This window comes from Fringilla coelebs (genome assembly GCF_963513975.1).
Source record: "Fringilla coelebs genome assembly, chromosome: 1".
NCBI lineage: Eukaryota > Metazoa > Chordata > Aves > Passeriformes > Fringillidae > Fringilla > Fringilla coelebs.
In genome coordinates, this window is record NC_140028.1 from 66,764,937 (window position 1) to 66,909,115 (window position 144,179).

Consider the following 144,179-nt stretch of genomic DNA (forward strand, 5'->3'; position numbering starts at 1 on the left):
GTTTAAATACTTCTCAAGGCATCCTCAGTACCACTGTTGCTCAAGGTTTTTGTTTCACGGCTAAAGATAGCTGTGCTGGTAACATGAGACAAAATAACAGTGGAATTGTTTTACTCCCAGAGAGGCTGGGTACTAAGGAACCAGCTTTATTTCCTCCCACCACCAGCTCCTTCTAAAAGATGCTTTACTGTGAGCATTACCTTGTATTTCTTAACATGAGCCTTAATGGGACCTCAGCATCCCTATGGCAGTTGTGTAAATGCAGGACAGCCTCTGGGGTATGGCCATTGGCCTGTATCAGGTGTGCTGCTAATGCAAGTCAAGCAAGCCTACGCTGATGCATTTTAAAATACCAGACTCCTGTTTCCATGACAGAACTTGAAAGAGACAAAGGGCTGAAGTCTCACAGCTTCAGAGTAAAAAAGATTTTTAGCACAGCAAAAGTCCCAAGTGATGCAAGACCTCTCTTCCACCCCACTCTCCTTTCTACCAGAATTGCTGAAGCTCCCTCAAGAGACAAGAGTATTTCTGCTGAATTTCCAGCTCTTAAGATAATTTGTGCTGCTTGTGGTATGCAAATGAGCTTTATGGGACTGGGATATCCTCACAGTGTTCAAAGCAGTGAAAGAACCCCAAGGTATGCTGCACCATTCAGGATCTGAAAGAAAATCGAAATTCTGCTCTTAATTCAAGGAAAAAAATGGAGAAAAAAACCCTGTAATCTGTATGAAGTGTCTACTTTTGATTGTGAACATTAGCAGGCAGAGATTAGCACCTTTCCACTCTGTTTCTATAAAAGCTCTTTTATGCAGCCACAAAGTGCAGAAGGGCTGAAGGTAGATCTCTGCCAAAGATCATGCAGTTTAGTGACGGTCTTGGCTGATGAGACACTGCAAGACCTGATCCAGGGCATTGAAGGAACATGGAAAAGGATGCAGAAGCAGCAGGCAGTTACCTAATACTATCAAGTCTCAATAAAAAAATGACAAGCTGAGACATTCTGGCAGGCTTTCTGAATACCTAATAGGACAATGCTTGTGTAAACGGGCCTGGAAGTGAGGTGCAGAGAAATAAATTCACAGCAGAAAAAAATCCCCCAAACCCACACTTAAGAAGCAGCAAACTATTTCAGTTCAAAGCTCTTCAGATCAACATCTGACCATAGGGTAACAGAATTACCCTCACTGATTGTTTCTGCAAGACATGTTTCACGTCCAGTACTTTATACGTAGCAATTCAGCAAAAACGCTCCCACCCGAGCAAGAATACATAAATATTTAACTTTTTGGCAGAGCGACCGTGAGAGTATTTGCATCTATGGATTTGCTGTGACAGATAAACAAACCCGTACTCCTCACAGAAGCGAAAGGGAGTAAAACCCCGGGACGGTCGGGAGGGTCTGGTTTTTCCACGGGGCCAAGTTCTCACAGCGATTTCCTTAAACCACCAGACCGCGCTGATCGCGAAGGCAAACGCGGGGGCATTCCCACGCACCGGGCAGACGTGTCTGTGCACGGGGGATGTAGGCGGTGGCGGGAGAGGCGGTGCGATGCCCTCCTCCTCCAGGTGAGATCCGCGGTTTCGGCCACCTCCAGCACAGGCGAGATCGGTCCTTCTGCCTGCGCCCAGTTCGCCATCCCCTCCCTTCCTTTTTTTATTTCCAAATAACTTCCCCCGTCCCCTGTCCCGCCCGTCCGAAGGGGCGGAAGCGGCAGACGGGCGCGGGAGGGACGCGGGGCGGGGGCAGCGCGCAGAGCCCGGCGCGCAGCCGGGGCCGCCCGGCAAGCCCGGCCGGGGAAAGAGGCTCCGCACCCCCGCCGCTCCTCTCCCCTCCCCGGCCCGGGGGCGGCGGCGAGGGGCTGCCGTCGCGCAGACACCGCCCCAGCGCCCGCGGAGAGGGGGCTGTTTCTGGAGGAGAGGAAAGGAGAGGAACAGCGCGGCTCGGCTCGGCTTCTGTCCAGCCGAGCTGCGGGGCGCTCGCCCCGGCCTCCCCCGCAGGTGGCGGCCGCCTCAGCAGCTCCCCCTGCCCGCCGCGCCGGCCGCACGCCCCGCTGCGCGGCGGCGGGAGGGGCCGCGTCCCGCCCCGCCCCGCCGTGCCGCTGCCGGGCGGCGCTGCAGAGGGCGGAGCGGGCGGCGGGGCGGTGCGGCCGGCGCCCGGCGCGGGCTGGCTCCCGGCGGGCGGCGCTGCTGCGTTGCTCTGGGAGGCGCCGCGGGGCCGGGCGCGGAGCTGCGGGCTCGGGGGTGTGAGCGGCCGGGCAGGGCGCCCCCAGGATGCTGCGGTTCCTGCGCAGGACCTTTGGCCGGCGGTCGATGCAGCGCTACGGGCGAGGAGCCGGGCGCGGAGCCGGGCGAGGTGGGCTCGGCGGCGAGGGGGACGAGCGGGACGGGGGGCTGCGAGGAGCGGCCGCCGCCGCCGTCGGCTCGGGAGCCTTCCCCTCCTCGCCGCTCCCCGGAGGGGTCGTGCACAGCGCCGGAGCGCCCGTCCACATCCCGGCGGCCGGCGGCAGCAAGCCGGTGCTGCAGTGCCGCGTCCTTCTTCTGGACGGGACCGAAGTCAACGTGGAGCTGCCGGTGAGTAGTGTGCGCTTACCTCCGCCGCCTGCAAAACGGCGCCTGCAGCTACCCTCTCCCCTCCTCCGCATCGTCCCCCCCTTCCTGGCGACAGGCACCTGCGAGTGCCCCCCCCCGGCCGCACAACAGGCGCCGTTCTCCGGGAAAGCCTCGCTAGTTTCGTCCTTCCCTCCGCGGGCGCCCTCGCCGCCGTCTCCGCCTGCATGCACCTGCTGCCAGGTGCGCGGCGCGCCTCCCCGCCATGACCGCCGCCCGCCCCCGTCCTGCCGGCGGGAGCCGTCTGCGCCCTTCTTCCCTCTCCCCCGAGCCAGCGGGGAGGTGGGCACCCGCTCTCCTCCTCCCCTGCGCAGCCGAAAACAGCCCCTTGCAGCGCTGCCTCCCGCGGCGCCTCTCCCGCCGGCAGGGGCCGTCCCCGCGGTGCGGGCGCTACCTGTGCCTTTCCCCGGCTGGTGCGGGAGGGCCGCCCGCTGAGCCCGCCCGACGGCACCGCCGGCCTGGGGGGCATCCCGGTGTGCCAGGCGGGGGAGAATGGAGTCTCTGCGGGGCAGCGGTGCCTTTGGCCTCGCTGCCCTGCGGCTCGCAGCCCCCGGCCCCGCAGCACCTGTGGCGCCGCGGGGAGAGCGAAGCGCGGCCGCGCTGCCCCCGCCGCGGTGGGGTCCCCGGGGGTCGCCGCCTCCTCCCTCCTGGGTTCTTGTTTCTCACTGTCCCCGCTATCGGGGCCGGCTGAAGGGCCCTCCGGGATGCCCGAGGCGCTCTCCGCGTCCCGTGGCGCCCGGGTGCGGGGCCGGGCTCAGGGGCGAGCCCGGGCGGCTCGGGGGTGCGTGCACGGTGCCGGCGCTGAACTTTCTCCCCTCCCGCCGCTGTGCTGGAGGAATGAGGAAGGGACGGTGCTGGCCTGCGGGGCTGTGCGTGTGTTGTTTGTGCCTGCTCGCTGAGGTTGGGCCGTGTTTGTCGGTGTTTCGGCATCCCCAAAGCCCGTTGTGTGTCCTTTTATCGCTCTTAAACGCAGCTGCACGGTGTGTATCGGTAATTTGCAGTTTTGGTTTTTTCATTCCTCGCAGCTGCTAAGTACGCACAACCCATCGTTTTTTGCTGACCTTTTCCCTCCCTCTTGAAACCCAAGTTTCCCATGAAATGGTATGGAAGTTTACTATGTTTGAAAAGCATTTAATCTTCTTTCAATTTCAACCTAGTCACCAGTCGTTAAGCTTGGTTTCCAAAAACAGGTGGGAGAACTTAGTGAGTGTAACAGCCTGAGAAATTGTGCACTGCTTTAATCTCCAGTAATATAAAAGAGAGGTTTTTTCCAGAGTACCTTTAGACTCTTGTTAGGTGCCTTTCATATTAGCTGTCATCTGTATATATTGGCATCATTTCACTAAAACATGGAATTTGGCAACCCTATTGTTTCTGCTTGAAAGAAACAGAAGAGATTGAGTAAGACTCTTACAAGTGAAGTATGTGAACGGAGCCACCTAGAGATACTTGCTGCAGCATTATCAGGCCTCCCTTGCCTACAGACTACATTGCACGTTTCTAGATATTTGAAATGCTAATATGTTTCCTCTCCTCACATCTTCTTCTCAACTTGCTGCACTCCTCCTAACATCTCAGCACAAATCTTTTATAACGTAGACTTGATGATCGTTATCAGCGTGCTAAGGGTTTACTTATAGAGGTCTATGTCAATAAGCTTGGTAAATATTTTGTTTAAGGTTATACTCTGATTTGTCAAAGGTCAGATTTTGCTGTAAAGTCCATTTAAGACGGTCTGAGGATTTGTAGGATCAGAAAGTGAGGTAATGACGCTCATTGTCCTTGAGTGCTGAAAACATATGGACATATCTACTTGGCCCAGTAAAGAAGTGGTGGAGCATTGTTGCTTGACCTGACCTCCAAATGAAGTTAGACTTGCCAGTGCTCTCAGAATGTGAGCTGCACATGTGGTGGTTGCAGCTCAGCTGTCCAAAGACAGAGTAAGAAGTTGGCTTTTAGGTTTTTTTTCACCCAAATCCCTAGACTGATGGAGGACTTTGGAGCATGTAAAAGCTGTCAGTGTTTTGAGGATTAAAAACTTCTGTTGAATTACATACCTGTTCCTCATGTTTTTTCCTTTCTTTCAAGAAAGTGGCACCCACACTGAGAGTTGGAAAAACTGAAAGAGGCATTGCACCATTTATAGAAGTTGATCCGTAAAGTTTCTCTGAGCTTTGCAAGTCTAGATTTCGTGGGAATAGGACGTGAAACAGAACGTGCTTTAATACTCAGAAATGGAGCTATGGGACTGGTTAAGCTGAATGAATTGAGTAGCATCTCTTAATAAAAAGTGTATGGGGCTTTCTTTCATTTTTGCTTAAATTGTCTCAAAAGGAGGGAGTGTGGGCTTCATCACCAATGAGCAGGTTACTCATGAAGTCAAGTACAGAGATGATTGCAGAGAATTTCACTGTGCTGCTGATTGTGTTTGCAAGCACTTATTTCAGGAGATACTGGCATCTATAAAATGTGGTCTTCTTACTGTCGTTGCTCCCCTCTTGCCTTTCTGGTTGAAAAAGGAACTTGTTGATATTAGAACATGATACTCTTGCAACTACAACTTTTTAGGCTATCTCTAAGACTTTGTTTAGAAGTAATTGAAAGGTTTATTTGATTTCAAAGACTATGAGGTTTATTTTTGGGGTTTTTTTTAATATTCCAATTAAACTGAAACCGTGAAGCTTTTGTCCAAGTTAAATGTATCACGTTCTGCCACAGTGTTTTCTTGTAGGTGGGGGCTGTTGAAAAAATAAATCCTGCACCAGTAAATCGATAACTGTCATTGTGGTTAATGTTATAATTTGTGTGATAGTGTCTGTATCAGAGAGTAGATGTCTTGTAAGCTCTTGTTAGTTGATGGTGGTAACAGAAGCAGAGATCTCCCCTGATCTCCAGGCTCTTCCTTAGCTCGTTCCTCTCTAGGCTGTATAGCAGTAGTGAACTAGAGTCACCTTCCTTCTTTATTGGTGCTTCCACACCCTCTTTCTGCTGGAGCATTTGCACTTTATTCTTTTTACTGCATGTGCTCTGCCCTTGGACTACCCCATCTGCTAGCCTGCCCTTCTACGTGCTGTGTACTCTTTCATTTGTAGGTGTTCTCTGGCTTTCACAAACTTGTTTCGTACCCAGCTGCCCCCACACAAATGTCAACATAAGATTATTCTGAGCACTGCAGATACCCCTGGATAATGGTTTCTATACTCAGCTTCTTGCATGAAATTTCAAGGATTGCTTAATGATGCTGGCTTTTTTCTTCACTCTTAAGGCAAGAATCATGTGCTTTAGAAGTATTCTTTCTAAACAGAATAATGCACTGGATGGCTTTTTAAACCCACAAGCTCCTCAGGGCCCTGTATTGAATGTGAGATGCTATTAAGGTTGGATCTGTTATACAGGAGTGAGTGGCAGTTGACCAGTTCTGTTGCTGTGGGGTGATTTCCCATGGGAAGGGGAACATAAATGGTGTCATTACTTCTTCTTGACCTGACACTACGTGTCTGCACATCTGAAATCCAGTGATGAGAACTGATGCAAGGAGGAAAAACACTTCCATTAGAAAGCATCCCTCCGTCCTCACACATAGCTGTCTGTGTGTTTCTTTTTACCATTGGGAACCTGCTCAGTATCTTTTGTGTTTCACTCTCACTTACACTGCAGGCTATTAGCTGGTCAGAGTTTACAACTTGGTTGTAGGTAGATGGAAGGCCACTTGCTCACTGTTGCCAAAACAATCCTGCCTCTGTTTTTCTGGAGGACTCGTGACTCTAATGAAAGAAGAACTGGTTGTAGGTGATGCTGTGTTCTTACAGAAAGAATGCAAGGAGAGAGCATTGACATTTAGGCAGCAGTGGTGGTGCCTGCTAGTTAATACTTAGATAGCTTTCAGATAAAGCCAAAAAGCCAAATTTTTCTTAACTCTAAGGCACAATGGCTGACATTTCTGAAAACTGAGCCTTTGATTTTTAATTAGGTGCATCTTATGAAAGCTTAAAGGGCAGATATGAAAGATGGCTATTCAGTGGGACTGTCAAGAGTAGTGGGAATTAATGTTGCTTAATGCCGTTGAAAACGGTATTTTCTGATAAATTGTGGGAGGGCGGGAGGAGAATGTGTAGAGTGTTCTTGGCTTTCTGTAGTCTTAAGTGGGATAAAAGAAGAAGCAAATGGTAAGCTTCCTCCAGTATGAAAATCCTCATCCTGCAAAGCAGATCTGAGATACCTTACATTTTCTGTGATGTGAATCCACAGTAGTCAACATGTTGTCTGTTATAAATACTTCTTTCTAAAAATCTTCTTGCTCTGATAAATTCCTCTGCTGCTGTGAAGACTGTTACAAAGACTTGTGTGATGTATTAGAAAGTATGTAATGTTTAAGGATTAAATTAATCAACAACTCAAATATAACTCTTCAAATCTGTGAATTATTTTCAGATGAATGGCTTTTATATTATTTCTTTGTCATCCTTTTGGTGTGTCTGTTTTAATAATTGTTTTGGCTGCTATGGAAACACTTCAGGATAGGAATAGTAAATGTTCTTCAATACTGTTTTCTAATCTCTGATCTGCTATGTGTTGTATTCTTTTCTCATTGGGGTAACATGAACATAGCAAAAATTGCTGTCTGGCCTCTATGCTTACATCAAATGTATATGTTAAATTAGCTCTTCAGCAGTCATCTCAGTTTTATTGATTAGTGTATTTGACTTGATAAAGTTATAAATATCAGGGGAGAAGTGCAGCTCTTTTTTTCTTTCTTTCGTATCTTATATGACTTCCAAATAATGTCTCATGAATATTATCTCTAGAGACATGCTCTAATATGCATGTAGATACTTGGATTCAGGTCCTGCTCTGGAGTTTCCTAACTAAGGAGTTACACGCACATACACCTCCCTCTGACAGATATATTACATCACATGGGTAATGGGATTTTTAAATAAATTCTTTAAAGCTTTTGTCACTTATAAAATTGGTAATATGCCTTCTTTATGCAGAAGTTGCCTTTCAACAACATAAAATTAGAGTACCTGCTGGAAAATGTTAAAAGCATATTTGCAGCACTGGAAAGGGAAAGGCCTCTCATGTTCACAAGCTCCTGTGAGCACCAGCACCAGTAATTTACTTCATGAACTGATCACACTCTGTTGGTAGAAGAGGTTGGATATTTTTGCTTCTTCAGTTCATGTTGAAATGCCTTTTGAGTACATTACAGCTCTGATTAAGCAGCTGTATCTGGAACTCAATGTGTTGTCTGCTGGTAATAACCTTTAATTATGTTCTCCCTGCTCCATATGCCTTGATGCATTGCTGCAGTGTGTACTGAAGGTGTGTGAAAGGTGTTCACAGTACAATCACATACAGAGTCAGGAACATGCACAGCCCAGAGAGGGAAAAATGAGATGGTGTGTGCAAACATGACTGCAGCCACGCTTCAGAAATGCATGAGATTAGGCTCTTGAGAGAGAAGAGGGAATTTTTGGTCCTTGATGTGCTTGCCAAACATCCCCAATAAATCTACAGCAGATAAAAGAAACATAGTAGAAAAGGGAGTACATAGTAGAATGAGGAGACAAAAAGCAGTGTTTTGTTTTGGCATACCTAAGAGAGATTCTGCTTGTGAGTTCCATTAGTTATTAATGAAAACCAATACATTTTTTCAGTGTAATACAGACAGACAGGATGACAGGAGTGCTGCTGCAAAGAGCTGACAATCGGGGAGGGGAGAAGTCCAGTGATGAGAGCAGTGTAATGCAAAAGCAAGAGCACCTGGCACTAGTTCTCTGATGGAGAGCTTGTGTGTTTGGAGAGATGGGGAGAGGGTAAGGTTGTTGTATGCATTTGTTCAGAAGCCTTTTAGCAGTGGACTAGAAGACAGCTATGGCTAGGAGAGTAACCATGTGAAAAATCAGCGTGGCTCTCATTTATTAGCCCAAAAATGCATTTCATAGCAGATGTTTGCCCTGGGCTTACCTATCTGATAGAAATCCTTGGAGAAACTTTGAAGACCACCATGGATTTGAAGGGAGAGGGTCTATAAGAGGGAAAATTACAGAACAGTTTACAATATAGAAACTTTTTTTGCCAACAGGGTATGTCTAATATGTTTTGAGGCTTTGTTCCAGTGGTTCTGTTCTAGCCTGTAGTGCTGGGTGGCAAGCCTGTAGCTTTGGGCTCTTAGTAGGAGTCCTGAAGAGGAAAAAGAACATCTGGGCATGTAAAAAGTTCCTATGAGGTAAGAAATAGCAGCAAAGAGACTTTGGAAGTGCAGTACATGTGTAAGAGCAAGCAGAGGACTAGTTTTGTTTGAATTGCAGAATATGGTACAGGAAGAAAAAAGCTGAAGAGACTGTATGAATAACAGTACAACTGTATATAAAGTGTGGCATTTATTGTTCATCTGTGTCCTTTCTGAAACAGAAAGGGGACAGCTATCTGTGCTCCTGCTTCTCTGCATATGCTTTGTCTTCATGTACTTCCTTGTGCTCCTGTTTGCAATGCCTCTGTAAATACCTTTTTTATGTAACTTTCTCTGAGAGGCCTTGTTTAGTGTCTCACCTTCTTTAAGCACAGGTCCATTTTGCAGTTCAGGTCTTCTGTTGTTAAATTCCCAACCATTTCAACTCTCCCTTTTCATTTGAAATCTTCTCCTTGAGCAATTATCTATACTTTTTCTGTGTGGATATCATCTGTATTACTAGCATGATACCTAATGAATTTTCTTCTTATAAGAGCAGATTTATTTTAGTTTCATGGGTCTTCCTTTACTTGAATCTGTTTTCCTAGTCTGTAAAAGTAGTTTTATTTTCTTCCCAGGAGCAGCTAGCTACACAAGCTGTGAGGGATCTCTTCTGGAAGGCACTCTTTAAAGAGCGTTAGAGGTCTGCTTCCTTCTGATGTGGGGCTTGAGCATAGTTCTCTGTCCTTTTCCCTCTTACTAGTTTAGAAAATTTCTGTGTTTTCCTGCAGTTGTCAGGAATTTGAAACGCTCCTCAGTCCTGTTCCTTCCCCAGGAAAGTTCAAGTTCCCTGCTGTGGCCATGAGTCTGTGTCTGGCTCTGCAGCTCATTCAGCCGGCTTGACTCACCTAAGTGCCCCCTCTGCCAGGGCACAAATGGTGCAGGTTGAGGACAGCTTGTTGTGGACATCTGTACAGCTGACATTAGGGAAACACTGGTAGCTGTTGGTGAAGTTATCAATTCAAAGGTTAATTAAACCTCCATACTTTAAAAATGTATGGTTTCGCATGGGACAGCAAAAATGGACCTGAAAAGTCAAATGATGTGGAGAGGAGGAGGGAGAACATACACATCATTGAGTTTTTAGGCTCTTTGCAAAGTAAATAGAAGGATAAGGATAAGAACAAATAGTTTCCTTTTTTGCTGGAAGGACGAACTCAACAGCTGCTAGCAGTGTGTACAGTGTTTCTGGGTTAGTATTTTAAATACTTGAAAAACAGGGGGCTTTTAGTACTTGTTTTCTAATGTGGACTATGGTAAATGTTCTTTTATTTTTTCTGCATTAGAAATAAAAGGGTTGGAGGGTAATGAAGTGTTTAGAGTGACCATCTGCTCTTCATTTGACTTACTATTTCCATTTATTTCTATGCATCAATTTAAATGTGTCCTGGACCATTAGCTATATTGTGATGAGATTATTTTGAAATATTTGTTGAAGTTACAGAATCAGACTCCTGCTATGAAGCATGAAAAATATTAAGAGTTAATTTATGTTGGCTGTTTGGTTTTGATCTGTACAGATTCAAATTGTTTCCCTTCCTTGTTGTTATGGAACCACAGATAGTTTATCCAAACAAATACCAAATGTTTTCTTTTTGTTTTCCCTTTCCTTTTTTTTTCTTTAAACACATTGAATTTATTCTGTATTTCATTATCTTAATATGTGTGGTGCAGTTTGTATAAGAGACTGGAAACCCTAATAGAAGAGCAGTTTAATGTTTGTGTAATATTACAAATAACTCTACACAAATACACGGTGCTTTCACTTTATATGAACATAGCAGTATCAAATTCACAGCTAGAAAAGCAGTATTACCATTTATGCATTGTTACCTATAATTTAATTATTCTAGACTGTAACATTATTTTGAAGGATAACTTATTTGAGGATTAATTCTTTTGTGACTGTTTGAAAATAATGCTTTCCTCAGTAGTTCTTTGTAGCATTAGTAATTGATTGTATGTATTGTTTTCATTTGTATGTTATGCATATATCTAAAATAAGTGTAGAGGATTGAGAGGATTTTTGTAATTTAGCAGTCTTGACTGGGAAAACACCTGTTTCTTTTTTGCCCTCAACTGACACTAAACAAGGATACTGCTTCCCATTTTTAAGTTTAAAGTTTCCTACTGTGTGCATTTCACTCTGTGAGGTTATACATTGGATGATAAACAATTTCAGTTGTCTTTGTTAAGCTTTAGGATTCTCCCAGGTTCTGGACAGATTCTCACTTAGATGTGATGCAATTAGCCTGTTAATATTATTTATCAAAATCACTCTTGGTGGTATGAGGTCCAAACGTTACCTGCTTTGACTGTGAATATTTTCAAAGTTTTCTGAGAAAAAAAGCAGTTCTCTGAAATTTTTTCCCTCTCTTTTGTGTCCATCCAGAATTGGTCAAGGCTGCTTTCTGTCATTTAAAAAAATCTCATACCTTGTTAGTGGTTCCTGGATCTATGAAAATGGTATGATTTTAAATTAAGTGCTTACATTTATGTAAAAAGACCAAACTCAAGATCTTCCATTCTCGTAAGCAGGTCTGAACACACCAGTGTTCAGTGCAATCATTGTGTTGCAATAAAGATCAGTATTCAGTAGAGATGCTGATCCTCAGTGTGGAGGTTTTATATTCAAGCTACTTACTGAGTAGAAATTCTTCCCGAATAATGAACCTTCCATGAGTGCTTTGCTTTGAGAGATGATGAATGATGAGTCTGTTATCTCTTTGAATTAAGCAAATAAGTGAAGAGTGGTGGTATTCTTCAAAGTAGGTCGTATTGCTAGGAAGGGCAGCACCCTGCAAGTGTAAAGTCCAGCGAGCAGTATCCACTTTTCTCTCATTTTTTGGTCTTTGGCTGCCGATGGAAATTGCTGTGAATTCAGACATCCTGCTGTAGCTCTGGGGAGGGACGAGCTGGTTTAATAGTGTAACAACTTTGTTGTGCAAAAGACTTAATTTCTTTCCTCCCTCTTCCTGCTGTTTCATGTTACTGGGTTTGATTTAGTTTCTTTCCCTGCTGTTCAGCAATGAAGAGAGGGTGGCAGGAGATGTTCTTCTGGGTGGCTGGCATCCCCTTTCCCTGAGGAGGAGCATTTCCAGCCCGCTGTCTGGAGTCAGCCCACGAGTCTCCTCTGCCAAGGGTGCGCAGTGAGTGGGGCTGGGAGTGCCCAGCTGCAGGCTGGCTCCACGCCTGCCCAGCATTTCTCTGGCACTGCTAATTCTGCCCGCAGCTCTCAGCAGCACATTGCAGTTTTGCTCTTCCAATTAATTAGATGTTCATTTTGATGGGTTTGTTTTTTAATGGGGGAACTTGCTTACTAAGACAGTAGAGACCCCTGGTTCCTTTTGCAGAGGCCAGTGAAGCCATTAGATGTTGACTGTAGCACTTTTCCCTTTCTCCTTTAAGCTGATTGCTTAAGCTGTTATCAGCCTGTGTGTGTGCTCTGTTGCCTTCCTTCCCTTCTTCTCATGCAATGATATTTCACATTTTGCTTTTCTCTGTTCAATGAACTGTTTCAAAACTTATAAAAGCAAACCCCCTGTTTTTAGGTGTGAAAATCAGTGAGCCTTTGGGGCATCAAAACTCAAACTGCTGGAAACACTAGGCCCTTGGAGAGGAATTTTTCTTTTAATTAAAGGGGTTTAGTTCATGAAGGGTGGGAGGTCAGTCTGTGAAGAAATAATCTCAACAACAAATATTTTATAAGGTATTCTTGAAGTTATAATGGTAAAAAAGATAAGGTTGTCGGTTTTCACTCTAAGTGCAATACAAGAGTTATTTACCTACTGCCTTCATGTTTTCCCTTGAATTCTCTGAGCCATCCCCTCTTTCGTTGGTATTACTTGTAATTATTTTTTCTCCCCTGTGTAGCATGTTGATGCATTATATGCGTTAAAATTTATCCTATAGTAAAACTTCTCTGATGTGGCATTTCTGGCTTCAGAAAATAAAGATGTTTACTTTAAAGATGGAAAAAATGAGGAAGGAGTTGGAGCATTTGTCTGTATATTAGCAAAAAAATAGGCCTAAGTTGATGACTGCATTTCTCAGAAGGGAGTGGGAATAGAAAAATTCAGTGCTGTGAAACAAAAACAAGTGGGTTTTGTTTGCTGCTATTGAAATTTGCCAGCAGATATTCTCATTTTACAGTTCATGTGCTTGGATTTTGATGTATTTTCACATTAAACACCCAGCATATTTTGGTCTGTGATTTGATCATAGAACGTGTTTTGTAAAAAAAAAAAAAGTTCATCTGTTTCAGCAAATGTTTTGCTTTAACAACATTGTTATGGTCAGTAATGTGGACCATATTTAATACATGTTATTGTATTAGCTACTGATAGAATGGTTTCTTCTTGAAGAATTTCATCTCACTTTGACAGAGCAAAACAGATCATCTGACAGCATTTCCAGTATGATCAGAATCTTGAAAAATTGTCAAACAAAGCAGAAAGAAATGTTCTTTCGTAAATAGAAAATACTGTTCATCCAATTTCTGTTTCAGAAAGCAGATTTTTCCCTGTATAAGCTGCCAGTTTCTCAGCATTTGTGTAGTGCCAGGAGGGGAGAACTTTCCCAGCTGTTTCAGTAAGCTCCATGCTGGAAGCTTTCTAGGAAGAGAAAATAGTCAGAAGAACCTCTGTGTGACACCTCTGTGTGAGCTTGCTGCGACTTTCAGGAGCTGTTGAGATGGGAAAGCTGCGGTGCAAATGCTGGCTTGAAGGATAGCCCTCAAAATGAACCTTGTTTCTTCTGCACTCTCTAAGGCACCGTACTGCTTACTGAAATCAAAAGTTACTTCTTCATTTAAGGCAGATAGAGCTTTTACATAATACCAAAATCTTCAGTAAGGTGTTTGGAAAAGTTATTTCTTGCAAGCTACGGGGCAAACAACTGGTTAGGTTGTGAGAGAGATAGGGAAACATCTAAAGAATATGAATTTCTCTTAAATGCATATGCAGTAACCTCATTAACAAGATAAGGCTGTCAAGGCTGGGGCAGCATTAAATGACTTTGAGCCAGCAAACACAGATCCCATGAAAAGCCTCAGGCCTGAGGAGCTCTCCCTACAGACAGCAGCTCTCTGAGCAGCACTGCCTGCCTTCCTTGCAGAACTTTTGGATTAGGCTCCAAAATCCTGTATATGGGAAAGAAGCTTTTCCCCCAGTTTTCCTTTTGAGTCTGAGAGAACTACATATATTTTTTTGTACCGGTTTCTTAAATGCTGCAGTTGTCTGTCTGCATTGCAGAGCTGATCCAGGTGAAGGATGAAGTTCTTTTCTTTCTGTTGACTTGTGCATGATGTAAAAATGCTCCCTGGAAACAGCAGATATTCGACTGACCCTGTGCGATCCAGCTCCAGTTTGTGGTGCTGAGCAAGTGTCTCTGAAAGCAAAACGTGAATTCAGTGCAGTTCTGGAGGGACAAAATGTGACCGCTTCCTCTGCCTCTGAGAGTGTTGTCTGCTTTGCTTGGAAAGTATCTTCTGTGAAATGCCAAACTTGGGTAATCTCTGCCTCTGCACAGATGGCAGTGGAAGCTCCCTGCGAGGCAGAGCAGGGCGTGGGAGGCTGGGTGTAGGGCTGATGCTCTAGGAGACTCAGGGGTGACCTCGCTGCTCCACAGCTGCCTGAAAGGAACGTGTGGACAGCTGGGGGTCAGTCTCTTCCTCCAGGTAACAAGACACAGGACAAGAGGAAATGGCCTCAAGTTGTGCCAGGAGGTGTTTAGATGTTAGGGAAAATTTCTTCACAGAAGGGTTGTCAAGCACTCTAATGGGCTGCCTGGGGAAGTGGTGGAATCACCATCCCAGGAAGTGTTCAAAAACATGGAGATGTGATGCTTAGATACGTGTTTTAGTGGTGGACCTGGCAGTGTTATGTTAGTGTTTGGACTTGATCTCAGAGGTCTTTTCCAACCTTAATGACTCTGTGGTTCTACAGTGAAAATATATGCTTTGGAGTATACTTCTCTTTCTCTCTTGTACATGGACATAACCCACAGTACTAATAAACTTGGGGTGGTTTTACTGCTAAAGGATGGGTTATAAATGCAGAAATGGCACCATAGACAAGCCTGCAGTTTTGGTTTCAGATCTAAATGAATTTATGGTGTTCCTTAAAGTGCCTTTGGTATCTCTAGAGCTTTTGTGAGGCTGCTGGTTCCTAGAGGCAGTAAGAAATGGGATTTATGTTTGAGGTAGGGATTTATGTTTTGAGGATTTGTGTTTGTTTATGTTTGAGGACTTATGATGCACATTTTCCTTTTCTGCTGGAATAGGGAGGAAGACAGTGTTCTTAAGGCTTGACTAAATGAATACAAATTTATATATTATACACATATGTTAGTATGTGCATATAGAATACACATACTAACAGAACTTCTTGTTCTTACAAATAATTATTTTTCAAAGAGAGTTATTAGAATGAAATATATGCAGAAAGTCTCTGATTATTGTTACCTGCTTTTATTTCCACTCTGCTCACCCCAAAAAAACCTGCCTACTTCACCACTGCTTCTGACCAAGCTACTGCATTTGCTAAGAAAATTTACTTTGCATTAGTGGTTAGCAGGTGTTCCAGCTGTCTTGGTTCCCATTTTTTCCTCCTTTTAACATCTTTTGTTGAGGCTGTTAGGATGATGTAAATGGAAGTCAACTGACTATTCTCCTAGACATCATTTCTTCTATCACTCTTTATATTGAAGAGAGTCATATGGATGGCTTGTAAATGAATAGGATCTGAACTGTAGGTTTGTTTCAGGGCAGAAAGGGTCATTGTGAACCCTTAATCTGTTCCCCTTCCCTGATCAGTCTCTAGACCTTCTTCCAAGAATCTGTTTTAAGGCTGTCACTTTTTTACCACCGGTGCTCTCCTTGGATTTCATTAGTTTATCTGTCTTCAAGAGTCTTTAATGAGAAGCAGTTACTTATTCATGTTGCATTTGGACTTATCAGTATAATAATTGGTCTTTTATGGTATCTAATATTTTTATGGTCCCTGTTATCCCCTGTCTTGGTACTTGAGCAGGCAGGCAACAAAAAGTCTTGGAACTATGGGGGAAAAATATTCTCCACATGCAGGTGTGTGAAATTCATACACATGCCACCTCTCAGTCTTGTCTATATCGAAGTAGATAAAAAACCAAAATTTATTTACAGATGCTTTTCAGGCTTTTCAGAAATATTGTTTATAGCTTTTTTCTGACTTTGTGACTAATGTGCAGACATTTGAGCTGAGCACAGCAATGTTGTGTTGTAATGGTTTGAATGTTATAAGAAATGGCATTGCTTCTTTCCTAATGTTCCCTAGTTTGTTTTCTTGGCTGTAACGTTGTGCTGAGAGGTCACAGTCCATTGTTTTTCTGTTGTTATACCAGGGTTCTTGCAGTGCTGCTGAAAGTCAGGACACTGTCTTTGACCTAGTGAGTGTGAGTGAAACTCACGTTCCTCTCTGTGTGACTTGTGGTTTCACTGAATTCAGCTGCAGTGTGTTCATGCAGTTCTGCATCCCCAGGATTTGCAAATCGGTACGTACAACCAACGAGAGCCATCATCTCCTGCTACTGTGCCAGTTTTGTTCAGCAGGAGTAATTTTATTAGTTCCCTCCCAGGGAAAACTGGTTAGTGACTGTGAGCACAACACTTTAGGGTTGCACTGACAGTGTTTCTTGCTGGCTGCTTTCCTTCTTTCCCTTCGTGATTAATTTTTTTTAAAAATCTGCCTCTTGTGAACTACACACATCTATTTTAGGAATGCTTCTGCTTGCTTCTGTCAGACTCATCAGCTGTGTTTTGAGAGTATGGGTGTTTTGTGGTCAGTTTCATTTGAAACAGTTCTTGGCTTCTCATCCCATCAGGGTGCTGTAGACAGACACCTGCCCTTCCAGCTGTTTGTGGGGCTGTGCTGAAAGCCAGGTCGGGGATCAGACCCAGGGATGCTTCATTGTGGGGAGGGGAAAAAAAGGTGCATTTGCTGCATTGAATGTCAGAAATTTGTTAAAAGTATGGCATAAGTGAAGGTGCAAGCAGTAGCCAGAGGGCACAGAAGTTCTCTAAAGTGAAAGTTCTGCAACAGCCTGTGTTGTTGAGTTGGGCTGTGAGGCTCTAAGTAATCACTTTAGGAATGGATTGGTTCACCTGCTTGGTACTCTCATAGCTTGGTCATGTGAGTGCTTCTGGTCTGTCCCACCAAAGTAAGACAGGTTAGTCTGAAGTGGAGAAGAAATAAGTGCTTGGTTGCTGCACTCATGCTATTCAGTGACAGAAATCGTGGCAAATAGCTCGAGCTAGATCTGCAAGAACTCATCTGGTCCAAAGTCAGAGATCTCACAGAAATTCTTCTGAGGTTTATTATTGCTGTAGTCAAATAACAGTGCAGTTTTATGGAGGAAGAAGTTAGACTTGTTTTGTGAGACAATTTTCTTGAGATCATGATGAGTGGTATAATTTATGCTGCTGTTATCTAATCGATTGCTGACTGGACCCAGCTGTCTCTAGTTTTTATTTTCAGAGTCTAGAATTAACTCTCAGCTAGGGTTGATAACAATAACAAAGCTGATACTGAATTTAGAAAGACACTAGAAATTTTAGAGAAAGTCACCTTTTGTCTAGGCTTCACTAGTGGAGTTTCAAATGGAACCAGGACTGAAAAGGTGGTCTTAGGGTCATTACTTGATCTGGATGTCCTGTGATGGAGTGCATCCCTTATCCCTCTGAGGCTGGCTGCAGGTGAGGTGGAAGGAAACTATGTTCAGGAAAAATGACTGCTGCATTGAGCGGGGCCTGGATTCCTAATCTAGTAAGGATCCATAAAATTCAAGTGGTCTGAGTTTAATTGTAGATCTCTATTGTAGATATTCCAGAAATGAGTCTTGCTACTACAAATTCAGTAATTCTTGATTGTGAATAAATGTCAATTAAATTTTAACTTTCAATTTCTAATACCTCAATTATTTTTAGTTTAGTGTCTATGAAAGTAGAAAGTAGACTGTGGATGGATTTGACTTCATGTTACATTTTCCAAATTAACCTTTTAAGTTTTACTATTAAATTACTGCATTTATGGAAGGAAGCGTTGTTTAAGAGAATGATCTAAATCAATGCTTTTTAAGAAGCAGGTGGAAGATTATTTGTCTTGAAAGAACAAATGGATAGCTCTGAATCATGCTGAAAGTGTTCCAGTGGAAAATATGCTTTTACTTCCAAGTACACAAGTTACATTAGAACGACAGGTTTCTACTAGAATGACAACTATTTTAAACATTTGAATAAACATACTCTTTTTTTTTTTTTTTTTTTTGAGGTAGAAAACCACAGAAAAAAAAGTTTTGCTTCAGGATTCTCTTTCTTATGACTAAGTAGTTGTGTTCTTTTGATGGCTTGTGGCACAAATCCTGTTTTCAAAATGCTAAAGAAAACAGAGTTCCCAGGCCATCTGGTGCTTCTTTGTGTACATGCATGCCTGCATCCATTTACAGTCAGGGCTGTTGAGCTGCAGCTTCAGGGTGAGGGAGATCAACTTAGATCTGGGAAACTTAAAGGATGATGCCAGCCAGAGCTGGGAAGTGTTGATTTTACTGTTCATGGGCGAAGGTTTCCAATTTAATATCTGGTTTTTTAAAATTATTAGGCATTTGCTGCTCCTCTTGTGATACTCCCAAAGCATCTTTGGAGGTGTTATAGTGTCTGGGCAGTGAGGTGACAAGGTCTGTTATCCCCATCTGGACAGGAGACTTGGGGCTCTGATAAACTGCTGCGGAACAGATTGCCGGAGGTTGCCTAAGACGCTGCTGCCTTTAGCTGTCTACTCTGTGACTAAACTGACAGAAGGGTCTCCTGAACAACCAGCTGTGAGTCTAAACCTTGAGAGACACTGAGCTGCAGTCACTGAGATAAAGGGTGTGTGTGGTGTTGTGCAGGGCATGGTGATCTCCAGCAGAGTCGTGCGGGTGTGTGGGTCTGGTAGAGTGCCAGTGAATTGAACAGCTTCAGTAAGGTTGCCCTGTCAGGCTTCTTGGTATGGTTCTGGATTGCTCTTTCTGTTCCCACAGTATTCCTCTGTGCAGGCTTTTCTCTGGAAAGCCCCTGCAAACTATTGCCATTGTATTTTGGCAGTAAATGCTCGAGTTCTGTACTGGCCAAAAGAGGATCTGAAACACTGCTGGAGGGAAAAATTAGATTGTTAAAGTGTGGATACTTAAGAAATATTCTGTAGATGCAAAGCCCCTTGACTATGTGAGACTGAGAAAACAAGTTTAGCTGTAGTGCCTCTTTATCTGGACTTTGTTCTAGAAGCAGAATTTCACCTTACACAAATACTGGGAGCTGACTAAAGGTATTGCAGTGTTACAGTACAAAGTTCTTTTTGCTCTGACATTTTTTATTGAATTGAGGTGACTGTCTTGTGATAACCTTGTAGGGTAGAAGATATGAGCTTTACTTGTGGAACACCCAATAAGCCTAAATTAAAAGCACCTCTTTTTGGATGAAACTGGCAGTGTAGAATTTGGTTAAGAACAGCCATGAAGCATAGACAAAGCTGATAATTTACTGAAATACACATCTGTCTATGCTGCAGCTAATCTAGATTACAGGTATTATTATTTATTAGTGACTTGTTACACACTTAAAATCATAGAAAAACAGATATTTGTCATTAACTTTTCAAATTGCTGGATAAAATTTGTTTGAAGTTCCCCCAGCCCAAGTACTTCAGATTATCAGGGTGGAAGAGGGAGGATGGGGAAGCAGTTTCAAATTTATTAAGACCTCTGATTTCTTTGAGACTTTTGTTAAATATGTTAGCTGATTCTGAGAGAGAGAGAGAGAGAGAACCAATTTGCCTGTTAAAAATGTATCAGAATAGAACTTGAGACTTTGAACATGTTGCCTGTTAGACTTCTTTTCTTTTCTGATATGAGTTTATGACTTGTCTAAACACACAAATTACTAGTTCACTGTCAGTGTAAAACAAATCAAAACCAGCTACATTTAAATACTATACTCTTATGTTGTGCATCATCTAAAATGTTCTAATACACTTTCTTTACAATTTTGCCAGTCGCAATGAAACATGTGAGTGCTTGTAAATTGGCAGACTTCTGTTAAATTGTTTTCATTCTTAAGTGCTACATTCATGGTTTGTTAGTGTTGTCTCTAGTTTGTTTTTTTTCCCCACGTGTTCCTGATCAGTACCTAAAAGATGTGGATGTTCTACTCTCTTGATATGTAAATATCTAAGAATCTGCCAGGTGATGATTGCAGCTTTCTCCAAACTTCATCCTGCTGATACCAAGAGCATCTATTTTACCATGATAATTCTTTCCCATCTGATTCAAGTGCCTTGGCCAGTGTATCAAAAATGATACATGAACGTGGCTGGTGCTGCAGCTGAGCTTCTGTGTTACTGTGCTTTTAACGGGAACAACCTGTCTGTGCCAGTGATTGTCCTTTTCAGGCTGTTTCTGTTCTCTTGGTTTCATTCTCTGGATCTGAAATGCTCTGTTCTGCTGTTCCAGGCTCATAGCATATTGTCCTCCAGCCTGGTGGACAGCATGTGTACTTGCATATGTGCTTTGGGTCATGAGTTACTCCAGAGGTAATTATCTTCTCACATCTGCAGGAACCTGCTCTTTTCTCTTGATGTTTTGTCTAGAACTTCATCTTTTGTGAGAAATGTTTCAAGGTTAGAACTTCTTTATTGTGACATGAGGTGTGATTTTGGTACTTGATGAGAATGTGTTGAGGTCTTTACTGTGTCTGTCTTAACTTTATCTAGATTTTGAGGAGTCTGTTGCCTTCAAAAAGTAAATCAGTGGTAGAAATCTCATTTCTTAGGATGACCTGGTGGTGATCATCTGGAAAACATCTCATAAGAACAAGGCAGGAGAGTGATGCTCCCAGCCTCAGACTGCTAATGTCATTTTGGACAATAAGTGAAGTAGAACTACTGTATCTGTTTTGATTAGGTGAGGAGTAATGTTGTAAACTGGCTTTTATGGAGACTTTGCAAAGGAAGTATTCCTCAGACAGTGAAGTAGTAGAGACCTTTATGATGCTCTAGAGTTTGCTGCTTCAGTGGGCAGAATTTCTTTAACCTGTGGTAAAAGATTTCACAAGTTGTTTTGCTTAGACCTTGTAGTGATTAAGACCATGTCTTGCAGCTCAGTAAAAAATAGCAGTCAAAAAATGGGTTAAACTGGTTTTCATAAACTTAGTGATATTTGGGTTTAGTTAAATGGAATGTTAAGCATTAACACATGAAAAGATTATTGGCAAAATACTGAAGTTAGAAACTGGAGAGCTTATAGCAATCCATTCAAAGTGCATTTTTCTAAACAATGATGAACACTTATATTTTTGTGTTAAAGGAGAAATTGCATTAACTATTGCAAGCCTTTGTAATTTATCATAATTTGTTCATGACAGGAAGAAAGAATGTAACAAACCGTGCAACTCAGCATAATCATTCTTCTTTTTGACATGCTGAATTTGCATGTTAACATAACAGTTTTGACAAAAATAACGTGTCTTCAGTTTGCTGCACATTTTTAAGGAAAAAAACATCAACCTGAGATCGTCAAGTATGGGGTTTTTCCCACATTTAATACATTGAAAATGTTTGCTAACTTGCATAGAAATAGGTGCAAATATGAGATGAGTTGAGAAAGGGCTGGGTTTTTTAAATATGTGAACACTTGGTATATTTGAATAAAATCTACTGCATTCCTCAGTGATTTTATGCTCATAGAATGCAGTAACTTGGTGGTTTTGCTCTAATAGTGCTAAAGTGCACCTGGTTGTTTAAGAAAACACCATTATGTATGCTTTGTGATTCTAATGATCCATGTTTTGAGTAACTGTGACTCATCTGGGGATGGGCTGTGGTGACAAACCAAACTCATGACACTTAACAATTTTTGGGTTTTGCTTCCTGAAGCTGTTGTGCTCGTCACATTAATTTTTGATGATAGTTGCCTGACTTCCCATCTTAATTGTGTGTTGGTTCCCTCTGCACTTGCTTTGGGCAAAGGAAACTCAAAGTGCAGCTCTGGGACCCAAAGATCTAGCGAGTGATAAAAACTTATAAATCAGTAGATAAATTTAACTGGCAACAGTGCTTGGCACAGTGTTGGGAAAACTGCCATCTTGATGTAAAAGCAAACCTGAACTTGAGAAGGTAAATAGTAAGTTTATCGAGAAAATAAAAAAATACCTGTTGCCTTTGTTCTTCCAGCATTGAGGATGTACTTGTTTAGTTTGAGAAGTGGAGAAATAAAGAGGTTTGTGGGTAAAGTCAGACTTGTATTCCTGAAGAAAATGATTCTTTGATAGAATAGGGGAAAACTTGTCTGTTGTCATTAGAATAATCATCTTCTATGGTCTAGTAGTAGTCAAATGGTTTCTAGTTATTACAGAGTTTCTGTTGTAGAGAGTCACAGCACCTTTTCTTTGTATAAATTAGGTTGAACTTTCAGGCTTGCATTTTCCAGTGTTTGATTTTTTTTCCTCAAAATTTTTATGCTGACACATAGTTTTTAAAATCAGGGTTAACATGAGGTTTGTGGAAATTAATGAGACTAAAGTCTCTGCTGTGGAAGGTGTGGTGTGAAGGTTGAGAACCTTGTGTTAATGTGAAAGGTCACGTGAATAAAGAGCAGTGGAACTGAGAGGAAGGGCAAAGGCAGTAAGAACGTGACTTTGTTGCTGGCTGCATCATGTGCACACCTTGAGCTGCTGCAGATCACAAGCTCTCCTTGTTGATAGTCATCCCCTCCACGTCTGCCTGTGTCACAGAATGGGGAAGGACTCTTGCTTCCTGACTAAACACACTGAATGTGCATGCACTTTGCTAATAACAAATGTAGGCACGTCTGTAACATACTCCAAACCTAATTGTTCTTGCATCCTCCCTCCTGCACTCCATGTTGTTTATAGTAATAAATGTTTTACAAGCCCTTTGTGCAATTTTAAGGTCTAGCAAAGATAAAGGACATATTATGGTGTTCTTTTGTTGAGAAACTGAGATGACTGTGCCATCTTTCTTCTGAAATTAAGAATTCTGGCAGCCCAAAATGAGCAATAAGTATTCAGTAGGGTGCAATATCTGAAAAAGATCATTACTTTAAAAATACAGTTCTCCTAGAGTAATATGGAAAAGTAGAGGAGCTTATCCAGCAAACACCAATCACTAAATGCTGTTATTTATGTTGTCCATTTAGCATGAGTGCCAATTTTCAGATAAAGGAAGTTGAAGGGAACAGATTCAGGTCAACAGAGTTGCTATTATTCCTGATGTTTAAGGGATTATGTTCTTCTAGTTCATGTTATTAGAAGCTTTTTGCCAGAAAAATGCATGAAAGATGAAATGAATCAACAGTATGAACTCTATTCAGTAGCTAAAACATCCTTGGCCCCAATATTTATGTATTAAAGTTGAATGCTTGTCTGCTTTGCACAGGTCTTCCAAAGTAATTAACATGTATATATTGCTACACAGTAATTTAAACAGCAGTCATTTAAAAGGCTTCATTAAACCTAAAAAATGCCAGGCTTGAGGAAGCCATGTGTATGTGTGGTTGCTGGAGCGATTTGTCATTTGAATTGAGAATGAAGCCCCTATTGAAAGCAAATGAACTAGGAAAGAACTGATCCAGCTGTATTGTAAATGAGCCTTAGAAATGAGTATAAGGCCAGTGTTCATTCACACTGAAAAATGTAAGGCTGTGACACTGGCAGGATGCTTAACTGTTGCAGGATGATTTTATTTTCCCTGTGGGTGTGATGAAAGGAGATGGGAGGCAGGGATGGGGGGAGAAAAACACTGAAGGAAAAGTTGCAGTGTGTCCCCTTAATTAAGGGCTCTAAGCAAGCTGATATGGTGACATACTATCAGTCTTGGTACTAAATGTGAACTTACTACTTATTTAAATAGGGTCTTGTGCTGAAAGTGTGCCACTGCTGATGTCAGTGAATTGCAGTAATTTGCTACTGGCTGTTTTTACCTGCATGGATCCATTTTTTTATGATGCACACACTGGGCATACTGAGATTGTATTTTTTTGTCAGTAGCATCACATATATAGCTTATATATGCTTGCATTTCCCTCCTTGAAGCCATGTTTCATTCTAGGTCTTTGTCCCAAATGCTGTATTTGAAACGCAGGAAGGCACAACTGCGGTTTTTTGGAAAGAACCAGAGTAAGATGAGCATTTTTCAGTTTATTGTAGTGCCAACAAGCTGGGACCTGCTTACTCCAGTGCTCCACCCTTGTCAGGAGACAAGTGGGCAGTGCAAACAGTGATATCTCAATAGGCCTTTCACCTGCCCAGAACAAACACTGGTCTGGTAGACACTCTTGGCAGATGATATGTAGCCAGCTATGATGAATTCGTCTTTCACAGTTCAGATTCGGTTTAGATCTGTTTTTCTACACAGAAAATACCATGCTTTGAAGCAGGTGTCAAGCTTCAGGCTGTCTTTTTTTCCTCTGTATTCTCTATGTTTGCTTCTTTCTAAATATGGTTTGCAGGGTGGGGATTTGAGAAAGGAGAGGGTCAGTGCAAATCTAGCAGTCAGCAGCATTTAGATACCCCTCAGATTTGCTGTCTTACATTTAAGAAACTGGTATTTTAAGAAAATAGGACTGGTCCATCATGAACCAGAAACCTTTTGCAAGACTGCATTATTGATAAAAGTAGGTGGTTTTCACCTGAGCTCATCGCTTACATTTCATTATTAAAAAAATTCTGGTGGTGTGTTTTATGTCAGCCCTAGTTCCTGCATCTTCAGCACTTTTGCCTTTCAGTGTTACAACCTATATCATAAGCCTTTTTTGAGCTCTGCTAATGTACTGTCCTCAGATGCTGATTCTTGAAGCTTACCCCTGGGAACAATTCAGTCTCAAGACCTAGGTCAGCCCAGCTCTGTCTGCTTTAGTTAACTTGAGTTAAGGAGCTGCTGTGGTCCTCCTACCTACTTTTCCAGCTCCAGTTGCTTAGCATCTTGGGTTTTTTCAGTTAAACCAGAATATTAGTTCTTCTCACTTTCCCAAAAGTCACCTTTACACCTGGAAGATCTTTAGGTCTGTTAGTTTTGCTGGTGGGGAAAAAACGAGGAGGTTTGCCCAAGGAGACCTCTAGCTAACAGAGATGCTCTTTTCCACTTCAAAAAGAAGTCCTGGCAGCTTCTGTCTGTGTGAAAAAGTGTATGTGTATTGGATGTCTGTAGGGCTGCTGCTTCCTCCTGGCTGTTCCTTTCCCTGAAACAGTTCAGCAGGAGCCCAGTTCTTTTGTTCTTATTTAGGTGGCTAAAGGTAGCTAAGACTCAGATTCTTATCTTGCAGACTTTGAGGGATTTAGTATTTTGTTGCCACAAGTGGGATGAGAGCCAGCAGAATGTGAGGGAATGAGGGAGCAGATCTTACACAACCTGTGGTTGTCTGGGCTCCATGAGTCTTACTTGACTTGAATTCCTCCTCAGCCCCATGGGTGATGATGAGATGAGACATTAGCCAGGAAAGTGGGCAGCAGAGCCTCAGCTGACTTCCTATAGAAACTGCTCACATCTGGGGTTATTGGGAAGTTCTAGGCTCTATGCTCTGCACAGGTGAGCAGTCTCCCTGCACTGTGCCAGTTGGATCCACTCTGAAAAGTCTGAGATGCTTGCCTGGGAGATCTGGAATCCACAGGGATGTGTTTTCTTTATTGAGGCCCAGCTGAATCACAGAACCATTTAGGTTTGAAAAGAGCTTTAAAGAGAAGTAATGCTGGAGAGCTTTTTCCTTTGTGCAAACTGGGACCATAGTCTGGCCTTCCCAAGAGCAAGAGGGCAGAGCAGGAGCTCAGAACAGAGGAATGTTTCTGGGCACTGAAATGAAAATGAGGATTTCATTCCCTTGTCTCCTGCCTGCCTTCTGATAAACATAGAAATTGCAGCTAAATTTCACAGTTCTGACCTCTGGTATATGCCTTTTCTTGTTGTATTATAATCTACTATTGTATGATAATTAGCCATCCAAAGACAACAGAAGCACATCATGATTTTTATGCTAATTCTCCTGTAGACCTAATTTTATTTTCTGGTTAACTTTATACTTAGAGTACCTGTATAACATGCCATGAATACTCTCTCCTAGGAAGAGGAAGAGAAGAGAATCAGCAGCACTGTCCACATGAACTGATACGTGGATTGCAGATGTCTTTACAACCCTGCCTGGTGATCACAAAAGACCTTTGGCAGGAACTTCTATAATTTGCCCAGTTACCATGCTTGCCTGTGATAGTGAGATAGGGTTTTGGAGCCTGCATGTGCACTTCAGGGAAGAATTTGCTCTTTTTCAAGCTAAGGCACAGATTTCTAGCGGTGTTCTACTTCTGTTGTACTCTGACAAAGCTCCTGTATGTTTGCCATACACTTGTAGCATGATCTTCTTAAAGGAGCTGATAGTACAAACACTTCTGTTCCTTTTTAATCTCTTGCCATATAAAGAAAATTTGCTGAAAGCATCCAAAAATGTTTTAGTTTCCTTTTGTGAGTGCATGCCTCAATCTTGTTGTGTGTTATAGATATGTATGTCTTGTTGTTCAGTTGCTGAATGAAAAGGTAGAAGAATTAACATTCCCTTGGAGAGATAATCAGTTTTCTTGGAATAGCTGCTTAAATAAATGAGAGATTGTGCCTTACTCCTCCTTCCCCTCAAAAAAAGGCTGAATTAACAGATGTTTGAAGCAGCCTTTAGGTATTCTGAATCTTAATTTAAACATGAATGAGGCTGGAATGTTGTTTGTTCTCGTGTATGCGTGTGCAATTTGAAAAAGGCATTTATGCTACAGCTTATACTAATGACATCTATTTTGATTGCTCTCTTTTTCTGAAATTAGATGACATACATGCCATGAGGGATTGCTTATTGTTTTTACATAACTTCAAAGAAAACTCAAATTTTATTAATTTCTTCTCATACTTCTCCTCCAAGATGTTACGGAGTTACACCCTTAGAATAAAGGACCCTTAATCCTATTCCACAGAAACCTTTACATGTTGATTTTCTGTATATAATAAATATTTTCCTGAAAGCTGATAACATCTAAAAAAATAAAATAAACCCAGGTTCTTTTGGTTGGGTTTTTTGGTTTTGGGTGTTTTTTTTTTTTGTTTGTTTGGTTGGTTGGTTGCTTGGTTTTTTTTGTTTGGTTTTTTTTGGCTTCCATATATGACAAAGGATTAATGAGACAATTAGAGCTGTAGGAACAATGACATGGAATATGTTTTTCCCAAAAACAAACTGTGAAGGCATGGAACACTTCTGCCAGTAAAGATGTGAAAATCGCAGATAGCAGAGAATTGTGTAGTTTCAGTAGAAGCATTTTGAGTATGTAGAAACCAACCTAATTGCTTGCAATAAAGCAGCCGTGATTCAGGTGAAAGCTGAACCTTCCTTCCTGGATTATCTGATGTGTATTATCAACAAGTGTTCCTCATATGTTGGAGGAAGTATGAACTCAGTGCTATTAAATAGCCTGGAATAAAGCAAGCTTCTACCAGTCATAGCTTGCTTGTTGCAAGGTGTAATACAGAGGAGAAACTTGTGTAAAAAGAATCATTACAAACCATCTCTCCATCTGAGTTTTGGGTGTTGAAACAGTTGACTGGTAGCAGAGTTTGCTTCTGTGCTTGGAAGCAGACAGAAATGCACAATGACCCCAAATAAAGAACACTCTCATTAACAACATTATTGGGAACAAATTCAGCTATTTATAAACTATGTTTCCAATGAAATTACTTGGACTTTGTGCAGGCTTAATTTAAAGCAATATCATCCTCTGTGCATTGTTTACATATTAAACTTCGCAGACAGCTGTTTAATAAATTGAAAAAACAAGGGACTGAAGCAATAACAAAATCTCGGGAAGTCTGCCTCCCAGCTCTGAGTTATTTCTCTTGGTTACTGCCTTGAATATTGTTGTTTTATTTTATAATTTATTTGTTCTTTATTTGAACCTGAAGTATGGCTGAGGGTTATGTGCCTTGGAGGGTGGTGCTGTGTGCCTGAATTTCACTTCATTTTAGTTGGGTGCGCGCTCCTTTGGGCTGCTTTGTAAATACAAACCTCTGTGTATGTGTGTTTCTTCTTAATCTTGATGGCATTTGTTTTGTTCCGTTTGATCTTGGCATGCATATATATTAGCCCCTGGTAGAGATGAGTCACATCTGAGACACGGTACATGTGCAGTGCTGTTTATCAAGCAGTAATTTCAGACTTGATTTAAATATATTTCGTTTAGCTTGAAGGTGTGTGTGCCTTGAAGAACAGGCTTGACAAGATCTTGAAGTGTGAGTAGTAGCAAGGCAAATGTGATCTGTAAGGAGTTTATAGCTCTGAATAGTTGTCGAAATGTTGCAGGGAACAGAAGAACGATTTGGTCGAAGATGGAAAAATATGGAAGAGTATAGGGAAGAGAGTATAAAATAAGACACTTGGGACACAGGTTGCTTGAACCAGTCTTGAAAGGAAGGATGTAAAGTCTCACTTTTCCATTCCTGTCCCTTAGCTAAGGCAAGTGCCAAGTGCTGCACCAACAGAGGAGCAAACCCAGGCATCAGCAGACGCTGGGTTGGAGGAAAGCTGTGGAAAGCAGCTGTGTGCAGAAAGGCCCTGGGGGTCCTGGTGGACAGCAAGTGGAACCTGAGCCAGCAGTGTGCCTGGGCACAAGGGAGGCGAGTGGCATCTGGACTGAGCTGGATGGTGTCAGCAGCAGGGCGAGGGTGCTGGTCCTGCCCTGCTGCTCTGCTCCGGGGATGCCACACCTGCAGGGCTGGCCCCGGCTCTGAGCTCCCCAGTACAGAGACACGGAGATAACGGAGAGAGCTGAGTGAAGGGCTGCTCAAGTGATCAAGTGACTGGAGCATTTCATAGGAGGAAAGGCTGAGAGAGCTGGGGCTGTTTCACCTGTGCAAGAGAAGTCTCGTGGGCTGGGCGGGGACACACGGATGGCACAGGCAACTTGTGTTTAAATACCTGAAAGGTGGGTGCAGAGATGGAGACAGGCTCTCTTCAGTGGCCCCCAGTGAGAGCACCAAAACTGAAACACAGGAGGCTCCATCTGAACATCAGGAAAAGTGTTTTTACTTTAAGAATGACCCAGCATTGGAATAGGTTGTTCAGAAAGATCATGGAGTCTCCATCCATGGACAGAGAAGCAGTTTGGACAGAGTTCAGGACAGAGTTCTGTAGTTGGCCCTGTTTGAGCAGGGTAGCTGGACTAGACCTTCAGAGGTCACTTCCAACCTCAACCATTCTGATTTCCATTTCTAACACGGGCAGTTGTTAAATTAAAGAACAGATTTACTCTGAAGATATCATGGACCTAGTACTGCAAAGTCACTTTGTAGCACAGAAATGCAAGTGATACTGTTCATTTGCCCAGGATACTGGGTCAGCATCAAGTCTATTCAGAGTATTTGTCAGTCTAGCTCTTGCAAATTGTCAAAGGCAAGAGATCCCACACCATCCTTGGGTATCTTGCTCCTTTGTTTTACTGTTCTAACTATTAAAATTTTTCCTAGTCTAAATAAGCTCAGCTGCGAGTTCAAACTTTCCTGTTCCATATAGAACATCACTGATTACTGTCCTCTTCATAAAGCACTTGGGTGTATTGAAGGAGTGAACACAGAGACTCTTGTGACTGGGCTGTGTTCTTGGATGGTAGCATTTTTGAGACAAGCATCCAAGCAGCCTTGTTTTGTTTTCTTCTGTAGGAGCCACGTTTGCTAAAACTCTTGTCCTTGCAGTTCTCTCTTGGGTGCTTTCTCCTTTTCTGTCAGCAGTTGTAAACACGGTGCTCCAAACTGAGTGTGGGATTCCAGGTGTGATTTGTTATTAGCACTGAGGAACTGTAATTGCTTTCCAGAGACTTCACTGATAACCCTCCTAGGAGGGTAGCACTCCTGCTGGAAATTGGACCTGCTTCTTTGAGCAATAGTCTAGTATTGACTACATGGAATTTTTAATCCATTGAGAGCACCCCATTCTCTCTGCTCTACTGCTTTCTGGATTTTATCTTCTTTGTATGGTATCTTATGTCTAATGGATTATTTTTTAATGTTGTAATGTTGTAAACCTCTTTTGATTGATGCCTTCTTTACTAGTGCTGCTTTGATTTTCTGGGTTTAATCTTTAAAAAAGAAATCTTGGTACAGAATTGTTTATTTTCGACACTTTCACCTAAGTTATTTCACCTATGTCTTGATAACATCTACAAATTTTAAAAGCCAATGTTTGTCATTCAAGCCAACAGTTAAAAGTGTTGGAAAGAATAACATCCAGGAAATAACTGAAAATGTCCATCTCCTGGTTATTTAGCTGCTGTCTTGTGAGTACAGTTGATCAAGGATATGAGTCCTCACATAACTGTACTTTAGATTACATTTCTCTAACTTTTTTAGGAGGGTATTTAGGAAAATTTATGTTTTGAGAGCACATTAAAATAGGCTGATCACCTGTAATTTGCCTTTCAATCTTTGGGTTAATTACTCTGCTGGAATAGAATGGGGAATGTTTGCCATTATATAAGGTGTGTCTTAGTCCTCTTCTCACATACATCTTCTGTACTTTGACTCTTAAGTGGGAGACCTGAGTCCCTGTGGAAACCTTGGAAGTAATATGTCCTGTGAAAATACTTGAAATGCCCTTGCCCAAGGGAAAGGGAAAACCCAACAAAAGTAGTGCAACATCTCATATGAACTTCTCCTGTGAAGAGAAGCAAAGTATTTTACTTTGAAACCTGAAATATTGAGAATTTGCAAAAACAGTTCATTCTAACTGTAGAAAAAGAGCAGTCCTCTCCTATTCTGATAGAGGCCACAAGCTGGAGAAAGTAGCACAAGAGTATTTGGGTTTTTATTTAAGTAGAAAGATTTATTTAAGATTGAAGAAATAGTATGTAAATAGGGTCCAAGCTTGTAAAAGCATTTGACTTCATACTATTTGCTATGCCATTTTCTAGAGAAATCAACCACCCTCTATGGTATACTGGGGAAAAATACATAAATTTAAAAAATATTTCTCCAGGACATTTGTTCTAAGTGAATGTAGTACCTGAATTGTGTATCAGAAGGATTTTTTTTTTTTTTTTTTTAATGTGAATTTGCTTGCTAGTAATTAGTAGAGATAGAATGCAATACTGTGGAAGAGCTTACTTAAACGGCTTTCTTGGAGTGGACTGCTTTTTATTTTGGGAGTTTTTGCCTTTGCATTTATCTCACTGAGGCACCACTGTGTTGTTATGAGGATTTATTTTGGATATAGCTCTTTTCCACTTCAGTGGGAACTTTTCTCATATAATGATTGGTTATGAAAGCAGCTTTGCTTTTCTGGTATTATATGTTGACAAAAGAAAATAAATAGATGACTTTCCATTTTCAAAGTAGAAGTTTTGGGGAAAAAAAAAAAAAGGCACATGAAAAATTGGTTGACATCAGCAGTGCAAGGCTTCTTTCTGACTGCAGCCTGCTCAGCAGTGGGGCTGTGCAGGTTCAGGTTCAGGTCCAGACCAACCTGCACCTCTGTGAGGAGAAAGCCAGCTGGCAGTTCTGAGGTCTGTGTTGCTGGGGTGTAGTTATACCTATATACAGCATGTAGACCCCGCAATTTGTAAGAGGGCAGGAAGATTCCTGCCTTGGCCCCCTCAGGACAGAAGTGTGGACACACAGTAAAAGAGATGCTTCATGTCTGCAAGTTGAGATACCTCGTGAGTTGTTCATTGTTGTTTTGAAATCAGTTATTCCAGCCTGCTGCAGAAAAGGCAGTTTCTTCTTTCCACCAGAAAATGCCATCTACCACAGAGATCTCTGAGCATTGTTCTATTGGCTGCTGGTCAGTGCAGTATTTTAATCAGCCTTTCTACTCTTGTCAGAAAGGATCAGGACTTGAAAGTGTGCTCCCCCCTCTCTTAAGGGTGGAGAGATACTGTGGTCTGCGTTCTCCTCTGTATTTTGTTGCAACATACTGACTGTTGTTTCTGTACTTTTCAATACAGAAGTACTTTTAAAATGTTGGAAATACGTTCAGATGCCTTCTTCTGTCTGTGACTACAGGTATTAATTCTGATTTTTTCACAGAAAAATCTTGAATTATGTTAATGCTTAGAGGTGTTTTCCTTCCCTCTTTGAATTCAGTTTCTTTTTTTTGGTGTCATGTTACATTTAGAGGCCATAATGAATTGTCATAAGGTGATACTTTGTAAGCGACTGAACTGTAAAAGCCTGAAGTTATAAAACCAATGGAATTCTCCATTGGAAGAAAAAGTTATGTGGTATATAAAGACAGAAAGTTGCTGTCCAAAACTTGTGTCTTCATGGGAACTTGAACTGAAAAATGCTGAGGACTAGAGGATATTCTTGCTGTTAGAGCCCTTTCTAGATGCTTTTGGTTGGTAGTCATGTGGGTTGTTCCAAGCTCTTACTCAAAGCAGAGTCAAAACTGAATTTAGACTTTTTATTTTAATTCAGACTGAGGATATCATCTCATCCTGAAAACAGTGATGAACATGCTCCAACTTCTCTGGGCTACCCTAAGGTAAAAGGTTTTTAGGACATCTAATTGGAACCTTTTCTGTGTCGATTTGTGTCGTGTTCTCTTACCATGCATCTCAGTGGAGACCCTGGCTCTGTCTTTGCAGTGACTTCTGCTTAGCTATCAGATTGCTCTTCTTTTTTCCAAACCTTCTTTCCTCTGGCCCAAACAATCCCACCTCCTTCAGCCATTCCTCATGGGGAAGGTGCTGCCTTTTGCAGAACCTTCTCCAGTTATCAGTGGCTTTCTTGTAACTTGTCCTAAAACTGGCTGCCTTCTTCCAGCTGTGATCTAAGAAGCACTGAGTAAAGAGGAGTAGTGAGTTCACTCAGTCTGCTTGTAATGCTCCTGTTGCTGCAGTCCAGTGTGTTTGTTGCCTTCCTTGTTGCCTGGGCATGCTCCTGGTTTGCCTGAGTGTCAGGTCCTTTCCAGCTGAGCTGCTCCCAGATAATCAGACACCAGCCTGTACCACTACAGGGGGTTAGTCTGTCCCAGATGCAGAACTTTGTCCATGTTAGAATTTCATGGGAAATGCTCTTCTTGGACCATTCTGCCAGCCTGTCTGGGTTACTTTGAGGGGCTGCCCTGCACTTCAGTGTGACTAGACCCCTCAGCTCCCTGTGTGCCAACATCTCAGGGAGGATGCATTCTGGTTGAGGAACTCTGTTTGTAACTTTAGGTATAGTATGGACTGATAATTACTGCCTTTTGAGCCAAATGATCCAGCCAGTGTTTCATCCACCTCATGTCTAGATGTGTTAAGTGTCAATACACAGACTTGGATTCAAGGGTGCTGTCAGATATGATGTTGAAAGTTCTTTAGTCAAAGGGAGCAACTTTGATTGCTCCCTTCTCGTTCACAGATTTAGTCACTTCATCATAGTGGTCAGTTGTGTTGATCAAGCAGATTTATCCTTGGTAAAAACATGCTACTGTTTTTCTCCATCATCTGCTTTGTGTGCCCTATATTATTGTGGTTAATGCTTTCTGAAAGCATCTAGAGGTCTCCTGCCCATTGTCATCACAGAGGTTTTCAGCCATGCAGACATCTGCTAGGAAGGCTTCAAAACTTTGGGCAGATGATGTTGGAGGTTCCTAGAGGTTGTAGCTGATGAATTCCTAGCAGATGGGGCTAATGCTTTGTTTGCCCTATTATACAACAAAGATGAAAGAGTCTGGTGGATCTTGAGTGATCATGAGATGACTAAGTTCAGGATTTGGAGAAAGCTGGAAAGCTGGGCGGTAAAATTAGGCTTGTGGACTGGACTCAGACTTGCTTATCTGAGAATTTGTTAAATTGGAATTCCTGGGAAAGATGTTTAAAAAAGGACTTAGAAATGGAAATTTGAAAATCTGAGCTGTTGGACAGCTCAAGAAAACACCATCTCATTTTCCAGGGATGTCAGGACTTTGAACTGAAAAGCCCACTTGACTGAATAAGAAAATTCTTTATGAACAAAACCAAAATCTTTATGTAAAAGAATGTATAAGAAGTGGAAACATGGACCAGCAACAAGAGTATGAAAGCATTACTCAGGTATTTAAGGATGAAAAATGAAAGGCCAAAGCCCAGCAGAGTTAGGGCTAATGAAGATTAACAGGAAAGGTTTCTACATAATTGCTAGGAGATAAGGGGAAATTGTAGGAAAAGGCTAATCATATGTTCATCTGCAAAAAAACTGCAGCAAAATTCTGAAAGTAATACTCTAGTCAGCCTTGTTTCCATCCCTGGAAGGATCATGGCATGTTTCCACATCGGTTAAGTTCGTAAATGCATGGTCAAGAATTTATTACTTAATAGCCTGCATTTACCAAGAGTGTGCTTACTCAGTCTCGTTGCCTTCTGTGGCAAAATGGCTCTCTGTGTGAATGACAGAAGTGTCACCTCTTGAGGCTCCAAGGGTTTGAATAATGCCACCAACTGCATTCACATTTAGAGGTCTAAGGAAGTACGGGCTGGATGAACAAGCTGCTTAATGGGTTGAAAATCAGCTGGACTATTATCAATAGCTCAGCATCCAGCTGGCAGCTGACTGAGTGCAGTATGCCAAGGGTTGATTCTGGGGTCCATATTTTTCAATATGTAGTGATTTGGATGATGACATATATTTGCAAATTACACTAAATTCGTGGGAGTGGCTGACATGACATATGGCAAAACATAAATCCAGAGGGATCCTGAGAGACTTAACGCTTGGGCCATCAAAAGCTCCATGAAGTAGAACATGAAGTGCAAAGTGGTGCACCTGATGCTTAACAATACCATGAATCAGAGCAGCTGGGAACTGATGAGCTAAGTGGCCGCTCTGCTCGAAAGAACCTGGGATTATGGTTGAAAGCAAGTTAAATATTAACCAGTAGTGTGCCATCATTGTCAATAAATCTGGTGCTGTGCTACATTAGGAGTATGGCCAGCAGATTATGGGAAATCATTGTTGCTCAGTCCTTGGCACTGAGGATCCTCTACTAAGAACGTTCCTTTTGGGCTGACTAGAAAAGTAAATGTCAGGAAACTGCAGATGTTTCAGTGGATGGTTCTCAGGGTGGTCTGCATGACCTGCAAGGGGGGGAGGCTGAGGGGAGTGAGCCTTGTCTGGTGTAGAGCTAATAACAGTCTACAACTATTTGAAGGGCACTTATAAAGATGGTGGAGCCAAGCTTGTCTCAGTAGTGACAGATGATGCAGCAAGACCACAGACCTGTTTTCAGCTTGAGAGGTTTACAGTGAACATTATGAAAACTTACTCCACTGGGAAGGTAATGTGGCACTCGCACAGGTTATCCAGAGAAGCCATGAGATCTCTCCCCATAAAAGTTTTCAGGAGCTGGGTGGATGGATATCCATCCATTTGTCTTTATTTTGTTTAAATATGCAAGGCAAAGGATATGTTGAAGCCTCCTGCCCTTTGATAGTTTTACATTATCTCATTTTGTTCTTCTTTTATTTTTCTTGGGAGTGTGTATGTATAGATGTGAAATCTCTCTGAATTCAGTGGAGATGCTTTAACATGCCCAAGCAGCAAGTTTTGCAGTAAATGAATGTACCTCCAGTGTGTAGGGAAAGAGATGGGAAAAGAAAGAACCACAGTTGTGTCCTTTAAACAAGAATGCTTTGTTCAGCATTGGCAGCAGTAGTCTCTTGGGCTTTGTCCTAAGAAAACGCGGTAATATTTCAGACTTCAAGATCATAGTCTGGCTTTTCTTCCTATTGAGGGAGTGGAAGTCTAGGCAGAGTTCTACTAAGCAAGTTTTGTTGGTTTTTATTTTTATCTTTGCTATAATGATGAGACATTCCCTCCTAGTAATGGAATTCTAATAGAGCTTTTGGGAAACCCTTAGTACCCTTGTAGGCTTTGTTGCTTCCAGTCGGCTTCTTGACTGAAATGGGGCTAAAAAAAGTGGGATCTTAAGTGTTCCTGGGTATCTTCGCATGTCTGCACACATTTGGCTGCTTTGGGGAGCTGGGATTTTCTTGGAAGCAGTTTGCTCTTCAGTTCCTCGTACTTCACTAAATCAACATCTCTTCCACAAGGGCTCTCTGTCACTGATGGATGGCAATTCAAGTTCAGCATAGCAGGAAGCAAGAAACTGGAAAGCACTAGAGAGCTTGACAATTCTTATATATGTTTAGCAATTCCTGTCTGTGGCTTCAAGAGTTAGTAAAGACTAGGTATATTCACACCAAAAAGCTGAGTTTACTTCGTGAGACTAAAAATTGACTTGCTGCAGCAACGTAGTCTAAGTCTGTGCTTAATATGTTTAATGTGAAATAATCCTCCATTCTCACTAGGACAACACTGATTATCCCCCTACCATCAGCATAGTTGCTGCTTAATTGCTACCTTTCAGAAGTAGGATGCCATACCTCTGCACTTGATACTGTTGTCTGGAACTGACAGTAATTTTATAATAATATTTAAGTCTAGCTCTTCTGTAGTGGGCAGATGTGGTGAACTGGAAGCATAATATCTGAGTGAGTTGCTCATGAGTTTGTGTTTGATAGCTGTAGCATGGTAGTGGGTTGTGTGAGAGCTGTGCTTCCTCTCTCCTGATTTGAGGCAGTGGCACTTCAGAGTTTGTTGCACAATTTCTGGAGCTGTTTGTCTGGATGGTGTGTTTCTTGGGCAATCCTAGGCTGTTGATGCAGGGCCTTCTGCCAACTAATTGCCCAACTCTTTTCCCTCCTGTACCTTGATTCTTGCATTGCAGTCAGTTTCCCCGTACAATTATTTACACATGCAATAATTTTGTTGGTTTTGGAAAAATTGTTTGTAAATGTCTTTTGTGCTTGAGTTTTCTAATGCCATCCACTTCCCCCTCTGGGCCCTCCAGTTTCAATATTTACATTTGTTTCTGTGATTGAAGAAGTTCTTAAGTAGCTTGAGATTAAAATAGCTGTGTTGAGCAAAAAGTAAACAGAATGTCTCCTTACAAGTCTTGTAGCTGTGCAAGTCCTGAAGATGAGCATCTAGATCTTGTTAATGGTGCCCAACCAGGCATAATTAGGGCAGGGTTGTGCTGGGCATTGCAGGATCATGCAGCAAGATAAATTTATGCCCTTAAACTGGTCTTGTGAGGCTCAGTATGTATACCATCTAGAAGAGAATGGTGTTTGCTGTTGTATTAATGCTGGTAATTTGTATGGGTTCCGGGCCAGTAGTAGTAGATGACCACCAGCTGGTGTCTTGTCTTTTTGCACATTGTCTCTTCTCGAGGTTGAATTTTTTAATTGTACCTCATACATTTCAAAGTTTACATCTGCTTCTGTGGTTCTTGTTACCTTTTTTCATTTTATGGCTGTCTTCTCTTGACTCTTCCATGGTACACATAGTTGCAGCCTTCACTTTTTTCAGTCCAAGTCTCTGTCCTCTGCTCCACTACAATGACTTCCATCCTTTGGTTTCTGGATCAGTAATGTACAAGATGTTAGATGTGTACTCCTGGTATTGCATGCTTTCTCTGTCAGCTAACTGATCTGCCTACCATGTTCAATACAGAAAAAACCACTGCTTTTATATTAATATTGTGATATTATATGAACAAAATATTACTTGACTCCACTAATCCCTACCCTGCCTGAAAACATCAGAATAATATTTAATCTGTTCATAGAGATGCTGCAAAAAGAATACAGGATCAATAGCTGGGCTGCCATGAAGTACAAAAATACAGATGCCATCTAAAGCTGTTGAGAAGAATTAAGATGTGATTTTAGTGCATGATAAAAGTAAGGTATGTGAGGTCTGTTCCATTATGTAGTGTTACATGTGCACCAGCTTGTTCTGACATGTAAATAAGGCAGTTCTGGTTTCCTTGTGAAGCTTTGTAAACAGTGCAGCATACCTGCTGATATCTTCCAAAGGGAGGAACATGTTTGCCATTTTTGTAAATCCTCATGTCTAAGGATGATGTAAATAATATGAGTGAAAAACACTACTAAGTACATATTACACTGAGTTATTATTCATCTTGATGGGATATGTTCAGAACTACTTGTAGTTGTTTGGGGTTTTTTTTTATTTTGAACAATGTCTTTGCTTTGCCTTTTAAGCCCCTTTTAGTCTTTGCTGAGTCAGTCTCACTCTGCAGTTGAAAATGATATGTTTTTAACTTAGTTTTTTAGTACTAAGACTTAACACCATAAGAAACTTAGCCATACCAGTGCTAGCAGTTGTTCTGCTGTGGTTACCTTGCAGACTTCCTATTCTGAAATGGGTGCTGAGCTTACTGAAGTGCAGAAGTTACTCCAGAACAAATTGCTTGTGGCACAACCTCTTCATGAGGGAAGTGGAGTGTCAAGTTACCTTACTGAGCAGGAAAGCATCTGCCTGTACCCAGATGGTAAACAAGCTGTAGCTCATTCCTTCATCTGTGTGTTCCTTCCAGGGTCTTGAAGACAACTGGTGACTCTCTGGAAGATGATGTTTTAAGCATTTCTTGTGTTGGTTTAAAGCAAATTGGTTAGACATGTATATTTCTGAAAATTGTTGTTTGATCTTGTGTCCTGGGAACCAGATGTATTATGCCAATGGATTTTTTTTTTTTAATGCTTGTTTTGAGTTGTTAGGCTTCCATTTTTCATGCAGTTATACTTAACTAAGTGGGTGCTTCAGAGGAGAATAACAGAGATAATTGTTTGAGCTTGATGTCTACCCAAACCTTGTGCTTCAAGCAAATCTTACAATTTAATACTCACCCTAGATCATGGTTTATCCTGAAAATTCAAAATGACCAGCAGATTTAACAGTGATGAAAACTAGAAGACAATTGGAACATAACTTGAGAAAATGCTTTGCTTCTAAATGCTGCATGTAAACAAAATGGCATTAATTCAGTACGAGTTACACACAACATCAGAAAAGGCTCGTTACCAACAAACTGTCAGTCTTACGTCTGTTCATTTGCAGGAAGCTTAAACTGGGGGGGGAAGTGGGAACATTTATGACTCACATGGATTGGGAGATAATAAATCTAAACCTATGTTTACATTTAAAATAACATAGGCTTTAAAAATGTTTCAAACTGTTAAATATTTGTCACATTGTAGTTTGTAAATTTTGCGTCTTCGTGATTCACTGGGGAAAATGAATTCACTGGGAGTGAGAGAGTAGCTCAGGCTGAAGAAGGACGGTTTCCAACACATGAGATTTCACAGCCCCTGGATGTTGTGAAAATGAAGCTGGAAAGCTTTTGGTGTTGCTTGCAGGCAGGTGTGCACTCCCCGCTGACTCCCTGTGGCCCATGGTGTCTTGGCACTTCCCTTTGTGTGGAATGTCTGAGCAGGAAGGAGAGAGTGCTCTCACATCAAAATAAGCTGTATTTTGTTGGTCGACTGTGCTTTATCAGTAAATATATTGCATCTGTTAAAAGGTTGGCTTCTAATTCAATACCCAGAGTTACTGAATAACAAGTGTGGAATCATTTCCTCCTCTGAAAGTTGGGAGTGGGGAGGGAAGATGAGAGAGGCAGACAAAGGAGACAGCCTAGTTCTCAGAGACTGAAAGAGTTTTTGTGCCTTGTTGAGGACGTGAGTTCAGTGATATTGTCAGTAGAGAGAGTATTGCATTTCAGTAACGATGAGTATGGCAGATCTAAGATAACCTTGTCTTGAGCTAGTGCAGCAGGACTCTCTACCCTCCCCCTGAACCCTGCCTATTTTGAATTTCATACTGATGGCCCAGTAATCTGTATGTGATGTATGAGAAGTGTGCATACCAAGGTCAAGTCAGTGGAGTCTGCAAAAGGGCATAAATGTGTGTATGTTTACATACATGTGTGGATTTGTGTGGCAGGGTTTGGTAGCAGGGAGGCTGCAGGGATGGTTTCTGTGAGAAGATTCAGAAGCTGGCCTCGTGTCAGATGGAGCCAGTTCCAGCAAGTTTCAAGATGGAGTTGCCACTGGCTAAATCTGAGTCCATCAGCAATGTTGGAGCACCTCTGTGATAACATATTTAAGAAGGGGAAAAAAGCCCTGCACAGCAGCTGTGAGAGGAGCAAGAAAACTGTGAAAGAAACAGCCCTGCAGACACCCATGTCACTGGAGGGACAGGAGGTGCTTCAGGGTCCAGAGCACAAATTCCCTGCAGCCTGTGGTGAAGAGGCAGCCCCATGGCCCTCTTGCAGCCCATGGGGGAGCAGAGATCCACCTCCAGCCCATAGAGGGCCCAAAGCAGGAGCAGATGGATGTCCAAAGGAGACTCTGCCCCTGTGGAGAAAGGAGCCCATGCTGGAGCAGTCTGTTCCTGAAAGACTCTGCTCTATGGAATGATCCCAGTCCTGAAGAGCTGCAGACCTTGAGAAGATTGCACTCTGGAGAAGTCAGGGAAGGAGTGTATCCCATGGGGTTGGATCCTCTCCTGAAACAGGGGAAGGAAGGAGCAATGGAAGAGGAGGAAGCAGCAGTGAAGAGACACTACCCTTTTTCCCCAGACCCACTCAGTGAGGGAGGAGGTAGAAGAGTCTGGGCTGAAGCTGAGCCTGGGAAGAAAGTGGGGGGGGAAGTTTGTTGAGTTCTGGTTTTATGTCTCACTATGCTGTTGTTAATTGGCAATAAGATAAGTTAATCTTCTTGAAGTTGAATTTGTTTTGCCCATCACAGTAGTGATCTTTCTGTACATCTGCCAACCTGATAGGATATATGACCCCACCTTGTAACACTGTTGTAGCTCTTCCCTGATCTCTGGCTCAGCAGTGTCCCTGGCTACTGCCTTCACACGGGTCACCTGCACATGCCAGCTTGGTTCTTCTGAAAAGTGATGTGTTCCATCTCTTCCTCCATATGGTAGATGCAGGTGTTGAACAGGATAGGTTCCAGGATAGATGCCCAAGGGAATTCCCATTACAGCATGGCTCCAGGTAGTGTTCAAACCACTACCCACTTCCCAGTGATCTAGACATCAATAATTGACCTATGTAGACTGTAGTGCCCCAGTGTGGATGTGGGGATGTTGTGGGAGACCATGCTGAAAACCAACAGCAATCGATATAAACAACTTTTGTTGGTCTCTCATCCAAGATGATGAAAAGGCATAATTAAAGATCTTCAGTGTGTGTGATTGGTGAGTGAGCTTTCAGCTTATCACTCTCTTCATCTAAATTGTTTGTTTTCCCCCAACATATGGTATTTTCAATACAGGGAGATGAAAGACTAGTCTTTCTTAGGCTACAGACTCTCTGGCTGTATCAACAGTCATATGTGCTTTGTTGCTCAGCCTGAATAAACTTCACGACATGCTGTCTCTTTCAGAATCGGCACAGCTGAACAAGTGAGTTGACACTTGTTCTTCCTGCATCAGCAGTGTGGTGTTGTATTTGGTTGCAATTAAAGGCTCTGCTGGCTACATATATATGACTTTGAAGTCATCTGAGTTGCTGGTGTCAGGCAGTGAAGCTGTCCCCATAGCCAGAGTTTGGCTTGCAGAACTTTGCTCCAACAGAAGAACCTGAGTTTGCTCTTGACTCTGTCCAAGTCTGTAAGTCTGGCAATGAGAAACATTGTCCATGTTAATAATGTCTCCAGGACAGTGATGGATTCCCCAACACTGGGCATTTCTAAGATTGACCTGGACAGGATACTGGGCCATCTTGGCTAGAATGTGCTTTTGCTGAGGAAGGTTGGACCCTTGAGGTCCCTTCCAACCTGGTACGCTGTGATTCTGTGATTAGTGGTAGAAAACAGAGTTAGGGCAGCGAAATACAATCTTCCAGTGACTTAGTGACTTTTCAGACCATCAGAGTGTTTGGTATTAATGCTGACAGTTTAAGTTCTGTTGGATATTTAATGGATTTATTGCAAGTTTGTGGGAGTTCTCTGCTCTTGCGTTCACTTTCATTGTGAAATTAAATTCTTCTGAGACAAAGGGACTGTTACCAATTTTGTTTGCTTTATAAATGAAGGTTTTTGTTATTGTCTGCAAAGAACTGGTGGTACAGTCTTTTCTGGAGCCATCAAAGTGGTTATTACTTCATTCTCCCTTTAACTAAAACCTATTCTGTGAAGTGGCTTTGTGTAACAGTGACTTTTGAATATGGACTTTGATGTATTCATACTATAAGGCCTTAGGGACATATTTTTCCCCTGAAATAAAAAAAAAATTGAAGAAGTTTCACTTAAAAATTAAGTTGTTATTTTAAAGAACTGAGGTGGTAGTAGTTCAGCCATTTGTGACTGGCCAATCTGGAGTGTCAGGTCTGATCTATCTTGAGAGTCAGACTCTAAGAAAAAAAAATCTTGCAAAATTTGTCAAGCAGATCAAAACTTGTGTTGAGGTGAAGTGCCCAGGTGAAAAGAACCAGCCACAAGGAATGCCCCATTAGCCTGTCACAGTGAACTGGGAGTGTCACCAGTTTAATGAGTTCTGCTCAATCTCTGGCAGATACTGCGGCAATAGCAAAGTCTCCTTATGTTTGGCTAGTGGTCTGAATTAAACATGCAAGTTGCTATTGAGATGTTACTAATACAGATGTATAATAAGCCAGATGAAAAGCTGATACTATATTTTTTTTACTCTTTTATGCTGCTTGGGTTTAATTTCCATGAGAGATTTTTGATTCTATTTCCTGTTGCCACGCAAATGTCCGGAATTCATTTCATGGCCTGGAGCAGGCAGGGTAGCGACCCTGAAAGCAAAGGACAAAACTCAAACCTTCCTGCAAACCTACTAAAAGCTGCAGCTTGCTCCAAATGGATTTTCAAATCAAACCATATGTGGGGCAGCTTTCTGGCTATTGCAAGTCTGTCTATACTCTCTGGAATGTACCTTTGCCTGTCACCTGTACGTGTACCTTTGATCATGTGTTTTCATTTGTATTTTTACCTTAAAATTTCTGAAGGCTGTCTTTTAAACTACATCCAGAGGAAATGCTGGCACACAACACTCCCTCCAAGTAGGCAGCAAAAATGCAGCATGCAGGGAACCTGACAAGAAAGAAGCCTGACACTTGTGCAGATTAGCTGTTCTTCTTTTCTCACTTCTTCAGAAGCATCACTTTTCTAGATTCTGATGAATACTGTGCTTTTCTGCATACCGATTCTGGGGTCAGAGATTCTGTTCATAATGAGAGCTTTTATCTTCTCAGCCTCTTACCTAACTCGATTGGATGATCTGTTGGTTGGCATGAAATATCAACAAATCATTTTTTGGCTAAAGCCCAGTGTTTCTGCTCCTCATATTAACACTCAGAACTTCTAAGTTTATTCAGTAAAAAACCACAGACATGAGTCCTTGTTCATCTTTCAGAACGAGGATAAACAGAACGTTGTGTTGCCATGCCTGTTTCACTACAATAAGGCACTCACTTGTCCTTCAGATCTGAATATTTATAAGAGAGCAAGAAGTTAAATACTGTAGTATGATGAGAATTTATCTTGTCATGTAATTCATTGGCAGCAGTCAGAAGATTAGAGTGCTAAACTTTGTTATAATAAACCTAGCTCTGCCATTGGTTTTTACTCTGCAGTAGCATGGTCTGAGAGAGGTGTTTTCTATTAACTTGAACTGCTGTTTATTCTTTTTTATAGTTGTTCTAATGAAGCTTTTTGAATAAGAACCACATGGCTTTTCATCTTGTACATTGTCTTTCTTGAAAGTAAATGTAATTTGTAGTCATTGCCTTTAATTGCATATATATGTCTAATTATGTTCGTGTTTAGAAATAATTGTCTTCTTGGCTGTCCACTAAATGAAATACTTTTACTGGCAAACTTCCCTGGTCTTCCTCTGTTTTTAAATCTGCTGATTATAAACCTGTAGTTTAAGAGAGTTTGCTGATTTTTCTCAATCTCTGGATTTTTGGGTCGCTTCAGAGAGGAGCAAATAATTGGGGTTGATTCTTTGGAGAAGACTGTGACTTGGTGGATGAAAGAACAAAGAGTGAAGAGTACTGAAGTCAGTTGGCTGTCTGAATAAACAACTTCAAAAAGAGTTTCTTGCATTTTTAAATCCATAGAAAAGACCACATTAGAGCTTCGTCCTCAAGTTCCAAACTCCCTTTTTGGTCACTGCTTCTGTTTCGCATCTTTGAACTTCTTTTACTGGCTGTAACTGTCAGGATGATTAATAATAAATATGATTTATATGGAAGGTTTAGCACATTATAGGGTAATTAATATAGGTAATTAATTCTAATGCCAGCATGCGTGTGGAATTAATTTTGTGCTATGAAAAGTGCCACAAATAGTAGATGTTATTTAAGTTTAAAAAAAGACATAGAAATAATTGACCATGAATTATATGAGCATTAACTGTGTGCTAGTTTATGGTGGAGGAGAGGAGTGATTCTAAGGAACTTTTTGTTTTATCCAGACATAAAAGTAAATCCACGCAGCGTACCTGATGTGATAGTACTAAAGGAATCTGCACCTTTCTGTTTTTATGGGTCAGCACCTGGTTGTGGGGATTCTGTTCTCTGCACCCAAAGTGACAGTCTTTAGGCATTATGTAAGATACCAGTTCTCAGAGCAGCTGTCCAGGTTTTGCCTTCCAGCCACAGCACAGCTTCATGGCCTCCTCCTTGCCTGGATACCAGTGTGAGGAAGCAGCTTTTGGCTACCAGGGCCACGCCAGGCTCTGCTGTGTGGTGGTTTGTGTGGGGAGGGGGCTTGAAAGCACTGTTAGCTTGAATTAGGAGTGATGTTTAACTGATGTAACTTGCCCCTGTAGCCAGTTCTTTACAAGGCATTCAGCTGCCCTGACAGACCTCTTGGGTAGGAGTCAGGAACAGGACCTGTGACTTGTCTGGCTGGGAGAGTGGGAGCCCTGCAGCCTTAATTTTTGTCTAGTACAACTACTTGTGTTGCTTGTATGCCTGACTGGCCATTGCTGCTGGTCTGAGCTACATTTATTCTGAAGCAAGGTTGCCAGTGGAGCCTTATAGGTAAACTGCTTTATTGTAGACAGTCATAAAAGTGTCCTATTTAAAAACAAGTTTAAAAAAATGGAAATAGTTGAGTCATGCACCCATACACGTGGATTGTATATGAAGGGTGTGTCTATAAGGAAAATTCTGTTTGTACAATTGCATCTGTTTAAAACTATTTCTACTCCTAGAGCATTCAAATGCAGGTGTATAAGAAAGCAAAGATGTCATTTGAAACTTTGGTACTGCATTAGCATAAGAAAGTGCAGAGTCTTTGCTAAACTCTCCCAGGAGCTCTTCTTATAGGGCTTGCTCTTTTTAATGTCATCTTATGCCAGTGTTCCATGTTATTTCTCAAATACAGTTTAAATTCACGACCTAGAATTTTCTCTAGCTCTACAGGAAAATGGCACCACTATCCCATCATGATTTGTGCAGGAGGGCAATGGGCAAGGGCAGCCTAAAGCATAACATTGTGTTGTGTTTGATGGTATCACCTCAAAGAGGTGGCTTCCACTTCAATGCCAGTAGCTTAGCTTTATCAAACAATACCTCTTCCTCTGAGAATACAGAACTGCAAATTTTATTTTGAGTGAAATCATGTAGGATAAGGAGTCTCAGCATAGGTTTTTGTTCTCTTTATCCTAGCTACTTTGTGTTTCCTCCACTTTGTGTTTGAGGGGCATGTAATATTCCAAGTGGGTCAGGAGAGGGAGCTGGCATTCTAGGGGTGAAAAAGAATCTTCTTTACATACAAGTGACTCTTTTTTTATTTGTGCCTCTGAATGTATAATTATGATGGGGTAACCTGTCTGTTCCTGAAATAACAGGAGTCCAGGCTAACTTCTAGAACATAAAGTTGCAAGTAAGGATTTATTTTTTTTTTTACTGCTTTGTTCTGTGGCTGATGATTACTTTTATCTGTTGCCTGAGGATCCCATTTAGAAGTGCTGACAGTGCTTTTCTCTTGGGAAGAGGTCTGTGTTGCCAGTAGTACATGTAGGTGGTAGGGACGATGAGCAGAACCTCACCCTCATCTGAGTCTAATGAAATAAAAATGTCACTGCTGGCAATAATGTTGGCAATAGTAATTGCACATATAGGGCACCCACCAGGGCAGTACCTGCCTGCCCTTCATGTGACTTTTGGAGAGATTAAAGGCTTTTCAAAGGCAACATGCCCTTCAGATGAGTGATGGAAATGTGAAATTGCCCTGCAGAAGGGTTTCCCCACTGCAGTGGGTCAGCCTTAGCCAGGCTCCTCCACTGCCCCTCATTCTGTCTGCAGGATGGGAGTAGAAAATATGGAGAATTAAAAATGGGAATTAAAAAGCTCGTGGGTCAAGATAAAGCTGACTCTAGCTCGTGGGTCAAGATAAAGCTGACTCTTTCCCTAACTCAAATCCACTCCTTCACTCCTAACTTCTGTACCCCCACCCCCGCAGTGGTCAGTGGGTCTGCTGTGGAGATGACTGAAACCAGCTGTGTCCAGCCTGGGACAGCCCCATCTTCTCTGAAAAAACCTAAGCAAGTGGTGAAATTATCCCTTCCAGATAATGTATATCTTGAGACATGGTAGTTTCTTGCTCCTTTTTTCAGCAGCAAAACAGGCTTCTGAGCCTCTGGATATGCTACTATAATCAGTTTTTGAAGGGCTGTGCTGTAAAATTCAGCTAGCAGAAGTGCCTATTTCGAAAACAACCGTGTAAAAACAGCTTTCAGAAAAAGTTAGCATTGTTGAGACCATTTTATAAGTTTGGTTCACTTGTCCAGTTGAGGAAGAGACAGAATGTGGTTGAGAGGTGGGGAAGGAAGTGACTGGAAGCAGGGATGTGTGAAGTGGCAAAGGAAAGCCTATGCTCCCCCTTCAAATCTCACCTGGCTTTCCTGGATCTGCTCTTCGTTTGCGTTACTGTGTGTAGGAATCTGTCCAATGAGAGATTCCTGGCATGGCTTTGGACTCTTTAGGAGATTGTTGGCATCTAAGGTAATTCCCTCTCTGCTCTCTTGTCTGTATATTCTCTCTAATGCTGTGCTGCCAATTCAATCTTTGATTCATCCTAATGAGTTTGCACTTTATGAATAATGAAAAATCTTTTCCTTCCTCCGATTGCAAAGCTTGAAAATAGCCTCTTATCCTTCTCTACCCTTAGTTCTTAGTAGTTTGGATGTCTTGGTTTTCTTTGCTTTGTTTATTTGTTTTTATTGTTACTTTTTTATTCTTGGGCCATTTTTTAATTTGTTTATTTTTTATTGACAAGCAACTGCCCTTACATAACAGGTAGAAAGCATAAGCCAGTGCAAGAGGCTTTTCCAATGTCACACTGGCATGGTAAATGTACTGTGATCTGACTAGAAGCCCAGTGCCATTTGGTTTATGTAGAGACTTGGTACATATAAAATACAGTGATCTATTTATTTGTCCTTGTTCAGGCTTCTCCTCCATGAACGCTGATTCTTCTTGTCAGTAGCTGGTGGAGAAGATGAAAGTCTGGCTGCAGTTAAGAAATGCTGCTGTGCAGCAATGGTGAGATTTACTATACCCACTGTTAGGGGATTTTTTTTAATGACTGTCTACAAATTCTCACTGGTATCTTGGTTGCAGGGTCCCAGCTAGCTTGCACTGTTGGCCAATCTGCCCACAGAGAGAATATTCTGAAGTGGTTGTGTGCCTATCTGAGGTTCCCTCCATCCCCTTGATGGGATGTGACTTGTGACAGTCCTAGCTTTTGAGACTTTCATCATAGGCTTCAAGAGTAATTTTAAGGAAGCAGCTTGGTTTGTTGGTTTGATTTATTATTTCTGGGAATTTGGGGTTCTTTTTGCTTTGGTGTTTCGTCATTTTCCAAGGGGTTCTTTAACTTTGCTTCTAAGCTGCTTCTGCTCAGGAAATAGCAATTTTTTAGTTTGGGACCTTGACAAAAATGACTGGGAGCAAAATGTTTGTTCTTTCAAGGTAATAATAAGTAAATACCATTAATGGGATATTTTTGTCTGCTGATGAAGGGCTGAGGGCTTGGTGGTGTGTGTATGCATTTGGCGTTTTTTGTTGGTTTGAGTTTTTTATGCAGGGGGAAGTTAAGGGGATTTTGACTCTTACTTTCAGCTAATTTCTCAAAGGAACTAAAATGAATTTTGTTCTCCTTCAGATAAAAGTTCACATGCGTCATCACTTGCATTTTCTTCTGGGCACATTCAGCAAAGCTGCTTGTTTCTGTGGTCTGTACTACATTTAAACATCATTTGCATGCAGTGGCAGGCTCTGAAGCAGTACTGGTGTTATTGCCATGACAGGGTGAGAGGCTTAATGGTTACTTGTACAGTGTCACATTTTCAAGTGAGCTTGTAGCCAGAACTGAAAATTTAAGTCAATGGTTGGCTGGTAAGAAAATAACCTGACATCTTCATTGCAGCTTGAGCAAGTTAGCCGGCTTCCTGGAAGTGTGATGTGTTAGTAAATAACTTGCTTTTCTTTAATTAGCATTGATTTTATGAAAATGAAGGAGTATTTGCATGATTTCAAGCACAAAAAATGCAACTCTTTCCCCACTCTTCCAAATGTGGAAGGCCACCATTAGGCCACCAGAGGAGGGTGGGACAGGCACCCAGGTCACGGCTGGTTTGCAGTGTGCCCTCTGCCAGAGTGTCCTCTCCGGATGGCCGCTTGCACGCTGGAATTTGAACACAAGTGGCTGACTTTGACAATACTGCCTGCAGTACTGGGATGGGTATCATGGTTTTCAGTGCAACTTTTGCAAGCCCAGCCATGGCCTCCAACATGTACTTGGCTGAACCTGTTAGATACCCTGGTTTTATAAGAATGTAGAACAGTTGCACTTTTGTGCTTAAAATGATGGAACTACTGCTGACTTTCAGTACAGCTGAGTGTGTTTGAGCAGCTGAGGGTTTGACTATCCAGAAGAAAGCAAGTTAAAGGACAGATGATAACTGAGCACCAGGAGTCAAGGCTAATTAGGAGCACAGATGGCTTTTATGCATGTTTAGCCTGCCTGAGACACTTGGAGACAGCACTGCCAGTGACTGCTAAAAGGCAAAGCGAATTCTCACTGCTAAGCAGTATGGCCAACAGCTAAAGCCTTAAGTTTGAAAATGAGCTTTAGGTTTGAAAATTGAGTTAATAACAGTTCAGGTGTAAGAGGATGGAGCAGAACATATTGAGCTACTGTTGTTTTCAGGAGGTGCCAAGGAGAGGAAATGCTGGTGCCATCAGAGCAGGGCAGTATCAGGCCTGTGGAGGCGAGACTTACTAGCTACAAACGTGCCTTTTGGAATTTACTAGAAGCTCAGACCTGGAGTGACTGACCATCAGACCACAGCAGCCCACTCTGAGAAAATATTTAACATATTGCAGAATACATAATCTTGTGCTTTCTTTCAAAACAGAAACTAAGCCTGCCCTACCTACCCATTGCTGTTGCTACTCACTGTTCAGTTTGAGATGCATTGGCTTTGATTGGAAAGCTAATTGGCTTTGACTTTTCTCTTGGTGGTAGCTTATTTTGCTTAATTTTGGTTGTCATTTTGTCAGCTGGCAGACTATTTCATGTACCTCTTGGCCTATTTGACAGGTTGTTTTCCCAAACAGTGCTTCAACTGTTTCTAAAATCTGTTAATAGTTTGTTTGTAGCCCTGTAGTCTGAGCTCTCTAATATGACTCAAGAATTTCAGCCTCTCCACTTGGGTTCAAGTAACTGTCCTTGGGTTTGGGGAAAGTGGGGGCATAAGCTCTCCAGCTCTGCTTGTGTGTGCTCTGAGAGGGATCAATAGCATCCTTGCGCTGTATCTGCACTAAAATGGGACTTTTCTGGCATGGATGTCCACTTTTCATGCCCTTTGGCAAAAACCTTTCGAAGAGCTCTGGATTGGCTAAGACCAACACTAATCAGCTTGTTTAGACAGGGCCCGTTGGTGTCAAATGTCCCTGGCTGATTGATCAGTGTTCTCTTTCCTTCATGTCTACCAGAAACACATTAAAATCTCTTCCTATTTCCATGTCAAGTCTGGAAGAGTTTCTAATTAGAGAAGTTAATCTTTGTTTTGTCATGTTTTAGCTGACAAGAATTTCCATCGGTTCCCTGAGACTGGGAACTCTCTGGCAGCTGAAAATGTAGCCTGCTTGAAATGTGGGCCATGCAGCTGTCACTGTTGTTGTGCAAGGTGCTTTATACCCATCCTAATTGGAGTCCTTGTAGGATTTGCAGTGAGTTCTCATTTAACATAAGAATCCTCTCTGAATTTGTGATTCCCAGGGAAGATGATATGGGGGTTTATTTGAGAATGGCTTTAATGAAACAGTGGACAAGACTCACATAACTGTTAGGTGGAACAGGGGCGACTGACACGAGAAACCTTTTTTTTTCTCCTTTCTCTCAGTGATTGCTCATTATCAGGGAGGTTCCCAGTCTGCTAGTGTAATTGAGTCTTTGTGTTTCATCAAGTGCCTGCCTCGTGCTAATTCAGTTATGCCTTAGGTTGCAGCTGTAGTTTTGTTTGTAAGCTGGAACATTTCATGCCCACCCTCCCGGTGCTTGCCTGTGATGTTTCATGGTGCTCACAAAAGTTCTCCTGAGTTCCAAGGAACACTCCACCAGAAACTGGCAGTGCTGTAATTGATGTTTCAAAACAAAACAAAAAAGCCCAAACAAAAACTCCCAACCCAAAGAGAAAACCCTACCAAAACAGAAAGCAAAGACAAAAAAACCCAACAAAGCCAAAACCCCAACAGATACAAACAAAAACACCCAAGTCAACACAAGGTTTTGTAACTTTTCTTTCATCCCTGTTCCCAAGTATAGTAACTTCCATACCAACAAAATAGCAATTCTATATAATAGTATATGCATACTGTTTGTTGCCATGTACTTCATTTTGTACATAAGATATAAGTTATGCAGGCCATTTACATCTGATAATTCTGAACCATCTGTCTAGTAAGGTATGACTGCAAAATATTTTTAGTTTGTGGTTGGGGGTTTTTAGCTGTATCCTCAGAAAATAAGCACAAGTCAAAGGTCTGTAGAGAGAGTATTATTTATTAAATTCCAGATCATTTGATCTACTATGAAAATTTAACTGTACAAAATAATTTTCTTGTCTTTATGTGGTATCAAATTTTGAAAGGGGAAGCATGTCTTTTAGCTACTGTTTTGTCTAGAAGAGGGGAGAAGAAAAAGATTATGAAAATCGAAATTTTTTTGCTTTAGAGACCACTATCATGCATACGTATTGCCTAAGGAAAAAGCCTTCCATTTTGACTATTCCACCCATTTCATTCAGTGCACATTAATTTATCAGTCCACAATCTGAGCTGCTGGATTGTCAGTCAGTGATGAGGCAGAATAAAGAGCAGGTAATCCTTTCCTGTTAGCAGAGGAAAAGTCAGTCGCTTTTATCTCCCCCTGTAGTGCAACATCTCAAAGAAAGTTTTGGGTCAGCAATTTGCTGGCTGCAGCAGCTTTATCATTTAAGGGGTAAGAGCTGCTGGGAAAGCTCATTTAGTGACAAGTTAAATGTTACAATCTCCTGTAACTGTGTATGTAATACTGCGTTTTATGGTCGAGCTGTGCAGTGCAGAGCTATTCTGCATGTAACACATGTTAAACATTAACTACTGCTTGGGTACAGAAGGTGGAGTGTGCTCTCTCTGCTTTCTATTGGGTGTGTGGCAGTGGAAGATAAACATGTACTGGTAGTTAATGCCATAAAGCAAGCAACCATGAGCAGAGTAGGGCATCAAGTGCATTTTTCCTACGTTTTGAATTTTTCATGTTCTGCTGTTTCTCTTTATTGCTTTTGAGGGTTTTCTCCTCCCTCACTTAATAAGCAAGATCTGTTTAAATTTTGTTGAGCTTTGATTTGGCTTCTTTTAACAAGTGCTGATTTTACTCCATATGAGAAGATATGTTCTGGATTCTTTTTGTTTAGTTTGTAACAATTACTGTACAAGTAAAGATGATGACTTCTTAGCAATGTACTGTTTTAAGAGGCCACTGTAGTCTCATCTGCCTTTAACGGAATGTTGAACTTTGGTTACTAATGTCTATTTTCTGCCTCTTGCCCCCCTCAAAATAATGAAACAGTATCTTACAATGGCACTTTAATGTTGGTGTGAAGCTTTTATGGAGCTTTAATTCCGCTCTTGAAATTTGATACAATTCAATTTCTGTGCTTCTGTTTTGTTAGTTAAAAAACCCTAAAAAATACAACTTAAATAAAATTTGCTTCCTATACCTGAGCCTGCTTGACTTTCTTGAAAAAACAGGTGTAACTCATCATCTTGTCTGTTGCTGAAGAAAACTGATTTTAGACAGCCTAGGACCCTGAACAGGAGTTCTGCATGTTATGATTGATGGTGCCTTTGTGCAGGAGACCAAACTAAAGGAGCTGAATGCTTAACTATGAATTTTGCTACATTTTGGGGTAAAGTGGAAATGCCTACGATGTTTGTTTTAAAAAATGAAAAAAAAAATCCTTAAAGTCGTAGGAGGGACAGCAGTCACAAAAGTGGATCCTGGTCTGTACTTCCCTGTATAAAGTACAGCTGTAGCTTCAGTCTCTTACTCAGATTTATCATAGTCTCATGTATTTTTGGCCAAGGGGTGATTTTGCTCAAGAACTTGAAAACTTGCTCCCCAAGTAACTCAACATGCATGGAAAATTGGTTTGTTATTGCCTTTTTCTTCAGCCCACCTATAATCTTCAAACTTTGGTTTTCTAGTGTTGAGGATTGAGTATGTAAATTCTTGCCTTAACCTCAAAACAAGTACCCAGGCCAATGCAGCCTGCCTTTAAGATCTGCTAAGTTTTCTACCCTCACCTGGAGGCCATAGTTGGGGTTTTAGTTGTTAACTTTTATTTCCATGGCTGCATGTTTCAGATGGCATGCCAAGTAAGATTTGCATCTTTTTTGGCCCTTGTTTCTTCATTTAAAGGCTGTAAATGTTATGGCAATTGGCAACATAAATGGAATATTATCAAATCCCATTAATTTTCTTCACAGTGCTCTTTGAGTGTTCAGGCTGTCCAGAATTTATTTTGCAGCTTCAGTGGTGGTGTGGCACTGCATGACTGCAGTTGCTGTTGATAGCCAGCAGATTTCAGGCAGTGTATGTTAATCAAGCTTTTCCTGGAGGATCTGACTTCCTCGGGTATAAAATGATGGCTCTGGGCTTAGGACACTTGTAGGGCATAACCCTTTCCTTTCTCTTGTACATTTTTAATTATGATGAACTTTGAAAGCTTGCTTTGAGAGTGAAATCTGATGCTGTTGGAATAGGTGCAGACAAGAATGGCATGTGACTCTGTTTCCTGAGGAAAACAAAGAGAAATGTCAATGCAATTCTTCAGACTACATAGAATTGCTCTTTTGATATTATTTTCCTTTGTGTATATCTTCTCACGTTTGAACTTGAAAAGAAATGCACCCAAACAAACCCACACTGACCAGTTTTTAAAAAAGCATTTTCTCTTCTGTTACAGAAAAATGCAAAGGGACAGGATTTGTTTGACCAGATTGTGTATCATTTGGACCTTGTAGAAACGGATTACTTTGGCCTGCAATTCATGGATGCTTCCCAAATTACAGTGAGTACAACTTAAGCTGGTTTATATGTTTTGTGGTAGTTCCTGTTGCCTATTACTTTATTGCTGGTGCAGTTCCATGGAGAGATGTCAGCCCTGGGGGCTGAAACAAGTGATGCCATCTTTGGGTCTTGCACATAAAGCTACATCCTCTGAATGAGTCCTGTGTCATTTACATGGCATGCATGTGACTTGATTGCACACAAGTTAAAACAACAATGACCTTTGGTAAAGAAAAATGTGCTTTATGGTTACTAGACTCATAGTATTCAAAATGTTTTGCAGACAAGGATTTCTTGTAAATTTTCTCTCTCTGCTCTTCTGTGCACACATTGTGTTGCTTTGATGGTTTAGGTTCATTTGCAAGAGCAAAATGTTTTAATTAAAAATTCTCCTCCTCTTCCTTATATAAGGACCTCCAGTATCTGCTGGTGAAATAAATAAATCTAAAAAAAATATTTACAGATCAAAATAGATATATTAATAGGATAGAGTTAAAAGACTACAGCATTGTATTTACACTATATTGACATATATTTAATCTTTTCCTTTGCTCACTCTGTGTGAGCAGGAAGTTTGACAAAAACCAGCACTGTGAATAGAAAATATGCATATTTGGAAAATAAGTGTTTCTTTTAGTGCTCTCTGGTCAGTTCATAAGCGTTTTTTCCATGAAGCAACAGAAGATGTCTTCTCTGGGATAATGTAATAAAATAATGGGAAAATGTCGCTGCATTATTGACATCCTGGGGAAGGGTAGGTTCTGAGTTTATCATCCCAGAATTCTCAGCTTTATTCTCTAATGAGCTTGGGTCAAAGATGGATCAGCTGCATTATCATGTGTTTCACCAGTCACTGTAAACAACAAACAGGAAACCTCCCCAGGTACTGTACTAAGGACTTGATACTGGAAGAAGAGAATCTGTGGGTTTGGGAAGAAGCAGTATTAATCTATTTTAATATTATCCTGATGTCTAAATTAATTTAGGTTAATATCACTGAAAACTGATGTTTTGAATGAAGTATGTCCATGATGGGATTTTTAGGTGGTTTAGTGTGTGCCTGATAAAATTTCTAAATACATTAATTGTGTGTGCTTTTATGATGGATCTGATTATAAGGACACAGCTAATAGAGCAGAGCCTGCTTACAATGGGAAAAACACATTATATTGTCACTGATTGTCAAACCATCCAACTGGGAATCTGATAGCTAAGAATAGTTACCTAGCAAGGAGCTCCGTGTTTTGAAAGAAGGGAAGCAGAAAGGGAGAGTGAAATATCCTTTCTCAGCAAGAATGAGGGCAGATCAGCCAAAAGCTGGGCTGAGGAAGCTGGGAAGACTCATTTTCTTGTATGTTTGCAAACCTGAAGGGCTCTTTTGACTGGTAAGAAAGATGCAGATGTGAGTAGCTGGGTCTTCTGTATGTAGCTCTCTCGCTGGTGTTGAGGGCAAAATGGGCAATACATTCAAGTGTTTCAGCTTTGTTTGTTTGCTGTTTCTTTGTTCTTTTAAGGAGAGAAGTATATGATGCATCTACAGTTGCAGGTGGGATGAGGGCTGTGAACAGCTGCTTGAGGGGTCTAAAAAAAGCCAACTCTGGTTGCAGGGCTTTGGTGGTAGGGTTGTAGTTGCCTGAATTAAGAGGAGTGTTGAGGGCAAAGTTTTTTACCTTCCCTGAAGTGCAAGGCCAAAAGCTCTTACTTGGCTCTTGTGTTTTTTGGTCTGGCTTAAGCTGGGCACAGAGTAGGGCTTAGAGAACTTCAAGGCACAAGGTTTTATCTTGTCCAGCACCCTGTGCCAAAAGGTTCCATGCATTAAGAGCCTTCCTTCATCTGTTTAGAACCTATGACCTGCTCCTTTTGTTTGCCCAGCAATTAATGCCTATCTTCCATGGGCTTCTGCTTGGTGCCAGCCCAGACACACAATGCCAAGTGGGGGACTGAGAGATTAAAATTGTGTAAACCCCTTTGAGGCTCTAAGCCTTTGTCTTTAGTATGTATTGTTAAGGGCTAAACATCTTTAAGCCACCATTACAAGTAAGAGAGCACAAAATAGTCTTTGAGTAGTGGAGATTGCTTCTGTGTGCTCCAAGGCCAGCAGCTTTTGAGTGCACTGTTTCCTGCAGTCCTGTAACTTTCCCAAAGACTTGGGACAAGCAGTGTTGATAGCTGTGATTTAGAAAACAAAATCGTGATTAGAGTTTATCTGCTTTGTTAGAGGAAAATCTTTAATTGTTTGAACAGCTTATTTTTAATACAAACCCCCAGCATAAAGCTGTAAAAGGCAAGATGTCAGCAGTAATGCAGAAAATACTGTAATGCCTATTCAGTGAACTCTGCATTAGTTTGTATCTTGTGCTCTTTGAAGATATCCATCAGATGGATGCAGAAGGATAGAAGGATGTAGATAATAATCTAATAGTTTATTCTGAAACTAATCTTAGTGTGCTGTTGTATTTTGAGTTACTTGCTATTAACTCTAGAAGTAGAAATATTCCAATTCAAGAAAACAATTTCCTATTCTAGCTGTTACAGAGCTTCGACAGAGATGTAGTGCTTGGGGTGATCGAAGGGTGTGACTCTGATGTAGGAGGTCTCTGCAGTGGTTTAGAGAAAATGCAAAGCTTATTGGGTTTTCAGTTACTTTTACTACAGCCTGTGTTTTCTAGCAAAGCAGGAGGCCTTGAAAACTTCAGCTGAGGTTGGAAATAGCAATAGTAAAATCTTGGGAGCTATTGAAGCTCTGTTGCCACAAGGAAGTATTTCACTGATCTTTGTAGGAACTGGTTGTGTGCAACGTTTTCAATGGTTGGTTTGGGGTTTTGACACTAATTTTCAGCCATTGGTAGCTGATGTTTATTCATTTTCAATCCAAGAGTGTTCTTTCTTTCTCTAATTCTAAATCAGCTTAATAAAAAAAGGCTTTCTGTGGTTAACAGCTCCTTGTGAACTCTATATTTATAGGGTCTCTCAAGATTTAGATATCTCCATTTCTACAGTTGCATTCTTTGTTCCAGTTTTCTGTCCTGTGATGCCAAAACATGGATACCCTCCCAGCCCCTCCTGTGTTTTTAATTAAGAATTTATAACTGAAGGATTGCCCATGTTTATTAGCTTGGAATTTGCTTGCTTCCATCATAATTTTGTTTCTGTTGACAAGAACAATTGCAGAGTAATTGAAAGGGAAGGATTTTTAAGATAAGTCTTTGAATTCTCTATTTTTTTTTTTAGTTTGTGCAACTGAGCTGCTGTCATCCCTGGGAATGGATGGAAGCAAAAGAATTAAAATGCCCCTTTTCTCACATGTGTCTCTTTCAATGATCCTCTAAGTCATTTAAGTCCTTTATGTCTGATCTCTAATGTCACAAAGACCCCTTAGATTAAAGAAGGTCTGTATGGAACAGCCTTTCCCAGCTTTGCTCTGCAGCCAGTTGAACCTTTTGAGGATGTGTGATTGCAGCCAGTGTATCTGGCACGTGGGGAGGCACTGGATTTACTCTGTGTGTACAGCAAGAATGATGAGTGAGGACACCCTGTGCCTCCTGCAGGTGCTGCCCATGGCTATGGTGGGGACCAGAATTCCCTGGGAAGATGAATACCAGGACCAACCTGCAGTGAATTGTCCTGCTAAACCATGTCTGCACCTGAACTTCTCAGTATTGACCAATTTCTAAATTGGGTTTTGATGCAAGGAGTGAGAGGACAGTGGAGGGAGGACATGGAGAAGGTTGTATACAAGTGGAATAGGCTTTCATGAAAGCAATTGCTCCAAGTAAAAAAAAAGCAAGAGGGAAAAAAATTGGCCAAAACTGTATTGCCCAGAGTGGGCCTGACCAGCAGCAGTGTGTCAGGATGCACTGATTCTGACACTGAGATCCTCACCTCTATGAAAGGGTGCCTTCTGGCCAGGTTTTTCTGAGAGTGTCAGGGCTGTGTATGACTCATGACAAAGGATATTGACAGTGCTGGGGGCAGGTAGGAAGCAAGCTGAACAAGAAATAATGTAAGTACCTTTGTTTCCTCTACACATCAAGGACCAGATTCCTGGGTGTTTCAGCAGGTACTGGGTCAGGGGCTTGTAGGGCCTTGGTTCATTATGACTGTCTCTGCTGTATCTATCTGAATTTTCTTCTAAGGGCTCCTTGATTTGGTTATTTCAGCTGCTGCTTTTGATATTACTGTCATGACTTCTTAAGATGTGAGGGTTGGGGAAAAATGAGCAGTTCAAACCAGTCAATTAGCCTCATAGTGTGAAATCTGGGAGTCTTTTTCCTTTGTACTACTTAATACTTTAACAAGTATTCATGAAGCAGAAGAAAATAGGGAAAAGCCTTTTTTTCAATATACTGGATGTGGGAAAGAAGGGAGAATGGTAAATATTTTGATATTGCTGTAGCCTTTTCTGCTACTGGTAGAAACAAACTATTTTCCCCATGAATGAGCTGTGACACTCCTTTGTGACTCAGTTTGCCCTCCCTGAATCTCTCTTGTTCCCCTGGATGATGAGCACTTTGGGACTGTGGTGGTTGCAGGACGTGTGTCTGTGGATTGTAGCCAAGAGCAAAAAATACCAGTCACAGATGGAGGGTCCCAAAAGCTGTAGAACATCCTGTAGCTCTCAGTGCTTCAGTTTCTGATAGTGGCAGTGATAGGAATGCCAGTTCAGTAACTGGACAAAGGCAGTGAGGCTGACTCCACAGCAATGCAGAACACCTGATGGATGTGGAACATTTCCATCTGTTGCTGTCCAAGTCTGTATTGTGGTTTGTGAACACTTGGTGGAAGACTGCAAAACACTAACAAATTCCAGTCTTTAGTCTTCCATAGCACCTGCTGTTTTGGGAGGACGCTTTTCTGACACAGACTTGAGAAGCAGGCGTACAGGGCAGGTGGTTGGTGTGCTGTCAGTGATAGTGTAAAGAATTCTCTCTGGGACAGCAAACAATCTGTGCTGGTTTCTTTTGTCTTTGTGTGTGGTTGGAGTATAAGCTGAAGTGATTTCTCAGTTTTCTTCCAGCGATATAGTCAGGTTTGTTGCCTACTTGTTACAAATACATTCAGTTTATTTTTGAATGTTTGGACATAGGCATCAAAATTAAAAGTAAATTGTTAGAATTGATCTGGAGTGGTATCGGCTTTCATTGTCTGTAAAGTAAAACTAATGAGAAATATACTAGATCAGAAAAGTTTTTTATATCATTTTTATATAATTCTGTGTTTTACTTCTGTCAAGTCTGCAGAGCAAAATATTGTTTGGTTATCACATGGATATGAATTAGGATAGGCTAATGGTCTTGAAGGATGTCCTTGCATCTCTCTATTATTTTATCTGGTTTGTTAGTTTATCTGGTCTGCAGTTAAACCACATCATTTATCAGGATGCTTCTGAGATGGCTCTGTGCTGACTCAGACTGGGACAGCCAGGCTTCCATGAATGCCACACAATATGTGGAGGTCTCAGGGCTGGTAAAGATCCATTAAGGCCTACCAGTGCCCTCATGGCCCTGGAATTAGCATCTGTGGCTTTGTACTTCCCAAGATCACAAGCTGGAGCTTTATCACAGCTCCATCTCTCCTGCTGCTGGACAGCTCTGCTTGCGCCTTGCATTGCCCGCGCTGTCCCACTGTGTCTGACTTGTGGAAGGTGGCATCCCTCCTTCACAGGGCTAGAGAGAACTTGGCATGGGAGCTGCAGAATGGTGTCAGTGGAAGGGAGCTGCTGGAGGGCAACTGGTCTGCCTTGTTCAGGCCAGGGACAACTTAGAATACTGACAGAACTTTGCACCTGGGTCACGTTGGTCCTCCAGTGGTGTTGATGTGGTTCTGTACCACTGTGCTGGGGCCCTGTTCAACGAGATGCTGACAGCAGTGTTCAAAGAGGGTCTAAATCAAAACTGGCCAGCTGAGACTGAAAGCCCTCTAAGATCCTGCCACTATTTTGTGAAAAGTTGGTCTCATCTGAGCCCAAATGCAAATTTTTCACCTCTTTAATCCCAGCTTCATTTTATAATGTGAATGCTGTTTGAGTAGAAGTTCATTCCTTTTTTTCTTTCAAGTTGGGTAGGTGAGATTGTAGAGCAGCATCCTGAAAAATGCCTGCAGGTCTCGTCTTTTGAAAGGGGTGTCTCTATCCAAGCTCCTCATTAGCTTCAGTTGTATCTCGTTTCCTGGGGCTTTGTGCAGTCGTGTTGGATATCCTCAAGGATGGTGGCTCCACAGTCCCTCTGGGCACCTGTGCTTTGTCTGAACAGCCTCATGGAGACAGTCTTTGTCTAGCTGGGATTTCTCCTGAGTCTGGTGCCACTCATCCTTCTGCCGTGGAATCCTCTGAGAGGTGTCGATCATCTTCTCTACAGCCTTTCAGTAGGCAGCTGAAGTCACCAGTCAGGTGAGCCTTCCTTTTCAAGAGGAGCACAACTTCGTAGGAGGGATCAGAGAAACATGAGAACAATACCTCATTGTTTTACACTGTGAACTCCTGGGAGATTATCCTGCTTCTGAGTGCACGTTTGTGTACTCCCTGAGTTTCTACATGACCCCAGTTCTCATTTGGTATTCTGTTATTATCATAATAATGTTGAAAGGTGACGTGCAAAAGAAAAGAGGGTTTTTGCTCCTTTGCTCCCTTTTCAATCTGTAAATGTAGAGAAATCCCCAAACTGTGGTTTGGTGGGTAGAATTTTTATTGGCTTGATTTTTTGATGTTTCTTTCCTCCATGTGATGCATACATTTTTAACTCCTCTGCTTTAGAAGGTTGTGTGAGTAATGGCAGGCAGCTTGGTAGGATTCAGGTGCCTTGGAAACCAGAAAGCAAGAAGACAGTTGAAGGGATAATTGACTTTTGGTTTTAAAGGGTTTTGTTTAGCACACCTTCTTTTCTGAACTTGATCATTGAGCATGATTCTCTCTCTTCTACCTCCAGGAATGACTTGAGAAAGATTTCAACCGATACTTTTCAGAGGACAAATAAAGCTATCAGTAAAAATGGGCTTCCTCTTACTGATAGTTAAATATATAAATAAGCATGAGGGAGAACAGTCTATTCAAGATGTTCTTCATGCATTTTAAACTAGCAAAGAAAGCCAACAAAAAAGGGTTAAATGTAATTTTTTTTCCTTTTCAAGTCACCTTTGAGGGCTGTATAAATCAAGACATGGAATTTTCATTCTTTTAGGAAGCAGGTACAGAGGTGGTGGAATTTACAAGCTCAGGTGTGTGATGGGATTGTGTCAGGTTGTGGAAATCCTCCTTTCAGTCTTCATTTGGCACTCACATGGTCCTCATAAGCTGACTGCTTTAGCAGCTGTAGTATAGCTGCTGTATCTCAACACAAATATATCCTTCCCATGCTGTATATCTATTTTGAGAAAATACTGGCTACTACCATTAGGAAATGCTGAGCTACTTATTTTTTCCTCTTCACTTCGATTAAGTGAGTGATCAACAGGAGACCGTGCCGAGATAAATACATGCTTCCAGTATTTTAAGAAATAATTTTTTTAAAATGGAGCTTCTTTCATGTGAAATTGTTTGGTGTTTGTTTTCAAGACATGAACCCAGTCAATGGCTACTATGTTATGTCAGTTAATACCATAGGAAGCATTATTCATTTGATAGAGCAAAGAAATTTTGCTGACATTAAAGAGGAATAAATGGGAGTTAATCTAGTGTTTGACCTTCCAGTTTACCTCACAAAATTAGAGGGACCACGGTGTTCTCTGCACCTGATGATGGGAAGTGGAGAGGGGGGTGCTGAGCTCTCCTCCCTGGTATCCATGGAAAGGATGCATGGGAATGGTTCAAAGCTGGATCACAAGAGGTTCAGACTGGACATTGGGGAGCATTTCTTTACCAAGAGGGTTGTCAAACACCGGAACAGATTTCCTGGAGAGGTAATTGATGTCCCAAGCCTGTCAGTCTTAAGAGATGTTTGGACAATGCCTTTAACTTGAAGTGGTCAGGCAGTGGGACTAGATGGTCATTGTAGGTCCCTTCCAGCTGAACTAGTTATGTCCTAGCACAATCATAGAATTCTGATTACGTGCAGTTGGATCAGGTTTGGGGTTTTCTTCCTTTACTGTGGGAAGACAGGACACTGTCTTCCTATCATAACACAGTCCTAAAGCAATTAATCCCTTTCCTCCTCCTTGTTCTGCACTGATATTTCCAAGTCTGAACAGGATATGGGGATTATGGCAGGGTATTGTTGAAATGAGTCTGGTCAGTCCTGGTCCTACACTGTGAGATCCGTAATTAAGTTTCTTTGGTGAGTCCAGATCCTGAAATTATGTATGGTCATTTAGCCAGAGCACAAGATAGGCAGAGATACAGTCTTAGATGCTGAGAGAAGAGCAAGGCTCCTCTGGTTTTATTCAGCTTCCTAGTGAGACTTCAGAATTCATTGCTTTCACTTCCCTGTAATTGAGTCAGCAAGCAGTATGTAGCCAAGCCCAAACCTATTTTAGGCTTTAGCTAGAATGCTTTGATTTTTTTTTTCAGCTCAGAGGGACATTTGGAAGGCTGGTGTGGTACACAGTGTGAAGAAGCCCTCTGACATTATCTGAGGCAAAGAAGTGTTGAAATTCAGCTGATTTTCACAGAAATCGCACAAAATATCTGACTCTGAAATTGGAGCTGGTTCATAAATCTGCATGAAAGCTTCCAGGCCTTGGAGCTCTGGGCCAATAATACTGTCAGTCCATGCCCTACCTCTGTCTTTGTATTTATGATCTGTGTGGTGGCACATCACACACTGGATGTGCAGTGCAGGATGGGGGTGACACAGCAGCTCACTGTTGCTTCTGAAGAGAGGTGACTTTAATGCTTGCTGTGCTTTATCTCCTGGAGCCGTCTGCCTCTGCCTGCTTAGGTACAGGGAGTGATGATAGCTTCCTGTCTAGGCTGCAGTCTCACTTCATGGTCTGCACAAGCAGTTCCTGGAGTCTTGTTAGGTATTTTTTTAGCCATTATTTGAAGTTTTTGCACTTGCAAATAATCAGTTTGAAACTTACTCTTATTTGAGCTTTAATGTGCCTTAAAGACCACATGCCAAGAAAAGGGACTATCAGCTGTTTTTTCACTGGGAATTATTATAGTTCAGGTTGTGCAGTGCTTGTTTCAGAACATGGTACTAACAGGAGTTTTTGGCACGTATTATAGCTGTTTTTACATGAAGCTAAACTTTTCTTTTAATGCATTAATTATATTTGTCTTTGAGGGGCTTTTCCTTAGCCAAAATAAATATTGAATAGAAAGACACTTTCATAGCTAGGTGTTTGAAGAATAAAAAATTTATCTGCCCTGGAGCTAGGAAAGTAACAGACTTATATAATTTCAGTTAAAAAAAAAAGGCAAAGTTTGAATGTTGATATTTTTTTCCTTATCAAAAATTTGAGATTTCACAAAGCTGTAATTTTTCATAAGAGAGCAAAATGGAGACAAAGTAAATTCCTTGCAACTCTAAGGAATGTATTTATATGAGCTGCTGTAGTGTTTTATTTACATTCTGGTAGAGATTTTTTTCCAGATTAGGGGTTATAAGAATTGATTTCTTGGCAGCCTCATCTAAGGGAGTCTTGCAAGTCTCCTGCAAATAAAATCACCTTCAGAATCATTGTTCCAGTTCTCTTTCTCCCTCTTGTGAGATTTATTTACTTTTAAGAGTTGTAAGCTGTCAGACTTTTGATCTACATACATCTATACCTGTGAAAAAATATTGCATTGGTTTAGAACATAGTAATACTGGTATTTATTTACTGACTAGACAACAAATAATTTTGGACATTTATTCAGCCATAGAGCATGGTGGTAGTGTAACAATAAGTAGTCATTGAGAGATTATCCTTTTTCTGAAAACATGAATGCTTTAATAAGAAAGAAGGAAGAGGAATTTTTTCCTAAGATTTTGTTTCATAGTACCTAGTTTATAATTTCAAAATATATTTAAAGATAGAAAACCACTTATTTCAAAGAAATCCAAAACTCTCTTACCACTTTGTATGACAGAAGCATTTACATGGAGTTGCTTCAAATAAGATTGCAGCCTCCTGTAGGACATTGAGCAGAGACTGTCAAAGATTTAAGCTAAATTTACACCAGATTGTGTTTGTTGCTGCCTTTCTGCAGATGAAACTTGTACTGACAAGAGTGTGTAAACTTTGCTGGGAATCATATGTTTTTGTCATCATTGTTGCACTATTCCAGATCTTCTGCCTTAGTTTAAAAAGGAAGGGGTGGGGTATGCATCAGTGTTTCCCAAATGCTTTTCATGGGGTTAAGTCTCCATCCCTACCTTGAAAAACTTGGCTCTGGAGCAGTAGAAGGCAGAATGGTACAGGCTCTGGAGGGTCTCCAACAAACAGAGGGTTAAAGGAGGCTGAAACTCAGGGGTTTGGAGCAAAAGGCTGCCTTCCTTACACACCACTGCTTTGGGGACTTGCATTTTGAAGTTTCTGCTTTGAAAGAGTGGCTTCCCTGGCAATTTTGATGAATCAAATTGAATTAAAAATCAAGCTTTCCCATGTGGAAGAATGGAAGTTATATTAAATATGCCAATAAACACTTCGACCAATACGCAGAAGTTTAGAAAATAAATATGGCAATATTCCCTTATAAGAGAATTTTATCTGGTAAATTTTATTGTAATCAGTTTATGGAGTCAAAATCTTGAAATGGAACTGCTTCTAAGTGTGGATTTTCTTTTTTTAGCACTGGTTGGACCATTCAAAATTCATTAAGAAGCAAATAAAAAGTAAGTACTATGTCTCTGCCTTTTTATTTTGTTACTTCCTAAAGAATTTGAATTTAGTGTATTAGAACATGATAGAGAATGTTTAAATATGGCCTTTAATGGAATAAATATTCCTTAGAAAATAGTTTTAATTTAATGGGTAATTGGCTGCCTATATTATGTCTAAAGGCAAGAGCACTTATTAAGCAGTAGCCAGGCTTCAGAAGCCCTTGTTAAACCTGTGCTGTTTGTCTGAGGCAGAGTAGGTTGCCAGGTAATTTCAGTCTGATCTGTGAAATTGGGTTGCCTGGACACAGATCGCTGTTCCTGTCACTGCTTCTGATCCAGAACAGATATCCTGCAATTTCTTTCAGAGACTGAATGGAAAAGACTTCGTTGTGTAATGATTAATTTTTAATTTTTTTCCAGATTATTATTTTAGGAGTTTAACTAGCAGAAATACCTGCTGTTTTGTCAAATGTAGTTTTGAAATAGCTGCTGTTTCATCAAAGGTAGTTTTGGATGGAGGGGTTGGTAGACTGTGTTTCTGTGAAAATTGTCTGAGGCAGGAAAGTAGCTCCTGGATTTTTTGATAATCTAGTTGCAGGCTTGGGTACAGTACAGCATTGGCATTAACATGTTTTGTTACAACACTGCAGTTGTCAACAGCCATGGGCCATGTTTCTGTGAGATTAAAATGTGTTTTTCAAGAAAATTGTTGACTGCTTTGGAGGACCTCACAGAGATTGATCTTGATTGCTTCAGTGGTGCTTTGCCTTTTTTTTTTATGAGAACCCAAGTATCTAGATGATTTTTGTAAACAGTGGAATTCTTCAAAGGCCTTCAGGATAGTTTGCTGTCACCCCATGGTGTGTGGGTGTCAGCCTGCTAGAATCCATGCTGAAGATAGCTGCTATGGATAAGGTTTTTGCTGTTTGGGTTTCTCTTCCCTTTTATCACAGACTGCTTTACCTTAGGTAACTAGCTGATTTGCAGCTGCACTTTCTCTAATAGCCTTGTCCTAGAAAAATCAGTGGCTCTGTAACACCTTCAGCCAATTTAGTTGCAGTTTTTTGTCTCTTTTTCATGTGTGAAGGGTCTGTATTAAAAATTCGGCCAATGCTGGCTCTGAGGAATGCTGAAGAGGGAAGCAATTAAGTTGGGTGTTGCAAAGGTCTGTCTCACAACAGGTTACTTTCCTTTACCTTGAGTTCACAGATGATTTGTGAAGAGTTCCTCTTTCCTGATGGATGTTGCTCACTGCTGTCTTTTCCAAGTCATTATCTCACCTTTGCAGACCTCACCAGTGGTGCCGAGCTGTGAGCTCAGGGTGCTATAACCTGGCTTACAGGAGCTGTAACAGAGACAGAATCAAAGCTCTAATTAGCTGTGTATGACTTAGTGGAAGGATCATTAATAGGCACATGTTTGCTTGTTGATGTGGTGTTACAGAAGACCTTAAAAAAGTGAGGAAAAGTAATTTTTCTATCAATTAATACATCAGCAGGCAGCTGGTCAGAAGATGAGGGTTAGGCAGATAAGGATGCATTGGTCACAGTTTCATGGTAGCTGGATAACTTCTTATTATCTGTGTTACATGGGAAGCCAATGTAGCATTCACCTTCTGTTCTTGTAACCCCATGGAATTTTTTAGCTTTCTGTATTGTGGGTGCCTTCCAGAGTCTTCTCTGGCACTTTTCAGTCTATTTATCTTACCTTTCCAAATTAAAGTGTTTTAATAGAAAGCTGATCTATTGGGTAGGGGTTTTTTGGAGTAGTGTTTCTGCATGGTTGGAAGGAGCATCACCCTCTCCTTCCCTCTGCCTTCCATTTCCCCCTGGGCCCAGCAATAGGAAGTATACCTAGAAATTGCTGTCATTCACAGTGTGCTGTGAGGCACCCCTCTTTGGACAAAAATTTGTTTGCCAAATGGACTATTGCCTTGATAAATTTGAATTAATGAGTATCAAAAAGTATGGTAATCATCTATATTTTTTGTTTACTGCATGCATTTTTAAATTTAAAAAACCCATGAAATATTTTCTTTGACGAATCAGAAAAATGGAATTCATTTTGGGTCTCTTGGGTTGTGGGGTGGTGCGGTGACTGTTCTGCCTCAGCAGGACTGCAATGAGTATAAACCTTTTTTCCCCATTTAAAATCTGTGCCTGTGCAGTTGGACCTCCGTACACGCTGCATTTTCGCATTAAGTACTACTCCTCAGAGCCGAACAACCTTCACGAAGAGTTTACAAGGTAGGAACTGCACATGGCTGACGGGGATTTGACACATCTCAGGCATGTGGGGGCACTGCAAGCAGGTGATTCGAGCTTTCTTATTAAGAGTGGTCATTTTGTCTGCCCCCTTAGGTGTTTTCCTACTGTCAGAGAAACAGGTTTTTAATTTGCTGCCAGAAAGCTTTCATGGGTCTCTCCAAGCGTGTTGGTGTGTAGCAGATGCTGTGTTCTGGTGCTTTGAAGCTGGCAAAGAAAGGCAGAGTTGAGTGGGGAACGCTGCAGCTGGGAGACAGCTGCTCTTGATACCTGCCATCCTCTGAGAGGGGTTTCCATTATGTCCTGCTAAAATGCCAGTGCCCTGCTTTGTTCCTGCTGCCCTGAGACTTGGGTGTGATTTAATAATGGTACCAAGGGTAGAGAATTGTGGGAATAACCACCTCGAGCTCTGGGCTGAGAGTTGATTAAGTCGCTTCTGCTTCCCCATGGTTCTCTGTGAAGCAAAAGCCTGCATTGTATGAAGTCACTCTACAAATATCTGGAAGTCTCTTGTCTCAATCTACTGGGCTCTTTCTGTGGACCTGTACCTTGGTGGATTCCACAGCACCTTGGTTCAGAGGATATTTTGAAAGCTGGGAAAGGAGCAGTTCTAGGAAAGGGTTTACTTATCTTTTGTATCTGCTTACTTTGTGTCTTCTCTGTATAGTATTCATCTATCTTAATGTTGCTTTATCTTTTCTTTTGTACTGCCTCTCACCGTAGGGCGCTTTCTGTGTCTTCTAATTTGCTTGGCAATAATCAGTGTACTCCTAATCAGCCTAAGGTGTTTAAAGATGGTTGATTGTTGTAGTTCATGTGCATGTGATGTTTACACTAAATTTATGCCTGCAGGCAGATGATTACTGTCTCCCTTGCTGTCTGTTGTGCCGACCATGGGTTTTTTTCACTGCCTGAGACAAGATTAAAGGGCTAATTGTCACCACCTCATGATAGAGACATAGGGTCTTCAATATCTGTTATCAATTTAGTCCAGCAGTGATAATTCAATAAAAGGGCATATTCCTATAGAATGTATAATTAACTTACAGAAATCCCTGCCACTCATGTAGCTAAGTATAAGATCTTAAGAGAATCCAAAAATCTGGATGATTTATGGACATCTCTAATGAGAAAATGCAGTTAAATTAGTAGGAATAATATATGTTTTCTGGAAATTGATGTAAGTCTTCATACATCAGGGTGCATGTCTGACAAGTATTACATTTCCCCTGTGGTCAAATTATGGCATTACTGTCTACCGCAAGATTTCTTTCTTATGTGCTCTGAAGCATATGATCCTAGTCACTGTGAGATTGGGTTTCTGAGCTGTGTGATCATTGCTGTGATCAAGTAAGACATTTTGTCTGAAAGTATTAACCTCTGATGCCTTGTGATCTAATTATTGCTGAAAGGTGACATTTCAGAAGACTATTTTAATTAGAGAAACACTTTAGTCAGCTAAATATTCAGTGTTGTGAACAATTTCATTTAATTATGAGCTTGACAGAAGACCACTGTGAAACTGTGTAAGAAAAATTGGGGCTTTTTTTTTTATTGGGGAAAGTAACTTTGAATTTAAGAATTTTATAGTTCTTGAATTTTTAATTCTTTTAATTCATGGAGGTTTTTTTAGGAGTCTTTATGCTAGTTGGATCTTATTTTCTATGTAGCATGTGAGTGAAAAGTGAAGATTAATAACTGTATGTTCAAAATCATTTCAAGTAGAAGAAAATTCATCCTTAACAGTAACTGTGCACTTTCCAGGTAAGGGGTGTTCAAAATTCCTTCTTGAGATCTGCTTTCTAGTAGACTTCAATTTCTAGTGAAGCTAAAAACATCATATTCTCATAATTATCACATTATTGGGAAGCATTAAAACCCTTCACCTGCTCTTTTTTTTTTTGGTTGAAAACCAAATACAGTGCATTTTGGAAGACATCTTCTGTCACTTGTGTGTGACCTGGTTAGTTAGTTTAGTTAGAACAACAACAGAGGAATGTGTCTGTACTTTGTGTTGTGGAGAATTTTCTAAGGTATCTTGCTGATTTGGAGTCGCAACAATTGAGATGCCAGTGTTTGCCAGCCTGTGCACAGAAAAGGAAGGAGGGTAAGCCATACCCACCACAGCAGGGCTGCAGCATCTGCACAAGCCCCTGAAACTGATAGGTGCACTGCCCAGAGTCTTCTTGCAAGTTTAGAAGAGTTCATGGGATTGTGAATCATCTGGGCTATCAATAAGAACAGGATGTATACTTGTCTACCCTTAATCTACACATGCAAATGCCCAGATTTGATTGGCAGTCAGGTATTAGCCAAGTATGTGAATCAGAGATATACCAAAGAGCTAACATGGATAAATCTGATTCTGCTCTAGTGTTATCATGAGAAATTTTAATCTTCCTTTTCATTTCTGCTTTCCCTGTCTGATTCCAACTGTTTGTCCTTCACCACATTCACTCCACATTCTCTGTGACGAAAAAAACCCCACTTTGTCTTTCTAGCATCCTTTGTAAAGACAGGAGAGGTCTGTGTTTGTGTTTACTGGGCTCTCAGGAGTGCTTCATGCTTTCTTCTCTTGAGTCACTCATCTTTGCAAGCCTCACCCCACAGTGTCCAGAGCAGTGCAGAGCCTGCCTCTGCTTTCCTGTCCTCTGCATACCCCTTGCATGACCCAGGGCACTTGTGCATGCCTCAGAGCCCAGCTCTGAGTGGTGTCACTGAAACATGCCTGCAACTGAAGATTAGCAAAGCAACAGCTTAAAATACTACAGCAGTGTGAAGGCTGTAAATTCCTACTTGGTATATTAAATAAATATGTGAGCTCTATGGAATTCTTTTATTCAGAACTCTGCTATTTTTAAGTGACATTTTGGTATGAAACTTTCCTTTTGCCCAATTTGGACTTTTTCCATGTTCTGTAGTTGTGTTTGAGAGGGCAGCCCAGAAGCCTACATGCCTTTATCTGTGTTTTGTTTCTAGCTACTGTAGTTCGATTCCTGCCTGAATTAGGTAAGACCCAAGTTTAGGAGAACACTGCAGTTAGTAACATTTAGGTTGCTGTGGTGTATGCTCAGATAGAGCACATCCTAAACAGCAAGACTTTGGACAATGTCCTGAACACAACCAGTGGACAAAAGATGTTCTTCTCTTTGATTTTAGTGAAAGCTGTGGGAGCTTTGAAGCTTGCAGGGTGTATCTGTGTGATCCCAAAGGCCCTTTTTTTGTAAAGAGCAAGTTACTCAAATTGCTGTTACTACTCAATGGATTGGGATATTCTTCCAGACACTGGAACTAGAAGGATGCCACTGTAATTATTTTTGACTTTCTGAATTTTTTATTTGTCAGGTACCTGTTTGTATTACAGCTCCGGCAAGACATTCTTTCAGGGAAGTAAGTACCTTTTTACACTTGCAGCTGTAATTTAAGAAATTTATAATAGTTCGTCTTCTAGTGAATTTTGGTTTTCTTTAGAATGCAGACATATAGGACTTTTTGTGTATCATGACTATGTTACTGACAAACAGAATAGGTAAAGATTTTGGTGGATTGATGAGGTGATGGAAATGTTTAAAGAGAGTGAAAACTGTCCTGGGTTTTATGACTTGTAAATGTAATATGGGCTTGCCACATTTTTTCAGTATGGTGGATGAGAGGATGAGAAAGTTGAAGTGCAACACTTTTTGTTCAGATCAACTCTGAAAAAATTCTTTGTGTTTTTATAGTCTTACCCTGACTAGTATTCATTCACACTTAGACTATTTTTTTTTTATTACAGAAACAAAAAACCTCAAACCCATATATTCTAAAATATAGTGTTAAAACAAAAATGGTTCCTTAGTTAATTTAGTGTTTTCTCTGTTAGTTCAACCTTGTTTTATGGTGAAGTGTATAATGTTTAATGCTAATCAGAATGTACCAACTTAGGAAATAATCATGTACAAGTAACAATTAATTGTAGATGTTTTATAGCATGAGTAGTTTGTGGAAGTTAATATTTCCAGTTTTTGTGTCAGGCTTCTTTTTAGCTTTATTGCAAGAGGAATTCACTGACAAGAGACATGATTTTTATAGTTTTGGTTTTTGTTTTGTTTTTAAGACTGAAATGCCCGTACGAAACTGCTGTTGAACTAGCAGCTCTGTGTCTTCAAGGTATGCAATCTTTTGAAAGTGGTTTGTCCTAATTTATTAAAAAACTCATCTACTGGTTTCTTTTCTTTTGTTACTAATGCATTCTTACCGATCACATATAAATGCCATTCTTTTACCCAAGGAGGAGAATTATAGGGAGATCACTTTCTTGACTTGCCTCTGTTCATAACTTCTGAACTCCATTAGCCAATATCAGCACACCTACTATGGGGAGGGAGACTCTAAAGCATGGCTAGACAAAAGTTTCATGGAAAACCAGGGCTGATCAGGGAAGAAGGATCCAAAATAGCTGCCTGCTGAGGGAGAAGCTGTGGTGCCTGCACAAGTGTTACCACTTGAGCCTGAAAAGCCAGCTGGCCCTTCACACAGTTTGTGGGAGGTGGGTGCCTGTGAATTTGGGCTTCCTGCTGCCTGAACTGTGCCTGGGAGAGGAAGCCTCCACAGTGGGTGACTCAGGAGATGGTTACAGGGCAGGAGGGAGGGAGTGGCAGGTACTGGAGAGGAGAGAATTACATGGGAGGGTAAGAACTAAGATCACTTCTTAGTGGCAGGAGCAAGGATTTCACTATGTAAAAGCAATTCCAGTACACTGGGTTTCATTACATTATTGTAGGACAGTGTGGAGTTTTTTTGCTGCAAGCATGTTAATACAAATATTTGTTCCGTTTCAAGCAATTTGTTTTGCAGATGAAGAGGAAACTTTTGTAAAGCTCAAATCAAGTTCATTTTTTTCTAAAACAGAGTGCAGTGAGCTGGACCATTCTAAGCAAATCAGCAGCAAAATTAATTGAAATGAAAAATTCTCTTCCTGTTTCACACGGTTGGGCCATGGCACACAGCTTAGGCAGAGTTGCTTAGTTTAATGCAGCAGTGGAAGTAACTCAGTGATTCTAGATGGACTTGACAGGCAAAATGTGAATTCAGTTCCAAGCAGCAACAGGTGTAAGGCAGTGGATTGTTTTACTGCAGCAGTTGGCACAACTGCGATTGGCAGGTGTGCAGAGAACTGCTGCAGGCAGACTCCTTTTGTCTTTTTGAGGTGAAGGAAATGTGGAGCCCAAATTTGATTTGTTGCTTATGTTTCCACAGATAAAAACTCCAGTAGCCTCACATCTGGTCCAAGCAAAGAGGACCAAGCAAACAATAATAGGTTGATGCCGCAACATTTTGGGTAGCAGCTGACACCTGTGATTACTGTGTAAATGCAATACAATTGCTGTCCATCATGTTTATGATGTGTCCAGCTACCTACCAAAACTAATACTCTTCGCTGTTTGTGGGAACATTGTTTTTTACTTTTTTGCTGTCTTTTTTTTTTCAGTTTCAGTTTTCCACTGTTTTGACATCATTACAATAAGCTTGTCCAAAATTATTAAATTATTGCAACTCATTCCAACTCGTTTATTCTCTTTGCTGATATACATAATAAGCATTTTTGGTGTAAAGTTTGCTACATTTTATTGACATTGGAAGCATAATGCAGCAGAAACGTATAAAGAAATTTTGATTATTCCCTCCTCAGTGGGTTACATTTTCTTTGTAAAATGTCTTGCTCCTTAGTGTGCACTCTTTTCCTAAGAGTGAGAAAAAAGCTATGAATTGCTATTTAGGCTTTGGTAGTCTGAGCCCTCTGAAAGAAAAGTCTTTTTACAGATAAGCTTTACATTTCATACATGTCGCTTTTTTTATCAAGGGAGTTTTCTGTTAAAGTAATTCTTGGTTTCCAGTAGCAGTTTCCAAGGTGGTTGGTTTTTTTGGTGAATCATCTTTCAAACATAAATTGTTGATTTGTTGCCAGTCCCATGAAGGAAATTCTGTAGCAAGTAGCATTGGTTTGTAGCATGGGGTAACATATGAAGCAGATATGTAATAATATACTTAGGGATTATCTGTGGAAATGTTGTCATCAAACTTGACTTCTCACTGTTACAGTTAAACTACGTCATTAGGGTTGTATGGTCTTAGTATTTTACCAGATATACTTTTGAAGCTGCACATCTCCAATTTTCAGTTCTAATCATAAGACATCCTCATGGAATGCTGCAAACTTTTTTCCCCCTCTGTATAAAAGAATCAGCTATATATTTAAAAATAAATATATTTTTGGAGTTTTCAAAAACTTTCTAGGAAATATCCTTTTGAACATATCCCCCAGGTTATTTTTTGAAGAACACAGGCAATGTATATGCATGTGTTATGTAACACCTGCCCCACCTTTCACACCGCCCCCCAAAGCATGTCATGAAGAAAAAATGAGGAGATGGGTCTTCTGCTGGGCCCTTGCATCTCTAAATATTGATGCTGCTGAGCCTCTCTGTGTGTCTTCTGTGCTACAAGCTCATCCCTACACATCCTCTTTACAGCACAGTCAGCCTTCATTCCCTGCCTTCTCTCTCAGTTAAGCAGTAGAGAAATCTCCCATGTTTTTCCTAGATGGATGGCAACACATCAAACTTCAGATCCTTACTTTTTTCTCTCCCCTTGAAGTCCTCCTTGCTAATGTGTTTGCTGTAGCTCCCTCTTGTATACTGGAGACTGGACTGCCAGTAATTCTTAATAATACCTGTGTTAAATAGGCTTCCAGCTTTGATGAAACGGCCACGGAGCTGAGATATTTGTACGTCTTTTTCTTTAACAGAGATAAGAATACTGTACCTCATTATGGAAGATTACTGTTGAGGGAAAAAAATGTGTGTGAGACAGTAATTAAAAAGGAAGACCAATGAACTCAATCTCTTTAATATCCTCAGGACTGCTAAATGTTTCAGCAAAGCTCAAGTTCTCAAAACCACCTAGTAGGTGTTATCCACCAACAGATTGGGTTTTGAATGTAACTTCCTATCTACTGATGGATCCTGTTAAGTATTTTTGAAGTCTGGCTGTGACTGAAATTTTTGCAGCTGTTAAGTGTAAAAGCACCCTGAAGGAATAAAACTGTTGTTTGTGAGGGATTTAGTTTCCCTCTATGCTTTTTCATTTTTATTTTTATTTTGGTAGTAGTAGTAAGAGTAGTAAACAGTTAAGAAGCGCTGACTGGCAAAGGCCTGGTTGGCATTGGCATCATGTGTCAGGTGACACATGGTGTTGCTGAAGAGTGTATTTTCCACTGGGGCTTGCCACACAGTCCTGAGGCAGCGACACTGCAGCCTCTTAGTACAGCTGAGAGGCCCCAGGAGCAAAGCTGTCACAGACACAAGGCAGTTAAGGGTGTCAGTCACTGAAATGCTTAGCACTTGCATCTCCTGCTGAGCTCAGTGGAGTTGGAAAGTATTCTGCTCCTAGAAAAGAAAACACCAGAGCCTAAGCATATAAGTAGAAAGTAACATCTTAATTATGTCAATGTTTCAGCATTTGCTTCCTTAAAGTTATTACTCTGAATGTTACACCACCACTGTGATTTAAAAATCCACCCAGCTTTATCACTGGTTTTCTGAGACTAGGTATTCCCTTCGTGTTTTGACATGAATAGAAACGTGACTCCTAAATTTGTCCTAAACCGGGACAAATACCAAAGCATGCTATAGAATAGGAAGTGTTAGGGAGTGAAAAGTATGCAGTGAGAGGAAGTTTCAAAGTCACCTCTTGTAAAACAGGAGATGCATTGACAATTGTTTTTAATAGAAACTTTATTTCCTATAAGTGCTTTAAAATCCAGAGAAGCTGCTTTAGTTGAGCTGGTTCAGTCATAACATTCCTGATTGTCAGAATTCTGTACCACAACCTTACTCTGCTCCTGCAAATGCATTTATCTGATTTCTGCTGTGAAATCTGGTTTGTATTTACTGGGGCCAGGAGTTGGGGGATGGGGTCTTAAAGCATTCTGCAATGTGCTTAGGAACTTGCAAACTGTCCTTGTCTTTGTAGGGATAATGGAATTAAATATTTCTGGTCATCCCAAGATCTTTGTATTTTTAATTTCTCAATTGATTGATTTCAGCTGAGTTGGGAGAGTGTGAGCACCCCGAGCACACACCAGAGCTCGTGTCTGAATTCAGGTTTGCACCAAACCAGACTGAAGCAATGGAATTTGACATTTTTCAGAAATGGAAAGAGTGCAGGTAGAGTACCTGTGTGGGAGTTGGGTCTCTAGCAAAAGGTTTTCTTGTCTTCCAAAGTCAAATCCTTTCAACAGGCATGAAATGGGGATTATGTTTGTCAGTGCAGAAGTATTGTAAAGAGGCTTTGAGCCCTCTCCTTCCCTAGAAATGGCAGGCAGTAATTTAGGGAAGGTTGGCGGGGTGAGTTTTAATTTTTTAAGGGTTTTTCTTTAGATTATTTTGTAATAATTTAAGGAGCCGTGTCTTTTTCCCGTTTATGTTGGAAATAAATCTCTTTCTCTCTCTTTCTCCCCTTTTTTCATTCAAACATAAATTTTACATTTGGGTGTTAGGAAACTCATTTTCCTGTCTTTTGTTAATAAATATGGTACATTTTAGTGATGCTTTGTTACCTGAACTTTCATCCTTATTGGCAATTTAAGACCTTTTTGCATTTTCAGTACTCTTGTTTTATTTTCATTTGGAGGGAAGAGGGTAAAAACATAAGCTAAGCTTGAAATACCATTTAGTATCCTTAGGACTGATGACACAAAAAAAAAAGCGTTAGGGGAGTGAATCTGAAAGCATTTAAAGTGGATGAAAATTTTTTACCATGAAGTATGAATTTTGTGTTCATAGGGGAAAGAGCCCGGCGCAGGCTGAGTTGTGCTACTTGAACAAAGCTAAATGGCTAGAAATGTATGGTGTAGATATGCATGTAGTTAAGGTAAGATCCATGTGATGCTTTCTTTTATCAGTGTGAGGTCCCTGCCCTGGTGTGGGCCAGTCCCTGAGGAGTTTCCTGGTTATGGTCTGGGTTGTCCCATGGGCCATGGTCCCTCAGAAGTCATTCCCACCTCCAGCACCCCTCCCAAGGGTGCTTCTCTGTGCTCCCACTGCATCCCTTTCCTATGCCTTTTCCTATGTCCCTCAGTTTCTTCCTGTTGTGTCTCTTTGCCCTGGCAGGAACTGCCTTAACAGCTCTTAAACAGGTGAGGTGAGGTGTGGGCTGCCCTGGATACAGTGTTGGTGTGGGTCCATCTCCATGGATCTCAGAGCCACTTTGAGCAGCACATGGCCTCCTCCCAGCAGCACCCTGCAGCCTCCTGTTGCCAAAATATGCCACTTTGCACCCAATGCAGCTGCATATTCTTCTGCTCTGTAATGTTAAAAAAATACGGCAACTTTATTGTTTTGTTTAAGACCTATGGATTTTGCAATACTACTGTATTAAAATGTACACTGCTCATGGCAGATCAATTATTTATTCTGTACTTGCTTTCAGGGAAGAGATGGTTGTGAATATGCTCTTGGACTGACACCAACAGGCATATTGATCTTTGAAGGAGCCAACAAAATAGGCTTATTCTTTTGGTAATCTGCTTTTGTGTTATATTCCTTATTGTTAAAATGCTGAAATCTTTCTCCTTTGCATAATGGGATCTTGACTGTATTTTGTAATTTATAATTGAATCAACAAAGTTTAAAATCTGAAGGTTAAATCTGAAGGTGGATTGGCCTGGTTAGAAGTACCACTCTCAAATGTGAAATAGTTGTAGAAATAAAATTATTTTAATATTATTTTAATTCTATTCTTTTTGATTCTTGTGTTTAGGCCTAAAATTACAAAAATGGACTTTAAAAAGAGCAAACTAACGCTCGTGGTTGTAGAAGATGATGAACAGGTAACTTCTTTCCCTTACTTGAGCCTGATCCAACAAAGTGTGGCGTGTGCTCAGGCTGGTAAGAACACAAGGGAGGCTCAGCACACTGTTGGCCCAGGCTGTGTTTCTCCTACCAAGGACAAAAACTAATATCGTGCATGCCAACTTCCAAAGCTTTTGTTTCTGCATTTAGGGCAGAGAGCAAGAGCACACATTTGTTTTCCGGTTAGACAGTGCCAAAACGTGCAAACATTTGTGGAAGTGTGCGGTGGAGCACCACGCTTTCTTCAGACTGCGAGCCCCAGCAAACAGTAAATCTAGTAGATCCGACTTCATAAGGCTGGGATCACGCTTCAGATTCAGGTATTTACTGAAGTAACAGCAATATATTTAGCTTTGTACAAAGGAGCAGGCACACCTTCCAGCAGAAGGCAGCAGTTTACTTTGTTTGTTTCTGTGTTTTAAGTGGGAGGACAGAATATCAAGCAACACACGGGACGAGATTACGCAGAACTAGTACATTTGAAAGGAGGCCCAGCAAGAGATACCCTTCTCGGAGGCATTCCACTTATAAGGGTAAGTGGGTTTAGACATCTGTGCGCTGAGCTGGTCGTGCAGGTGTCCCATTAAATCCTATAAATGTCACATTACAATCATGACATCTGTACCATATTATAAAAAGAAGAGTATGTCTAAAAAATCAGAACGTGCATGGAGATTTTTTTTTGTTGTTGTTTCCCTCTTCTGTTTTTAATCTCTATCTACAATTAATTCTTCCACCCCCATCTACGGAGGAGGTCCCTATGGTTTCTTCTGTTGTTCTATTGAGGAGGAAAGAAAAGTTGCAGAAAATCCACTAAGGCAAAGCATGTAATGTTTTTTTGAAGAATTGATTGTGTCATGTGAGGTGGAGCAGTGTCCAAAAGCCTCACTGACTTGCTGATCTAGCCAGACAATTTTAGGGTTATTGGGCAGTCTCATTAAACAATTTTTGTGGCTTTTCTGACTGTAGTGACACATTTTTCACCTGTCCAGACTCTGACCTTAACTAGCTTGCCCTGGGAATTGAGATGTGCTGAATTTAAATGGAATGACAAGGAATTAATTTCTCTTGCAGTTTTGTAATTTGTCTTTAAAAACTTGAGCTTTTTGTTCCTTCCAGGAAGGAGCACTGCAGGATAACTTTCTCCAAATTCTATATTACTTGAGCCTGCAGGTATAGTTGCTGTATTGAGCAATGCAGGGTGAGATGACATTCCCTTAGAATGTCTTTGCACTCATTTGCACTTCCAGAATATAAACCACAGTTCCATGAGCAGCCCTTGTGGTATTATGGGGACATTTTTGTCTCATTTACAGTGGGGGGAGAAAGAGTGACAAGCATGCATGCTTTCTAGAGGCTGTAACTCTCCCCTGCTTCCTTCCTTAGTACATGGAGTTTGTTTAACTGAAATGCAAATTTAATAAATCTGTGAAATGCTGTTATGTGAGACATGAGAGTCAACTATATAGTGTGGGTTATTTTATAAGTGGAAGAATGAAGTCTTTAAATTTAATTCTTGCTATTACAGGATGTGACAGACATGCAGGTTTTGCCTTGAGTCTCAGTGCTTCTGTTCTTATGTCTGTGAGAGAGAGGCAGAAGAGAGAAAGTGTGGCTTATGCTTAATTATGTTTTATGTCCATTGCAGCCAGTCAGAACTTCTTTCACACCCAGTGATCGCCTTCTAGAGAGCTCAACAGCATGTTTGTTAAGTTAATGCAAAAATCCCTGTAGGTTGTTGTCTTTCATGCATCATTTGGCCATTAAGCCCTGTACCTAAATGCAGCCCACAAGGATTGGATTCTTTCCTAGTTCTGTTGCTTTTGAGACTTCTGCAGTGTGTCATTAACTTCCTGCATTCAGCAGTCAGTTGGATTTTCACTTTCTCTCTGAGAAGTTTTTCGGTTCTCTTGAAACACACACAATCATGAAAAAGAGATGCTACACCCCAGTTATTCAGCTGCCACCTTCACCATTCTTTCCAGCCTGTCCAAAGCAGAGCCAAGACCTTGTTCCTCAAGATTACTCAGTGCCTCCCAAGATTCCCAACTGATGGGCGATTTTGGCTACCATTGTTCCCTGCAGTAAGACACAGGCCATTGCCAGTATTGTGAATACTCTGGTTTCTGTAAGTTAGTGAAAATTTCTGCAAGGGGTAGTTTCTGATTTCCAGTGGACTTGATGGTATTGGCATGGTACTGCAGTAAGATGAGGAAAAAAGTGTTCTGGTTGTGCAGAACATACTCTGCCAAAAGTCCTGTTGCGCCATTTGGGAAGAATATACTTGTCTACTGTTATCTCTACGGGCTCTCACTCTTGCAGGACCAGAGGGAGATTTGTGTCTGCCTGATACTTTATGTTGTTGCACAGGATAACTAGAAAGCACAGGGCTGCACTTGAAATTCAGACACTTCTGTGCAAATATGTCTGTATAAGGATTTACTTTAGCCAACAAGAGCTGCAAAATAGCTGATATTTCACTTGTCTTAAGATTTTGTGTTTGTTTCTTTTTAAGCAAACAATCCTGTGAAAGCAGCACAACTGTGGTAAGTGACTGCCCAACTTTTTTTTTAACTCTCACTTGCTGTTCTCAGGCTAAAAGGATTCTGAAGACAATATCTGCTTTAGGATTTGTAGAAACAGATTCTCTGGTGTGGGATGAATTGCTTTGGCATGTCTCATTATGCATCACCAGATTCTTCTTAGGGTCTGTCTGCTTCCATTGTTTAATCTCTGTCTTGATTATTTTTATAAATGAAATCAGACTAAAGTAAAACATACTTCCTTTTTGCTCACTGCTCTTATGGTAGCTTATCAAGCATAATTTGCTCATGTTTTTTAAATCTAAAGTGAAGAAAAAAATTGTACACCCCTCTTTTACATGTTAACTGCTATGGTGTGTATCTTGAATAAAATAATCGTGTCCTTAAGAATATGAATTTTATTTCCCTATAGTACTTCCCTGAACTAAAAAACATTGTGATGTAGATGTATTGATTACATAAAAACAAATTTTTTTCTCTCATAGTGCTAAAAATACTCCTGAAGTCCATAACTATCAGGTAAGAACATATCAGTTACAGAGGAAAATGTGGTCATTTCCATAATTTATGGAAATATTTTTGCTCTTTATAGTTTGTACAGCTGTTTTGCTCCCCTTTCCTTACTCTGGGGTGAGATTTTCTGATGTGTTGGAAATAAACAGCACCATATTGGGGTTAAGGAGTTTTCTCTTTTTTCCTCTGTGTTCTTGGATGCTCTGCAAACTGAGTACACTCCATTTGCCACCTTCTTTCCCTTCCTTTTCTTTCTCTGCAAGTTAAAGCCTTTGGGACTGTGCATGTGATGGGCCCCAGGAGACTGCTCTGTGAGCGAGCTTTTGTCTGGAGCAGCCTCTCACAGTAGGTGATCGTGACAATTTCAAAGTTGCAATTACCTCCCTCATCACAACACTTACAGAGTTCCCTGCTGGTCAAATGCTTGTTGAGGTTTTTTTTATACACTCCAGGGAAAACATTACCTGGTTTTCATCTGTGCTGCTGACAGTCAGTAGGTACTGAGAAAAAGCAAGCTTCCAAACTCTGTATGTGCACGAGAACTTAGTCTTAACACTTTTTATTAAAACTCTCACCAGTGATTTTGTTTTACTGTTTTTCTTTGAGATCGTGTGGATATAAGAAGGAAGTCCTGTCGCCAAAGACAGGAGACCTCCTGAGGCCTGCTCTTATAACCTTTCTTATTCTCCACCTTTGATCAAAGTTGACATTTTTTGATGTGCTTTCTATGAGAAGCACTGGATGTGCCAGGTTGTCTGTCAAACAGGAGAGCAATTTTCTTTGCATTGTCCCATGAGTGTGTCCTAATGAGCAGGCTCAGCACCAAGAGGCTTCACTATGTGCTCAATGACATGGGAGAAGGTCAGAAGCATTAGAGTTTCTAGGGTTCACCAGGAAAATAAAAGTTTAAAGTTAATAGGGAGCTTTAATATGTGTTCATTAACTACTTCAATGTTTCCATTTGCAGCCCCAGTATCATCCTAATATACATCCTGCTCAGCCACACTGGCATCCACACACACCTGTGAATGTAAGGTAAGAAATCTTCCCTTTGTGAAGAAAAGATGATTACTTCTTTTTTTATGTTACTTGGTATGAAGCTTTGGTGGCCCTGTTGGGGCAATTCTCTGCACATGAAAAGCAAACAAAAGTTAGAAGTATGGGATATAGCAATAGTATTAAATAACTTCTAAGTTTTGCTTTGGAATATGAATCTGTTTCTCTAATTGATTTCTAATTCCAAATTCAAAATAGAATGTTAGTGATCTCCTGTAGGGAGTATATTGGATAGGGAGCTGCTCTGTCGCTTATTTGCAAATCAATCAGTATTTGTATTTAATTTCCTAAGACAGAGGAGAAACTCATTTCAGTGTAAAGTTAAGTTATTAATAGTTATATTCTTGCAGTGGAGCACTGTTTTCATCTTCTGCAGAAATGTATATGAAAAAATGACAAATACATGGAACAATTTATCAAGAACATTAGAGATAATGAGTAAAATTATAGCACTGAGTTTTTGAGAACCATTTCACAAAAGCATTCCTGAGTGTGCTGTTGTGCTATCTTCTCACATACTTTTTTGTTTGTAGCTAGTGATGAGAGACATTGAGTGAAAAGAAATTTTGGAAGAAATTTAGTCCAATTAAAACCCACTTGGTGGATGCATGGTGAAGGCATGCACCTGCTGGTGGATATGTGTCTATACGTGTACACATGATAAAAACCAGCCACTTTTTCATCCTAATAAAAAGTAGCCTTTTTAGATGACTCAGGTTTTAAGACAAATAATTACTGTCTTCAGTGAAAAATACCAATACCCTAATCTTTGTTTCTCCTTATCTAACATTTAGATTCTTATATCACAATAGGTAGTCTTTGGTTTTAGTGTGGGCAGGCTCTGGGGATGAGGCTGAGTTTAACATGGATGAAAAGACAATTTGGTGTGAGTTTCAGTCTGAGAATGCAGGAAAAGGGCAAGTACATTATTAGAAATAATAGGCAGAGAAGCAGACAGGCATTGTCATCTCAAAAGTCCTAGTGCACGGCAGTAAGCAGATATTAAATTTGTGTTAGAAACAGGAGACTTGAAGTTGTGTAATGAACTTTGCCTGTATTTCAGGCTCAGGAGTCTTTCTGGTTTTAGGGTTTCTTTATCCAGTTTATTACGAGCTCTTTAAAATGTACAATTTCACGTTATGAAAGAGTGGCTGCCAAGAGAGCCTAATGATTTTATAAATCATTTGAGATTTTGCTGAAATTTTTACAAATATTTCATCACTTACGATACCAGTCCGTGACATTTTAAAGCCAAATAGTTCACCCTGGAGCAGAGTGATACTGAAATAAGCACAATAATGTATTGTAGTGTGTGTAGACAACCTCCCCCTTCAGCCCCTGCACTGCCTGGGCAAAGACTAAGGTCAGTGAAATATGAACAATGGCTTTTTTATAGCAAGGCTTGTAAGGCTGAAAAAAAAACATCTCATGCTTAAAAGCTCAGTCATAGAAGCTTGGTAGAAAAGGTGCTCAGAATTTTTGTCCCATTCAGGTAGAAGCATTTAAATGTGTGGTTAAAGTGGAAGCTTCAAGTTATTCTAACTTGGAGTCGAAGTGAAATAATTGGATATTTAAGATCTTGAACAGCTTGATTTGAAAAAGCTTATTCCATTTGAATGCAAACTTGAGATCACAACTTCAGATGCATAAAATTCTTTCTGCTGTGCATGAGAGTCTGGAATAGGCATGGGCTAAAATGAAATGACCTGTGTAATACGTCTTATATATGGAGTTTTTGTTGAATAACTTGTGAAATAGTATGTGGAATTGTGTCTCAGTTTTCTTAGTAAAATTCTTTCACTGAAATTATTTGCAGATTCTTTCAGTGAAATTGTTTTCAGTTAGCTTAATATTTAACCTTCTGAAAAAAAAATCCAATTGACAGCTGTCATTATATAACTTTAGAATATATCTTAAAAAAAAAAAAAAAAAGATAAAATCTAAACCTTGCCTGTGTTTCTGCTACTATAAAAAAACTTACCAGAATCATAGAATGTCTTGGGTTGGAAGAGACCTTAAAGATCATCTGGTTCCAACCCCCTGCCATGGCCAGGGACACCTTCCACTAGACCAGGTGGCCCAAAGCCCCATCCAACCTGGCTTTGAACACTTCCAGGAATGGAGCATCCACAGCTTCTCTGTGCAACCTGTTTCAGTGCCTCACCACCCTCACAGAAAAGAATTTCTTCCGTATATATAATAATTGCAGCTTCAATTTGGTAATAAGGTAATGTTAAATGTTGTGGTTTCCTACATAGTGTTCAAAATCGTTGTTTTATTTATTCCCCACTCCGCTGCAATGATGCAGGCAACACTGTAGGAATGGTTGAAGTTAGTATCTCTAAGCAGCAATAAGTAATGAACAAATAAGGAAAAATATATTTTTCCTTGTAGTACTTTTGCAAGTCTCAGAGAATTACCTGTACTAACTGTAGACTGGTGGTGTTCTTAAGAAAATGCAACTCTGTAAATTACAGGCTGCTTTAGTGTTAATTAACTGCACCAGTGCCAAAGGAATGGCAAGAACTACAGAGCTATTTTCATTCATAATAGGATTGCCTTTCTTAACCCTTTGCACTTTAAGGATGTACTGTCATGAGCTCAGCATTTTGCATGATATGTTTTGTTTTATTTTACTTGTTTGTTGTACAAATTTAGTTTTCCTGTAGCCTCCTCCTCCTTCCCCACCCCCTCCCCCTTTGGAATTCCAGAGCATTGATGCACTATGCTTGTCTGTAACGTGTCAAACAGAGAGGGTTTTTAATGATTGAGCTCTGGTTGAAAGCCTTTTGAAATCAGCTAGAAGATTCCCAGTTGCTGCAGCAGCTTCAGCATCAGACCTATGGGTCTGTCCCCGTTTCCTTCCCGTGCTGTAGCTCCGTGTGCATGCTTAGCACTTGCAGGATGAGCTCATGTTACTGTGTAGCACTCCTAAGTTGACTTCCATTCCTCACTAACCAATAACTGTGCAAATGGTACAGGCCACCCTATCATGATGACAGGCCCTATTGGAAACCCCCCACAAGTGGAGAGGACAGCAATTTACGGTATATCCAGGAACAGAACCAGAAGAATTTAGGAGGAGTCCAAAGCATGGTGTACCAAGATAAACTCATGACGACTCTCTGAAAAAGAGCCATCTTCATTTCACCTGCCATCTTAGACATCATTGCATTCCATGGTCCTTGTCTGTCTGCAGTATGTTCAAAGTGTATTGTGCATAAAGTGTGTGTCTTTGTATGTACATCCATCCTTGTTTAGTGTTTGTGGACATTCTTGGGAAAAGTGTTTTCCATATCTTTGTTAAAAAAAAAAAAAAAAATCTTGAAAAACCTTTTTTGAACTTTGGTAAGAATTTTCAGTGCCCTAAGACCAGAAATATTTCTGGGGGTTTTCATTCTGCCCTAGTTTCAAATCTGTGACCCTCTGCCTGCTGTTGAAGATCAGACATTTGTGCCTTAGTTATTTTTATTACCTTGTGTCTTTTGAGTCAAAGTAATAGATTGAGAACCTTGTTTTTTAGTGGCATGCAAATACGAGATTGGAGGGAGGAAAAGAATTCATACTGGCAATCAAATTGGCTTGTGGGCCACCAACAAAGGGAGCCTACTGAGGCAGTCATAGGTTTGGATGTCATTTGTTTATAGTTTTTGTGTTCTGCAGAAGAAAATAGAGGTGCTTACCTAACTTTGAAAACAAGTATAGGGAAAGAACACTGTAATAAATTTCATAGAGTATGTATATCTTTTTTTTTTTTTTAATTCTTATATTGATAGCATTCCCCAAAACCATACCTGCTGCTATAAAGGCAAGAATGTTAAAAATTAGTCCTTGCTAAAAGGGTGCTGCTGTCATCTTATTTTTAATGTGATTATGGAAGTGAACTTTTACTTACATCAAACTACCTGCTGATAACTTTTCTCTGAGTGGGTTCAAAAACACAACATATAATCAGTACATTAAAAAATGAGGACATTCCAGTGGAATAGCTCTATTTTTTTAAAGTTAGACATTTGTGAAGTTGAATGTATATTTTGCAGACCTAGGACTTTGAATTGGACTGGCTGGTATTTTGATCGCTTGCAGACTTTTTGTTATCTTTAAACCAAAAATCACAGTGCCATCTTCACTCGTGCATTTGTTTTAGTTTGGCCTTACATCTGTGGTCTCTCTGAAGTTGTTGGAATGAATGAATCTTCATTTGGGATGTTTTCAAAATGAAGTAGTTTTTAACTTGATTTTGATAAATACACATTTATAAATGGCTATAACAAATTTTTTCAGAGGAAATTTGATAGTTTATAACTTTTTGTGAAATACATTTGTTTACAAATGCTATCGTTTATTATTTGTTTTGATCTTTCCTGTATGTGCTAAGTATAAATAAAAAATGTCAATCTTGTTGATCTGGTTATGATGCATTATTTATTTTTGAAAGATTTTGGGGGAGGGTGGGTAGATATGCTTGTACCTGATTTCCCCTGTAGTTACTAATGCTGTGGTGGATCAATGTTTCCACTACAATCTGTAGAGAAAGCAAGACAATAAAGCAATTGTGCACTGAGATGTGAAAATGCCAGAGTAAGCCTAAGATGTAAATCACAGAGGCTGACTTTGGTTTCTCCAGACTAGTCTTCCTCTAGTTCAGCAGCATTTTATTTAAGAAAGCAAGAAAGAGAAACTTTGTTGGAGCCACTGGAACAAAAGTCTAGTTTAGCTGCTGCTCTGAAAGCACTCTGGAGGAGGGTTTTTTGAATACTCACAATCAAGTGTGGGGCAATGGTGCTTTATTCTTTACACACCTACATTCATAATACAGTGTCATTCTTGTCATATAACCTTGTCAGCTTCCATGTGCTCTGTTGCCAGTGTTCCACCTCATCTGTGTTGCTATGTGTCGTTTGGTTTGTTGCTGAAGGTGCCCTGAGCGAGGGATCCATTCCCTGACAGACTGCAAGACAAGACAGCTCAAGGCCCAGCTGGTCCTGTAAGTGTTAAAAAGCCTCAGGCACATTGGGGAAGAACAACCTGAGGGCCTTGTGTGCTCTGCAGTTTGTGTGTGTAGCCTCGAGGGAAGCACTTGTCATTCTGCTCCTCTGGAGAAGGAGCCCACACGTTTTGCATTCCCTTTTCACTTGTTCATCCCTCAAACTCCCTGCTGCCTGCAGAAATCTGAACCAGCCAAGTCACGGAGCGATCAGCTAGGTAAGAAGAGATCAGTGTCTCTGTCCTTCCTTCCTCTAGACATAGCTGGCTTCCTGTAGCAAATGGGCTAGGATGCAGTTGGGAAGAGGGAGCATATCTGCCTGATTCCTCTCTGACCCCAGTACTGCTCTCACCTGTGCAGCTTCCACCACCCGAACAAAGGTAGATAGGGTGGTATCTGTCTGAACAGGGTAGTATAAAAGAGATGCTTTAAATACTAAAAAGCACATTGGTGTTTTTTTGCTAAAATTAGCAGTCGTAACTCACAACAGTTTGTTTTTAACAAGTCATAGTGGTCTTGTGATGCTAAGATTACAATTTTTTGCTTGAAGCAACACAAAATAGTGCAGCTGAAACCAGATTACATGTAGAGAGGGGAGAGAGAAGAAAAGTGGATAATGTTTGGTTCAGTCTGTTGTTAAACGCAGCAGCAATTTTAATTTAAAATATTGGGAAAGTTCTGTCCAAACAAATCAATGCTACATCTTAATTTTGTGCTGCTTCAGGAATCCTCTGGTAGTTTATAGGCACAAACTCAATATAGGAACTTGATGGGCCTATATGTGAGTATTTATACACTGAATGACTGAATTACTTTACCTAAGAGTTCTTCATGAGGAAATGCTGCACAGTTTTTACCAAAAAGCATGTTACACAGTCATTCTAAGTCAACACATCTTAAATGTGTTCTAAATAGACACAGGGAAGTTTGTTGTTGTTTTTTTTTTTAAACCTTGAAGATTGTAAAAAGGAGGTAACACCTTAATCCAAATGAAACGTGTTCTCAGGGGTACCCATTGAACTGCATGTGCAAACTTTCTCCACCCTGTTCTGAAGTGTTTTTTGTCTGAAACCTTTTTACAAATCCAGCATACACTTAGAAACTTCTGTAATTTGATTACAGGTGATAAACACTATTCTTGATCAGCTTGGGGGTGGGGATGGAGGAGAAGTCTGAGCATAGCAATAGATCTTGCAGAAATTGCACTGATCTGAAGTCCAACATCTGAAGTCCTATTGCTTCTTCCGTGTGCTGGAGAATTAATTGATGCAACCTGGCTGAGGGTATCTCTTGATTATCTCTCTGCACACCTTCCTCCTGTGCTTAATAAAGCTGGAAACCAGGTCTTCCCTAGGAGTGCTTAGGCCTGGCTCTACACTCACTGTACTTGGATTTGCAGAGGGATTGGCCTTGTAATACCATGTCCTGTCCCCCAGGAACTGCTGGGGGAATTGAAAAGCTGGTGACTCTGTGACACCACATCTGTAACACAAGCTGAAATATATCGCTTTTCAGCCCCAGCCAGGCCCTGGCATGCAAACTAATGACTAATATTGAATACTGAAATATGATACCTGAAATACAATACTGAAACTGTTGTCACTTTGAACATATTGTTTTAGTGTGGGCTTTTTCATCAAACTTTCATTTTCAGCTTTTTTCTCTAGCTGATGTGAGTCACAGGCAAAGTGAACAAAGGGATCAGGTTTTATAATGCATTTCTAAAGCTGGCAGTCAGGGGTTTGCATACTTAAAGGAAAGAATTAATTCTTTCTGGACCCTGTTATCATTGAATCCATGGGCAAACTGACCAAGAGGAGGATTGTTTTCTCACATTTTAGATGGCAACAAGGCATATATTATGGCCTGGTGATGTATAATTTGATTTTTTATTCCTCTGAATGAGCCCTGCAGAAGATGTCTTTCCAGCTTGCAAGAGAAAGAGTAGCAGAGCTTGCAAGTAATTTTGAAAATGGAACTTCAGGTGCAGGCGAGGAACGAGCTGGGGAACATCAGAGGCAGCAGGGGAAAAATGAAACCGAGTATATCACCTGCTTCTCAGGCATCAGAGTTGGCGAGATGGGGCTCTCTCAGAGCGAGGAGACAGCTCAGCACTGCAATCATCTCTTTTGAGAGGAGAAATCTTTTCAGTTTGTGTATCAAGCAGGCAGGCTTCTACCTACCTCAAAGGAGAGAAGTTTTGATGCCCATCCATCTAACCTGACGCTCCAGTTCTCTGAAAAGAATGTTGGCAATGAGAGGTTTTCCTATTACTCTGCAACAGAGGACCAAGGAAAACAGACTTGTAGGGAAAATGCTGTCATTGCAGCATTGCTAATGGCAGCTGAAGAGACTGCTGGTGCCAGAGCTGATACAGAGCAGCATTAATGGACATAAATTAGGAAATGTAATTTTTTTAATTGACCTCAGACTCTGTGTGTTGTGCTTTGAAAGGGCACTGATCCACCAGGACCCTGGCTTCTTTTGTTTGACAGAAGTTTCACGTGAACCTTGAGAGCCAGCTTGAACTAACAATCTGCACCCTAACCAAACTTTTGCTACATTGTGAGGATGGAGATTTTGAACTGTTTCAGAATAAATACTTTTTTTCCCTATGTTACAGCCAAACTGCACATGCTTAGAAAATCACAATGCTCTTGTGCTGCTCCCAAATTTTAGTGTCGAAGAGCCTGCAGGAAAATCAGTTCTCCTTCCCAGCAGGCACGTAGAAGGATGCAGCTTTTGGAAAAAAACAGTCCTAGTCAAATCAGATCAGAAAAAACATGTAAACAGGTAGGCCACACTTTTCTGTCTACCTCCTGCAGTACATGGCAAAGCAGCGTGTGGTGATCATGAAGACGTTGTTTGGCTTCCCCTGCTTTCTACCTACTGCTGTACCTTGAAGTGACTGGCCAAAGAGTTTCCCTTCCTCAGTGTACATGCTGTTGCACTTGTTGCCACTGCATCATCAAAAGAAACCACAACAAACAAAAAACCAAAAAAAAACCCCACCAGATAATTCAGTTGGAGTTCTTCCATTGGTATGAATCATTTCCAGTAATAAAGCTGCAGAGTAAATGCTGTTCTCAAGCACTTACTAATGACTGTTTGATGACTGTGCTTTAAAGCAAAACAACTTACTTTCACAGAGCTGATTTCACAAGTGTTAATCTGAATTTAATTGTAAAGTTCACGTGTCAGGCCTCCCTGTGCACTGTCCCCTGCAGATATGAGTATCTTGCTGTGGAAGGTACAAGTATGTCTGTAACAACTTGCATATTGCTTTTAATTTATGCATGTAATATACTTTCACTTTTGAACAGGAAGAAGAGATTTGAAAAAAACCAAAAACCTTTTCCATCCAGCTTTTCTAAAGATAATTTTTTCCCCCTTCCCATCTTGGCAGACTTTGCACACAGATTGGTGGAGATAAGTAGTTCCACAGCCTGACCCAATGTTCCTTCTTTGTTTTGTGTTTTTTTTCATAACAGCTTTCTATTGGCTGTGGGATACTCCTTTGGGTTTGGTGGCACCTTATCTTTTATTATCTGTTGCCTGTATCTCTTCAGAAGCAATCTAGTTTGTCACTAGCAGAAGCATTTATGATGACTGCCTTAATCATCACGCCCTCTCAGAACTGAGGAATCTGCCAATTTAAAATTAAGATAAATGTTGAGCTGTGGCTATGGGAACCAGTGGAAGTGCCCCTAGGGTTCTGTATTCAAATTGCCACCACAATTTTATTTCCACCATGAATGTACTATCTTTCTAGTGTGCTTGATTTTTTTTTTCTTTTCCATTTTCATCTTTCTCTTTCTTTTCCTCTTCCCTTTCCTCTTCATTTTCCTTTCATAGCAGTAGTAGTGTGACCTTTATCTTTAAAACTATCAAACTGCAAAATCTGCATCACACAAATGATGTTTTGGATTACACAAGAACAGATGTTTCATACAGGAACAGTTTGAAAAACCTCTAGTTGCTGGTTTACCAATGTCTTATGTTGTTGGATTATAAAAAACACTATTTCTTTTTTTTAACTGAGGCAATGAAAAACATCTTCTAGTTTCCCAGTCACAACAAAAATGAAAGAATTAGCCACACCTAATTAGAAGTAGGAAGTACTGATCTAATGCAATTAAACTCCGGATAAGAAGCTAATTATTTATAAGTTACTTTTTCCTCCCTAAACCCATAACACTCTGTGCTGGAGTTATAATGACAGTAGCTTACCTGCCATTACCAATTTCTGCAATTTTGTCTTGCTTAGAGAAGTAGAAATGCAAATCATTAATGAATCTCCAGTGCTCTCTAAATTGTGTAATTGCACAGTAATGGACTCAGTACCTAAACAGATGTCAGAGTGGCTGTTTCTTTTCATCTCCAGGGGCCAAGGCCCTGAATATTAAGGCCTTGCTGGCAAGCAGCAGAGCCAGCATTACAGCGCCTCCACGCCGAGTCTTTCTCATCAGTAGGAATATAGGAGTCAAACAGGAAGGAAGAGCTCAGGAAAAAAATGGGTCAGGCAAACAAAAAGCTCAAGTAGAGGGTTTAGGAGAAGCAGAGTTTTACAGTGTTATGTGCAACAGAAAGGAACTAGAAAATGAAAAGCAATGGATTCTGCTAGAAACTCTGGGGCTGGTGAAGAGGAATGAAAGCAGCAAGGGAGCTTTGTGATTTCAGCATCTGTGTCTTCAGTACCTGGGGCTTTCTGAATTAGTAGTAAGGCTGATTTGAAGCAAACTTCAAGGAACTTGAATGTAAAATTGGATGCTGCTTCTGTATCAAAATTTTGAGCCCAGGAGGCCTTTGTTTGTTATTACCCATTTTCAGTTTCAATGGTTGCATTTAATGTTTGTCTCATTCCCTATTTCTGACTTTTTTTTTTTAAGAAAAAAAAAAAACAACTGTGAAAATGGCTTTAAAGGTAAAATGCTGCTGCTGTAAGTCAGATGAGTTGCCCAAGTATTGAAGTGAGAACCTGCCCAGAGATAGGGCAGAGGTTGCAAGTAAGTAATTAAGAGAGGTCTTGCTGTGCTGAGTGATTGATTTTTTACTACTTTTACCTTTTAATACTGTGTTTTAAAAAGGGCAAAAATCTATAACCTAAAAAGAAGTAATTTGTGTGGCAATGGAGTCGGTTGTGTTCATGCTAGACTTTAAAGTTATGGCAAATTACTGAAAATTCACAAGACAGCATATTTTTGTAAAGCATTAGCACAGTTCATAACCAGAATAATTTAGAAGCATGAAAATTAAAGAGTTTAGTTTATTTCTTTTAAAGCAAGTTTTTTTTCCCAAGGAATTTCAGCTTAGTAAGGATGGAGACAGAAAGGAGATTTTGTAAGATGGGAGCATATTGTTAAGGGAAGATAAATCCAGTGGATTGGCTTCAAGGCTAAAGGGATTACACCTTTCTAATCTGCCAGATGCAAGGCTGCTGTAGTTCCTGGCTTCACAGCCCAGGATGAGATGCTGAGCATTCATTCCAGGGATGTAAATGCTCACTGAGCACCCTCTCAGCCAGCCTTGCTGAGGAGCAGAGGAGGAGAAGGGCAGTACCTTGAGCAGCACCTGCATGCACAAACAGCAGCTCCCAAATGTGGGGCAGCACAGAGCGCTCCATCCTTGATGCAAACAGAAAATAGGACTACAGTTGAGAAGATGCCCTGGTCTGTGGCGATGAGAGCTTGACCAGCCAAGCTGACTGACCAGCAGCTTGCTTACATGGGGCTGGTCACTTTTCTCACATACATCCTGAATGAAATTCATCCTGCACATGAATTCACCTCTTTCCTTTCTCTTGTCTCCTTGCAGGTACCCCTGCTTTTTCCTTGCATTGCTTCTGGTTTTACTAAGTCCATACTCAAATGTCCCAAGGCTTCCACGGTAGTTTGGACCTTACACAGAGTTACTGATAGAGTTTCTTAGCCAGTGCTGGCCTTGCATGGTTTTTCTCACCCAAGAGACCCTGATACTCCCTCTTCAGAGCTCTGTGATGTTTGGCCATTGCTCATCTATCCCTGCCATAAGTACCTGTGAATTCCAGCAATCCTTCTGGGCATGCTCTATAGCATTTTTAGCTGCTTCTGCCTTAATCTTAATGTCCACCAACTTCTGTCACATCCTGTGATTTCTCCTGTTCTTCTCTCTTAGCTAAGCCTCAGGCCTGTGCCTGCTTCTCTCTGCACTCTTTGGCAGCAATGTGACACTGAGGATAGGGGAGATGAGATAGGGATGTGCTTAGCTCACAGGACCTGAGTTATTTAATGAGTAAAGTGGTGGGAAAAGCTGCACCATGGCTAGCAATCTGAGATCAGCTGCAGGCTACCTCAGGGGCCAGAGCTCCTTGCTTGGCTTTCCTCCTGTTTTAACCTGAGCTAGCTTGCTTGGATTAGCCACCCCAAGTTATTTCTTTCCTAAGGACAAGGAAATCTGCCTTTGCCTCTGTCTGAAAGGGGAAGGCAGCAGACTTGAGGGAGGATCTTGTTGGTCTTAGAAAATCTTATGTCTGCTTTTCAGAGTTTTCTCATCTACAAGGACATCTGGGACAATGAATTTTTTTTGACAGGTGATTAAATATCATTAGCTATTGTTAGTGTTAATTAAAAGCCTTTGTAAATGAAGAAAAGCACGCTTAGTTCCCCAGTGGGCATATTTTGCATGACAGTTTTGCAAGACTGTATTTTTTTAATGATCTTTATGCAGATAAGGTGAAATCTATGAGGACAATGTCTTTATTGAGTCAAGATTTGTTCCTTAGTATTTTATTAGAACATGCTTTGCTGCGGGCTTTATTCTGGTGAAGAATTCCAGATTAGTCTTGCTTCAAAACTTAGTTCAGCATCTTGTGTCCTACAGCAGGCTTCTGTCACCATTTATTAATATATTTTTTCCCTATTATAATTTTCTCTTTAATTTCAAGGTTGTCTGGGAGGCTGCTGGCTGCCTGCTCTGCTTTCTGAGGTGTCCCTAGGACTGGATGGGGACTGTGGATCATCCCTGGCAGCAGGGAAAGAAATCTGCAACACAATTTTCCAATTTTCCATGCTTTCCCTGAAGGAAGCAAATGAGCCAGCTGTGATGTTCTGGTGTCAGAGCAGAGCATGGAAGTGTAACCACAATGTTAGCTTTAGTTACACTTCACACAGCTCAGGAAGTCAATTCTGGCCAGAAAAGAGAAAGAAAGGAAGAAAAAACAACATAGGCTTGGTTTTAGTGATCCCAGTTTTCCTTTACTTAGGAATACTCATTGCTTTTATATGTCCCAGTCCTTGGCTGCAAAATGGAAGTTCACCCTCTCTCCTGTTATTGCAGTCATCCTGCTGTGGTCTGCGTTCCCTTCTCATGTAATGCTGGATCAAGTCTTTTGCTTCAGTCCAATAGCCCTGGCTATTAATTGATATCCACATGTACTGCCTTCTTCCTATCCCCTCATCTCCTCTTCCTTCCTCTCCACAGGGATATTTTCAGAGAATGCAAAATTCCTTCTCTCTCTGTGCCACTTGCCATGCTTTAGCAAAACAAGGGGTATGTGAGACTCTAAGCATGATTAAAGCAAGTTTAGCTAAAAGTTCATTGTCATTTATTTGGTTGGGGTTTTTTAACTGCTTTTGAAGCATGGGCAGGGAATTAACCCAGAGTCTACCCTGCCTCATGCCAGTAAAGGGAGATACTAAACCCAGAAATGAATGCTTGGCTTAGCACAGCTGTTAAGTTTCCTCCCCCTGGCTGCCACACTGAAGTTTCACACGCAGTGGCTGCTTTCATTACATACACATCAATACACATATATGTTAACAGGCACTGCAACACTTCCCCTGGCTGCCATTTGGGAGCACATCTAAAGCCCATTTTGATGTTGGAGAAGGTATTGTAATGATAGGGTGATACATCTCCCAGCACATTCAGTACAACGCTGGCAGTGTGAATTTTTGCTGCCAAAACCTGTGCAAATCACCACCAGGCTTGCTCCGAGCTACAGATGGGGGAGGACTGAAAGCAGTTCTGAAGAGGTTTGTGGAAAGTTTGAGGATTTTTAAATACTGGAAAATTGCAGTGGTTTGGTGCAGGAGGAATGTTCAAAGCAAATATAGGTGGGTGCAGTAATCGTTGAAGGTTATTTATCACAGCCAGACCTAGAAGCCTGGGATTTTCTTAAACCACTGTTCAGCTGTAGGAGGGAAGGTCTAAACTCTAAGAGTCATCCATGAGGCACGGTAGTTTGAGCCTGCTTTCTGCTACTGCCCCTCCAGCCTCCCCATGGAGAGGAGAGAAGAAAACCCCACCGTTTGCTCTCCAAGTGTAACTTCAGATAGGTGGAAGATGGCTAGAGGAAGAGTGGGGAAAGAGGGGCATGGGCAGGGGGCAGGAGTAAGCCTGGGACAAAGGTGCAAGATGTTTCTGCAGGGCTATATAGTTATGTTCTACAGGAAACTGAGGCTGGTAGCTGGGAGGATGGCATGGAAAGGCAATTGTGTTTTTTAAAAAAAAATCCCTCGTCACTTACGGGTTACACCAAAATGGGAGTCTTTGCATACCAGGCTGTCATGGATGAGAGAAAAGTCCTGATCAGGTATTGATCTCAGCACATCAGAAGGATTAGAGCACAGCTCAGGAGGAATGTTTATGCTGTTAGGTAGGAGTAATGTGTCACAGCTGAGGTTGTGGGGCTGGAAACCTGGCCAGTTTAGGAAAGGATCTGATATTCTTGAACATCACATGTTAAACATGAGTCAACAATCCCAGACCATATTAAAAAATGCCATGTTCCAGTGTATAAACAGGATCTACTCCTACAGGGGACATGGGAAGCAAGCCTTCCTCTTTGAAACATGTTTGCAAGGCCTCAGCTGGAATGGGGTGTCCAGTTCTTAGCACCGCATGTTGGAAGCAGAGCAGGGGGCAGCTGGGTGCACAGGGATGGCAAGATGTCTTAGAGCTGTATATAATGTGCAACCTGTGAGGGGCAACTGAGGAATTCAGAGCTCTACAGATCCTGAGGGGATGAAGGGAGGTGTAAAGGGCCATTTTCAAAAACACAGGCTTCTGTGGCAAGAAATAACCTTCTTACTGTGTCTGTGATGGATGGGAGATAAAATAGTGGCTTAAATTGCAGTAAAGGAGACAGAATAAACAAATAAGTGTAGACATGCTGAGACACTGAAATTGCACAGGAGGGTCATGGAGTCTCTGCTAGTGAAGGTGTTGGAGGTTCAGTTCAGGTAACACAGGCCCACATACTCTGGTTTTGAAGGCCTTCAAAAACTTTTCTGTTCCCCATTTACCTATGTCCTCTTAACACTGTTGTTGTGTGTGTGGATTCTATACTAGAGATATAGTTTGGTAAAGCAGTAGGTGACTGCAGCACATGAAATCTAAGAATGTCAGCTGAAAACAGCTTTTTGGGTAAAGTGTCAGGAGCATAAAACTGACACAGAAGACTAGTAATGTAAATGAAAACTGTAAAATAGAAAAGGAAGTTAGTAGATATGTGTTATTTGCCTTGTTCCTCAGTGTGCTGCCTTTTTGGTCAGAAGGAAGTAATTAATGTGAATTTGAGGCTAAAGGCAGCACTAGCCTTGTTGTGAACACTGAGTGGCCTTTTTGAAGGTTCAGCCTGCAGAAACTGAATCCTCAGGAGTGCTTTTTCCTCACTGAGAGACAAAAAGAAAGAATTGTTTGCTTCCTTTGCACACTTGCCTGTAGAGCTCTGCCTCATTTTCCTTGAAGGACAGGAGCTGTCTGTATAGGAAACAGCTGGAGCTTCTTGAGAAAGCCACACAAGTAAATAACAGCAGAGATAGAGGAAATCTGCAGGACAGCTGAATTATGTTTAAAAAGTAAACTAAAGGTGTGACATTGGCATACTAGGATGGCCAGAAGGTAGGTGCAAGAGAAAGGATGAAAACTACTACCTGTCCACATAATGCACATAGTCTGAGAGCATTACTTGATGTCTGGGGAGCAAGTAAAAATTCCTGGAGGTCAGGACTATGAAAACTTTAGCATCTGGTTAAAAAGTTGGTTCACTGAAAGTAGTGACTTGTTTACATCAATAGACTGGGAAGGATACATGAGCATGTTTTCTATTCAGATAAGCCAGATAGAAGCAAGCAATAGAAAGCAAAGTTAGCAACAAAAGGATGCATTGAGTGGAAAAGTGTCAAGTCTCTATTTTTAAGACAGTGGAAGAACAGAAAAGCGAAACACGTGATATGAGATAATAATAATGATGTCACCTTGTAGAAACTACAGTAATACCTAATATCCCCCTAAAATATATATGAGAGAGTACATAGAAAAGGGATTTGGACTGCTTATGGTATTTTTGTTTGGGTACTGTCAGCTTTTCTAGTTGGCAGGCTCTGGGGCTGCTGCAAGGCCTGTTGTTTCTGATTGTTCAGTAACTCCTTGGTAGCGAGGGTATCTGTGCAAATGCCCAACCTCATATGCATCGGACGTGCAAGAGTTGGCTGACCCTGATGAGATAAGCTTGCCTCGCCATCTGTCAGTTGCTGCCAGCCCTGGAAGAGTACAGATGACCACACGCTTTTACACGGCCGGCAGTTTGAACGTGGGATTTCACATCGGAGAGCGCTGCCTGGGTAGTGACACCCTGTCTGGAGCTTTATGACCCACTGTCCTCAAGGATTTCAGTGCATAGCTGAACATCAGCTTTGCTGAGCTAGCTCTTTACTTCTTTGATGTAATGTTCTCCCTGCACTTTACATTTTACATGTTACTCTCGTCTCTGGACAGTTCAAGAAATACATCTAGAGGATTTGGTGCACATTTGCCTTCGAGCCAGAGGTCAGTTCAGTTGGCTCGTTCAGTGCTCAGCTCCTTCTCATTTCAGCATGGAAGATACCTTGGGACCATAGCAGTATGAGGAGTCAGTGTAAGGATTTGGTGTGATTAATTTTGAAAAGACCAACTGAAAATCTGCTAAACCAGCCTGCGAGTGGATGAAATGAAACTCCCAGCATGTAGGGTCTTTGTCTTGAAAAAACTGAATCAGATGGAAAAAAGAGATGTGCTGAGGCTCCATCCCCAAACTCATTTTCCAGTAGGGTTTTAACCATGTGAACAAAACTACCTATCCTCTCAGTCAAAAAATGTCACGCCAAGCCAAGGCCCTTGAAGGGAAAGTGCAGGAGAGCTGCTACAATTAGTGTGCAATCTCATTAGCCTGTACCATTTTCCCCCTGTAGGCACTTGCTTGATTTGATTATAGCAGTAAAGATACAGTGCAGTTTGAAAAGACAGACCAGTCCTGCATTATTTGAGCTCACAAAAGCTGTCCCCTGTGTATCAGACACCTATTTCTATTGTTTCCTTAAGGCAAAAAAGCCATCAGAAGTGCCTTTATTGGCAGTGGCTGCTTCATGCTGGGAACCTGCCAAGATTAATATACACAACATTCCCCTCCCCGCCTCTTGCTTTCAAAAAGTAACCATCACAAAAGTATTATTCAATTAGTACCCAGTCAGAAACCTCATGCTGTCTGAAGTTGTTCCTAAGAAGACAGTGGTTATTAACGATGTACTAAGCTGCGTGTTTCAGTAGAACTTTGGAAATGATACAGATGTGTTTATTTACCAGATGACTGGTTAATTTTGCTTTGAATCACTCAGTAATCTGCAGAAAACATATGTAGCAAGTATCTTAGGTATAATTTATTCATTGTTCCTTTAATTATTTGGTTTGCCTTCATTTCATGTTGTCAAGGTTTTTGGCTGCTGTTATTAATAAAAGCAAACTGAAAACCCATGAAGCTGAAAATATAACTTCTTTAGCATATTTCAAATAAGCAGGGGATTCATCTTTTGTTGAAATGGATTGATTTACTGCAACTACTGTCTAATGCACTACTATAGAATAAGTTAAAACCTGATAAAAATTTTAAGCACTCCTCAGAGGAAAGCACATTCAAATAGTTTGCAATATCTATGTAGAATTATGTCAATCTTTTTTGGTTGCTGGAATGGGGAGAAAATATCACTTCTAGAAATTCATCATAATTTCAAACAATAAACTAAAACAGTATCAGTTAAAGCTAATGAAGAAAAGCACTGTAATTTGTCACCTTTCAGTTAGAGATGATGAGTTAAAATGTCAGTGTGTCCCCGTTTGCCAGCTACTGCAGACTGATGATAGTTAATCTCCTAACTAAACACATGCAAAAACCCCCCACCAAGACCCAAACTAGTTATACCAGCACTGGTACAATTCCTTTTTGACCAAGTGCTATTTTGTATGTTGTTATCTGTAAAATGTTTTATTTCCCAATTTTTTCCCTAAGTCAGAATTTTTTTATATAACTATTTTGCATCATAAATTTGGAGAGATGAACATTCTCAGAAATGTAGTTTTACTCTGAGACTGTTCCTTGGTCTGCTCTTCAGAAAATTTCACTTTAAAAGAGTTGTTGTTTTCTGCTTGATGACTTTCCTTTCCCAGGAAAGATTCTAGCAGAGATGATGTACAGTGTAAAATCAAAAACAGTTCTGATCTTGAAGTCATACAAACAAGCAGAGGCATCCTTTTTTCTCATCACGTAAATCTTGTGGAGATAGAAAACTGTAAAGATTTGGGATAAAAAAAATATTTTATTTACAAAAATGCTGTGCAATTTTTCCCAAGAAAGTTTTCACTCTGTCTCTTCAAAAGTACAATTGGTGCTACTGCTTACTGCTCTAATTTGAACTGGATTTATTTTGTAGCTATCCGTTGAACAACAGCGATCTGCATCCATTCAACAACACCGATCTGCATCCGTTCAACAACAGCGATCTACATCCGTTCAACATTGAGGAGAATGGTGGAACTCCATATACCACAAAAATGGCTGCAAGGCACCACCACCACCATCGGCATCACCACCACCACGCCAATTATGGTGCCCTTGCTCCCGAAACCAAGGACATTGTTTCTGCAGTTCCAAATCCAACCAGTAAGTCCACTGCAGTGATTGTTATTTCAGTGACTGTGCTGACTTCAGGTTTGTCTCGGGCAAGGAGGCAAAGGAAAAGAAAGGAAAACATGTGCATTTCAGTTTTCCTCCTTGAAGAATGTGCTTCCTGTTCTTATTTGCTAGCTTTGTAGCGTGTGCAAATGAGACAAGATTTGCAATTTCCTTGGTTTGCTGCAGTGTTGTGGGATTTGGTGTTAGGTGGGTGTTCCATAGCTGAACAAATACCCCATTAGTCACAGATACTGACTCTCTAACCACTTTTTGGCACAGGCTCCTTTTTCATTGTTACTATTTGTTAGTATAGTTTCACAAACCTACCCTCATCTGCTATTGTCTTTTGCTGATCTGTCCAGCTGGCCCTCAGCCGTCATTGTTTGGATCTTGTTTTCATGTCTGGGCACAGGCAGCAGAAATTTTGGAGCCCTGGACATACAGCATCTTGCTCTTAGTTTGGGTAATCAGAATAATTGCAAGTTTTAGCAACCAAGACTGGAATATTCATACTTCCCTAGTGGAGAAATACTTGGCTTGTAGAAAGCAATGAGGAGAGAAGCTTATCCATTCCTGATGCAGTCTGGGGGAGTTTGGGTGGAAGTCTCTGCTGCTGAATGTGTACAGGCATTTTTAAGGGTACAGAGCTTGGCCAAATATTTTACACAGGAATTGGAAGAGAAACGTCCCTGTCATTGAGCATTGCTCTCCAGATTTACAATCTCTGCACTCTGCAATGTGTCAGATGCTGAAGCTGCGTAAGAATGTCAGATGATGGGCAAAACAAAATATGATCTATTATATTCCTCGTCTCTAGGAAATGATGAGTTCTTCCCTTGCCCAGTTTTTGCCTTCATAACTGTAAATGACCCTGAGATAGCTATCCATTATGGAATCTTTCACCCTGGCCAGTTAATCTGATAACTTTCAAATTCCTGAAACCAGGGTCTTGGACCGTACTGAGTGACCCTGACTGTAACCTCTCCCACTCCAGCAGTATTGCACAGGCATCTATCTGGACAAGCACTTTAATCAGACTTTGTTTCAGAAGATCAGAAACATTTTCTTTCATTTTCTTTTCCCAGGAGAGTGCGACAGTTTTGAGGTATTCGCATCTCGGCCCCGCTCTGGAGCCAGCGGCCCCCTCAGGTGGGGCTGCCCCGGCCGGCCCGCGCGGGCTGGGCCGCTCTAGGGCTGTCCCGGCTGGTTCCGCGCTGGCTGTGCCGCTGTGGGGCTGCCCCGGCCCGCCCTGCACAGGCTGTGCCGCTGTGGGGCTGCCCCGGCCGGCCCTGCACAGGCTGTGCCGCTGTGGGGCTGCCCCGGCCGGCCCTGCACAGGTTGTGCCGCTGTGGGGCTGCCCCGGCCGTACCTGCACAGGCTCTGCCGCTCTAGGGCTGCCCCGGCCGGCCCCGCGCTGGCTGTGCCGCTGTGGGGCTGCCCCGGCCGGCCCTGCACAGGCTGGGCCTCGGCCCGGCGCTCCCGGGGCCGCCCCGCATGCCGTGCTGGGCACAGGTGCTGGGCGGGGGGGGTGCTGGCACGGCTGTGTTGGAAAACCTCTCCCGGCTATTAGCCTGGCACCGTGGGAGGCGGTGACCTTTCTGGGGGGTGTGCCAGCCCATATTTTCCTTTCCCAAATTAGAGCTGAAGCATGCCAGGAAATTCATTCCGAGCCAGCTATGCTGCTGCTGAGTGTCCCGACCCAGAAGGCCCTGCCCGCCCTGCTTCCCCCGGCCCCCTCCTCGGGGCTCCCCCATCCAGCCCTCCGCTCCGTGTCAGACTCCCCTCCCGGTGTCCCCGCTTCAGTCCCCGCGGTGCTGCTGGTCTCCAGCTCCCCACCACCCTGCCGTGGGCCCACCTGCGGGACAGGAGGTAATGAAAGAAACGCCAAAAACCACACAGCACAGGGTGTTTATTCCAGCGCTCTGTCTCCTCTCAGGTCACACAGCTCTCCGGCTCCTCCTTATTGCAGAAACAACCTTAGGAAAAGCCTAGAAGAGCACAAGGGCAAACTTTAGGAGCAGTTCTCTTTGTGCTCAGTGAGATGAAACTGGGGCCTGGGAGGCTCCATGTCCTCCCCCAGACATGGGGAGAGTGAGCCCTCTCCCCCAGACTGGCCCTGGTGGTGGGGAGCAGCGTCCCTGGCCTGTCTGGCAACTGCCATGCTCTGAAGGGGACTTCAGAAGCCAAGGTGTGTATGGCACACGTTGCTGGAGACAGATTCACCTTTCTCTTCGCTTGGTCTGCTGAAGACTGCTCCACACTAACTGATGCAGAAGAGAATCAGTGCTGGTTCCTGCCCAATGCCAGTAGCACCGAATGCCAAATCTCAGTTCCTCTAAGGGAGTGGAAAGGGATGGGACACCTCCAAAGGGAAGCTGTGGTGCAGCTGTGCTGACTGCTCCCAGCTGAGCTGTTTAGGCAGCTGTGCATGCCGTGTGCTGGGTGTCTTAATGCTGCCGTGCTGCCCCACTGCAACCCATTGCTGATCCTCTGTGGCACCTGTGCATTCGGCTGGAGGTGCAAAGCTGGTTTCCCTTGAGAAGCCAGTCCATGGTTATAACTGGCATGTTCATGCTGTGAGAGCAGTGGCAGTCTGGGTAGGAGCACTTCTCTTAAAACAGAATTTGACTTACTCATTTGCAGCTTGGGGTGATGGGTTTAAGCACCTTTTCAAGGTTGGTGCTCAGGGGACTAGGGTTGGTTTGTTTTTAATGGTTTCATTAAAATGCTGCTCAGGCTATTTCAGCTGAAAAAACTCTTGTAGAGAGCCTGTGGGAAAGGTTCACAGTGCATGTACTGAAATGGTTAGGAGCATGCTGGCCATTGGCCATTTATGGAGGACATGGCACAGTGTGTGGGCCAAGAGAAAATCAGGCAGAGAGGAAACACTATCAGCAGTCTGCCTCAGGAACGTGAGGACATGGGGAACTGATGTCTGGCTCCAGGCTGTGTGGAAAGGCCAGTGCTGGGAAAGTGTTTCTAGGAAGTAAGTGGTCACTAAAATGGGGATGCTCTCAGGAAAGAGGGTGCTTGTGACCAAAATATCTTAAGTGGAAATGCCTGAAGAGCAAAAAGATCTCATGGGGCAAATACGCTATCCTAGCAGAAACTTCCCCATAAGGCTGACAGAGGTGACACCAGCACTTAACCTACCTTGTGCTTTTCCATGGGACCACAGGTGTTTTGTGACTTGTTCCAGTTGCTATGGACTGGACTCATCACTGAGCTCTGAGATGGTTTTGAATTCATCTGAAGTGGAACATGGAGTGACCCACTGATATGTACCCACCATCAGGCTGAGAGGGAGAAAGCATATGTCTTTCTTCCACTTACATCTATTCTGAGAAATTCCAAAATTCCACTGCAATTAGTGGGACATGGGCAGGAGAGAGGGAAGCAACAATGTGCCCAGCCAGGGTTCCTTTGGTTCCTTTAAATACTAGCGCATGTTTCCCAGCAAACACACAGCACAGGACTTTGTTACAGAAACAAACAGAAAACAAACCGAGGCCAGACATGCCTGATTTTTCACATTCCAAGTAATTTGTCTGCTTCAATTACTGGAGGAAGTGAAATCCAGTGAAGCAAATCTGACGTGTGTGTTTATGAAGGCAGCTCAGCAGAAGATGTTGTTTTCCTGCATTCAGCCTGATCCTTGTACTCGCAATGCTGCACCTCACCTCAGAGCTAACATCACATCTTGTGGGGCAGCACATCTTCCCCCAACGGATCCCAGAACCCCAGTCCCACTCTATGCAACAGCAGTCAGCCTTACAGGGAAGAGAGGGTGAGCTGCTTGCTGAACCTAATTGGCATGGCAATGTTGTGCATGGATTACCAGGTACACATGGGCAGATTCACCGGCAGCAGCTGGGGCTATCACTGGGAGCAGATGCCAACTTGTATGCAGTGCAACTCACAGAATTTTTATGACAGAAAATGAGGAACGGGAAGAGGGGACCCAGGTTGCCTCTTGAACTCTGGGCTGAGCTTGCAGGTTATCACTTCAAAAAAAGACATCCTTCGCTCCTGAGCAGCTCGCTACAAAAGACCTTGCATAACCCTGAGCAGAGAATGGTTTAACGCAGACTGAGTTTCAAGCTGAAAACAGTACTTTGAAAAACCACAATGCTGCCAGATCCTTTCTTGGAATGAAAGCCTGGGTTTGCCTGGACTAAATGCTGACTCAGGAAATTTATGCCTTTTGTAGGAATTCCTTTTTTTGTCTTTTCTTTTGTTTGTTTTTGAAGTTGGGTTGAAAGGCTAAACTGACTTGCTTGTCTTCCACAACTCTTCTTTTAAACAACCAAAAAACCCCAAAACCCAGCTTAAAAATCAGTTTTAAATAATAGCAAACTTGAATAATTTAAATAAGGCACTTTCCCCCCCCCCCCCTTATTTTCTTTCTTAGGAGGAAATTATAATGATTTTGTTTCTTAAAAAAAACTGCCCATCATCATGTCTGATTTTATGGCTGTGGTTATTTATTCCCGGGGTATCAGGCAGTTTCACAGTCTCATATGCACAGAAGCAGCTGTGATGTGAGAAATGCTGAAGTCTAGCAACATTAACTTGTGATGAAAGACCACCAAGAGGAGGTCAATGCTGATATTGTAACCCTTTCTAGGACATTATTACCTCAGGGTCTGATAATGTTTCAGTAACACCAAAAAAACCAGCTTTTTACTTATATCCCTCTAAGCTGGTTTTAGCAATTTTTCTCTAGTCAGCAAAGCCCTTAATGTATATTTAAACAGCTGTAGAATTAGATCTTGAGTGAGTAATATTTAATATTCTTAGGACAGCTTAAGAACCTGATCCAAACCAAACTGCAGTCAGTGCAAGGTTTTTATTGATTTCAGTAGGCTTTGAATCAGACTCCTCAGAACTGGATTGTTCCCAACTGTTATTATCTAGAATCCATGGCAAGAAGAAATATGGGAAGACACAGAGATTCATTAAATCATCACATGATGAAGTTTATTTTTCTCAGAGTACTTGCAAATATGTGTATATATGCCACAGCATCCCCACGATGATGACAGAGACCTTTTAGGGCTGTCTTAAAAAGTATTTTTTCCTTGTCTTTCTGTGTCAGTGGCTTGCTCAAAATCTCTGTTGACAAAGCACAGCAAATTCCTGACAACAGTCTTAAAGAGGCTGGCATATAAATAAAGATGTCTGAGAGAAGCCAAAAGCTATACTCTGATCTCTTTACACATCACATGTTTTGAGAGTGGCACCTTGGCTGCATAAATAATCCCTCTGGTGTCAACTAAGTCTTAGAATATAGAGGGGGTAGAGGCAGCAGGGAGGTAAGGAGAGAAATATCTAGCCCAAAGCTGGCAAAAGCTATGCTGAAATGAAAGGATGGGTGAGAAGGAGGAGGGGGAGGAATTGTTTGCTAAATAGAAAAAGGCAAAATGACCCAACAGGGATAATTATGAAACATTTTTAGAGGGTCTTACAGAGAAGATGCTTTGCCGACAGCCGTATCTTCAAATGCAGTTGAGTGTCTTGCTCTAAGTTCTTCTGTAGCCTCCCTTCAGACTGTCTCTTTTTCTTTCTTTCTTTTGGGCATCCTTTTAGAACTGAGCTCAGGACTTCCCCTTCTTTATGATGAAACTTCTCATCTGAAGAAAATAGAAACGGAGAGTGTGAAGGTAGTTGGACCATGGCCAGCCCTGCACGTCAGCATGAACAAGGTATAGCATATACATATATACTTTTACATATACATGCCAGAGCACCTTTGTCACTTCATATTCAAAAGCTGCTGCTTTTTCACCTCCAGTTCAAATCAACATTCATCTTCAACTGACTTGCTTTTTAATCACCTCTCACCATCTTCTTATGGGACTGGGATTTGGTTTTTAGATTTAGCATTTCAATCAGCTTTGCCTTTTAAAATTTCAGAAGCTGCTGCAACAATGTTATGCTATAGTTTTAGTTTAGTTGTGAAGAGTTAGTCATCTAGGCAGCCCAGAGCTGTAAAAAAATAACAACACTTTAAGTGATAAAAAAAATCTTGTTTTTCTACATGAGGAGTCCGTGTTATGCCATAAACTCCCCCTGGCATCTGATGTTAGTGGGTGTTTTATGAGACAGTTTTTGCAGGGGTGGCCAAACAGCCATGTCCTGCTGCTTCTGCCAGAGATCAGTAAGTCAGTGGTTCCTCATATCCATGGGAGGATAAATCCACTGTGCCTGAACTGAGATCCCTTGATCTGAATCTGGACCGGAATCACTGGTTTGCAACCACACAGGTCCTGAGCTGGACCCTGTGAAGTCAATGAGAGTATTGCCACTGTCTTCAAAAGAGGTGGGTCCTGGCCCCCAGTGACTCTGTACAGTTGTTTTAAAAGAAAAGTGGTGTTTTGAGAGTTTTTTGTTAGCTGGAGGAAGGACTCAACTAACTTATTTTACCTTGGTTTTGCAAACAGCCTTTTGTTATTGATATTGCTTCAAAAAGTGTTAAGGAAATTAAAATCCAAGGGAACATGACCAAGTGTACCAAAAACACAAGCATGAAGGGACTGTATATCTACATAGCAGAATCTTTCTCTTCTCTGGATGAGAGATTCCAGGAGATTGAAGTCAAGGCTAAAAATCAGTGAGACAGGTGTTTCTAATGAGAAAATTAAATACTGGATATTTTTTTCAACATTACAGTTAACTGAATTTATTCTATAACGGAAGGGATTTACTATCATTAAGGCTTCCTTGAACCATGTTCAGTGTTTGTCATAGGATTGTGGTGTAGTTCAGCTATGGACTGCAGTCCTTATGCCTTATTAATGTAGTCATGAGGTAATGACCTGTGTCATGATTTTTGGATATTTCTCAATGAACAGAGGAAGGTGGAATATTTTAGACTTTCTCCCAAATCTATTTGGTTTTCTCCTGCAAGGAGTTCTAATTTTGACTGGCTCAAGTGGGAATTAAAAAGATAAATCATAAAGTCAACAAACTGGGGTGAAATGGGAAAGAAGTCACCTTTCATTCCTATGTACATTTCTCAAGATCATCTTCTAGAAATATTCTCAACTGGTAATAAGTACAGCTTTTTATAGGCAAAGCTTGTTAAGCACTGACATAGTTTGCCAAAGGAAAATTCTCCATCACAGACTCATCCAATGAATACCCAGGTCTTGTGAGAGGACTTGTGTAGTTCACATGTGATTACTGATGCTCTATCTGAAGCCTAGTGGAGAACATTCACTCAGGTACAATGTCCAAAAGATGCTTTAAAGGACTGTCCTACACTCTTGAGCTCACTGAGAAGTGAGTTTGGCATATTTAAAGGGCCAAAGTGAAGATGTGAGAAGACTCCCTCCCCATTGACCACAGCGCACAATTGGGTAAACCAATCTGACCTGTGCTGCACAAAAGGTTCAAAGATATAATCCTAATGGTACCCCTGTGATTTCAAAATGAGTAGATTTGTGGTCTATTTTCTTAAACTGAAAGCTTGAAACACTTTGGTCCTATATCCCACCATACTGTGAAAGTAGTCCAATATTGTACCTGCAACTTCTGCCTGATCTCTGATCCTCTTGCTCGTCCATATTCGCTGCAAGTCTGTGGAGGGAGGACTCAGCTCTTTTATAATTAAAGGTTTTCTTTGGCTTGTCCTGACAGCTCTAGAATCTTGTCCACAGTCAGATGGATTATTTATTTAAGGACTAATTAGCAGAACCCAGTATCATAACAAGTCAGAGCTTCACAATAAATGCAGCTGCACAGTAAATGCAGCCTGTGTCTGCTGTGATGAGTCTGCCATCAGTCAAAGTTTAGCTGATGAAAAAGTCTTGTAATGAGCACCGAGAGCTGCTAAATGCTTCTGTTTCTGGCAGAAGCTCAGCAAAAGGCAAGGCTAGAGACATGGGCTGTCTAATGAAAACCCTCCCCTGGCAGCCATAGAGGGTTTGGGTTTAAGAACTGGGCAGCATTCCCATGAACAGCAGCTACCATGTGAATGCAAAAGAGGCCAGCCCTTCAAAATTTATTAAAATTACTGGTTTTAACAATCTGAAAATTGTACATACTCTTGAAACTGGCCCAGAGTCACCACTGGAAAGCATTTCAGTGATCCAGCCCTACAGTACAGGCTATGGGTTGTGACCAACAAATCATTCTGAAGTTCTTCTGGCCTTTCGTTTGTGGTTTCTTCAAACACCATTGTCTGACCTAGATTCTGGTGAAATGTGTATACAGAGCTCACAAAGCTAAAACGAACAAACCACAGGTCTCTGAGCTCTGAGCAGAGCCTGGAATTGCCTCAGCAGATGACTTCTCCAGTGAAAGAGAGAGACATGCTGCAAATATTGGGCTAACTCTGGGCTGAAATGCCATAGAGCACTGCCCAGCAGAAAGGTAACAAGGCAGGTTAGATGGGACTGAACAACCCCAAAATGTAACAAGAATTTTTAACTGAGAGTGGGGCCTTCAAAGTTCCTTTGGTTATGGTAGTTAGCTAGCTACTCCGTTCAGCATCAAACAGGTTTCAATGAGTGTTCAATGTGTCTAGTTGTGGGCAAAAAAATGAAGCGTTAACTCCTCTCCTGCACCACTCCATTGATTTCTGGGCCTCTAAGTGCTTTTATGGCCTACTCTTGCATCCTCCAAAATATTATGCTTAAATAAAACCACTGAAGCTGTTACAAAGCTGTTTCATTTACTCTATTTCTGATTAAAAAAAAAAAAAAAGGAACGATTTCCACATCTGTTGTGGAGTCCCAGTTTTCACTCCCTCCCTTCTTGTTGCTAATTGTTATTTTTTTTCAAGCAAAGTGCTTTCAGGCTGGAATTTGTCAGGCTTAATAATCGACCCATAGGAGAATTAGCAAGAAATTGGGTAAATTAGATTCTGCAGTTAATTAATTTGATTGTCTGCTACAGCAAACTTTGTCTCATGGGAATGATGAATGGATGTGTCCAACCTCTTTTCCAGAGCTGTTTGGTATGGTGTACGTGTCTGTCCACCTACTGAATGATGAAAGTCTGTTTCAACCTCTGTTCCAATGCCCTTTGGTGCTAGCAGACTCCTTAATCTCCAAGACAGACAGTCCTAAGTGTTGTAGCTGTGAATGTATTTCTGATTTTCTTCTTGGAAGCCTTTCATTAGAAAAATATATTCTTCCATCCCCCGTTGCTTTTTGTGTGTGTGTGTGTGTGTGTGTGTGTGTGTGTGTGTGTGTTTATGATGTGAAGCCAAGAATGTACTGTTAGCATTTCTGAAATCTCGGGAGTCTAGTCATTATTAGCCCAGCTGTAATTATGGCATAAAAATTAGGAATCATAATACATTTCAAATTGTTTCTACCTCTTTTCCTGGTGTCACGCTTTCCCTACGCCTGTGGGTCCTAAGGTTGGTGATTTCATTTTGGTGGGGTGAGAGGGGGAATTATGATGGTCATAGAATCATGGAACCATTTAGGTTGGAATAGACCTTTCAGACCATTGTGTCAAACTGTTAAGCCGGCAATGCCAAGTCCAACACTAAACCACGTCCTCAGTGCCACATCTACACATCTTTTAAACACCTCCAGGGATGGTGACACAAACACTTCCCTGGGCAGCCTGTACCAATGTTCTATCCAGGCATGTTCATGTTTACTTATTTCTCCTCACTCTACAATATACTTTGGGTCATTTTGTATGTTTTCAAATAAGCTTTTGCATCTTGCTCTTTCTTCACTGGTCTACATCTTTGCATTATACCTAAATTTACTGTACATGGTGGCTTTTACATATATATGCTATATATTATGTCTTCACTCTCTTTATTGCCCCTAAACCCAATTTTGTCCAAGTTCAGGTTTGCACTTTAACGGGCTAATGGTGCGCTGTTTACAGCCATGGGTCCCCAGTGCCAGACTGTGCCCTTTGCGCTACCACTCCATATCAGTGCTCTTTTAGACCAGGTCCTGTGTCTTCCCTTCTCAAAGGGAGGACTGTTTTCATATCAGCCCTACATTGCTTTTAACTACATGTTTGTGTTAGAGTCTTAAATACCTTATTCTACAAAGAATACTGGTGTTTTTTACATAAAAATATTGCTGCTACAGCTAAACTTAGTAAAACAAAGCTGCAGGCATATTGAGAAAGGTTCAGACAGAGCTAGCCAGATGAGCCTTAACATCTTTGCAAGCTCTGCTCAGAACTTAGGGCCTTTTGCTAGCAGGGCAAACGTGTATTATAGGACTGCCCTGCTACACAGATTGTCTGCTCCCAAATGACACCATCTGCAAAAATCTGTGGAGCTACCTGCTCCCTGCTCAACAGGAATGTCCAAAGCCACTGGGGTTTCAAAAATCATTTGTAGTTTAAGAAAACTGACAAAACAAACCCCACCTTTTTTGATTTACCTGAGACTCTTCTGTGTGGTACGCGGATCAGAGGATATATCCAGGAAAAAAGGCTGCCATGGTCCTCTAAGACTGTCGGATTTAATAACATTGAGCAATAGTATTTTATAAAATAAATTTTATACCAAGAATTAAAGAGGTTTTCTCGAAGGATATAAGCATAACAAGACTTATTGGGAGTTATATTTTTCATTAGACCAAGTAATAGCTAACCTGAGGAAAATATTCTGTGTCTGACAGCTTAATGAGGGGTTTGTTTATTTGTTTTTTCAATTGTACTTTTTTTCTAATAAAGAAGATGCAATTTCTGCTTGAAAACTTTACCTCAAATAAGAATAACACATAATTGTACAGGTCTTATCATTGTGGTATCTGTTCATAATTGGTGTTAGCTGTCACATGGTTAAAAGCAATAAATTTTCTGCTGAAAAAGGGGCAAAAGAGTCTGTAGATTTCCATGCACATTTGCAGATGTAGTTGAGTCCCAGAAAACCTCTGTTAGCTAATGTGTTTTCAGAAACTATATATTTGTGTTGTCTTTGTTAAAATTTTACCTCCCACTAGTAAGGATGACTAGCAACAAAAATAGACCTGCATTCCTAATGAAAATATTCATTCTTTTCTTCAGTTATCTCCAGTCAAATACACATTTTAAACATGCTGTTTGTCTAAGAAGAGGCTATCAATAAATTCACAGAGGCACAAGATCATGAATCTTGGCTTTGGTACAAAGTTTGATGTGGAACAAAGCATAAACCCTGTAAAGCAGAGCTTGAAAATGTTATCTACAGGAGTGGTATTGCTGTGTTTCATGCAGCTATTTTTATATTCTGTATGTGTGCTTAATATTCACTTAGCTTTTCAAACCAAAGTCAGTGTCATCATTATCTAACACTCTACAAATCTGCCTTCAGTTCTAGTATCAGCAAATGTAATTGAATTTAAAGTAAATGTTTGGGAGGAGAAAAAGCAAATGTAAGACTTCAGTTACAAAAAGAAAAAATGCCTCTAATTTTATATGTGTATATATCTGAGCTTGTTTGACTTTTTCCATTTAAATGCAATTCTCCAGTGTTCTATTTCCATGGAAAAATAAAATTCTGCATTGATGGTGGAAAAAATGTAAACACATTGCTGTTATTGAGATCAGCAGAATTGGACATGGAAAACTGGAAATTTATCAGGAATCCTAATGGGCTTTTTCTTAATTTCTAAACATTTTAGGATGAGTTTAAATTGCAATTCTAAGCAAGAATATTATCTCTTTCAAACGCAAGTTTGACTCTAGGACTTTCACTTGAAAGGGGCATCGAAGATTCTTTTGAATTGTGTCATAAAAAAAGATAAAATAGGAAGTTTCATTAACATTCTGCCATGCTTAGCATTGTAATAATTTCCAAATACATTACTCTGAGTGTACAAATTAAAACAAAATGTTAATAATTGCCAGCCTGGCTCAACAGATGAATAGCTGCTCTCTTTATGTTGTAAGCAGTGAGGATTCTGGAAATATAAAATTTCTTTATTATATGGCAAAATAAAGTAGAATACAGCTTTCATTCTTGTAGCAATAGTCTGTGGAGATTCCTAGTGCAGACAGGTTTTAGACCTTGATTTTCTTACAAACTAGTGAAATGAACCACAGAAGATTCTGCATGCGCTTTTGTACCCATGAAATATTTTATTTTATTTTGCATTCTTGATGACAGTTATACTTTAGGAGTTCAGCTGGGAGATGAACGAGCTTGTATGTACAGATTAGTGCCATTAGGGAAAAATATGAGCTTATATAGATGCTTAGAAGTGCTAATAGTCTGCAATAAGGAGGTGCTGCTTTGTACTGTGATTAAAGCTTACTTTTCATCTGGATCCTCAGCACCACTGACTCTATGTGTAATAGTCTCAGCTAATCAGCTGTGGGAGAGCAGAATTCAACAGTGATTCAGGATGTGCTTTTCTGTGGCAGAAAAGACTGCCACTGCCAAGGCAGGCAGGCAAAGAAGCCTTTGACATGTTCAGAAGCTAAAGAAGGCCTGGGTCAGGCCAAGTCCTCGCACGCCCCATGTGTGCTTTGTGTGCAGTTGGCATTTCCACTGGGGGAAGGGGACCTGGTAGCCTTTGGCTGCTGACTCAGCAGCTGCTGAGCAGGACGAGGCAGAGCAGCAATTGCAGCAGTGTCTGCTCTTCATGTCTGACCAGTCACTAAAGGTGCTGCTGCTCCTGTTGCAGTGCCAGCAAAGCAAGTTTTGCTTGCTTGAAGGTGAATCCCTTAAAGTGTGACCCAAACAAGGACTAAAGCAGAACTGAATACCCAGCACTGGCTTCTGAGAAATGTGCACCTTCTAGCAGCAGCTTTCTCTTTCAGCCTGGTCAGCCACCATCAGTATTAGGACCTCTCAAGGATCTCAATGTGGGACTTGCGCATCAGATCTCACACTGGGGATCTCTGTTAAATGGAGGGATCTGCACAATACTGAATACAGCAGGAGATTTAGATCTTTTGAGGATTCCCCGCTATAGGGCAGCCCTGGGAATTTTTATCTTCCTCTTGGTCAATGTGGGAAAATTGGGCAGTGGAAGAAGAACTATAGGAATGAAAAATATCTATATCCATCTGAATAACAGAGGGATGGGACTTGGGAGTGTTTCTGGTTATCAAACAAGCTTGTCTCCTAAACAAGCCTCAATTGTCTTGCTATAGCAAGTAAAATATAATTGTTTATTCTTGCTTGACTGAAATGTTGTTTAATTAGTATACAGTGTTAAAACAAAGGTGAGATTTTGCATGGCCTTTAAGAATGCCACTGCTTAATGTGTTGTTTTTTCAGCTGTTAGTAATCAATACACATGAATGTTGGTGGTAATAACAGCCTTTTTGAAATGGGTTCACTTTGTCTACCAAGAATATTGGTGAAGTAAAAGCTGTGCTTTCTTTACAAATGATTTTGTCCTTTTGATTATCTCCCCTTCTCACTTTCACAAGTATCCTAGAACAGACAACTATGGCAATCAAATATTTCATGTTTGTGTTTGGTGCTTTGGTTTTTTTCCACATACTTGCCAAACTATTGTTATAATCAAGACTGAATAGATGACTACAGTTCCATAAGTTGCTCCAGCTAGACACTGTCACTTTTCATTTTATGTATTTTCTTTTTCCCTTAGGAGGAGACTGGGGAGAATGGGAAGTCCAAATACATCTTCCTCTAAAAAAAGTAAATGTAGCTTGACAAATAAACATGTAAGAATTATTAGAAATTTGGCAGAGAAAAAAAATCTCATGACGAGCAGTCTTTTAACAGACAGTTGTTCAAAATCATACCTGGCAGCTATGGAATTTTGGATGCAGAAGGCTGCTAGACCAACTTTACTTATACATAAATAACTTGCAGTCTCAACAGAGTTCTGCTAAGGTCTGGCTCTTTCCCTCCCCAGTGTTTGCTGAACAGTTTCCTCAGGCAACACAATTGCTTTTGTGACTTGCACCACTTGCAGAAAGTGTTCACCGAATCTTGATATTCCCATTTGTCTGTGCTTGCTCGAGGATAGAGTCAGTAAGATTGTAGTTACCATCTGCCAGTGGTATGCCATGGGGGACGGCAGAAGGAAGGATAAAGGAGAAAGATTTTGAAGTTAAAGGGTTAATCATATGGTAATTTCAGCAGCAAAAAAAAAAAAAAAGATTGGTTCTGTCTTGAAATACTTGGCAGTGGTGAATCTCGAGGATCACTGGACCTGGTGTACTGCTACATTATACCTGTTTTGGCTGAAATCTGAATGACAGCATTACATATCCATTCTGTCTGGATGTATACAAACACTCACCCTTCTCAGCCATGAGAGTGGAAAATGAAAACACAATCTAGGCTGTTACTCATCGGTAATTCAGGTGTCACTTCCAGGAAGAATAGAAAAGTTTGCAATGGCTGTTATGTCATTGCCCAGTTATTCTCTAAAAATATGTGACATATTTTATTCTCTAAAAATATGTGACATATTACAGTTTGATTGTTTAAGAGTTCATGTTTACAATCCTGGTCTCACCATACTCTCTTTGTTGATACATTAGTCTTACATTGTCTTTTTGTTTTCTTTTCTGCATGGGAACTTTATTAATGTGGCATTTCTGCTGGATATAGTTTGTTCATGGCACAAAACCGTTAGGTCATGTTTGACTAGGGCACTACACTAGCTATCCTGAGGCCAAAATTTCTGATTCACATCACTGTGTAGGTAAAGGATTGATATCAGGTGGAAACAGCATCAGCAATGTTTCAAGTTCCTTGATTTTTCTTTTCCTTCTGATGAAGGAGATTTTGCTCGGCTTGCAATTAAATGGAGATTTCTTCACATTTCTCCAGTTAAACTTGCAAAGCTTTGCATTTTAAGGGTGATGTAAAAAGGCAGTGTTCACTATAATTGTGCTGTTTGCTCTTCTGCCTTCTGTGGGATATTTTGAGAGAATGTTTTGTTTCCTCAGTGTGATCACAGGTTTGAACAACCACTCCAGGGCCTGGCTGAGCTTTTTTAATGTATCTTCATTCCACATCATTTTCTTGTTTCTATTACTCAGGCTTTCCTGGGGCTATTCTTGTCTTGAGCATAGTATCAAGTCATTAAATATTTCGAAATCTTCTAAGATGTATCTATCAGGGTATGAATATGGAAGTTTTAGCCAGTATTGCTGAATCAAGTTATTACAAGTAAAAATTTAACCTTTGATAATTTTATGAACTTTTCTTTCTAATGTATGTCACTGCTTTTTTAATAAATGCAGGCTGAAGACAAGAAGGTATCGGAAAAGACTCTTCATGCCCCTGTGTCACCTTCATCTGTACCTGACCATTTGAAGTGCAACATTCTCAAAGCTCAAGTGGAAGCTGCTTTTAGAGTAGGTGCCCAGGTAATCTGAGTTTAATACTCTGCTTTTTTAGTTTTTGCATTGCTTTCACCAGTTTTCCAAAATCCCATAGTTCCTCTTGAGGAAGCATGCAATTTTTAGTCAAGTATGCACATTGACATAGTGTTCTCTAGCTGCTCTGCAGTTTCTTCAGGTAACTCAAAATGATTGATATGGTGGAAGTAGCAAATTTATCCGAACTGACATGATTAATACAGCCAGGAGAGGCTGAGAAAATAGGAAAGATGGCCTCAGGAAATCTGTGTTTTGTCACTGTAGCTTTTAGTTACTTTGTCGCTTAGAAAGACTACCCTCTGGAGTTTTCTGAGGCTACCCGCTACTCACGGAAACTAGGTTTAAGATTGTTCTAATGATAATATCTTTATATTCAAATTCAACCTTTATTTCAGGGGATGAGCTCTTTTGCTTTCCTACTTCTTTGTGCGCTGTTAAATAAATTTTAAGCTTCTATTTTCACTGCTTGGTTAATGTTTGCATTAGATACATCCTGTTTCAAAAATACTCTCTTAATAATGCCATACAACTGAAAACTGATGCTAAATAGTGTGACTATAAGAAGTTATTTTCCCAGTCAGAGGTTGAAATCTAAAATGTGTGATTCTTCTTAAGTGAAATTTGTGGACAAAAGATAATTTTTTGCCATCGGTGGCAAAAAATAAAGCCAAATACAAAGTTTTAGGCAGAAAAATAGAGGTAAAAAGATTTTTATAATGTTATCCCAAGTTCCTGTGGTATCATGGAGTGCACTATTCTTTTTGAATACAAATTATGTTGGTATTTCCATTGCTTTGTTTCTTTTCACAATAAAGTACCAGGTCAACTTGCCCTGCAAAGGACTTGGTTAACAATCAGCTTTGTGTATTTGTTGTTCCCTGGCAAATCTTTCATTTGAGAGCTACATTACATCTGGTCTCGCAAGATCTAAGTAAGCATCAAAATTTGGTTATTCTGACTGTCTTAGATTTCAGTAGAAACCATAAATCTGGCAGCATAAGGAGGAAGGAGATGTTTGGGTGATTTTTTTGTCTTTTTGTTTTTGCTTAAAGCAGTTCTCTCACCTCTCTGAACTCTGCATTGTATCAACTGTGTTTTATGCAGCATATTTCTGCCCTTGGGTTTACCTTCTGTTTTTCCTTTATGTTTTTTTCTACAGGATGTCATGGTATACTTCCCATATTTGTATTTCATCCTGAATATGCTTAATGGTCATGTTTGACTGGCTAGTTAAAGGCTGAAAGCAGTGTGTGCTGCTGCATTCAGAATACATTATTAGGGCAAGATAGGAAATGTGCTTAACGTATGCATCTCTCAACTGACCTGCTCTGCCTTAATTTTTCAGTCCGAGGCTTTCCAAGAGAAAGCATCCTGTGTTGCTTTTTCTGCCATATCCATATTCTTTAGCTGTTGCTGTGTTGTAAGTTATTTTTACAGCAAATTGAGCATTCCTCTTTTCCTTCTTGCCTGTGTTGTTTTTCACAAGGCTTTAAAAATCAAATTGAATTAAGTAGATATCTGTGGACTTGGCATCAATGAGAAAAATCTAATTTCAGGGGAGGGAAGGTAAAGAAGACTACTGCAGCATATCATATATTGTGGGAAAATAATGGCATAAGGTCCAGTTTGAAATCCCTGAAAATTTCACTGCTAACAAAGTGTGGCTTAGGATTTATAGCCAATAAAATAGGAAGTCACCTGAAGCTTAGAAATCCTCATTCAACTACCTGCTTAACTACAAAATTGCCTGTGTAACTAGAGCTGAGTTCTTTTGCACTTGAGTTCCCCTCCTGTCTAACTAGAGCTGAGTTCTTTTGCACTTGAGTTCCCCTCCTGTCAATTTTAAAATATCAGATACATTGCAAAATAAGCAGGCAGAGACCAGGCAGTGATCAGCTGTTATAGTAAGAAGCTGTGGCTACACAAGCACTGAAAAGGGTAGGAAAAATGGTCGTGGTGAAGGAACCTCTAGGAGGCGGGAGAAGGGAAGGCTGCTACAGGAGGACCTACAAACCCCTTTATGGTATTAGATACCATAAAGCCACCCAGTTATCTTCTCTACCTGTCCCCAGCCCTCCTGATAACTAGCTGAATACCAATAGCTAAGCCATTTCCCAGTGGCAGTTCAGTCATCTTCTGGTAAAAGTGAGCTGGGATGGAATTACAGTGCTGAGAGGCACAGCATCCTTTCAAGGGAGCAGATAAGGAATAGTTTTCTTCATGGAAGAAAACTATTTAACTCCATATATTCCCCCAGGGCTGTGATCCTGCCCCTCTTTGACCCCATGTGACATATCTTGCTGCTCAGTATATCTGGAGGACTAATGATGTTATCCTCTGCCCAGTTCTATCTTTTGATGCCAGTTCCATATTATATCCCCAAGAAGTCTTGCCTTCTAGCCTTATTCTTAACACACCAATTTCTCATGTCTTCTTTTTTGTACTGTCATATTTCAATTTACTAGGCAGCCAGAGCAAGAGGTATATCTAGGGTCTGTAAGGCACAGCCTATATTCCTTGAGTTGTAAAGCAAGGCAGCCTTGCTTTTCCTCATGTAGAGCACAGTTATTCCCATATTTCATGATAGCACAAAAAAAAAAAAATAGAAGTGAGAAAAAAGAGAATTTGCTCCTCCAGTTTGTAAAAGGAAGAAGAAAGAAACACTCTGTCTTATGCACATTGGTGTTTGAAAGGAAATGTTCTAATGTTCCAAAAAAATTTATGGTCTAACTCGTTCTTTTTGAAACTTCATGGGGCATCTTCATTATATGGTTAGGTTTAAAAGCATGAGAAAAATATTGGTGCACTGTAGGATCACATCCAAAATTAACAAACTGTTGCTTGAAGTATTTGTAACAGCTCTCCCTTCAAGCAGTAGGAATATTTTCAATACCATATGCTACTAACATCAGGATGTGACAAGTTTATGAAAGCACCTCCTGCATGGAGTAGAAGAAGAAGCTGTTCCTTGTTAATTCAGAGAATTGAGTAAATGTTTGCAAATGGAAAATATAAGTTGGGAAATTTTTTGTAGTTTACTTTTTTTTATGGCAGCTAGGCACCAGCACAAGAGAGAGCCTTAGAAATGAATTATTCCAGTGCTTATGATTTAAAAAATGAAACCAGGGGAAATGTTGCTAGACGTTTGAAAATATATCCTGGAATATGATCTCTGTGCTTTTTCTCTGTGCCAAAGAGCTCATCACATTCGTAGGGGACAATACATCTCCCACAGTTATAGCCCTGAGTTAGAGACAGAAAATTTGTAAGGTTATGGTGCTGATCACTTAGCCCTGCTTGTGGTTTAGAGCTATAGAGCAGCAGAAAACTAACATGAGTGAGGGTTGATTTTTTTTTATTTGGTGAAGACGGGGATATTTATGTGCTACTCATCTAAATGTGGAATCAAACTGCAGTGTACACAGGGGTACTGGACGCTGGATCTAGGAGCTCACTGCCATGGACACCACAGATGAGAAACGTGAGGAACCCACATGCAGCTGTGGGAACCTGTGGTTTGCACAGGGCATGCCATATTTACCTGTAGGGCGAGAGCAAATGAGTAATGTTTCACTATACACCCCTCAAACTGTGCCACAGGGATCTGCCACCTTTTAGCTGACAGACTACATGTCACAGTTCCCACATAATTAAGCTCCAGGGGAGCCCTAAACACTGTGAAGCAACTGACTTTTTTTTTTTTTTTTTTTTTTTGCATATATTCCAGGCTCTTCATTTGAGAGGTACTCATATAAAGCTGCAGTAAGGAGCTGTCAGAATACAAAAGACCAGCTCTCCCTAGCATTTAAAACCCCTTTGCAGCTTGCATGAGTCAGGGCTGATATGCTGTGATTGAGCAGATATAACTTGTTGGTATCAAACAGAGTCCATTTTGCCAAAAAGTTCATGGCTCAAGTGATGAAGGAAAGATACTTGAAGATTTTAGTTGCTATTTTTATCCATTTTGGCTTTGGACAAATCCTAATTATCCTTAAAATTAAGCACAGAGTCCTGAGCAAATGTACAGCTATCTCAGCAGGGCTTTTTATTTTGGCAGGCAGTGTTCTACCAGTTTGTCATCCACAAGTGCTGTCTGTATTCTGCACCTGTTACCCAGGCTTTCCTAAATCCTTGGGTTGATGTGTGTCCAGCAGGTTAGCACAGGGAAGGATCCCTTTTCTCACAGAATTCTTCTGCAGGTGATTTTTGCATCACTCACATCTTCCTCTTGTCTGCAGACACGGGAAGGCCAAGCTCATTCTGCAGGTACATTTTTGCAGTGCAGTTTATAGAAGACAAATAGAGGTGACATTACATTACTACACTACATACAATGACACTACATTACTACTGCGCTACATTATGGGTTGTTTGCTGAGAAAAGAAAAGTGGTGAGAAAAGGTGGATTGGAGCTGCAGGGTCCTTACAAAAGAGCATACAAAATCCCATTTTTTTCTCCCTTTTCAACCCCAATGGAAACTCTTGGCCAGGGAAAGGTATCTTCAATCAGCCAGGTTCTCAAGCCATTGATTCCCCTGCCTTGGTTCTCAGTAAACAAAGGGACATTTAGGCTGGACAAAAGGACGTTCAGTCCTCTAACTCCTTTCACATTCTAACTTTCTTGACAAGCCTATACACATGCAAATTTTTAGGCCAGGTCGATAGTCATCTCTCTCTTTTTTCTCCCTTTCCTAGAAACAGGTACAGGCCAAATATCGTGTAGTTTTGCCTTAAGTTCTGCAAATATGTGAGTAAGTGCAGGTTGTCTGTGCTGTTTGGAGTTGTCTTGAGGAAAGGGCAGGTCCGTGGTACAGAAAATACCTCGGGTCATGCAGGATACTGGTGTCATCCTGTGCTCTCTACATAGATGCAAGCCATAGCTGCAATGTAAATGAGACTGGCATCTATGCATTATTTATGGTAGAAAAGGTGCATAAGTGAAGTGATCCACAGTGCTGGTCTGTCATGGCTGCATTTTTGACAATTCTTTGTTGCTTTTAATGTTCTGCCTCCTTTAAGGAAAGAGCCAAGTGTAAGGACTTGTCATCTTCAAAATCCAGATGCTTTTGCCATATATTTCTAGAAAAAATTCCCTGTCTTTATGTAAGCTGGGTCTTAGGAGCTTTATTCACTTAAGGAGGTCTGAATTCAAACCCTAATCAGGTCATGAATGAAAATAGAGTAGGTGAGGGGAAGACACTTGAGGACTTATAATCATATGTGATCTTTCTTATAATAGGACTTGAACAAATCCTTCTGGATACCCAGAGGAATTCTCAGCTTTCACTAGATGTTGACTTAAGTACCCTGAAAGGATCAGCTTTTCCAACATTTCAGGCTCCTTCCATCATGAATTAGTTGCTGTTTGCTTCCCTCTCCTCCTTTCCTCCCTCTCTCCATCCGTCCTTATTCCCAGTGCTGAGCTACTGCGCAATTTGACAGTCTTTGCACAGAGATCAGAACTGAAATTATGTGAGGATAACAGGTCACAGCTGAGGTGTTCAGGCCGTGGGGGAAGCTTCCACAGCTCCTTATGTACACTGTGCCTTCTTTGCTAAAGCTGTTGCTGTTAGTCACCCACTTGGATGAGCAATAACCTCACTGGCAAGTTTCAGGCTAGGTAAAAAGAAGCAACTGCTCTGGGACTCTCAGCTGGAACAGCAGCAAGTGCAACATCGCATCAGTTATAATTGTTCATAACAATGGAATTTAAAAATGGCTCAGCTTCAAATTTTCTGTGCTCAGTTGCTATGTCGAAACAGGTTTGCTCAACTTAAAAAGTGAGGCTAAGGAATTTGATGGTTCTATAGGTATAAAAATACAAGATTTTGTTTGTGTATGATGAATGTATGATACATGGCAGCTCATCAGAAGTGTGTCAGCAATAGTGCCTCAAAATCAGGGAAGGAACTGAGGAAATAATGGGGCAGCCTTGCTGGAGGCACAGAAGGGGGGAGTGAAGATTCATATAAACAGAATATGGGAACTGATGAGATCTTGAATTTATTCCCTGCAAGAGTGGAAGGAAATGTGGCAGTGGTGTCACAAGACTCCCAGAGCGCTCTGTCTCCTCTCTGAGACTCTGCCAGGACATGATGAGACAAGTACTGTTAATTGCCTTGATGTGTAAGAGCCCCACCACAGCCCGTGGTGCCAGGCCTCCTTCAGAGGGAAAAAAACCAGAGTAGTCTGTTCCCAAGAGACATAAACATCATGCTTTTCTACCTGAAAAGTTACATTTGACATATTAAATCACCAAGGTAGGTTTACCTTGGCAGAACATTCTTCCTGATGACATACTCCTTAGCCTGTATTATCTAATGAGATCAGCCAACATTTGGCAGGGCTGACAAAAAATTAAATTGTTGATAAAGAGCTGAAAAATCAAATATGATTCAGGCCTCCTTACCATCATTACAGATTCAGAAAGAGCCAAGATAGAGAAGTGTTTCCAGGCCACTGCGGTGAGAGTCCTTCCTTCCTTACCTTTGAAGATCTCCAAACATGTGAAAGCTGTGTTGCTCTCCCTTCCTTTCTGCAACTGAGAACTTTGTGAAATTGCTAAATAAGAGCCATCATATATTTCCTATGAGCCTTCTAGACCCCTGTCTTTCTCAGATGGGAACCTGGCACTCCCCCTTGGCTGCAGTGATCTGATTCTTCATGCAGTTTTTTGCTTATCCAAGGTGTTCCTATTTTGGATCAGTAGAGGTGAGAGCCGCAGCAATTCCCCCTGTGAAGGAGGAGAGACACAGATGACACTAGCTCCCCATGGTGCTTGCTTGAGGCATGAAGAACACAGACTGCCTTGCACAGCGCCCCACTGGCAAAAATCACAGACGACTGCACCCAAAGTTCTGTCTTTACTGTATTTTCCCTCTTGGTACATGCTTGGTGCAACCAGTTCCCATTTTAAGGTTCTGTCCTCCATTACCCTGGGGCTAACTCTTTCTTCAGAAGAAAATTGAAGGAGCTTCTGTTCACTAGACAAATCCAGCCACCAGGGCTTATGAATTCATGCATAGGATTACTCTCATGGGCCAGAAAGTGCTCCCACCTCTTCTAGAAAGCTCAGAAGAGTCTGGTGTAGCATCCCTGGAGCATCCACCCCCTCTCTAAGGCTCCAAAAAACTCAGCTGCCAAGACAGCAGCAGGGATTAGCACTGCTCAGGAGTTGACTGAAAAGCAGTCTGTGAACTCCCAGCTGCCCATAGGTAGATGGCTCAGAGAACTGTGGGCAAAATTTAGATGCTTTTCTCCTCTTTTCATCCTTGGTGAAACTATTTCTTAGCAGTCATCTGTGAAGAGAGCCTGTACAATGGCATTGCTGCCCAGTCGTGTTTCTTGTCCCTTCATAGTATAAAGTAATGCTTAAAATGATAAAGTAATTCTTTGTTTCTAATATTGTCCAGAAAGTTAATGCCATATGAAAACAGAAAATTAATGATTTTCTTTTCCTCTGGGCCTGATGCAGATAAAAAAACCCAGAATAGCATTGTGTGAATGGATTATATGGATAAACTTTTAATTTGATTTGCAGTCTGGTAGCCAGATGAATAGCTTGTTTCTCTTTGGGTAATTATTAAATGAATCTGCTTCGGTATAAATTGGTCTTCCAGATCTGCTATGCCCTGAAATCTCTCCCTCAGAGCAGCAGCCTCTGTGGGAGGGGAGAATCTGCCTTAGTTAAGATCTAAGCAGCTTCATGCTTTGCTTCTGCCTCTCTCTTTCTTACACAGCTCAGTGCTGGGCTTTCAGTGGGTAAGAGCCTCTGCCCAGCTCTGTGAGTACGTTCCCCACCAGGGACCTCCTGCCACCCTTGGCTAAACCCCCTTTCTCCATTGCTGGAAGGCATCCTGCAATGGAAACCCAAATCCTGGCCCCATCAGGGGCACTTGTTTTCAAATAAAGGCAAACCATCTGGGAATTACATTGCAAGGGCTGTCTACAAACATAACTCTTGTTCTACAGTCATGTCTTTTCAGTAAGGCTGACCCCTTTTTGAAACAGACAAACACCCCAAAAGCCAATAAGCCCCCAAGTGAAGCAGGGGATGTACACTTTCTGACAGCTGCAGCCCTTTGCAGAAGACTTTGCAAGTATAACATTTTCCTATGTCTGTCATCCACAGATAGGGAGGAGAGGCATAAGATGAGAAGAATGAGCCCGTCCTTGTTAATCTGTACCTGCCAATGCACGCCCATAGCACCCTGAAAACAGGCCTCATCACCTGAGACTGTTCAGGCCCCCCCATTTCTTTGTATGCTCCCTCTCTCCTTACAATTTAGGGTGGGATTACTTGCTCACTGGTCTGCAGTGCCTACTTGTAGGTTCAGGAGTACTTTCTGATCTCTAAAACATGAGTAATAATTGAGAAAAACTAGTACCAAGAGAAATTCCTCGTTGATGCAGGATGCTGGTCATGCTGCTTAGGAATATATGACTTCTTGAGATGCAGGTTTAGCCTTCCAATAGAGAGAAGACAAAAGAGAGAAATAATGTAGTCACAGAGCTGAGAAGCCACCAAGAGTCTAACATGGTGAAGCCCTCTCCGCTGGCTAATGAGATCCATGGCTTATTGCATTTGAGTAGGTGGAATTTTAATAATTTCATTGCTAGTCACAACCCCTGCATTGCATTCTTGAGCTCTGTAATCTCTTTTCCATTGTTGTGTTCAAGTGCATCTTAAAATGCAGATCAATTACTTTGGTGAAAATTGGAGTGATCTAAAATTTATAGTTTTAAAAAGTAACCAATTTGACACATAATAAGCAGCTAGCTTGACAGGCTTAACAATAAAATGTTGCTAAGACATCACTGTGGAAGAAGAGACCTTGTATTAGGTTTCTGACAGCTGGATTCACATTTACAGATTTCAGAAACCAAACAGCTTTATAAAAAGCATTATAATTTCTGTAGAACAAAGAAATATTGCTTCCACTGCTCATCTATGCCAACAAAGAGTGATTTTCAATGCTTTCTCTCAAGTCCTTAAGAATTTTTTTCTTTCCTTTCAAGAAATCAATGGATTTTGAATAAACATTATGCTAGATAGAGCTACTAGAAGACTAGTAAAAATGTTTTCTAAAGCTGAGCTGAATTTCTTAAAGCTACAAATTTATTAAAATTTTAAAATTGCACTCCTGATCTCCAAATGTTTTATGATGTGACATCAGTTCACTGAAAAACTTAGCAGCAAAACATTTGGTGGCTGAGTTACAATGACTGTGGTGTTGTGATAATGTCCCACATTTATCTGATTCCTTAATTTCTGGAATGTTTGTGCAGGACTGAGAAAACCTCTGCCTGAGGGAGATTAAACCCAAATATGTAAGGGCACTACATTGGAGTGGAGCTTCTCCTTGTAGCTACTGCTGATCCTGTTCTCCTCCAAGTAACCTAGCTGTAAACCAGCTTCCTCTGTGTAAACTAGCCCCCTAGGAGAGGGATAAACCTGCTGATGAGGTTCAGAGGGTCCCCTCTCCGCAGATGGGGGCTTTGGTATCAACATACAAGGTTCAGCAATTCTAATAGAAAGGGATGAGCTTCCTACTAAAGGACTTGTCTCAAAATACCCACAAACCCATCACTTCAGGTACTTGTCTGGGCTGGAGATGACCCAGAACAGAGTTCACTTTCTGTCAGGCTCCCAGTGGTTCCACTTTAATTGCCCATACAGTTAATTGTGTGTACAAACTGGAACAGTCCCTTCCCACCATGGCTGATGATCTGATAAATAATGATCTGGGAAGTGGCAATGAGAGTTCTGTTCCCTCTAGCACAAGGGGAAAACAAACCCAACACTATTACAGCTTGGGTGATTTCCCCAAGCACTGAGTATCCCTACTGATATTTTTATTTTAGTTCATCGCTAACGTGTAGAAGAAACTCAGATTTTATTTTGTTTCCTTTTCTTAGGAGTACCCACAAATGGAATGTATAAATTTTTATTCAATGTAAGGTCTTATGTAACATTACAATATTTTACATGTCGTAAAATCCTTTGATTTGGATTTGATGGATTTGAAGAAATCTGTTTCATCCTTTTTTAAGAGGATTAGACTGACACATTTAATTTAATTTGATTTGATCTGGACCTATGGCCTCAAATTACTGTGGTTCAGATACTGAGCACTGAAAAACCACTCTGTTGTGGGGCTGTTTCAGTCCCCTTCTGTTCACATAGCAGGGTGCAAATGTCACAATCTGAGAATTCCCTGACTGATTTGGAAATACTCTTATGTCTGTAGTCAGTCAGTGTAGTGGGGGACAGTGTTGTCCTCACATGGGCATTTACACATGGATTGGGAATACTGCATCTCAGATGAAGAGTATATCAACACCTGCCCAGATTGGGCATTTCCTAGGTGATAAAGCAATTTCCATGTGAGTTATTTTGCAAAACTAGTGTTTTCAAACCAACAGACAAGTGGCATATGAGAGACAGGACTCAGTAATTTAGCAGAGAGCAGCAGTGAGTGAGATTTTATGTGAATTGTGCATACAGTGTGAATATATGTCGAGAATCACCTTTTTCAGTTAGATTTTCAAAAACTGAATGAAAAGTTGGCATCATCATTTCAGAATAAATATTTCTTCTACTCCAATTAAAAGGACAGCTCAATTACAGTATGTTTGTCTGTGTAGATTTTGTATGATTTCTGCTCAAATGGTTTCTGGAGGAGCCATAAATGGCAGTGTTTCTTTCTTTCTCCTCCAGTACCAATCTCTCCCTTACACTATTGCCCTGCATTGTTGCTCATCACAGTGAATCTCGGCTGTAGGGGATGAAAAGGCATGAAAGATCATGTCTTTTAAATGTGGGCAGAGTAGGCATTTTGGGTACTGCAGTTTTCTGAGGTGCTTACAGGAATATTTTTTTAATAAACAATTGTATTATCCTAAGTGCATGGACGTTGTACTAAACTTTGGCTCCTTTTTTTAACAGGCTGTGAAAGAAGAGACCTCTTTTGTAAATCCCAGTAAGACCTCCAGTCTGCAGGACCCTAATGTAAGGTCTGTTGCTTCTTGTCTGTAGGGGAAGAAAAAAATTAATGTATGATGTAATGAGGCATTTCCCAAACATTATTTCAACTTGTTGTTACAGTTCAATTTGCTCATCTCCAGGCTGCTGAGTAAAGTTCACCATGCAATGACCTGAGGAGAAGGTGGCTGTCAGAACAGTGCTTATTTTATACATATATATCAGATATAGTTTAAGAATTGATAAAAGCTCAGCTTTCAAGATCAGGCTAAGTGTATCTATTTCAATAAATGACAAAACTCTCAGTAAGAAATCAGGTCTAGAGACAATCTTAGAAAGGCTTATATAAAAATAAGTCAGTTTTCATAACTTTTCTATCAGAAACATGCTAGGTGTCCAAACTGGAATTTTCCGTGTGTCTGCATTTTCCTGATTTGTGCAAGGTCTTTTCTTCTCAGAAGAAGAGGCATTTGGTATACAGTCTTCAGAAAAATGGCTCATTTGCAGACAGTAGTAGCTACTTTTGATTGTACTTTTCTTCTGTTGATAGAGGATAATAGTCTTTCTTTATTGGAGTGGCCATTTTGAAGAGGCATATTAATTGAAAACATTATTTGAGTGGCACAGTATGCTGTCTTCCAGCAGGTGATTAGAGAGGAGGTTACAGCAGGAGCATTTGGAAATTGCCTGCCTCTATGTGTCTGGTAGTTCCATCACTTTGAACATCTGCAGTGTTGAAATCTGAGGGGAGAGTTTGAGGGAAAAATGTTGTGGATTTACAGCATGGCTATTTATCAGCCAATTACACCAGTGTATCTGTTTTTAATATGTTCATGTATATGTAATATACATATGTACTGCAGCACTATTCATCTCATGATTTTATTTTATAACTTTTGGGTGGTGATTCTTGCAACAGAAAACAGACATTTAATCACCTTATAGAAAAGTCTAGTTGAGAGGCATAATGAATTATATTGGAAAAATTAAGTCATTCTGAACTCAAAAATTAACACTTTTAGTTGGGAAAATTTGTCAATGTTTATTTCAAATGTGTATTTTCCCTACAGTGTGATAAATCTGCACTAGCCTTCAAAAAGCACTTCATTCAGAAATTCCTTTCTGACCAGATCAGGCTAGCAGAGTTGCTGTGTTCTCTAAATGAAAGCAGGTACCTAGAGAAGAATGGTGGGGATGGTTGGTGGTGCTGAGGCAGGAGGAGACACGAGAGGCGATGCTATTGCCTCCCATGGCAGCACCTGGCTTTCTTGCAGTGCAGCTGTCATTCCCTGTTTCCCAGTCTCTTATATTGGGATACCCTGCAGAGCTGGAATATCTCATCTGAGAGGCCATGATTTTCTCATTTGTTTGTCCAAGAGGCTGTAAAGTCTGTTTGATATTTATAATCACCCATTTTTCTTCTGTGCCGTTGCTCTTCTTAGACCTGCACTAAATTTTCTTGAGAAATCCTTTTCTTTCTTAAGAAAACTCATCACATACATTGCACAGTGACCTATTTCTCTGTTTAATTGAAATGGGTTTCCCATGTTGTCTCTGCCACCGCACTTTGTTGGTTTGCTGTCGCTTCCAGAAGCAGTTCAGGAGGATCTAATTTGAATATCCCTGTGTGATTGGGAATGTGGCTACAGACTTGTTGTCCTTAATCACTTCTGCTGAACTTCTGCATAACATTTATAGAAAAGCCTTTTTAGTCCACATTTTGGAATAGGTTCTCTCCTACTGCATCATGTTGAACTGTAAATGAGTGGTGTGCTTTGTAAAGCGTTTTTTAGTAAAGTACTATTCAGCATGAGGTAAGATTGGTAGCCTGGCTGCAAAGCAAATTTCACTGTTTTCTTTCACACACATCCAAGCTTCTAAAATTGTAAAAGTCACTTTGGAGTTGTTGGTACGCAGCATTCTGGTGTATATTTGTCTAATATTTATTTTTATCTGTGTTATGTCAGGCATCATTTCCTCTATAGTGAGTTGTACCAAACGAAATGGTATTCTTTTATTGCTGTGTCCTGAAGGTGCACATATACAAGTAATCAATGCTCAGGGATAAACCAGTTTTAAGGGATAGACCAATTTTAACAGCCTGCATTCGAAACTCGGAGAAAAATGCAAAATAAATCCAGTGTCTAACCATGTTATTTCTCCTTCAAGCAGCTACCCTTTCTGCAGGGCTATATGCACCTTTGCAGTCAGCCAGCATGTAATCTATTTGCCAATAACATTCTCTATAACCTCTATCTTGTGGAATTTGATGGACGTAAATGAGCCTTTGCTCTGCTAGGAATTGCATCTGAGTAGAGCCAAGGGTTAGTTCATACTGGGAGACAAATTGTCTGGGAGCTTTTCTCTTCTCTTTAGCAGAGACAAGCAAAACAACCCTTGGTAACAAACCCTTTCACGTGGAATATATATTTTTTCCCTGCAAGTGCTCATGCAGACATTTCTGTAAACAACACCTCTGTGAATCTTTGAGGATTCTGTTTGCTGAAATATCTTGCCGGCTGAAACCAGTAGCTGTCCCCAGTATCTTTTAAACAATACTCCACTCTTTTCATGCAAGGGATTTATAGCAGGGACAATGACTTTTTGTACTTTTCACACTGATAAGTGTACAAAACACTACAAAATTCTTTGTTTTTTCCAAACCCAAGACACAGGGAAATTCGTTCAGGCCTGCTAGTAAGCAAACATATGCAGTTTTGAGCAGTAACTGAAGCATGAATTGTTCATATTAATAGGGAACTAGAGGGTGATAGAGGAGGGCAGTAGTGCTTGTTTGATTAAAAAACTGTGCTCTCTTTGCTACCATTTTGTCTGGTCTTCCATTGCCATTCTGAATATTACACTTTTAATGAATTAACTGCTTGGATATGGCCTGTAATCTCCCATAGCAATTATTTTAGCATCTGCCATGACAGACTCAATTTAGCTAACAATTGCTATAGCTCTTTGTAGAATTAGTTCTGGTTCAACTAGTAATTACTCATATGTCTGTGTGGTATAGCCACTTTTCCTACAAGTCAGTCTCCAGTAATTTTCTTGGGCATGGCCTCAGGATAATGTTGTACTATGCAAAGTTGTCATGTATCAGGCAGTTTATCCACCTGTTTTCTGTGTCTTCTGGCAAACTCCAAACACTTCTTTATGTAAGTAATTTTAAATATGAGGAAGGGGGAATCAGAGCTGAAGCTGAAATAGCACTAATTTTTCAGCTTTCAGGAGAGGAAACCTTGTTAAATTTGCTCTTTCATTTGGTGCACAGGCTGGAATTGCAAGGTTGTCTCCTGATCTTGCTGTTAATAGGTAACCTGTACACACCAGATTAGGCTGCAGGAGAATATGGGATCACAGCAGACTACAGTCCTCTCTCACTTTTTGCTTCTGGAGAGCAGTCCTACCTCTTTCTGTAGGTTTTCCTCCTCTGGATAGGATTTTTTTTCCTCCCAGACTGTTTCAAGTGCTGGTTCCAACATTAAATGATGAAAAAGGTGGTGACTCAATATGTGCTGCAGCATTCTAGCTGACATCCTCTTTAATCCTCAATTACACTATGAATTGGGACATAGTTGTACGTTCCTCTTGGTAACCCTACTGCTTTGCAGATAACCTGTAACAGAGCTGCAGATCTGGACAGTGGCTACAGGGAAGTAGGATGGTTGCCTCAGCTGTATCCATCTGGGGTGCATGTGACAGAGTTCTCAGCTGAACAAAGTCAAATGAGAGCAGCTAACAGAAGAGGAATTTCTCTAGCAGGTTAAATAGGAGAGCCATGAGTTACCTTGGTAAGACACAGGAATCCTCTGAAGAAGAGTCAAACCTTTCTTTATTACAACTCTGTTGTAACAGATCTGAAAGCACTCACATTTTCTTCAGCACCAAAGTAATATGTATTCTATAACTATTTACTAGTCACTATATAGCTGGGCTGTATGCATTTTGGACAAGGCAGAAGAGAACACTGGTTTTTGGAAAAAGGAAACCTGGGAAAAAAAGTGTTATTTATGTATTTGCTTTCTTTTTTTTACTTTTTTGTTTTGCTTTTTTTGTTTTGTTTTGTTTTGTTTTGTTTTTATTACTGCCTGTGTTGAATCAAGAAGAGATACGTTTAGTTTGCAGTTACCACTTCACATGGTGAGGCATACTTTGTTAAAGCATGTAGTAAAAATGTGTTGGTGTCAACACTGGGTTAGTTTGGAATTTGTAAGGGCAGTCATTTTGCTAGGATTTTTAATAGTTCTTCTTTTGGGATGTAGACCCCAAATATACAAGGGAAGAAGTGATTGCATCCGTCCTTTTAAAGGCCAACAAGAGGAATTCATCTTACAACAGAGCTAGGAAACCCTTTCTAACAGATAAGTTTCGTCTTTAGTATTGTAAAAGGACCTGTTATGGTGGCAAATGATCCAGAAGGGATTATGATGGAGCAGCAGAAGGGATTATGAGGGAGCAGCATTCATCTGTTAAGAGAATTCCTGACACTCAGGTATCTGTCTCTGTGTCCAGATGGAAGCGTTGAGGGAGAAGTGTTTAGGGAGAATTTGCTGATTAGATATCTGATTTAATTCATGTTTGAGATTACTGAATGTTTTTATAGTTTTCATAAGGCTCTCATCCTCTGCCTCTACCAATTAGTCTTTTTGTATTTGATTCTTTTAGCCTTGAGAGATCAGGGTTCCAGCTGTCTGCCAGAAGCAATGAAGGAAGTATGGTGAAGGAAGTAAAGTGTTGTGCAAAATAGAAAAATGGAAAATGTAGTCAGCTTATTTCCTATCACCTCTGGTCACACTTTCCTCTTGATCAGGGACATGTCCCGCCTTCTGATTTGGGATGTGGAGGTTTCTGTCCTGCAGTGTATCAAGGGAATGGGAATTGCAAAGTCACCTTTTCACTTTTTTATAAACCTCACCCTTTTCTGTAAGGGGATGGATGCTTGAAAGATAAACTCATGAACTTTCTTTGCAGAAATTTATTACCTAATTGCCAGCCTGCTTAATTTATTAAATATAAGGAATACATGGCTAACCACAGATCCCCAAGAAGAGAATTTGTTTTCTTATTTAAATCTTTGCCACACAGAAATACCAGCTGTACAATTTCCCCAGTGCCTATACATGAATTTCTCCTGAAAACCCTTTGAAGTATGTTTTCTTTCTGTCTGTGACCTCCTGGATAATCCTATAGCATGGATACCTGTGTGCATGTGCATGCAGGTTCACACATACAAATTTGGACTGTATTAAAGATAAAGGTCTGCACTTTTTCCTATTTTGTTTTCTTCTTCAAACATGTCTGAATGCAAGCCCAGGTATAATTCTGTGGTACTGGCTTAAGGAATTCCAGAGTTAAGAATTACGCCAAAATACTTCAGATGTTAAGAATTGCTGCTACTTAGGAAAAAGCAAAATACCGTCTGTCTTTGGGCATAGCCTGTTTGCCAAAGTAAATTTTCATCTTGGGATAGGTCCAACAGTAGAAATGGTGGTAAAAATGCCCAAAGTTAAACAAGTTGGGTAAGCAACTGAAGTAAAATTTGTAAGACAGGAATTACCTAGCAACAGGATATGCTGATAATACACACTTTTCTTCATGTTCACGTGCTGCTCAGGAAAGCTTAGATGTGATATGTTTGGTACATGTAAACACTAATACCTACTTAATCTCCTACATGTTAGTCTTCATTTTATGAGGGCTCAAGGCAGGACTGTCATCAACTCTAGATTAAGTCAGCCATGGATTTGTCTATCTGAATTTTGAAAACCTCCAAATACAGGATGGAGATTAGACAGCCTCTTACTTAAAATAGTGATCAAAAGTGTAAATATAAGTTCAGTTGTCAGTCAGGAGCCTTCTTCAGCTGAAGCTCTCAAGTTGGCTGGTCAGTTATTACTGTTCTTGTTGCTGTTGCCATTTGCTGTCATGCACCATGTGGTACATTTATGCACTGCAATATTTATTTCCTTTAAAATATGCTTCTGGGTTACTGCCAGTTTTGGCAGGCTTTATATCCCACATGGTTCAGGATTTGTCTGTGGATTTCTTTCTGTTTAGACCAACTGCTGCATCACCCTTTGTTGATCCTTGTTATCCAAATTATCTCATCTTTCATAGGATTGCAAATAGCAATATTCTTCTTATGTGGGAGTAGGTATAAGCACCAGCTGGTGCTTTGTGCATTCATTTATTCTAATTTTCTTTGTAAATCTTCCCATCCAAAACCAAATTACACCATTACATTGAGACTAATTACATTAGGAGCTGCTCAACATATAACGTAAAATTAAATGTTATCTCTTAGAGCTTGATGATGCTGCACACCAGAAAAGAGGGGTGGAAAACATTAAATTTTATCAAGTTTTACGGGGTGCAGATGAATCAGGAGAAGTAATCTCAGGCGCTCTTCTGAATGCCTACTGCAGAGTAAGCTTCATTCATAGAGATTGTCAGAATGTGATCAACCTGCTGTGCCTTGTGCCTCTGGGGTGCACTGGGCTTTGAGTCTGGCTGCCTTTCACTTGATGGGAAAATGTCCAGCACCTTTTGTGACCAAAGTGACACTTCTAAAATGTAACTTCCGTGTATCATCAAGGAAGGAGTGTCTCTCAAAGTAATGTCTGCAGTCTTGTGCTTTTGCCCCTGCATTCTCACCTGCACAAATTATATTAACATTTAAATCGTCATCTTTTGCTCTCTGAGCTGACGTCCTGCTGACATACCTCAGTCTGAACCTGAACCATGTTTTTCAGAGAACTCTGGCTCTCTGCAGGTGTCCTCAAAATATGACTGTATAAGCAAGGTGCAAAGTGTAGTGATGTTGCATAATCTGTACACAATTCAATGTGAAACTAGCATCCCAGCATCTGTTTTTAGACATATACTTCCAGTGAGCGTCAGGGTAGCTTTTATGTGACCTGACATCTCGCCTGCATGATTATGGGCAGCTTGTTTCCCCAAGTTGAAGACTTCAGTTCCCTGGAAAGCTAGAAATATCCAAAAGAACTTTCAGGAAATTCAGAACTGAAGCTAATCAAGAATTATGTGCTTAGTCTTACCTGGCATGAACTTCAGTGAATTCAATCAGGCTGCTTTTTCTTAAGCTCAGAATGGAGTTAACTCTGTGAGGCAGTCTGAAATATTACATTTAAACATCTCCTTCTAAATATATTGTGAAATATTCTAGGTAAACTAAAATAATTACCTCTGCTGGCTTCTTCCTAAGAAATTTGAATTGCTTTTAAAAAGCTCCTTTTCTCATTCAGTCATTACCTTAAAAAATTATTATAAAGAATAATTCTCCAACTGAAAAATTTCAACCAATGTTTCCAAAAATAAAACAAATATCTAAATACACATCATCCTGGCCTCAGTCCAGGGACAGGTTAATGGATCTACTGCTCTAGCTTTTTGCAGGAACCTCACACAGTAATTTCTGCATCAAAGTCATAACTTCAAGCTGAACTCTTGAATAGCCTTTGCATGCCAGTCTGCATTAAAGATTGAAGATAGCACACCAAGGTATGTTCCTTGACTTCATTCTGATTCTTAAAGACCTCTTTGACCTGCTGCCTGAAGCCAAATGCTGATGAATTGTTTGTAATTGTATTCTTAACTTCCAAACTACAGAGAAAGGAGCAGTACTCAGACCTTTCAGATGAGGATAAGATAATTAAATACCCACTTGAGGTGCATTTCTTTGGCTCAGTCCTCTGCCCCCTAAACTGTGCCTAGGCTCCTTGGAAAGCACAGAATTCATTATGGCTGTCCTGGTTGCTGTGAGAAGGGGTAGGATTTGTAGCTCAGTTTGACCTTAGATACCAGGTGTTGACCTCCTACATTACCCTGAGCTTTGAGAGAAGAGCAGCTCCTGTATGATCATTATCTATCTGTTGGACCACAGGGGCACTGTACTTTTGTCTAGACTGCCCATAATTTTCATTGCAAGGGCAATGGAAGGCACAGAATTTTTTCCTTTACAAGAAGCAGAACTCAATTTGTGGGTAAGAAAAGCGCATAATCTGTAGCAAGGATCTTTGTTATACATCTGCAATCTATAGGGAGGGGGGTATGGAAGGTAAAAAGAAGAAAAAAACTTTATTCAGAAAATTTGATATGGGCAGTAGCTTTAAAATGTCCAAGCAATGTTTTGAAGAGCTAACTTGTCTTCTGAGAAAAGGCACCTTATCAAAGTGAAAAAGAACATATTGTTTCTTAACTTCAGATGACCTTTGGAAAATAAATGTGTGAAATCCTAAGAGCACAGGCTTAGGAAAGATTTGAGTGTTTGTCTGTGTTTGCTTAGATTGTTAGGCTATGTCTTTGATATACAAGAGAATGCATCTATCAAATATTTTTCCTTTTCCTTCCTTTCCTCTTTCCTTCCTTTCTTTCTTATCCTTCCCAAGTTTTCACTATCATATTCTCACTCAAAGGGGATTCTGCAGCCAAAATCAGCCTCTGGGGCTTTTTTTTTCCTTTTCCACGAGTCAGCATCTGAAAGCAGGTCAACTTTTATGCAGCTGGCTGTATCCTTGTAATCATGGGGTTTTTATCCTCTATCTCTTGGCATCAGTTTGGGAAGACACAGGGAGAGGTATTGTTCCAGATGACAAAATAGACAAAGAGAAGAGAAGCAAAGAGGATAAAGCCTGTTAAAGACAAGTGCAGGAAGCGTGTTCCCCCAACAGACTTTGGTAGTTTTAAAATCCTGAACTGCATCGTCCAAGGTAAGAGAAGTTAATTAATGCCATTTGGTTTATGACAGGGACAATCATTTTATCCCACATATCCCAATTGCCACGTTTCAAACAAGCATGGAGGTCTGTCCAGAGCCTCCCAAGCAGGGGACAAGGAAGCCAGGCATACAAATGGGTGGTGCAGAAGCAGTGCAGCCTCAGCCCTGCAATCTGAGCCCAGGTGAGGTGGGACACCCTGAGTCCCTCAGTATGAGCACATGCATTCCACCCCCAAGGAAGGTTCAAGGTAAACCAGCATACATCTGTGGTCACTCAAAATGTTCCAAAGGGTGATTGTTTTTTTTTTGTGAGCAGTTTTGGTTTCAGTCGCCTCCTTGGCTGCTAGTCTGAGAACAAAACAGACTCCTTGGGTTTGGGGGGCATCTCTCTGGGTCGTGTTTGTGTTGCTGTGCAGGCTTGTGGAACAGGCTGAAGCTAGTTCAGGAGAGTGTGCTGGCTGTGGCTCAGGAGGGTGCTGGGGCTCTCAGTGCACAGGCAGTTTCTGATGACCTGCCGCTGCATGCTGACATTCGTGGTTGTTATTGTCATTCTCACCAGGAAGCGACAGATTTTTATGTAAGGTGCCAGGTCATTAAGTAACTCTGTCTTGGTTCAGTACCTTCATTTGTATGCAGTAGTGCTTGGGTACTGTTACAGGAAAAAGGTTTATGAATTAATGACATTGAAAAAGAGCCTTCTAAAGGAACTGTAACATACTGTATATTTTCTTTTTCATTTTAATTCTGAGTCCCACTGATCCTTTAACACTTTCCTCCTCTACTTTTCCTCAAGCTGTATACTTTGTACAGGACTACCATTATTTATATAGCTGTGTAATTTATATAGGACTACAGACTTGAAATGGTGATATCTGCACATAATCACTCTATTTAAATAATTGAAATAATTACAGGGCTTCTCTTCAAAAAATATATCTTTCCATATAAGAATTCTGGCTGTAGAAACCAAAGGACAGTAATAGAAGTTATTCTGCTACTTTTTCTGGAATATGAATGAGATTTTTAAAAGAGTTTCTGTGATGTTAAAAGCCTGCCATTTTTAAAGCGCTCGGTGCTGGGTTGATTGGGCGCTGGGTTGATCAAGCTGAGCACTTCTTGCATCTAACTGCTGTTGAGAGAATAGCAATAGCTTTGAGCAGGTTCAGACTAAGGAAGAGTGTTTAAAGATGGAACAGGACCTGTTGTGGAATTTTTAGCCTGGTGTGGAAAGAGGTAACCTAGCAAGGTTTTAATGAGGGCAAAATTCCATCTCTGCACTTTGTAGGACTAGTTTAACATTTCATCTTGTTCTAATGGCCTTTTTGGGTAGAGGCATTGCCACAGCTCCTTTTCTTTTGGGGATAACTTCAAATTACATCCTAGCTAAGCTGCATCTTCTCAAAATGTGCAATAAAGTGTGCTTGTCTCTTCCCCAGAGGCCTGAGAAATATCAGGGGAAAGGTAGTTGCTGCCGCCAGCCTTTAACAAAACTTATGGCAAAATTTTATCATAATGGGAAAGAAGATTTTGCTTTTAAAATGGTATTGATTTTGCAACATAAGTGAGTGGAATACTTTACTGGTGTGGTACAAAACAGAAGTAAAGTTTATCTAAGCAATTACAATGGCTGAAAAAGGAGTAGGTGCATCTAATGTTTACTTGACTTTTTTCCTACTTGAAAATCTGCAGCATTCAAAGGAAAATTATGTTTTTCATCTTTCTATTGGATTACAGAGTAACTGCTGTTTGTATCTCAAACATTTTATTTACGGTTGATTGAAATTTTTCATGTTAAACATTTTTTTCAGCATTAATTCAGACTAGAATTTAAAAAATTTTCATATGTATAAGTGAATTTTATAACTTGCTTTGAAATCATTGCAAACTGCTTTAGTTACAAAATTGCAATAAATCTTTTCAAACAAAAATTTGATTGTGACAATTGAGATAACTGCTTCAAAAGCCCCACCTCTTCCTTTTTTCTTAAATTACAAACCACCGTATTCCAAAGGAGATACACAGGCTTTGTAAAAGGAAACGTAATAAAAGAGCTGAAATTATTGCTTCAAATCTTCCTTTGTGTGAAAGTATCTGACTGACTTGCATCACAGTTTATAATGTTGTCCTGGGAAATTTGAAGTACCCATGAACTGGAAATAGATTTGTAACCAGCTTTCCTATTCTATACGTTGCTGTTTCTTGAACACGTTCATAGCAGTAGTTCATCACTTGATAGCGTTTTGAAGAAATGTTATTCAACTCATGTAGTTTATACCACTCTGTTTCCACTCTCATTGAGTTGGTGAAAATGTTTAAAAATTATAAGGTACTCTCTTACAAAATTATTGGACAGTTGTGAGGACCACTTATACAGAGCAAGAATTTCAGCTAATATATTTGAGCTGAAAATAATTACAGTTATTTACACCCTTCAGAATTTGGTTTTCTGTTGTTTAATGTTTTACATATTTATCCTGCTTATGTCAGACTCCAATTCGAAATCACTTTGGGTAAATAGAACAAGTAATTTTTTTTCAGTAGCCAAAAACTACCTTTGCTTCAGCAAAAGAAGAGCTAGTGTTGTCTTCCAATCTATCTGAAGTCTGACTGGATCAAAACGATCTTGGGAGCTTCCATAATGAGGTTGATTCACAGATTTTCAGGTCAGATATATTGAATTCAAGACTAAAACAGATGATTTGGGGTTCTCTTCCCCCCTTTTGCTAATCTTCCCAATATTTGCCAGCCTAATAGCCTAACAGATTCAGCAAAAGGTCTTCAGATCCGGCTGGCTTGTTCTGCATTAATGTCATTGAGAAATCTGAGATAAAAATGACTGACGCTGAAATTTGAACTGGGGAAAGGAAATATATCTTGCTGCTTTCTATACCCACTTCTTGAAATTAATGGGTACAAATAGCAGGTAAATAATTGACAGAAGGTGTTTTATGAGAAGTGGAACTAGTAATCAGTTCTATGATTTATTTATGTCCTTTCTCCTTTAATACTTTCCACTGTTCCATCTTATGCTCTGTGACCTCTCCAAAGACTAAGAAACATTTAGGAAAACTGAATATATAACCTGAAGGCCATGCCATCTCAGTAGGTTCTGTTGTAGCTCAACATCAGGTTCAGAAGTTATCAAAGAGACTTAGCAAAGCTTAAAACACACAGGGGCATCAGAGGGATCTGCAATAGTGAAAATTAAACATGTGTATCTTATTAAGGCTTTAAAAGGCTTATACAAGGTAAGTAGACTAGAAAAACTTCTGCCGTTTGTGAAATGGACCTCAGTGCATGTACAGTCCCATCAGCAATCAGTAGGGCTGCTCAAGTTACTAATTGAGAATCTGACTTCAGATTAGACGGCAGAATACCATTTGACAAATTTTTAATCAGGACTTCCAAATTATTGTTTTAATGTTTGGCATATTTATTTTGTTTATAGTACACATGTAGTGTATTTAATCATAACTTGTTGCTTCAAATAAAATCAGTATTTAAGATATTTCATGTGTCTTTGTGCCCCCCAAGCTCATGTTGAAATGGTTTCCTCCCAAGGTCATGAGGATCTTTTATTTAGTATTTATGATTTTTTAATTGAAGCCTTAGTTAATTCTACTGATATATGGTTAAGGAGAAGATTCTTTTATGTGGACCTCCTCATTGCCATATCTTTCCTTTGCTGGAGCTCTGCAGATGTATTTCACATTAATGAGCATCTGAAATACGTCTGAGTTTTGCTTTTTTCTAGCAAGTTGGAAAAAAATTGATCATTTTTCTTGGATCATATCCATTAGTTCATTTCCCTTGAGCTGCTCTTTCAACTGTGGAAGGTTAATGTTTAATTTCAAATAAAAAATATTTTAAGCAAAACAGGTTTCACAATTCATAAAATAGTTTTTGTTAAACATATGTTTTGTAAAAATATTTCTGACGTGACTGAACTGCTGGTCTGTTAATAAAATGTGGTATTTTGGAAACAGTGACATTTCCACATGGTCTTTCACATGGGCTCTGTGTTTGTAACCAGTGGCTGCTTCTATAAATGGTATGCCCAGCACAGGAGGGTGAGTTCACACATCCTTTTCTGTACACACACACACACACACACATACACTGGCCAGTGAACTATAAATGGAACAAAAGGATGAACTCCAATGGGCACTTGCCACTTTGCAAGATAAGGAAGTGTTGATGAGTTAAGAACTTTGGTGATATGCCTGAAGTAGCTTAAATAGAGCCTGCATGACATATGTTTTTCTTGCTATTTTTAGAAGTCCAGCTCCAGTGAGACCTGAAACTACACCAACAGCTGTCCCTACAGAAAAGCAGGAGGTTAAAGCTCCCCGTGTGAGGAAGTTAACGAGGCAGTACAGTTTGTGAGTAACATACAGCATTATCTTAGTGGTTTTGCCTACTACAGCTGAAAATGAAAGGGGATGCTAATTATTGCTCTAGCTGTGCCTTCTGAAAGGCATGAGTGCAATTACATGATAATGATCTTATACTGATGCCATTCCTTTCATCACTGAGAATCTTCATGCTTTTAATACAAAATGAATTCGCCTTTCCTGTGCAGTGGCTAACCCTTTGAATTGCAGGCCATCCACCTTTTCCCAAGCTTATGGGTTAGGAATTAAAAACCTCTTTACCACATGAAATGTCAAAGACCTGGTGTGAGCTGGAACGAGCTGCTCTGTTGGCTTCATTACAACCCCATTTTCAAAATGAGGAAAACATTCTTTAGTTGTGGGGGAATCAAGCTGTGCTGTGAGCCATTGCCTCTCAGAGAGTGTACCCTCCCTCTCTGTGATTTGTCACATGAAAAAATTGCTGAGCCTGCTACAGCCAGCAAAACGAATTCTCTTAGTCCTGGAAAGAGGGATCTGTGCCTAGAGGGCTTTGGCATCCCATTTACACATAATTCATTTCACTTGAAAGTTGCTAGAGATGTGAGGTACTGAGCAGAAGTGAAAGTCAGTGTTGATTTGTCCTCCCATGAAAAGACAGACAAGGCCACCAGAAATTAAGGGGGAAAAAGGATAATGTCAGCATAAACTTATTAGTACAAGAACACCAATGCCATAATAAAGAAAAAAATATGTATGCTTTCTGTGAGGAACCGCAACTGTTAATCCATATAGGATTTCAGCATTCTAATGGCAGTAATTATATTTTTTGTCTCTTCAAAAGGATTCTAATAAATATCAATATGTTGGGGTTTTTAGTTTCACTGTTAAAAACATTGTCTTTGTAACGATCTGCATTACCAAAACTGAAAAATTATTCAGGCCAAGAAACAGAAAAACTAGTCAAATTGAAACTAGGAGGAAAACGAGCTATTAGCCAAATTGGTATTTGTCCAAGAGGCCAAGACTGACGTGGAAACACACAATCACTTTTTGATTGATGAGGTTTAGATGAACAGTTTTGAACATGTCTTGCTCCCATCTGGATTTTCACTTGTCCAGTGTAAGGTGTGAGGAACAGCAAATGTACACATCTAACCACAGGCGTCACTTATGCTGTGGCAATGTGAAGGCCAAGGACTCCCTAGTGAAAAATATGGACCTTTTTTTTTTTTTTTTTGTAAACTCAAATTCTGTTCAATTTAAATTATCTTGTATTGGAATGCAAATATGGGAAATGTGAAGAAACAGCAAATTATTATTGTGAAAGTAATAGAGTGAAGGTCATTTTTCAGTCTTACAGCTAGTATGCTGATAGCTTGATGGCTGATAAATCAACCCTAACTCTTAATTTTCCACTTCCTTGTATACACCAGAGGAACCTGACTCAGAAAAAATGGGGAGGGTGCCAGTGAATTCCTGCTGAGAGTGGAGAGCAAGGACTGGGAAAATGTCATCTACATGTTTCTGAAAGAGAGATTAACTAGGTCAACATCCCAGCTCTGGGCTTGTTACAATAATAAAATGTCTATTCCATTCCAACATGTCTTTTCCAACAGGTCCAAAAGATTTCACAATTTCTTTCCAAAATCTGTGTACTGTGCATGCTATGGTGCTGAATTCTATCCTTAACCAGAAGGAATAAAAAAAGGAAATTTGAATAATATAATGTTAATCACCAAAATTTTACATCATAATTAAAAAACATTGTTAGGCAACCCAGCATAAGGTTTTGTAACCTGTATGTCATGTAGTTTTGAAGTTTTTGTGTTGTCCAGGCATGCTGCCTTCAAGTGGCACTAAATCAAGTGTAGTTCTGTTCTGGAAGTATCTGGCAAGGCAGATACATGCAGTCAAGCTGGCATGGCAGGCTTCTGTGCACTGTGAGTACCTAATTGGTAGTTAAAATTAGTGCTGTTTTATGAGCAGAAGTAATTTTTCTCATTATTTTTCGCTGTGCATTAAGCTGTCAATCTGTAATCTTTCCTTTTCACACATCCTTCCCAGTGATAAGGCTTCGATAGGCCAAATTATGACTCTGTTTACCTCCATCCAATTGCAATTAACAACTGGAAACATCCTGACTCAGGGCTGACTGATCCCAGTGATCTATAGTCAATTGGGTTCTGCAAAAGTAAATGAAGGTATAACATTCTTTACTGGCTTTCATTTAGTAGTGACAGGAGGTGAGATGGAAAGAGTTCAGCTTGATGGCCTAAAGCCCAGGGGAAGCATGCAACCTCATCTTAAAGAAAATGTTTTCTCTGTAAATGGAATAAATAGGACAGGAAAAAGATACCCTCACAAGAATGTTTTTAAAGAGATCCTTTTTGGAGTCAATCAAATTCCTTTAAATACAGTTTGAAAATAGAAGCACAGACTAGCTCCATAATGGGTGTCAAACCTACCGTTGTCTGAAGCCAATGAAGCAGTCAGATCCATGGATGGATGTCACCATATCTGTTCTTATCAATGCTGCCAGCCTCCATAGAAAAGAATAAACATTAAAGTGGAGTAATATCTAGTCCGTTTATTCATGCATATATACACAATCTATAGAAACTCTACTTGCACCTAATAACCATAAGATTTCCATTTGCAGATGAGAAGTACCTAGCCAACGCATTTTTAGGGAATTTTTAAAGCTTAAAAAAACCCCCTAATTTACTTGAAAAGGTAGCTGCTTTTCAGAGGGAATAGTTAATGGAGCTTCACTTCAAAGCACTACAGCAGACATACAGGTTACCAGTGCCTCCTCTGACAAAAGTGCAGTCAGAAGTCCAGTGGCATTTTCTAATGAGAAAATCTGTCTGTTTTTATCAACGGCAGTGATGAAGATGACCTTCCTCCAGCACTGGCAGCAGCAGCAGCAGCATCAACACCTGTGTCTTCAGCATCTCCCGGGTCGCAGAAAACGTGTACGCCACAAACATCGGAAGGACAAGCACAGGTTTCGCCCGGTGGCAAGGTAACACACAAAGAGATGAGCTCATGTCACTTGGGAGAGAGTTCAGGAAGGATAGGAGGGAGCTGTGAGTAAAAGGTTTTCCCTAGATGGAATACTTCTACATTTAAAAGCAGTTTCTAATGCAGGGTTGTAGTGATATGTTTAACTTGTTGTGTAAGGAAGTATTTGGAGCCTGCTCCAAGATCCAGATAAAATCCGACACAGTTTTTCCTCAGCATTAGTGGGCAGTGGATCAGGATTACTCACGTGGATTTTAAAGGTGAGTAATTATGTTTTTTATCTTTCCTGAATAGCCATACCTGAAAAACATGGTGTGAAATTTAAAATCCATTTGGCAATCTGTGCTTTAAGGAATTTAAAAAATCCAACAAAAATAACCAACAAAATTACAGAAATTAAATGGTTCTTTATTCCAATGCTGGGTTTCTTTTTTTGCCTTTAGAGTTCCACAGATGCTGGAAGTACATTTGCTTTGGAGCCAGGTGACCTCCTGATGGATTTCACAGAGGCCACACCAATGGTAAATAGTTTTAGTTTGTAACCAGGAAAATGTAGAAGTTTTCAATCCTTTGTCTGCAGCTAAAATGAATGAGATACTATTCCGTGTATTACAGAGTGCACAGGAATAAAGTAAATTTTCTTGATATTCAGTGATCCTGAGCCTCTGACAAACTCAGCTCAGAATTTCTGAAAATCAGTCTATATCAACAAGTGTTATGGCTGATCTTCTGAATGCATTTTTTTGTGGGATAACTACTTATTTCTGTCTCCTATCTTTACACATTGCTGCACTGGTTTTACAAGTTTCTCTGTCCCTTTAACGCAGATTCGTAATGTAATCATGACTTTGCTCTAGGGAGTTATCTGAAAAGTCACTTATTTTTGCCAAAATTTTGTTCAGAGCTTACCTAATAGCCAATCCCAAGACATGTACCTGCACTTTCATGTTTCATTAGCAGAGTTCTTTACCTCACTTTGGACAAAATTGCCTTAAATGTGTTGATTGATAACTTTTTTTTTTTGAGCCATGTGATTTATATTTTTGCTTAAAAGTCAGGGAGAGATGACAGTCTGAAATCTAAATACCTCTTGACTTCAGTGATCTCAACTCTTTCATCTCAGATTCTCAGCAGATTTCTTGCATAATCATAATACAATCCTTAACTTCCTCCAATCATCCTGCATTGCAAAAAATTCTAATGTCAGATAGCTCCTCTGCTGTCCAAAGGCATTTTTGCTGTCTTCTAGAAACCATGGTTAAAGTGTATAAAAAGCATGACAAGGACAGCATTGCATTTTGAGCATAAATGTTTTTGTATTAGGGTACTTCTGTCTTGGGCATTACTTTTACTACATGGTTAGGTCCTAGTTTACAGGAAAGGTGCTGTGGGGTTGTGCCTTTTGCTCCTGAGACAGTTGTCTGTAAATAACTGCTTGTGTCCTGTTACCGCTGGATGAGAGCTGTGGGGATCCACAAGACACAGGCAGACTGAAACTCAGCCTACCAGGAGGGAGGTTGTAGCAAGATAGGTATCGGTCTCTTCCCAAGTCACAAGTGAGAGGAAAAGAAGAAATGGCCTTAAATTGCATGTTAGTAACGGTTTGTTCACTGAAAGGTTTATAAAGCATTGGCACAGGCTGCCCAGGGAAGTGCTTGAGTTGACAGCCCTGAAGGTATTTAATATTTGTAGAGGTTGCCCTGAGGGACATGGTTTAAGAGGGGGACTTGGCAGTGCTGGGTTGTGGTTGGACTTGATGATCTGGAGGGCCTTTTCCAACACAAGTGATTCCATGATTCTATCTAGGTTAGATTGTCCTTTTCTATATTAGTAGCACATTTGTGGCTAAATTATAATTATCTGTTGGAATTTACAAATCGATTTCTTATTCTAAAAACCTATGATGTCTTACTGTGTTAATCAGAATTTAAGAAATGAGTCATGAAGACTTCAGCAACTGACCTGCTCTGGATAACATAAGTTTGGTTGATTTTGGTTTTTTTTCCATTTAACAGAAGTCAGCAGTACACACTTTTTCCTTTTCCAGATTAATATACAGGCTTTTTGCCCTAAATATTTTACCAAAACATGCTTTCCCCTTCCCTACCCCACCACCCACTGACATAATTTATCACACTGTATGCTCATGAACTAACCTTCCGCTGACTTTCTTGGTTTTAATATTTTGGAGAGCAGGTACTGCCCAGCATCAATCAACCCTTTTTGTTTTGTTTAACATCTATAAAGGTCAGCTTGTTCTCTACAGAGCAGGTATTGTTTACAGACCTTTCTTTGCAGTTTCACTGACTACAGGCTGCTCTCAGTTGAGGTTTGAATGAAAAGTTTACTCTTCAGGGAGAGAGGCTCCAAGCAAAGACAAGCTAAGGGCAAATGTGTAGCTTTGAGACAGTCTGATTATTTAATAGTTCTGTTGTGATAGAATGTGCTGTCTGTTGTTTGAGGGTCAAGGGTACAGCTTAGCATCCTGTTACTGTCAGGTCTGTGGTTATGTGATGGTTTTGCATGCTGTGACCTGGCCTTTTGGAGTTTGGATTTTAATTGCACCCATTTGTTTCACATTCAGTGACAGGTACAGTATCTGAAGGGGTCATTCATGTTGTCTTATTTGGGGTATTTGCCTGAGGTGATAGAGACAGAAGTTCAGATTCCTGTGTAGTTGAAGTTTTTCTGCAGGGGGTTATTCAAACAGCTCTCTTGTCTTTGTTGTCTAGACTAGAAAGACAAAGACACTTAAATTGGTCATACAAAATTAGGTTTTGTAATTTGTTTTGGTCATGATGTATGCTGCCAAACTTCCCCAGTTCACTGGAGAGCTGTTCATTTGAAGCAGCTTTAGATATCCACCCTTCTTTTCTGTAACATTACTGGTAGAGAGTGACTAATAGTCACTGAGTGAGGTGCATGATCTTCATTGTTCAGTGTCTAACCATTATGCTTCCTGATGCCCTTGGGTTTTATCCATCTTTTGCTGCTGTTGCCAGCAAAACAGTGGAAGATACCAAATACAGTGGAATATATGCTGAGAATTACACTTGGAAGTGGAGCTCAGAAAACCAAATTAACTTAAAAAAGTGTAAGGATTACTGAATGGAGTGAATTAATAGAAATCATCAAGGCTGCAATGCAGGGATGAGAGCAATCAAATTTGTCAACTCAGTCAGCCTGGAGGAGGTATTGTGATATATACAAGAACCAGCTGAGCTCTAATGGTCACTTAGTCATCAATACTTAGACTGCCAGTAACAGCAGGGCAATTATGGGCAGACTGATTTCAGGAAATCATTTTGCAGGAAAAATAATGTACATTTACTAATGCAGATTGCCTAGAGGGAAAGGTATCCTTTAGTGCTCTGCAGTCCTAAACCCCTGTGGTTTATGCACATTTCTATTCATTTTTCAATTAGATCCTACAATTAATTGACTACAA

At 40.8% G+C, this 144,179-nt stretch overlaps 2 protein-coding genes across 2 annotated transcripts in view; both read left to right on the plus strand.

The window, feature by feature from the left end:
- Positions 1-2,271: 2,271 nt before the first annotated feature.
- Positions 2,272-84,667, plus strand: EPB41L4B (erythrocyte membrane protein band 4.1 like 4B; the record flags this gene model as incomplete). The annotated part of the gene is made up of 16 exons (XM_084216250.1): positions 2,272-2,571; positions 53,275-53,379; positions 64,087-64,129; positions 66,285-66,363; positions 69,727-69,771; positions 70,478-70,530; positions 74,468-74,588; positions 75,207-75,294; positions 75,853-75,941; positions 76,183-76,252; positions 76,425-76,594; positions 76,698-76,807; positions 78,790-78,820; positions 79,303-79,336; positions 80,298-80,365; positions 83,368-84,667. The coding sequence occupies 16 exons, from the start codon at positions 2,272-2,274 to the stop codon at positions 83,513-83,515; spliced, it is 1,554 nt and encodes a 517-aa protein (XP_084072376.1). The 3' UTR covers positions 83,516-84,667.
- A 10,577-nt stretch (positions 84,668-95,244) lies between these two features.
- The window catches only part of LOC311153529 (band 4.1-like protein 4B), a gene marked incomplete at its 5' end in the record, with an annotated part of 71,340 nt that continues 22,405 nt past the window's right edge, over positions 95,245-144,179 (plus strand). Inside the window, 5 exons of the mRNA XM_084205460.1 lie at positions 95,245-95,255; positions 98,096-98,325; positions 99,423-99,486; positions 140,594-140,732; positions 141,175-141,252. Coding sequence (XP_084061586.1) covers positions 95,245-95,255; positions 98,096-98,325; positions 99,423-99,486; positions 140,594-140,732; positions 141,175-141,252 — 522 coding nt within the window. The remainder of the gene's footprint in view (positions 95,256-98,095; positions 98,326-99,422; positions 99,487-140,593; positions 140,733-141,174; positions 141,253-144,179) is intronic.